General features: G+C 35.4%; 6 protein-coding genes across 9 annotated transcripts; 4 read left to right on the plus strand and 2 right to left on the minus strand.

Moving 5' to 3' along the window:
- Positions 1–254: 254 nt before the first annotated feature.
- LOC132707625 (odorant receptor 82a-like) lies at positions 255–6,512 on the plus strand. Of its 2 annotated transcripts, XM_060679532.1 has the most exons (7): positions 255–487; positions 539–778; positions 1,953–2,259; positions 2,705–2,804; positions 3,788–3,880; positions 4,089–4,244; positions 4,299–6,512. In XM_060679532.1, the coding sequence occupies exons 1-7, from the start codon at positions 286–288 to the stop codon at positions 4,347–4,349; spliced, it is 1,149 nt and encodes a 382-aa protein (XP_060535515.1). In that variant the 5' UTR covers positions 255–285; the 3' UTR covers positions 4,350–6,512. The 2 variants fall into 2 exon arrangements, with proteins under 2 accessions (XP_060535515.1, XP_060535517.1); XM_060679534.1 differs by lacking the exon at positions 3,788–3,880 and having other exon boundaries at positions 4,299–6,509.
- Positions 6,513–7,178: 666 nt separating this feature from the next.
- On the plus strand, positions 7,179–14,692 carry LOC132707624 (odorant receptor 30a-like). The gene is made up of 7 exons (XM_060679531.1): positions 7,179–7,455; positions 7,508–7,747; positions 9,758–10,073; positions 11,876–11,975; positions 14,040–14,132; positions 14,341–14,496; positions 14,551–14,692. Exons 1-7 carry the CDS (start codon positions 7,254–7,256, stop codon positions 14,599–14,601), a joined length of 1,158 nt encoding a protein of 385 aa, XP_060535514.1. The 5' UTR covers positions 7,179–7,253; the 3' UTR covers positions 14,602–14,692.
- Positions 14,693–17,332: 2,640 nt separating this feature from the next.
- On the plus strand, positions 17,333–21,310 carry LOC132707622 (odorant receptor 22b-like). 3 transcript variants are annotated; one of them, XM_060679528.1, is made up of 7 exons: positions 17,333–17,534; positions 17,586–17,825; positions 19,597–19,942; positions 20,377–20,476; positions 20,794–20,886; positions 20,961–21,116; positions 21,170–21,310. In XM_060679528.1, exons 1-7 carry the CDS (start codon positions 17,333–17,335, stop codon positions 21,218–21,220), a joined length of 1,188 nt encoding a protein of 395 aa, XP_060535511.1. In that variant the 3' UTR covers positions 21,221–21,310. The 3 variants fall into 3 exon arrangements, with proteins under 3 accessions (XP_060535511.1, XP_060535512.1, XP_060535513.1); XM_060679529.1 differs by lacking the exon at positions 20,794–20,886; XM_060679530.1 differs by lacking the exon at positions 21,170–21,310 and having other exon boundaries at positions 20,794–20,910; positions 20,961–21,090.
- A 2,822-nt stretch (positions 21,311–24,132) lies between these two features.
- Positions 24,133–42,839, minus strand: LOC132707671 (uncharacterized). Its single transcript, XM_060679594.1, has 8 exons — positions 42,670–42,839; positions 40,111–41,236; positions 38,083–38,334; positions 34,253–34,413; positions 30,757–31,463; positions 27,101–27,522; positions 25,252–25,503; positions 24,133–24,322 (listed from the first exon to the last, which is right to left on the minus strand). Exons 2-8 carry the CDS (start codon positions 41,216–41,218, stop codon positions 24,159–24,161), a joined length of 3,066 nt encoding a protein of 1,021 aa, XP_060535577.1. The 5' UTR covers positions 41,219–41,236; positions 42,670–42,839; the 3' UTR covers positions 24,133–24,158.
- Positions 42,840–52,948: 10,109 nt separating this feature from the next.
- On the plus strand, positions 52,949–58,066 carry LOC132707532 (facilitated trehalose transporter Tret1-like). The gene is made up of 2 exons (XM_060679427.1): positions 52,949–53,045; positions 56,347–58,066. The coding sequence occupies exons 1-2, from the start codon at positions 52,982–52,984 to the stop codon at positions 57,654–57,656; spliced, it is 1,374 nt and encodes a 457-aa protein (XP_060535410.1). The 5' UTR covers positions 52,949–52,981; the 3' UTR covers positions 57,657–58,066.
- Positions 58,067–61,114: 3,048 nt separating this feature from the next.
- On the minus strand, positions 61,115–78,264 carry LOC132707690 (juvenile hormone epoxide hydrolase 2-like). The gene is made up of 5 exons (XM_060679613.1): positions 78,048–78,264; positions 77,656–77,989; positions 67,615–68,022; positions 64,064–64,298; positions 61,115–61,370 (listed from the first exon to the last, which is right to left on the minus strand). The coding sequence occupies exons 1-5, from the start codon at positions 78,222–78,224 to the stop codon at positions 61,169–61,171; spliced, it is 1,356 nt and encodes a 451-aa protein (XP_060535596.1). The 5' UTR covers positions 78,225–78,264; the 3' UTR covers positions 61,115–61,168.
- Between the last annotated feature and the right edge of the window lie 33,959 nt (positions 78,265–112,223).

Genomic DNA, 112,223 nt, shown 5'->3' on the forward strand with positions numbered 1-112,223 from the left:
GTTCGTTTATAAGCTTTGATTTCCCTATTAAGATATATAAAATTAGTAAGCTTCTATGATTAAAATGACCCTAAAACTAAGAGACATGTATAATTTGTTTGCTTAAATTTATTTTCTTTGATTGCCCCAGTAAATGTTTGCAAAATGCTCCACGCCAATGCGAACAAAACGACAAAGGATAATTGCAACTTGATTTGAATTTATTTTTCCACGTTTCGGTGGTATATATGGAAAGGTGACACTGTAAACTTCGGGTCATACTGAAAGTTTGACAATCAAGAGACTATGGAAGGTAGAAGCCTATTTGAAATTACCAGAAAACTAATGATCATCAGCGGAATGTCGAGACCTAAATTACAGGAAACTTCGCATTTCTCGAATGCATTGTACCTTGCTTATTCCCTTTTCGTGCAAGTCCTTTTTGGAACTCATTTGTTATCCTACGTAATCAACTTTTACCTTTTATATTCCCAAAACTTCGATGACAGTGAGTAAGGTTGATTAAAAAGCGCCGTCGAGAATGATGGGTAATTTTCAGCTATTGAAAATTTATCGAGGATGATATACGTGTTGCTGATAATGGTGAAAGTGATCTTGTGTCAAAGTTCTGGATTACTGGAACTTATAGAGATTGCCAGTAGCGAGGAAGTCAATCTTCATCTCGCAGGGGATATCTCGATGCTAGTAATATACGAATACCACCGGAAACAGTTCTACAAGATTCTGAGCACCATCGTTTCGTATACTGCAACTTTGTTCTTTAAATTGAGCATAGAAGGCAAGTATAATCTCGCCAAGTAGCCCTTAATTTAAGTAGCATTGGTAGTTATGTTATGGTTATGTGAAATACCCACAAAGTCAAATACACACAATATGATTTATTTTGCTGCCAAATTCCAAGCTGAAAAATTGTTTCTTGTTCTTATGTTAGTTCCACATTATAGGTTAATAATACTTCAAAGTATGGTTTTTATTTATAATCCAGTAATTTGGTAACAACGTGGTAGATAGAAATGGTGTTTGGGATTTAGGAAAAATAGTTTGATTATTGAAAATATACAGTGTACGTCTAAAAAGTGTGGAACCGATGGTAACCCAAATTACCACATAACTTGTCGGTGGTAAAATTAGAACACTTTGGACTCCAATGACAGTTGTTGAAACTAATTACAAATTCGCTAAATGAACACTAGCGGGTGAAAGGAAACAATGTTGTCTCCATTCAGCAACTGGTCAGCAGTGGAGTCGTTGAGGGTTCTGTGTTAGAACCACGAACTATTTACAACGTACATATTACTTATAGTTAATTTGGCCAAAACAAATTTAAAAAACCCTGCTGATGACAAAAAGTTCTATCAGCACGCTGCGATGACATAACAGACGACCAATCCTGAAGCTGTTTGAGAGACGATATCGCTTTCTCCGAGATAATTCGCATTTTCCTCACTATATTCTCTTTTTTTATCCGAGATAATAATAGACGTTAGTATACTATGCCAATCTACAATTTTTACTTTAATTTCACTATGGTCTAGATTCGTTACAAGATTGTCAATGCACGTGGCAGTTGTCTTAGAAATGCGAGTGGGTTCACAAAAATTAAAGGAGAATATTAAGACCATATAGGTGTTAAAGTTATCATTTATGACATATTTGGATTTAGTATTGGCAATCCTATGAAATAAAACAGTAAGTTTTTCCAAAAATAAATTAACATTTTGAATTATTGTAGATTTGTGAATGGTAATCACAATAATATCAAAAACATTTAATTTTACAGACCAAATAGATTTTTTTCCATATATTATGACGCCACCACCCTTACTTTTAGCTTGTCTTGTCACTGACCACATATGTAATCAATTCTTCTAAAATGGAAAATAGGAGAATCTGTAGAAAATAGAAAATGCTGAATTATCAATTAAGTAATTCCTAGCTCATTTCAATTTCAGGAATCCAGCAAAGCTTCAAACTACACAAAAGCGTGAACGGAACGGTTGAAAAGTCATTGCCCTTGTCCATGTGGTTCCCGTTCGATGAGAACAGATACCACGCTTTGGCGCTCACCTACCAAATAGTAGAGCTGTTCTGGACTGCCTTGTTCACCACTACCGTGTATGCCGTATCGAATTCGTTGGCCATATTTCTAAGAGCCAAACTGAAAATTTTTCAGCACCAACTCAGGAACTTTCGCGCGAACGCCCCAAGCGATGGGAACGAATTGAAAATGTTGTGCATCGAACATAAAGCGATCATCAGGTGAATTTTTTCATTTTAATATCGACCATCAAGCAGAACTTTCTTCGTAATACGTATACACTGAAAAAATACGATTTGTTTTAATTTTGAAATTGTGGATAATGGTCTCCTAAGCCACTCCTCGGCGCTTCATGTTAGGTAATTTTTGTTCTATCCAAAACTCACTAAAACTCTGGTTGGTGTAAGTTAAGGCACTGAGTTAAGGAATTTAGAAGTTATAATAAAAGAGTTAATAGTTTCCTCTCCTAAGAGATCGTAGAACAAAATTATTTTATTCAATTTTTTAGCACTAATTTTTAGTCAATCCAAAGCTCAGCTACAGCTTGGTTTGCAAGAAAAATCATTCATTCATCTATCGCTATATAAGGCACTAAGTTAAGGAACTTAGAAGTTATTATAAAATAAACATAACAAGACTATGGAATGTCACTAATTGCCATTTTAGTTGGAGCAGACGTTTCAATTCTTCATTCAGTTGGCTGATTTTGTTGGAGTACAGTCTAACTTCACTATTGCTTGCCACCGTACTGGTTCAAATTGACGAGGTTAGTATTATCAAAATCAAAAGGTCAAAAATTTATTTAGAATAGTAATTTGAGGTTATTGCGACAAGCAAAATTCGTTATTGATTAAATCTAGTAAGTTATGTAGCAAAGACTGAGGCAATAAGCAAAACAAAACGGCTACAATTTGGGATTTAACTGAGGTTGCGACGTACTTTCTCACCTACTTGAATTGCCCAACCAATATCTTGCTATTAAATCTTGTGATATGCCAAAAAGAGAGTGCTTTTGAGTGTGCATGACAAGGTTCGACTGCCATGATTAAAAGTATATTCGTGTTGTAACAAGAACGGTAAAAAAAGAAAGATAGTTTGGGTGAAACGCTGACGTCACCTATCCTCCTCGAGACGAGTTTCGTTATTTGTAAAAATGGATCAAATTATAGATTACTTTTGTTCTCTGGCGACCCAAAATCGATCTGAACTTGTTGATGGTTGATTAGATTTGAAAAGAAGTTGAGCGACCTAAACGTAAATAAATAATTAAATTTTTGATGACGCTCGTGATCATGATTATCCCCAAAATATACGCATTAAGTAGAAAACAAAAAAAAAGTTTTTAGTTTTTTTGTTATTTCTTCATAGAGCTATAGTCTGGGTAGAGTTATTTATGGGAAAATTTAGGGAAAATGGAATCCATGTTGTTGACATTTTACATGACATTTTTACGTAATTGCGGCTCAATTTCGTCGTCGATGCAGAGTTTAATTTTCTTTTGCAATGGGTGTGGAATTCAAATAATCCCATCCGAAGAAATGTAATGTTTTAGATCCAGCTTAAACAGCTGTCATAAACCTGTAAATGGTTGTGAAAATCTAAACGTTTACAAATTTCATGGTGTTAATCGATTTTCATCGAATAAAATCAGTTCAATCATTGTATTAGAATTAGTTTTTATATCGAAAATTTATGTTAACTTAAAATAATAACTATATAGACAGGAAATCTGATAGTATTTCTTTTCAGGGCAATGATACGCTGTTCCACATTGTATACTTCTTTTTAATATTTTGCCAACTCCTGAATATTTGCTGGAATGCCAACGAAATAAAATGCGAGGTGATTACACCAAAATTGCAAAACCGTTTTTCAAAAAAGATTTGTTTTATATTTCTCGAAGCCTTTGCGCGAAATTGTTTCAAATTGTTTTGTCACGCAAGGAAATTATTTTTCTCTTGCAGTTTACGTACTTTATTAAAAAGGTGTAAAAATAGGTATCAATAAAGAAATTTTCGAAAATATCGTACCGAAATGAATTGCATTTTAGAGCTTGAAACTGGCAGAAGCTTTATACGAGAGCCGGTGGTATGATCTAAATAAAAGGATCAAAAGCATCTTGTATTTTATGATGCTCAAGTGTCAAAGTCCTTTAGGGATAACCGTCGGCCCTTTTGGAATGTTGACGACGGACGATGCAAAATCTGTAAGTGTCTGAGGAAATAATCTCAAGAGGTTTAGTTCAATTTTTTTGTTCCAGAGACTTAAATTGGCTTATTCGTTTCTTTCGATCATGTCAGGACGTAGTTGAAGGTGAAGGTGGAACATCAGCAAGAAAACTTGGGTTTTTTCAAAGCCTGATGATTGGATTTTGCTTGCTGTTCTGGGTTATTATTAAGCTTAGTTTTGGTTTATGAATTTTATGTTATAAATAACGCCTTTCCAATAATTGAGCATTTGTTACGAAGACAATTCATTTGGCTAAAAATATTGGATGTCTCTGAAATTTTCCTCTTTTGACTTTAAACTACTGCATAAAAAATTTCTCAACGGAATCCATATAATTACCACAACGTTAAACTTCGTAAAAAATAAATAGTACTCTTCCTGAAACTCAAGTCCAAACTTAAATACATTCAAAAAAATGTACATCGTGTGCCAAACAAAACGATCTAGTTTACGATCTGGAAACCCATACTAGTTACAAAAAAAATTTGGTACAAATGTTTGCTGGACTCTATGTCAGGTATTTATATACCTTAACGGATTTGATAAAACTTGAGAATTCATATTTAGAGAAACAGTCATTACTTAATTATTTAGCTGGATTGAAGGTACCTAATAACAAAATACATAATTAAAATATACAGGTTAACCAAAGAACTATAACTTATTTAAAAATATAAGAAAAATAAGAATTTTTTAAGTAGAAATATTAAACAAAAACAAACAGAAATGTCAAAGTTTATTCCGTGATTTTGATACTTATATGTTGTTTTGGGGCCAGATGAAACGAGCATTTTAAGGGTAACATTTTTAACTAAACTTGTTGTACCGAATCCTTTTTAGTTAACTTTTTTTATACATTTATTTTTTCAAATTTGTTACCTTAGTTGGTTAGCCCATAAAATTTAATTATTTATTTTTGTTATTAGGTATTTTCAATCAACCTAGATAATTATTAAATGTTGTTATTATTATTATGTTATTGTTATTGTTAACAATAGGTTTTATTCGTATAGCTGGAGTATTGTGTCTTTAGAAGAAGTAGTATCGTGTCTTTGCTATTTAATTGCTTTGCTATGTTGCCACAAGTGACCTAATGTGGACAGCTTTGAATTCAACAAAATTTATTGCGGGTGTTATCTTAAACCTCGAATATCTCAACTCACCTCAACTCAACTCAACTTACCTTATTTTTTGTAATAGAATTGTTATCTGAACAAAAGTATAGTGCCTCCATTTGAAAATGTTGAGATTTTGTTAATTGAATTCGCGAAAACTGCATCACTTATTTGGGACACCCTGTATAAGTTGAGGCGCATCTATCAATCTGATTGAGTAGTGCATCATCTCCTTAGTATGTGGTTAAATTTTCGTTGCAATACCGGGATCGATCAGTAGCGCCACAACACAATTTCATACGGGTCAAGCAAAATATGAAAAGAAAAACTATGCAAAATTCGAATAGGAATTTCTTAAGAAAGTAACTTTTATTTTAACCGAGGATTCAAAAATATTGAAATATACACGGTGTTCCATTTAAAATAACAAAGATAATGTCGGGGGAACACTTTTGGAACACCCTGTATCAACAAAATTGTAATATTTAAAATCTTCGGGAAAGTCTAAGAAACTTTTATACGAAACTGTTTTTCGTATCTCCTATGAGTTTCCAGATCGTATACTGGATCGTTTTATTTGGCACACCCAAATGTGTTCCTGCCTGAGTTAGATATTGTTAAGGTGTTATATATCTTTTTCCTTCTTCTTCCTTTCTCTTTCGATTTTACCGGTATTCACCATAGTGTCAATAGTAAATTAATATAAATTTGTATTAATATATGAATAAAGGCTGACTGAGTTTCCCGTAAGCCTGGTTGTTTGACCTCGCTTGCTTTTCTCTGCTGTTGAAAGCGCATTAGCCTATTTCATCCTTTTGATTATTTGCAGCAATAAATATATTGGAGGTCTATGAAATGTTATTATTATATTCAAATTCAATGAAATTAAATAAAAATAAATGAAAAATAATAAAATAAAAAATGAGAGGGTTCCTTTTAAATGATCTTTAAAATTTCAAATGATTGTAGCTCATAAAAAAATTGAAAGTTAGTCCTCAAGGACAATTGGCAAAATTGAAATATTTACATTATTATGAACAAACTTCATTGTATCTTATTTGATTTTTGCAAAACAGTTCAGAAAAACAATTAGAGCAAAACCATTTTTTGTTGTCCCGTGCAAACCAAACTTTGAGACCCCATAATATTAAATAAAATTATGTTATTATTTATTCCAACATTTTATATTTTTTTATTACTTAACGTTTCCGATACGTCCTATTCATCCTCCTTTAAGTGGCCGTTCTGATCAATTTTTCTTTCTCAGTTTGAAGTGGATGTCGGTAGTCCACTGCCTATTAAAATATTAATGGTAGGGTTGTTTCATGTTCCTTTTCCCAAAACTAACTTTTTATTCGAACGTCGACACTCACGTCTTCGTATTTAATCGTAAAAATGTATCCGCATTCTCTGCGATTCAAGAGGCGTTCCCTTTAGATCCCCCGGCGCAGTGAAATCACGCAAACTCTATTTTATGCATCTATAATGTTCGCAAGTCGACGGAAATTATTCCCTTTTACGTGGTGAAATTTCCCGCCAAACGAACACCGATACGATGGGCGGGCCCATAGCGTAAAATGTTTTGACAGTGGTGGCGTCTACACATAAAGATAAAGATGGTTTTATTTCCATAAGACTTGAGTTACGAGTCTAGTATAAAACAAATTGGGCTTTTCTAGGAACCGGTCCTGCAATAAAAAAAAAAATATTATCGATTGACAATGGCTTTCTAAACTACGAAATTATTTTGGTTGCCACGTATTTTCCAATACGCTCTACGCCAATGCACACAAAACGACTCGATTCGAATTTATTCTTGCACATTCGCATATATAAAGACGACACGACATGCTTCGGGAGAGATTGATACCATGAAGGGCAGGAGGCTTTTTGAAATGACAAAAAAATTAATGATCATCAGCGGAATGTGGAGATCTAAATTGATGGAAGGTTCGCATTTAACGAAGACATTGTACCTAGCTTATTCCATACTTGTGCAATTCCTCTATGCCACTCATTTGCTTTCCTACATAATCAACTTTTACCTTTTGTATTCCGAAAATTTCGATGACAGTGAGTGACGTTGGAGTGACTCCCTCCCGCGAGAATAACGGATCGTTTTCAGCAATCGAAAACATATCGAAGATGTTGTACGTGATGCTGATATTGGTAAAAGTGATCTTGTGTCAGAGTCGTGGGCTAATGGAGCTGGTAGAGATTGCCGGTAGCGAGGAAGTCAGTTTGGAAAACTCAGGAGATGTCTCGATGCGAATGATATACGGATACCATCGGAAACAGTTCTACAAGATTATGTACACCATCGTTTCGTACACTGTGACTTTGTTTTTTAAATTGAGCATACTAGGCAAGTATAAAATAGCTTAATTTTTTGGTGGTGCACATTATGGTAAAACTAAACACGAAAATGGCAATAAAGTTTTATAAATAGGCCCCGATGGCCTAGGAACATTTTATATTCAGGGTGTTCAGGCAAAAAATTCTAAATCTTTATGGAGGTGATTTTAGAGATGCAACTATCGTATCAACATTTCTTGAAATTCGGTCTAGCACTTGACACTAACAAGCTAAAGTATGGTGAAAATAAGTCGACTGGGGAGTTTGGATGTGGACATTCAGCGAGAAAGTATAACAGTTACAAGCAGTAGGAGAGAAGAGGATGCGGGAAAATGAAAGAAAGAAAAAATTTAGAGATAGCTTGAATGGAGAGGAAAGAAATATTTCACTTTTTTTATTTGTAAATTGTTTGTTTACATAAATTTATAAATGAGTTTTACAATACAAATAACTACGAATCAATACAAAAAACTGATTAATGAATCCTAGTAAGAGAGCGATGAGAAAGAAAGCTTGAATGATAGAAAAGAGGATGAAAGTGGAGGCAGAAATGTTTCACTTTTTTATGTTAATATTCGACTTATTTTGTTTGTTTATATTAAACAAATCGGTTTATAAATCAGTTTTATAATGCACATAACTGTGGATCAATACAAAAAAACTAATAAACTCTCCGCAGGTACTTAATAAGGAAAGTGTAACGAACATAAAGTGGATCGTGAGGTTTGCGTGTCGAAATGAAGAGAGAAAGAATAAGAATTGTTAGGAGAATAAAGGAGAGAATATTGAATGAACCACTGGGGGGTTTTCGGTAACGGAAAAAATGAAATAACTAAGGATTTATATGCCGTGGGAGGGATGATATAAGTGTGCAAGAAAAGAAATAGAAAACTTGACTGATTAGAAAAAGGATTAAATGGAAGGCAGAAATATTTCGCTTTTCATACGTTTGTAAATATTCGACTTATTTTGAATTAATGAAACTAATGTAATATCCGGCATCATTTAGTAAGGACAGTATAACCAAAAGAAAGTGGATAGTGAGGTTTAGGTGTAAAAATTAAGAAAGAAAGAATAAGAAAGAATTGGTTAGGAAAATGGTGGAGAAAATTTAAAACGAACCAGTGAGAAGATGTACGAGACCGGAAAAAAAACAAATGTAGTGGGAACGATGATATAATTGTGCAAACGAAGAGCAAGAGAGCCGCAATGAGAGGAAAGAGAGAAGGAGCAAAAATATTTAAGGAAACTGAACCACTGAGGGGTTGAAAGTGGAAAACTAGGGATTTGTATGTAGTGGGAGCGATAATATAAGTGTGCAAAAGAAGGGAAAGAGAACTTGAATGAAAGCAATGACGACAAAAGAGAAGAAAAATTATTTCACTTTTCTTAAGTTGGTATTTTGTTTACATATAATAGTTCGGTTTGTAAATCGGGAGATAACTACAAATCAATGAAAAAAAGAGTAATTAAGTACTTTTGCAGAGAACGGAGTGTTCATAGTGGGGTTTAGGGGTGGACACGAAAAAAGGAAGAATAAGTATTGGTTAGGAGAATACAGGAACGAATGTGGGAAACTAGGAGAATGAGAAAACTTAGGAGCAATATGTGGCGGGAATGATCGAAGAAACAAAGAAGAGCTTCAGTGAGGAAAAAAGGGATTAAATACTAGAAACTAATATCTGAGTTTTGTGAATAATTTTGTTGTTCCACTAGGAACTGAAAAAATAAAAATTTCAATTTTCTGAGCAATTGAAACAAAACAATCAAAAGTTATAGTTTTTGAGGGTTTTTTCAAAATTCGTGATCCCAGTTTTCATTTTCAAGACGTTCTGAGATTACGCACCTAACATGATAAAGAACTTAGCAGAACTCCAGATCTTTACCAAATTGTCCAAAAAAAAATGGAAAATTTTCATTATCTTGATGCACCACTGGCTAAAACCCAATATCGTCAAAAAGAAATGTTGAAGCTTAGCTTTAGCATTTTCTTTTTATTGCTCGCTCATTTTAATTTCAGGAATCCAAAACAGCTACCGATCGAACAAACTTTACAAGCACGTGAACGAAACAGTCGGAAAACCTCTTCCCCTATCGATGTGGTTCCCTTTCGATGAGAACAGATACCACTATTTGGCGCTCACCTATCAAGTGGTGCAGCTCTTCTGGACCGCTTTATTTACCGTAACCGTGTATGCTGTGTCCAATTCGTTGGCCATATTTCTAAGAGCCAAACTGAAAATTTTTCAGCACCAACTCAGGAATTTAAACTCGAATCCACCCGACGATGAGAACGAATTGAAAATGCTGTGTCTCGAACATAAAGCGATCATCAGGTGATTTTTCACATTTCCAATTGTAAAGGGGGATTCAATAAGGGTTCCCCCATTAAAATAATTAAAAAAAACTCGGAAGAATATAAAAATATACATGTTTATTTGCCATTTTAGATTAGTAACTCGTTTATTGAAATTCAGCTCTGGAATAGTGTTTGTTTTATTTCTATACACTCTGCTTTTTAGATACCCAAAAAAAAATCTAGGGGAGTAAGATCACATAATGGCGGAGGCCAATTGATATCGCCGTTACGTGAGATAATCCGACCAGGAAACTTGCCCCGCAGCAATTGCGTCGTTTCTCTGGATGTGTGACAAGGGGCTCCATCCTGTTGGAACCACAAATCTTCAATGTCCACACCTTCCAACTAATCTCAGAAAAAATCAGCTATCATGTTTCGATAGCGAACACCATTAACAGTAACAGCGTTCTCCGCATTATCCTCGAAAAAAAAGGGCCAATTATTCCTCCGTACCAAAATGCGCAACAAACAGTGACTTTTTGAGGATGCATTGCTTTTTGAACAATATCTCTTGGATTTTCTAATCCCCAAATACGAGCATTGTGTTTGTTTACAAAGCCACCAACGTGAAAATGTGCCTCATCGCTAAAGATGATTTTCGCCCCTTGTTCTCGTATCCATTCTGCAAACACGCGGCGCTGTTGATGACCTCGAGGTTTCAACTTCTGAGTTATTTGGACTTGATATGGTGTAGATGCAATTCTTTTGTTAAAATTCGCTGTGTGGTTGAATACGTAAGGCCCACTCGCTGCGATCGATGACGAATCGATGTGTTCGGCTACACTTTCGCGCACAATGGCAATATTTTGCGACTTGCACGAGCACGTTGAGGGACTTTGAGGTTAGTTACAGATCCAGTTTGCTCAAATTTTTGAACCACATTCCAAATTGTCCTCTGAAAAGGTCGATATCCTGAATAAAAAATCTCCGAGACTGATATGGACTGCATTGCAGTTTACTATTTAGACTAGCATGTGTGCTTATCAACGTTCTGAAATGGTACTTGAAACCAAGAATCTAGGAATGATAAGATAAGTAATAAAAATGCGAGATTCATATTATGTCTGCATGAGAGCGAAGAGCATGGCATTAAAAAGAAAAGGAAATGTGGGAGTTTCTTAGATAACGAAGTATATGATGATTTTTTAAAATTCAACTGTACAATTTTCATAATGTTTAATTAAAAGATAAAGGTACCTGATACTATGTACAGGGTGGTCGTAACTGTAGTGTTTCAACAGAAAAAACCTATTTTTGAACTAGATAGAACAAAATAGAATTTTGAGACACATTTAATGGTTAAAAATTTTCAATTTTCAGCCCATTTGAAAATTTCCCATAATTTTTTTTAATAAGAAAGTTGTATTCGTTTATGAGAAAACGGGAACTGTAAAAAAATCTTAGTACACTACTACATTTGCCTAAAAAATGCACTAATAACGTTTTTATCCGATTGAAAAAATTCAAAAAAAAATTTTTGATTGGTTTTAACCATTAAATGTTTCTCAAAAATCCAGCCCTTGGTATATGAGTCGATTACTGGGCTAGATAAACCAACCCAATAAAATTATTTCCTTTTTGAGTGAGGACTTTGTTGTTGTACCCAATGAAATCTTATTACCAGTATTATAGTAGAGATGTGCTTTTATGTGAAACTAATTAAAGGGCAATAGACTTGAAGATGTAATTTTTATATTCACGGGCAATGCCCAATATTCATGTGATTTCGGCATAAATGTCTATGAAATATAGTAATTGGTTTGTTGTTAAATATTTTAGTTGGAGTGGGCGCCTGAATTCTTCATTTAGTTGGTTGATTTTGCTGGAATATAGCCTTACTTCGCTAATGCTGGCCACGGTACTTGTCCAAATTCACGAGGTTAGTATAACTCCATCATCATGAAATTTTTATCTATTAGAAATCGTTAAATGAATAGTTCTGACGATTTTATTATTGGCTATTGTAACCATTAAGATTGTTTACTGCTGAAAAAATCTTAAACCAAAAAGACTTTTGTACAAATGTTGCTGATGCAAAAGCAACAGTGAAGACAACCTCACAGGACTTTCATTACTGTATACTTAACCTCTTATGTATTAGAATTCATTTTTTTTTTACTTGCTACCTCTAACTACGAGCGAAATTATTGGGTTGTTCGGAAAGTCATTTCGTTTTTTTTGGGGAACATGAAAGACAGTTTTCGTGTAATGAATAAATATTTTATTAAATTATATATTGGCCATTCTGGTCCAACACCTTTTGCCATCTTTCTGGCAGTAACATAATTCCCCTCTCATAAAAGTTTTGGTCCTTGCTGGCAAAAAACTGGTTCAGGTGGTTTTTGACATCTTCATTTGAGGTAAAGGTTTTGCCATCCAAAAAATTTTGCAGGGACCGGAACAAATAGTAGTCGGAAGGCGCCAGATCTGGAGAATATGGTGGATGTTGCAGTACGTCCCATTCAAGCTGTAAAAGTTTTTGGCGAGTGACCAAACTTGTGTGAGGTCTGGCATTATCCTGGTGGAACACTACACCCTTCCTGTTGATTAATTCGGGCCTCTTCTCTTTAAGTGAATCATTCAATTTGTCCAGTTGATGACAATAGACTTCTGAATTAATCGTTGTATTGTCCGGCAAAAGCTAAAAAAAAAACGATTCCTTTGATATCCCACCAAACGGAGAGCATCACCTTTTTTTGGTGAATGTTGGCTTTTGACACGCTTTGAGCCGGTTCATCTTTTCTGCTCCATGACCTCTTGCGTTTAACATTGTTGTATACAACCCATTTTTCGTCCCCAGTAATAACCCGCTTCAAAAATGGATCATTTTCTTGACGTTTGAGGAGCGAATCACACACGTCAACGCGACGACACAAATTTCGCTCCGTAAGGACATGGGGCACCCACACATCGAGCTTCGAGGTTAAGCCCATGCCTTTCAAATGGCCATAAACAGTCGAATTCGACAAATTTAATCTCTCACCGATCTTTCGTGTGGTTATTCGCCGATTTGCATTAACTAATGCCTTTATCGCATCTTTGTCAGCTTCGACCGGCCTTCCAGACCGTGGTGCATCTTCGACATCAAAATTGCCGGATCGAAATTTTGAAAACCAGTTCTGGCACTGGCGTACTGTTAACACGCCTTCTCCATACACATCCGTCAATTTTTTTCTCGCTTGGACAGCATTTTTACCTTTTCTGAAGTAAAAAAGTAAAATATGACGAAAATGCTGCTTATTGCTCTCCATATTTAAAAGGGCACCAACCAAAAACTACTGCGTAGAATTAATAGAACTTTTTCACACACAAGCCTTGCAATATCAGCTCTCAAGACATATAATGGTTATGCGGCTTAAGTGTGAAGTTGGTTTCGAAAAAACGTAATTAAGTCCTCTGACGGGAAAAAACGAAATGACTTTCCGAACAACCTTTCTGTCTAACGTTGCTATAGTCAGAATCATAAAAGATGACGTAACATCATAAATTGTTTGCACCAATAAATCGACGTACTTCTGTGATTTAACGGGGTATTTTTATTTACGGGTTTATTAGTCCTTGCTACATTTGTAAATATAATACAAAATTTCTAAAAGATGCCTTCGTAAAGAAACGGTCTTAATAATTATTTATAATTATTTTATTTCTCTTCAAGAAGCGCTTTAAATGCTGGATAGTGTAATAATACAAGATCTGTCATTACATACTCCGTTTTGTTAAAGAAGTCTTTAACTTTAATGTAAAATATATATTATTATTAAATAATGATAGATAATACTTTACAATCGCAAGATGTTATTTAGAGCATTTTTTGACTAAAAAGTGGTCAAGGAATAATGTGTATTTTATAATAAATTATTATACATGCAGAGAAAATGCGATGAAGGTGCACAGTCACGTGACCAAAAGTTTGTTTAGCAAGTACTCAATGTTGTTTTTTCAGGGAAATGATGAGATATTCCATATGGTATACTTTTTTCTAATATTTTGCCAGCTCTTGAACATTTGCTGGAATGCCAACGAAATTAAATGCGAGGTAATGACACCAACGTACGCGGACCATAAAACTGATCTTGCAAGGTAGAACGAGTTGTAGAAAAATGATTTATTTCAATTTGTTTGGGCGCAATCGGTTCATGGGGTAACCTAAGAAAATGTTTCCTTGTAAACTTTCTTTACCGACAGTATCGAAGTAGAAAAACACGTTTGTTAATAAATAGCATAGAAATTGGATTTAATTTTAGAGTTTAGAATTAGCAGGGGCTTTATACGAAAGCCGGTGGTATGATCTCAACCAAAGGGTTAAAAACCTTTTGAAATTTATGATGTTAAAGTGCCAATCACCTTTGGGAGTCAACGTCGGCCCTTTTGGAATTTTGACGACTGACGACGCAAATTCTGTGAGTATCTGGACAAATAATCTCACGAGGTTTAATTCACGTTGTCTTTTCCAGAGGCTTAAATTGGCGTATTCATTTCTTTCGATCATGACAGGACGTAGTTGAAGATGGACTTTGCTTGCTCGTATATTATTACAACAATATGTAAATGTTTCATTCAAATGTTTTATGACTCGTTTCAAAAAAATTCTACGGGGTGTATGCAATAATTTAATATTTCTTGTGGTGAACATTGGTTTGGATCAAAAATATAACATATAACGAAAAAATATTTCCAAAATATCTAAAAGGCTCCACCCATATCCACCAAAATTTGTGACAGATAAATACTTGAGTCGCTATAGCCTGTTTTATAGTGACCCCAATGTATTATTTTTATATGTGCATAGAATGCTGTAAACTGCTATTGAGAGATTTTTGAATTTTGGTAAATCTGGTGCTCACGTTATATTTCTTATGAACTTTTGATATATGGTCAGTGATGTTTTGAATGTAAGGAAGGCAATAGAGGCAAGTTTTGGGAGTAGTTGCCTTTTAGAAACATATGGGTGAAGTGTATTTTGTGATGGAAAGCTTAATATCTTTAATGTGGAAATTATGAGAGAGAATAGCAGAGGTAATGTGTTTTAATTCTGGGTGCGTAGGTTTTTTGTAAATGAATAGAATGACCAAATGTTAGACCTGATTTTCTATTGATAAAAATATCTAAAAATATAGAAACAATGGTGCTGACAATAGGTAGAAGAGGTAATCCTGTTTTAAATCTGGGGGAGTCCTTAGAGACGAGGAGTTTTAGAGCCATAAGGGTTACTTAATGTGTGAAGTTGGATAAAACACTTTCACGTTATTGGACCATATGGTTTACTTCAACGTCTTCAAATAGTATAAAATATTGAAAACCAACAAATGTGGTTTCAGCGATGTTTGGGAATTTTGAAATAATTATTATCTACAGAAATAGATCGGTAGAGATGGATTCATTGCTTGACCCTCTCGATCATGTGACGTAACACCATAAGAAAAAGGATTCGGGGCTCGGAACTTCCAAGAACATATACAAAAACACTAAACATGCCTAAACAAGTAAATTGCTAGTAACTGTCCCCTGGTTTATCTACGGCTCCCACAAAGTTCTTTCCTCATTTCGTTTTTTAATCTATTATTAGACAGAAAGAAAGGTAAATATTGGAAAGCTTAACATAAATCGCAAAGTATTACGATTAAAAACTCTAATTCTAGTCCATAGATATCACCCAGAATCATAAAAAATCATAATATTTAATAAATTTTCTGTTTTAAAACCACTGATTTTTTGTTCTTTAATCGTGGCTGGACAAAACTACCAAGTAAACACAGGACGAGAAAACTCGTCCTTAAAAACGCCATCTACGAGTTATCTCGTAGTTGGAAATCAATATGTTACTAAAATGTTTAGGGTTTTGTAAGATCTTTCTGAAAAATAATAATATGCAGGGTTTGCTGCAACCTAAAAATATCAAATGAACATATTCCTTTGAAATTTTAAAGATCATTTTAAAATAAACCCGTTTATTTTTTATTTTAATATTTTTTGGTTATTTATATTTTATTTTATTGAATTAGTTGTACAAAATGTTCACCTAATTGCCGTATACATGGTCCAGTTCTTCTAATAATAGAAGCGGTAGCTCTGCTAACAGTCTCAGAATCAGCGCGAAATTTGAAGGACCTCAAAACTAGTTCAAAATTTAAAAATAAGATGTTCCATTAGAAAAAAAGAATTTTCTCTTCGACACGTTTTTTTGAGCCACCCTATTTATTTTATACTTTAAAATTATTTTAAATTGTGCATCATACCCATATTTTCAACTTTTTTATTTACCAGTGAGATAATGACCCCAATTTAAACATATTAATTGCCATAAATATTTGTTCAATCCGTATTTTTGTCTCAAATCTTACGGCACTGAGTAACAAAAATGTTTAAACCAATTTAAAAAAAGTTCCTTCAAAAGCACTACTCCACTACTACTGTCTACAGCGTGTGGGTGGATATGTGTGTCTTGTTTTTTGTTGTTTTCCTTTTACTCTTGTGTATGTCACTGTGCCTCTTTTGCGTTTTTCATTTTTTTACTTTTACCTGTACAACATGACTTGCCATATTTGTATTACGTTTTCGAGTATAAAATATTAGTTTTTACAAATAATAACTATATTTAGCATTTTTTAATAACACTAACCTTAACCGAGAAATGTCAAAATCAATTTCCATTAGACCAAAGCATATAACAAAGCCACTTTTTCGATGTCTGACTTTTTACAAAAGAACCAATAAATCAAGATTGCTTTCGATCTGTTAGTTCACTTGGAGGGAGTTGATATACAGAGGAACAATAACCAAACGTTGTCGTTAATATTTCGATATGTCTTACTTACGAAGGCGTATCTAGGAAACCACAGCGTACGGCAAATTATACCTTTGGTGGGCGTTTCTAAGGTCCACAATTTTTAAAATTACCGTATTCCCTTTCATGTGGTCAAGTCAATGAGCGAGATATGCGATATATCAACAGTAGCGGCGCGTTGCTTAATTTAGATCTCAACTTAACAAAAAGGGAATCAAAACTGCATGAAGCCATGAGGGATTTCAAGTGAAAACCTTAGTCGCCATCATGCCATGCTTAAAACGCGTAGTAGCGGGTAATTAAAAATTGTTATTTTTTATTCTCATCTAATAGTGGTCAAAAATTAACTACGCCACTGCCTTGAGAATTGTCTTGGAGTTTACATACGTAATAAAAGAAACTAATGAAATAGAATTTGCGCATCATTCCGGACTGTAGTACGAGTTCAAGCGATGAAGGGCACAGGGCTGTTCGATATTACCAGAACGTTGATGATCATTAGCGGCGCCTGGAGGTCAGGACTGCCGAAAGTCTCAAAGTTATTGAACGTCTTTTACGTGGGATACTCCGCAGTAATTCAGTTCTCGTATTTCCTATATTTTCTTTGCTACGCTGTCAACTTTTACTTCTTGTACTTTGAAGATTTTGATAAAGGTAAGGAAGGAGATTGCGAAACTAGGAGTACTGATGACACGGAATTTTCAGCGATCGAAAATTTATCAGGCAACACGTTCGTTTTACTTTTGGTGGCCAAGGTACTCCTCTGTCAAAAGAATCGTTTGATAAGTACGTTGAAGCAAGCGCACAGAGAAGAATTGGATGTGTATCGGGAAGAAGATCGTTCCGTTCGCGAGATATACGAGCATCACCTTAAGTACTTTTACAAACTCATTTTCACTATCGCTTCTTATAATGGTATTGTGTTGCTAAAACTATACATCGTCGGTGAGTATTAAATAAGAATTTTAGACAGGGCTAGAAATTTACAATTAAATTATTAAATAATCATCGAAAAAATTTAAAATTTGCTTCGCCAATAATCCACATTTCATTGATTGATGGATTGATTGATAGAAGGGAATGAAAAAACATAGTTAACAAAACTTTATCCCACTACATAAAAACCTCATCACATCAGAAATCATCATACCCATAAAGAAATAGACCAAATCGCTAATACTCTTCCGTCTCTACGCCTTTCCCCTATTTCAAATATGATTCGTGACGAAACTGAAAATCTTTCAGGTTGTAGAAAGCATTGGTTGACAGAAGCTTTCTGGTGCACTTTTTAAATTGTCTTGCAGATAATGCTTTTATGCTTGGAGGAAGCAAATTATAGTAATAAGGTCCTGCGTAATTTAGCGACTTTTTGTAGAACATGTGGTTCAGTCTTGGCTTTAGAAGGTGTTCTCTGTTTCGGGTGTTATAACCGTGGACATCCGTGTGTCTCTTGAGAGAGCCTTTATTTTTATGAACGATGATGAATAATTTAAATAAATATATGCAAGGCACTGCTAGTATTTTATACTTTATAAATATATCTTTGCAGGATAGCCTCGGGGGCAGTCTGAAAATCAACCTAAGTATCCTTTTTTAGATAGAAAGCCAACAAGGATCTTTCAAAGAAAGAATCTCTGATTGTTAACATTGCAAAAAACGTTTTGTTCAGTTTATTACAAACACTATCTATGTCGTAGTCCCACTTTAGGAAGGCATCGATGTAAGATCCGAGAATCTTTGTTGTGTGGTTTAATTCCACGCGTGAACCCGCAGCTATCAAGAACTTCAAATTAGAAGTCGAGAATAACAAGGAATCTAGCGTTCATTACCAAAACTGGTTGACCTGAGTTCATCGGGTGACTTTATTCTTAGTTGTCCTGTAACGGTTTTATTATTGCCAAGGAATGTCTTGAGATTATTGAACTCAGGTTTTTTACTTGATGAAAATGCATCTATCACAATTGCATTGGTACAAAAAATAATCTAATTTTCATAGTTATTTATTGGTTCATGGCAATTGTTTCGGCAACAATATACATTTATCAAATTCAAAATCTGACATTTTGTTAATCTCCATAGCTTCCAACAAAATTATTGACAAATTTGTGCATATCTGAATTTAAATGAACGGCGTAGTTAAAATCGTAACTTTTATTTTTATACTTTCTTTCATGTTCGTTAATGCTCTTTTTAAATGTTCTTCCTGTTTTTTTGATAATAATTTTGGGACATGATCCACATTTCACTTCAGTTTCAGAGTTCAGAGTTATATGAATCTGTTTTTAAGTTATAATCTTATCTATCAAAGTGTTTTTCGGCATAATATCGGTGATATCGAATTGCAGCTTATGGGCTATACTTATAGCATCTTCGTCATCAACAGTCAAATCGGGTTGCTTTCAGTGACGTTACTAATCATGTTTTTATTCGTGGCTTCACGATCATGGTAGAAGAATCCATCGAAGATCAGGAAACAAGCGTTATGGTATGGAGTGCCATAATACTTGGAGTCTCTTTAGACAAAAATATCAACTGCAAACAACTCCCTGATCCAATAATGTAACCCTTTCTCTGTACGCCACATGGTCAACAAATTTGTCACCTATTGAACATGTGATGAATATAAGAGTCCTTAACTCACGCTCAGAATTCCTTTTTTTGAAAATGTCATTGAATGTTCTTGATATTTGTATTGATGAAAATCGTTGAATTCCAGGTATTGGTGGAAGCTACCAATTTCGCAAAATCCACAGGCATGATAACGTCACTTTGGAGAAGCCGCTGCCCTTGCCGTTGTGGTACCCGTTCGACCACAACAGGTTCCACGTAGTGGCATTAACTTTTCAGTTGGTGGCGTTGGTGTGGAGCGCTTTATTTAATACCATGGTATACGCCGTGTCGAATTCTTTGGCGATATTTTTGAGAGGAAAGATAAAAATTTTTCAATATCGGCTCAGAAACTTCGACAGATGTAATCTCTATGTAAATCGAGACGACAGTGGGAGCTTGTTGGAAGTATGTTTGTTTAAAAAGCTGTGTAGGGAACATCAAATGCTTATCAGGTAAGTTAATTTTTTTTTCAAAACTACTTATAATGACTTCAAACCTATTAGGTATGCCACTAGTTCATATATATATATATATATATATATATATATATATATATATATATATATATATATATATATATATATATATATATATATATATATATATATATATATATATATATATATATATATATATATATATATATATATATATATATATATATATATATATATATATATATATATATATATATATATATATATATATATATATATATATATATATATATATATATATATATATATATATATATATATATATATATATATATATATATATATATATATATATATATATATATATATATATATATATATAAATATATAAATTTTTGAAAAAGCCTTTTAGATAAAATACGTAATGATAAAAGTCACAACACTTTCAGGATGACAAGATGTTTAAACGCATCATTTCGAAGTCTGTTTTTGCTGGAATATAGCTTGACCTCATTGCTGATGGGAGCTGTTCTTGTACAAATTCACAAGGTCGGTACAAAAATCAATAAGCGGAATGAAAAGATTAGGCATGATGAGTGGCAGCACAATACAAATCTGTCCCAATGTTTTTTCTTTCTCCTCTGGGAGCGATTAGAATTTTTTACACACATTCAAGACAAGAAGAGACCATAACATTTAAAAGGTCATTTGAGTTGTTTTAACCATTATTATTAAAGTTTAGTCTGGTTTGATTCATTATTATTCTTTTGTTACGCCCAAACAATTTCCAGAAAAAAATATCTCCACAAAATAGTGAAACCATTTTTATACTAACAGTTGCTTTCAAATCTTTAATTTTTTTGTAGGGAGTCGACTTGTTTTTTTACGTTACGTACTTCTTCTTAATTTTCTGTCAGCTGTTAAATATTTGCTGGAACGCCAACGAAATCAAGTACGAGGTATGAAAACATAACCTCAATCATGTAATAGTTTGGATTCGAAAGAGACACAACATAAATCTTTCTTATTGTAGAGTTTGGAATTAGTACCAGCTTTATACGAGAGTAATTGGTGCGAAAGATCTAATCAGGTCAAGACGATGATAAAATTCATGATGCTGAAATGTCAGCGGCCGTTGGTCTTAAGCGTCGGCCCTTTTGGCCCTTTGACGATGGACGATGCTGTGTCTGTGAGTAGAAGTACTTAATGATGTTCATAACTGGGAATGTATTTATATTCTAGAGACTCAAACTGGCATATTCCTTCTTATCCATAATGAGTGGACGTTCTTGAGGTCGACGGAGATCAAGAATTTCTTCTCTTAAAAAGTTAAATGTGTAGACCTCTCCCAGCAGTTTTTCTACTTTTAGATCTAAAAAGAACTGGACTGATGCTTGAAAAAATACTTTCCTTTCAAATATGCCTTGTTCAAACTCATTGAAAGGTTTCTGAATTTTGAAGTTTAATAACAAAATTATAAAAAAACCAATATAATTTAATATTTAAATGGCTACATTATTATTAGGTGATATAGACTATTTTCCAATTGAGGTACTGACATCATTATAAAATTAAATAAATAATAGCGATTTGATATGCATATACATTAACTAACTAAATATTCCATTTTTTTCTCTCCCCTCCATATATGTGTAAATATTTCATTTCTAGTTACAACAGTAAAAGAAAACTGAAGCTTGGCGACAAAAACAAAATACTAGCTTTTAGTAAAAGGACAACACAACACAGCTCCTTGGAACTTGAAAGTTGTCTCGTAAGATTAGGATCAGTAGGACTAACATTTTATGTCCTGTATACTCAAAACTCTTCAAAGTTCTAATTTCTAAAAATAATGTAAATGGAGAATAAATTAGTGAGTTAGTCAACAGCCACGGTTTTATATGTACCATCTAGGTAAATTTCCAAAATGCTTATCCATTGTAGTAGGTACGCTCTACACACTCAAAATATTTGTATGGTTTGGGCATGTAAGGAGTGAAGGCAACAGAAGCTAAAAGTAAGCCAAATGACAACCTCACCTGCACGTGGTGCACCCTACTAGACAACCAAGAATCAGAATTAAGGGACACAGTTTCGAATGGATGAGTTGTAGAGAGATAGAGCAACTTTGTGTCCTTCCATTGAAAAGATGGCTAAACCAAATGTGGTTAATCCCCAGGATATCCGTCCAAAAGTCTTATTATTTTGGAAGAACAAGAACATATGGCCTCTAGTCCCAGGCAGATCTTAAGTGATCAAAAGATATCCCCCGGTTCAAACTAAATAAGATTCCAAAAATAACCACCTGGAATGTCAAAACCTTTTAAATACTCGGGGGTGTGTGGTCAGCAAAGAAGGTATTTTAATCCTCAGGCAGCACTAATGATGAACCAAATCACCCACATCTAATCGGAATACTTCTGGAAAAACCAATTAAAAACTAGTAAGAATCTTTATTCCTATTTCTGAAAGAATTTTAGTGCTTCAGCTGCTGGGCAAACCCATTAACATTAACATTATTCAAACGTGTGCTCCAACAGTTGTCCAACTAGATAACAGGTCAAATAGATCACAGCGTCAGAGAATCTAATTCTAATAAAATCAACATACAATATACAAGTAGATATGGGTAGAATAGGAACTGTAGTTGGAGACCTATGGCTTAGGAAATAGAAATCAAAGAGGAGAACGACTAATTTAGTGCTCTGAGGAAAATAGTTTAATAAACTAATCATATGTTCAAGAATCTGATAACCAAGGTAACTACAATGCCAGGTGCATATATCGACTTAGATCACACCACAGTTGGAGCTAGGATGCCGCTACATCTGGCTAAAGCTAAAAGGAAATATACAACCAAAAGATTCTACATAGTGAAGAATGTTAGTATAACCAAAAAAGAGCTTTGGAAAAGTCAAACTAAAAGTTTCTCCAAAATGACAAACACACCACAAATATCGAATCTATGAAATGCAAAACTCGGAACCTTGGTGACAAACATAGAGAGCTACAAAAAAGAATCAGAAATTAAATTAGAAGTGCAAATGAAAAGTGATACTTCCAACCTACACAAAAAAGTTAAGGGAATTGCTAGGGTCTATCAAAAAAATCCAGGCTATTAGAAATAAAAATAATAATTAATGGTAGTGGCAGAAGCAGACAGAATATCGGAAATTTGGAACGCAACGCTTCAATTAGAAGAGCTGACCTGATGAAGTATAGTGGATATAGCAGGTCCAGATAATCTGTTTTCTGACACGTTCCAATTTATTAATGAATAGATTATAAAAATATTGTAAACTCTTTTATTACCCAGGACATCATCCAGAAGATTAGCTTCGTTCGGGTTTCATTACTTGACCAAAATCAAGTAGTACAAAACCATTTCTTGAACTTAATTTTGCTGATTTTGCATAATAGGCCTGACCAAGTGAGAGGAATATTGAACAAGTGACGCAATTTATCTGACATCCATATTAAATCAAAATTGGGACCCAAAACTAGAGATGACGTGTAGAATAGAGAATTCACGGGCAACTTTCCTTGAACTAAAACAAATTCTTAGAAATAAAAATCAAAACTTTAAACTAAGACACCGAACCCTTAAATAATATGTTTGGTCAGTTCTCTTGTATGGTGTAGATGCCTGGAAATTAAAAGCAAATGCTGCTGCGAAGAATGCTGACAATATCGTGGCAGATAGCATAAGAAAAGAAGAAGATCTGCGAAGAGCACAATTTGAAGATCGCGAGCTTTAAGACATAATAAATTGTAGAAAAATATCCTACTTGGGACATATTATGGGAGAGAAACGACATGAATTCCAGTGCTTACACAAACATATATCGGACGCCGACGCAATAATGCATGGTACTCTAAGAAGAAGAAAAATAAGATGGTTTTGGTCAGTTGCATTTGTGCTTTTATCTTTTACGCAATTTTGACTCACAATCACATGTTCGTATTTTGTGCGAATAGACTATTGTAACTATTATTAAATATCAAGGGTAACTGAATAGCCCTACTGGAGCTAACGTCTCTATTACCTACGACCTGTTCTTGAAAAATTTAAATTTAAATACTGCAGGAAAAACAAAACTAAACAAATGGTTTCAAAAGATTTGCTGATATTGAATTGCAACATTTTGTAAGGCGACTTGTGCAAGAAGGTCAAAGATCGAAGACGTCTTCGTTTAGGCGTTTCGGTGTTGAGTCCTAAAAACGGAAGAAACTAAACATGTTGAACATCCAGCCAGATACCTCCTTCTGCTGTCGTAGTGAAAACTCCTCCGTCGAACTTGAGTGGTTGCGCCGTCCGTGGATTCAAGGTCAATCGAAAATTTCTGACTATGGTGGCCACGCCCACTTTACTTTGGAGCAGTCCAAATCTTAGACCTGAAATATTAACATTACTGTAGAGGAGATGGTACAAATACGGGCTACCAATTGGTTTATTCGACATATCTGACTATTTTTGGTGTATATCACGTTTTTTATTTCTTTAATCACCAAGCCGGACAAAATTTTATTCGACAAAAGTGAAATTCTTGCATGTTATCAATTCTTCTACCAATGAAAAAAGTGAGAGCTTATAGAAATCTATAAGCATTCAACAATCTTAACCGCGACTCAGGTCTCTACCTGCCAATCTACCAATATAGGCATCAGTCATCCTAGACGATTTTTATTTCCCTCAACAGGTACAGAGTAAAATGGCAGGCAAGTTCTGAAGGAGCCAACAGGATGATTGGCCAACCGTCAGCAAGTTCGACTCGATGATATTGTCGTTTTCGTAGGTAGACAGGCTTCTTCTTTAACCAGTACTCTACTGAATACACATTAAACTTTTTCGAAACCCACAGTAAAAATGCTCCTCCTTCTGGTCAACTCTCAAGGAATACATCAGAAAGAAAGAAAAATACCTCAAGTAATTCAGTAACAACAGGTGACAATAGGTAATGACAGTCTTAAAGTTTCATTAGGGAGACTGAGACAGACGATCTATACCTTACCCATCTTTGGTGAAAGTTATTATAAAAAATTCCCTTAGAGTCGAGAATTATGCATTGGAACGCCTTGTTGGTGTAGGTCATTATATTGGGCGGATGGAAATATTCCACAAACAGTTCCATACCATTCCAACATTCTATAACAGTTCTGGAATAACTTCGATTCTCTTTTGAAGCTAATTTCGGGAGAGGCTGATTGCAATTTAATAAATATACCACATAAAACCAATATTTCAAAAAATCTTAGGGCCAATAAAAATATAAGTCGCAATAATAATATTAAAAACACAGTAAGCAACACCTTGTAGAACTTACCAATGCAATTCCTGGGACCGCCCCCAAACGCTAGATACGCAAACCGTGGTCTGGTCGCTTTGTTTTCGTCGGTGAAGCGATCCGGGTCGAACTTCTCCGGTTCCGGGAAATACTCCGGGTCCCAGTGGAGCCCGGACGTCGGGATATATACCACGTCGTCTTTTTCGATAACAATATCCGAGTTCGGAATTTTGTACGTTTGGGTACACGTTCTGGGGATGACTGCGATGGGCGGATATTTGCGCAACGCTTCTGAAAATGACAAAGGTCGCTCAGCTTCAAGTGACTCCGCTAAATAAGTCGAGTATGGTCTGTTCCTAGATATACGAAAGTGACCAATTGCTTTTGATTGGGATTATCCAAGGGTGGTCATTAACATACAATGCAGATTATTACCTACATTTTGGGAATTTAAATTCAGGTAAAATTGTGGTCCGTAATAGAAAATAATTTTATACCTACCCGTGTTTAATATTCTTTGGTTTGGTATACTACTTAGTTTAAGTTTATTAGTATTGATTCTTATTTCTTATGTTTATTTATACTCTCATTGAACGTGGTGCGAGCAAGCAAGCCTCATTAGAAGAAACAGAAACATTGACTAAAATTCCAACATCAACTGTATCGAAAATTGCGAATAATCCCATTTCAGCGAGGAAAAAAAGAAGCGATGCTGACATTTTCTCGAGTGTAGATAAAAGTTATCAAGATATAATAGGGCTTAAAATTTACCAGTTATATAAGGAACAAAGGGTGCCTACATGAGATATCTTCATTAGGAGGCTTGAAAAAGAAGAAACCTGTGTTAAATGTGGCAGAACTACCTTATGGAAGTGTATTCAACGCATGGGTTTTAGATTTAAAAAAATTTACAAAAGGCAAGTTTTAATGGAATCTTTTAAAATTTTAAAATGGCTATTGGAATATCTAGAAAACATTAGGATTTACAGAGAACAACAAAGGTAAGTAATTGGCCTTGGATGAAACCTGGTTCGACACTTATGATACCCCGGAAAAAGGTTGGGTTGACTCAACTGATAAGTGTAAAACAAACGCGCCATCAAAAAGAAGTAAAATAATAACTCTAAAGATGGTTGGGTTCGAAATGGACATTCTCTGTCCGCGAAAAATATTAAAGATTGTTCTCTGGATTACCATGAAGACACCACCGCTGATTTATTTAAAAGTTGGTTTAAAAACAAACTAGTTGCAAACATTCCTCCTAATAGCGTAATTGTAATGGACAATGCAAGTTATCACAGTAGACAGTTGACTAAAATCCCTTCCTCATGTGACACAAAGCAACAATCCAAAACTACATGTATAATAACGACATTTATTTCCACCAAAAAGCAATTAATTGAGGTTCTACAAAGCTTGAAGCTACAAAAGGAATACGTCTGTGATAATTATGCAAAAAATTTAGGGCATACAGTTTTAAGGCTTCCACGTTACCACTGTATATTTAATCCCATTGAACATGTTTGGCACCAACTGAAATCTGCCATTCGTCGTAACAATGTTTTTCGCCGTGTTAACTCCAATGTTCTCAAACTTATAGAAACCGAATTGCAAATAATACAGAACAAATAATAATATATTATGTGAATAATTTTAAGTAATTTAAATAGGTAATAAAAATAATTTGTAATTTTATTTTAGATTTAAACATAAATACATACATAAATAAATAAATATTGTTTAGTATCTTCCCTAACAAAACCCCAAATAATTAATTTCTAAGCAAAGAACGGACCTGCTCGGCCATATTTCATTCTTACAGCTTGCCCGGGTCTTTACTTAAATCGCATCAGTTAGTCACTTTCCTATACCTATAAACAGAGTTTACCATAGATGACGTTTTCCAGGTACGTCATTTCTTGTATCGCCTCGTAAGTCATCTCTCCGTTGTATGTGCGTAGTACCCTATTTATTTCCCGCCTCAGTTTGTCTTGGACGTCCTGGTTGCAGGCGAGTTCGTACAAAGCAAACGTCATCGCCGTGGACGAGGTCTCGAAACCTGCCAGAAAGAACACGAAGCAGAGAGCGGCGATTTGAGTGAGGGTCAGAGAACATTCGTCTCCGGTTTTCTCGAAGGCTTCGTCGTCGCGTTTCCGGATCCGCAGCAACATACCCAGAAAGTCTCTCCGTGATATTTTATGCGTTTCCCGATACTTGATGACCGGCACGATCGCGTTTATGAAAAACTTCGCCACCTCTTCGTTGGTGACGTGAATTCCCAGAGCGTTGACTACCGATTTCGGGATTATACTGGAAATATAGCGAAGTGGTTTCTTAAGACTGAGACATAAGGCCTTCTCTAAAAGATTAAAAACTTTTATTTGAATCATATTTTCGATTATGTACAGGGTTTTTCAATTATAGACAAAAATCTAAAAGACTCCGAAAATCGTTCGTTTCAGTCTTAAATTATTAGCCATAAATCAAAATTTGTAAAAAATATGGCCAATTGGTTTTGACAGTGTTATAGGCCACATCGAGAACTACAATTTTTGTATTTACGGTTTTCTCACACACACACACGCAGCTCGAGATATTTGAAAAAATCCATGTGAAAATCGCGCTCAATTTGGACGCGACGACGTCACTTACTATTACGACGTACGTATTGTTTCAAATAATTTTTCTCGAAAACCATTTGATCTATTGAACAACTTCTTCTACTAGCAAACGTGGGAGATCCAGTGTTTTAACCCCTGTTTCTGTAATTTTTTCGATTGTGTACAGGGTGTATCGGTTACGGGCAAAAAATCTAAAAGATCCTGATAATTGCCGTTTAAAACGTATTATGAACGGTATCGAGAGCTACAGTTTTCGTCTACTAAACAGGATGCGTGAAATATCTTGAAAACATAATAAATAACATCATAAATCATCATAAAATGGCGACGTATTCAAAAAGTAGGTTCGGATTCGGATTCCTTATCCTCAGAATCCACTTTAGGCAAAATTTTACAAGCTTTTGGGATATTACCTCGAAATACCAGCTCAAACATTGATGGTCAGTAATCTATGATTTGCGCAACCTTTCTACTATGGGTCTTAGAAATGAAAAAACCTTATCTAAGTTATAAATTTCGCTCAGATCCCAAAAATTTCTGGCAAACACTGGAAGACTACATTTAATCAGTTTTTTAAAGATTTGGGAGTTGTATTTGGATAGTGTTTATGACGTAATTGCTGGTGGACTGAACTTTGCAGCCGTAATAGGGGAGGATGTGAAGAGAATAAGATATAAAATTAAATCAAACGCAAAAGGTCTGCACGGCATCGATCTGAAAATACTATCTTTAATTACTGCTCGTCGATACTATTGGTGACGTTTATCATTAACTAATGTATTATTACGAGCCAATATCCCTCATTGTTAAAGGACGCTAATATAATACCAATTCCTAAGATAAATTCATCAACTGAAATTTCACATTTACGCCTTATTGGCTTACTCTGTGTAATGTCTAAAATATCGTAGAGGATGATCAAGATCAAGTTTCTGGTTCGAATATTTTGCCCGCCTAACAATCTGGGTTTAGGCCCTATCACAGTACGCCCACAGCACTGCTCAATGTTAATGGTGACCTTTTCTGGTCCGAGGATTAAACGACACTGTAAATATTTTTATGAAAAATTACTTGGGAGGGCGGAATACGAATAAATAAATGCTATTCTCATCAGTATGCTGATCATGTGCAAATATGTATTCCCGGTCAAAGATGTAGCTTTATGTTTCAATTGCATTTTTTTTTTGAAATCTCCAAAATCGATTGTCTAATATTAAATATTTGCAAGACCAAGGTTGTTCTTTTTGGCAAGAAAAAAGAGTAAATTATCCAGTATAATAACACTGGTTGCCAAAAGTATGCTGCAATAGCTGCTCAAGAACGTTGAGAGGTTGGCTTGAAGAAAGTCACAAATCTATGCCGTTTTCAATACCAATGATTTGGAGTGAGAATGATTGTTTTTCTGCATGACATCCACACGAGGATTCTTGAAAAAAAATAGAGATGAGATTGTTTATCCGAACGTCCTATCTGCAAAGCGACCAATTCCTCGTGATAAAGACACTCCATCTCCAGTTCCACCAGTTGATGAGGAGGCTGAAAATAAAAATATTTCAGGTCTACAATCTCAAACGAGTTTTCTTTCTGGTAGTACATCTTCATCTTCATACACTTTATCTGGATCTTCATGTCCATCTACAGAACCTCATTTACTTGAACAAGGCGACTTAAATGATCTTGTTAGAGACTTGGGACTTTCAAAATCTATGGCACAGTTACTCGGATCAAGGTTAAAACAGTGGAATCTATTTACTGTAAAACTCAAGCCGCCACATTTTTTTTATTTCCGTATAATGATTTATATTTTAATAATATTGTTTTTTGATGAAATAAATATTAAATTAAAAACCTACGTGTGGTACTTATTTGTATATCAGATTCTGTGTTTGGAGCATAAAATAAGATGAATTCATGCATGAAAACAAGAAGGAGAGAAAAAACAAATTTTTTAGTAATATAATCTGAAACTTTCCTCTAATGGTACTGTTCGGGAACTTGTCCACAAATGTAAAAACTACATAGTAAATTGCGAAAGTACTTTATATGCGTAAAGACTATTTTTCTACTAAGATTAGGGATTTGCGGACCTTGTATACTGGTCGGGTTAACCTTTACCCTGATCGAATATTCAAAGAAGCAATGGAAGGGATATCACACCGCGGCAGAACAAGGTCTTGAAATCGATACTATAAACTGATATTATGATTGGTTGTGTCAATGGGAAAGCTTATAGAGAGTGACCAAACCAAAGGCACCGAGCCACCATGGAAGTGTGGAGTTTAATTAGAGAAACGAATGATAATTTTGGAGAGAGTCACAGTAAATGGTGGGGGTTGTAGTGACACACAGGCTTAAAGCTAACTCTCCCGATTGGCTCCGGTTGACTGAACGCTAGTGAAACCCCTCTATTTTAGACCTCAACGTTGTTAATATTTGGCTCTGTTATACCGGGGCATCCTCCGTATTTGCAGACGTTTCTCCTTATACTCAATACTTACGCGCAAGTGTTGCTGGTGATTGATCCCCCCTTTCCCATTTTAAACATCTCTCTGGTTTCGTACCGCTCTGCCGAGCTTTTTCTTTCTGTTCATACTTCCCTCTCGCTCTTTACTAGATTATAATACGAGACAAAGAAAGAGAAAGGTGGAGAAAAGTCTAAAAGAGACGTCTTTAAAGATAGAAGTTCAAACTCAAAGAGCTGCTGAAAATGAGAGAGAGAGGACTGTGATCGATGATACTGTGGTAAATATTTGCAGCACCCAACAGCAATTAATAGGCTGTTTCCAACCGCAGTCTGATCAAAAAATTCGGTAAAAGATTTTGAAAGGCCTTTAAGAAAATTTTGCGTTCCGACAGCTTGACGTTTGTGATGATATCCTGGTATAAAAGCAAGTTTAAATTGCAACAAGGAAGATTAACTAACCTGGCTATCACCAGTTTAGCATTCTCCCACAAAGTTCTTTCGAACGCTTTCCTCCCGTAGGCGTTGAACTCTGAGTTTGGATCATTCATCGCGTTGCATTCGTATCCAAACGCGCAATTGCCGACGATATCGGTGGTGAATCGGGCCAGAACGCGTTTAATGTCGACGCTTTCTTTTTTCCTGACATGCTTTCCGATCATATCTCGAAGGCCCAACGAGCAAAATACGAAAATGTGGTACATCATCCTCATTTTGCCAGAGGTAAAAGTCGGTGTCACTCTGTTCCGCATCGATTTCCACTTGGCTCCTTTGAGGTTGACCAAGTGTGCGGTAAGTGGTTCCCTTTTCTCGTCCAGATACCCGGCCCGATCCCCGAAGTGATCAAAGCTCTTCACCATGATGTCATTGATCAGTTCGGGATCCATGATCACTAGGTTGTGAGCAGCAAACGTGTAAATGCCGCCGTATTTGACGCCTTTTTTTTTGAAAACTGGATACACTCGCAGGAAGAACTCGTATACTGACTCGTTGCAGAGGAACACCTCTCTGGCGTTGCCAAATATCGGGTGGATCGGATAAATCTCTTCCACGCCATGGCGTCTCCAGTAACTATGCGAACGTCTGACGTGGCATGCGATGAAAATTACTAGCAAGCTCAGAACGACGAAGATAAACATGGCAGGTTGTGCCTGGAGGCAGTTGTCGGATTATGCCTTCCTTATTATCTTCCTCTTATCCTCTTATCTCTTAATAAATTAAGCATGTCGCTAATCATTGCGTTGAAAAAAAATGATAGGGATAACAAAATGCGAAGTTATAAACAACAACCTGCAAACAAAAAAGCTATACACCTCATTCGTTTGTGTGTGCTTATCGTGTCTAGTTTCATTAGCTTATTCGCTTACAACTTGCGTGAAGAGGATCGAGGAATTTTTGTTTAGTTAGCGATAACAAAATGTGAGCAAATTGGAATAATAATGAACGTTAAACGCATGCTTCTTATCTTTGCCGCAACATTTAAAATTAAAATAATTAGGGGTGGTTTTATATATTCTCTACTGTTTCCAGGTGTTTGAGTAATATAAGGTTGTTCGGAAAGTCATTTCGTTTTTTCCCGTCAGAGGACTTAATTACGTTTTTTCGAAACCAACTTCACACTTAAGCCGCATAACCATTATACGTCTTGAGAGCTGATATTGCAAGGCTTGTGTGTGAAAAAGTTCTATTAATTCTACGCAGTAGTTTTTGGTTGGTGCCCTTTTAAATATGGAGAGCAATAAGCAGCATTTTCGTCATATTTTACTTTTTTACTTCAGAAAAGGTAAAAATGCTGTCCAAGCGAGAAAAAAATTGACGGATGTGTATGGAGAAGGCGTGTTAACAGTACGCCAGTGCCAGAACTGGTTTGCAAAATTTCGATCCGGCAATTTTGATGTCGAAGATGCACCACGGTCTGGAAGGTCGGTGGAAGCTGACAAAGATGCGATAAAGGCATTAGTTGATGCAAACCGGCGAATAACCACACGAGAGATCAGTGAGAGATTAAATTTGTCGAATTCGACTGTTTATGGCCATTTGAAAGGCATGGGCTTAACCTGGAAGCTCGATGTGTGGGTGCCCCATGTCCTTACGGAGCGAAATTTGTGTCGTCGCGTTGACGTGTGTGATTCGCTCCTCAAACGTCAAGAAAATGATCCATTTTTGAAGCGGATTATTACTGGGGACGAAAAATGGGTTGTATACAACAATGTTAAACGCAAGAGGTCATGGAGCGGAAAAGATGAACCCTCTCAAAGCGTGTCAAAAGCCAACATTCACCAAAAAAAGGTGATGCTCTCCGTTTGGTGGAATGTCAAAGGAATCGTTTTTTTTTTGAGCTTTTGCGGGACAATACAACGATTAATTCAGAAGTCTATTGTCATCAACTGGACAAATTGAATGATTCACTTAAAGAGAAGAGGCCCGAATTAATCAACAGGAAGGGTGTAGTGTTCCACCAGGATAATGCGAGACCTCACACAAGTTTGGTCACTCGCCAAAAACTTTTACAGCTTGAATGGGACGTACCGCAACATCCACCATATTCTCCAGATCTGGCGCCATCCGACTACTATTTCTTCCGGTAACTGCAAAATTTTTTGGACGGCAAAACCTTTACCTCAAATGAAGATGTCAAAAACCACCTGAACCAGTTTTTTGCCAGCAAGGACCAAAACTTTTATGAGAGGGGAATTATGTTACTGCCAGAAAGATGGCAAAAGGTGTTGGACCAGAATGGCCAATATATAATTTAATAAAATATTTATTCATTATACGAAAACTGTCTTTCATGTTCCCCAAAAAAAGCGAAATGACTTTCCGAACAACCCAATACATCACTTTGAAGCTTTTGTGGGCTCTTGTGTGTTTTCGAAGATATTTCCCACACCTTGAATTTTAACGTCTATCAATTCTAACTGTAGTGTCACCCAACACTAACGGTCGTAGAAAAAGTATAGTATGCAACACGTTCGGTAAACTTTTTAAGTCACTTATTGTCATTACATCGACTTCTACAGAAGCAGAATGTTGTATCACGTAAGAACTTTGGAACATTTTTCTTTACTTTTATTTTAAAACATCCTTAGAGTTGTCCATATTACCTAGATTTTTGCTTGTTTTGCTGCAAATATAGTGGCAGTTTAATTATCAACTTCTTATAATTAACATTCGGTAATTAAAGTTGTTGAAGTTTTGTTGAAGTTTCTCCAAAATTTCATCTGGCATCTTTCAGTTCTCCTTTTTTTTTTTAATTTTCATTAGTGTTTCGTTGGTCTGTGTCCTTTTTAAATTTTCGAACTGACTGCTATTCCATTCATTTCTTACAAAATAGTCTCTAACAAATCCAAAGGTAAACCTAATCGTAACACTTGGAGCGTCACGACCTAATTATTCAAAAATTGTCTTTTTTGATAATCTCTTGATGTACCCCAGTGTACCGTACACGAGTTTTAAAAAAATGTCGGTTTCAAAACGACATGATTACTCCGTAGGGTAGTACTGAATAGTAGGGGGCCTTCTATTTTATTCCCTCTATGTGCTTAGTTTGAAAAAGACTGCGTTTGATCTCAAAATATTGCAACTTTCTAAACGACACAGTGCTTCTTAAATAGCCAAGACTGGCTATTCAGTTACTATAATAATAATAATAAAAATAATAATAGCTATGTTGTCAGATTAACCACTTTTACCTTAGACGTCATAATTTTGCTATTTGCCGATTTTAATTAATTAAGGTTGACTATAATCCCAAACATTTTTATCATAATTTTAACTTTGCCATAAAGTCCAATATTTATGGCATGCTCTCAAACACGGAGTAAAGCGGTTGCACCTTTGCATCGTTGCTGTAGAAGAGAACACACACACACACACACACACACACACACACACACACACACACACAGAATATTTAATAACAGATTCAATTTAGTTTACAATTTAATAACAGTGCTTATAATCTAACCATATCCAACCACAAAGGATGGTTAAGCGATGTAATAATGGAAACAGTTCCGAATTCCAAAGGATCGGGGGTCTTTTTGTTCAGCGTGAGCCGGAAATCCTTTAGGATCGTAGCCAGTCCGACTTTGCTCTCCACCAGTCCAAAACGCATCCCTGAAAAAATATATTAGTATAAGGACAGTGCAGTTAAACCATTATCATATTTGATAAGCAGTTGTATAGACGATTGAATTTGTTCAAGAAGAGCAGAGTAATCTCATTCTTCAAGAAAAGGGGATACTGTTAATACAAACAATTATCACCCAATAACAACAACAAAGCACAAACTTTATAACTATTTTGGGAAGAATAATATAGTGACTTCATGTCATTACGGGTTATGTAGATCAAAATCAACTTCTTTTGCTATTATATCCTTGTTGCAATACATTATCTAGAGCTTCGAGTATGGTCAATATAACAACACATGACAACATTCTGTCACCTCTCTAAGGCCTTCGATGTGTAAGCTATCAGGCCATCATATTCTTAGGCTTAAGAAACAATGTATTTCATTAACAAGCATCAAGCTTGTTTGCAGCTGTTTGGCCAGCCGAACTCTGGGAGGGAATATAGAACATGGAGAACCACAGGGTTCTATTTCCAATCTACATAAACGATATGTTGTGACGGCGTACGAGGCTACAACAGGACTACTAAAAAATAACAACTTAAATATTATGAGAGAGGCAGTCTTGTGCATTGAGAGATGGTTGGTTCAGTTGAAATAAACTAATATAAAACTAAATGAGCGTACATCTATATAGAATGTTGCTCCCTAAAGGATATATAGATAATTTGTCAAGCTATAGACAGCTGTTTCATACTTCTGCATTATTTTCTATTGCCTGAATTCTCATGCTATGTTACGACTCCTGCCCTGAATCTCTGTGTATGATGCCTTCATTGGTGTCAAATTCCTCGGTTTCTCCCCCCTTTGTTTTAAAACTAATTGCTGTTCTTTTTATAGTCATGGTTATTTTGTAGTTATATCCATCTCCTTTAGTGCTCCTAATTGAATCAAAGAGCATCTCAATTTAGATTTATATTCATATATTTTTTTCTATGATTTGCTTTAAATTGTGGATCGCATGCACTGTATAAAAGCACACTTATTATTATTATTATTATTATTATTATTATATGTTATTGTTACTAAATATTTATGTAGCTTTTCTGTTTTGGATATTGTCAATTATATCCCTCATTTCTTCTATTGCTGGCTCAGATAATGTGTTGTTTTCTGTTGCATCTTCATGTACAGTGTTCGTATTACTTTCCGTTTTGGTTAGTTGAAAGTAATCTTTAATCAGCTGTGTCTCTAAATTATTTACAAATTTCCATCTGCTCTCATTCAACTTGAATTTGTTAAATTTCAGCCGCATGTTTGCAATTCTCTTCAATGTCTTCAGGTATTGTTCCACAGGGTGTCCCACGATATGGCTGTCATCGCTTGACAGTGTGTTGCTGGGGTTCATAATGTAAAATGAACATACACCCGCAACGCTGAGCTATAATATATTTGACATTTGAAAGACTATTTAAAAGAAACCCATTTATTTAATTGAATTTGTCGTTGAACATATCAGTCTAGTTGCTGTATACACAGTCCAGCTCCTCTTAGTATGGAAGTGGTAGCTTTGCTAACAGTCTAAGGGTGAGCACGAATAGTTTCTGCGACATCCATAACTCTAGCTACCAGTTGTTTTCAACACTTTCTGCATAATCTAAAGTTTTCGGTCTTCCCCATGAGGGTAATCAAAGGAATTAAGGCCAGGTGACCTTGCTGGCCAAGGAACTGCTTAATCCATTCCAATCCACCGGTTTGTGTAATTTTGATTAAGAAATTCTCTTATTTGTCGTTAAAGTGAGCGCTGAATGCACATTCGTTGTCTTAAATGAAAAGGAACATGATCCAGTAATATTGTAAGATTATTTGCAATGAAACGTAAATAACAAATGCCCTTGAGACGTTCTTCAATTATAAACGGACCAATGATTAATAATTATAATACCACACCAAATATTATAGGATTCCAACGACTAAAATCTCACACTCTCATTTGGCCTATCTGTCCTTCGGACATTAGCAGAAGATTGACCATCAACCGTATTAAACATTGCCTCTTCTTGAGCAAGTTGTTGTTGACTGGGAAGTAGCTGTAGGAGACTTTCCTGTTTCAGCACCCTTTATAAATCAGATGGTCTATTTGTGTGGAAAGTTTTTGTTTTGTCTAGAGTCATCCATATTTAGGATGTTCGTGTTCATGTTTCATACTGCGGATGACAATGTTCGTTGTTGTCACCAGGTTAGTCACTGGCTTTACTTCAAGAAATATAAATGTGATGATTTGTGATTTAAGAACTTTACTGGTATCGGCGTAGCGGGTGGACACCTTCTCATGATCCGGATGAGTGATAGATCCGCTTCAGGAATGCGCCCTAGTGTGCTTCCCAAGGAAATCCTATGAATTTCTAATTGTTAAAGGTATCCGGAGTGAAATTGTTTCCCGAATCGAATTTCCGTGGTATTCAGGGTATCGTTACCTATCATGGTGGCTGGACATCACCAAAAGAGAAGTTACCAATATTGATACAGTTGACACTGGACCGATCATGAACATTTTCATATGATGGGCTGCAATCCTGTCAATTCTAAAATAATGACTATAAAAAGTAGTGCTATACACTGCAAATGAAATGTCGTTCAAATCGGTGCTAACATCAACTAGTCTCGAAGAAGAAATAACACTTATTCAACGTCATTTTAAAGCAAAAATCGGACAAACTCATGAAGGCGCACATATGAAACACCTCATCGGAAAATACGATCTGGGAAAAAGGAACGAAGCTGATCAAAAACTTGTAGAGTTCTGCATAAAATATAACACTAACAGTCTATTAGCTGGACACGAATCATTAACTTCTATTAGTGAAACAAAAAAAAGGAAAAATAGGACCCCCCTCCCCCCAAACCCCGCTAAATTCTGAAAAGCTGCCAAAGATGACAATATACAAAAAAAACCTTATAGATGTTCTAGGAATTCCGCTTATGGTCTTTTTTAATAAGTGCTCTCAATATGGAATTTTTCCAGATACTTTTCCAATCTTTAAGAGCGGTGACATTAACAATCCCGGAGACTATCGCCCCATATCCATAGTGACCTGGATTTTTTATAGTGATTCATTTCACAATTAAATTTCTGAAGCAGAATTCCCACAATGGATTTAAAAAAAATGGAAAAATGGTGGTATCGAAATCTACATTTGACCAAGCCTGTATATTTTCTATTTGTTGCAAAAGTGCGCCAGAACTGATTTTCAATTAATTAATTTGTTGCATATTTTAGCCGTTTCCTGAAATATGGATTTGCCGTAATCTTCAATAAAGTTTTTATTAATTAGCAGCAACATCACCCCTTAAGGAAGATGATGTGATCTGTCAGTTCGACAAAAGTCTTCCTGTTTTATCACTACCATGAAAATTAAAAAGAAGGTTTTGCAACAACGTGAATAAATTGTTAAATCAGTTGACAACAAGGATAAGCTCCATACGCTTTTAACGGCATTTGACTTAAAAAGTTTACCCCATGCAAGCCAGGTCATTCCTTACCATTTATTGTTGTAGAAACTGTTTCGATGTTCATTATTTGGTGAAGAAAAAGGACCATTATTTTTTTTTTAAACGTCCCAACAACTGCTGGTCTTGCAGGAATATTGTTCACGAGACTATTAATTATCCGATAAAAGATTCAAATAAAAAACTTTTGTAGTAAGTATTACCTATGCACTGCCTGGGTCCTTCACCAAAGGGCATATAGGCCATGGAGGGAATGGATGTTTTCCTCGCTTCGCTGAACCGATCCGGATCGAACTTTTCCGGTTCGGGGTAGTACTCCGGGTCCCAGTGGAGTCCCGATACGGGAATCTGTAGGAGAGTCCCCTTTTCGATCGTTAAGTCCGCCCCCGGTACCTTGTATTTTTTGACACAGATGCGTTGAATATGCGCAGCTGGAGGGTACATCCTTAGTGCTTCTGAAATGATACTTTGCAAAATAGATTGCCGATAATAAACAAATGCACACCATAGAATAAAGAATAGTGGTCCCTATGTTTGCTTGACGGTGACAGATAGTGATTCAGTAGACATACTAAAATATTATAAGAGATTATAATTTATATACAAAAAAAAGGCAAAAGGAAAAAAACTTCAAAAAATTCAATCAATTTTTCTTTATTTAAGATCAAATATAAAGAACGTTGAAGTTCTGGAAGTTCTCTAAAACTTACGTTCGGGCTCTAAGAGTCTCTCTGACTCGATTGACGGAAATGCTTAGACAGCTAATAAATTTGCAGATTATTTAAAATGTGTATATACGAATACAAAATCTTCATATGTTATGGAATTCAGCAATATTATAATCACATCTTGAAAATTGATACCACTAAAAAGATGCCACTAAAAAGATGAAGCCCAAAAAGTCAGTGGGGTCAGACAAGATCCCTCCATACATTTATCAGCTTCTAATATTGGTAATTTTTTTTAATCATCTTCTTAAAACCAAAGATCTACTACTAAATCTTTTTTTTAATCATATCGTTAAAACCAAAGATCTACCTCAGATCTTTCAGCTGTTGCTTTCCCTTAATTGCAACGCCAAAGTCGTCATGGATGGGCATGCCATCACAAAATCAAGGAAACACTTGCTCAAGGCAATTACAGACTAGTTTTTAGTGACCCTACTAGGATGATTGAAGGATGAATCAGTCGAACACTGCATAAATACAGACTATATTCAGCAACAACATCTTTATGGATTTCCAAAAATCTCACGGGTAAAGAACTTGGACCAGTTTGACGTGGAAAGACGAGCCCAGATTGAGGAATCATACAACACTTCCAGGCAGAACTTTGCTATTGCTATTACCTTCAAATCAAAGAAAAGTTTTACGCACAAAATGATGGCCCACAGTTTGGTTCCCGTCTCTCACCGATAGTAGCGAATATATTGTCATCGGTCAAGGGTCTGCCTTCAATATGTTGACGATAACTTCATCACCCGGAATGGGACGGATAGACAGCTAGGTTCCTTTGTCAATCAACTTAATTTTTTGCGACGGTCCTTTAAATCTTACGTTGAAAAAAGAAAGGACCGCTGCCTATTGTTTCTACCGGACAGTATTTAAACTTCGGGTATAACCATTCTGAAGCAACCAAACTAGGAATCATCCAACCACTCTGTAAAAGAGCAATCACAATATGCAGTGACGAAGCATCACTCGATGTGTATTAAATCAGTATTAAAAAGAATTTGCTTCAGAAATGTATTGACGAAATAATATGAAACTATAAACGGAAAGCAACAACAGAATTATGTGAGGTAGAAAGTCCTTCTCTTTTACTCTCCTTGAATACATTCCGGGATTCTTAAAAATAACACGAAGATGATCACAACAAGTGTACTAACTAAGATTTTTTGATTAAGAAATAGGAATCTGCATATAAGGTGCATTCTATTGCATAACATATTGCATTTGAAACATGATTTTCCTCTTTCCGATTCTTAGGCACTTGTTGGATTGCATTACCTCGACTCGAGAGAAAAAGTGCATCTACCAAAACCCAGTGACCATGGTGAGAAACGAAAAGACCTTTTAAAGTTGACTGAACGCTGTAGTCTAGTATAGCCTTAAAATTAAAATTAGTCTGCACTTGTCTTGCTGTGCATAATGTCTACCATTACATAACGACACTTTCAGGTGTGATTCTATTGGGCTACATATGTTTTCTTTAATACCTTTAAAACTTACCCTGCACCACCTGTTCCAAGTAATGCATCTCAAGTACAGCTTCATAGGTGATCTCATTGTTATGTCGATTGAGAACCGAAAGGATTTCTTCTCTCGCCTTGTCCTGCAACTCCTGATTTCTTGACAGCTCGTACAGAGCAAACATTATTGTCGTGGATGAAGTGTCGAACCCTGCGAGGAAGAAGACGAAGCACTGCGCCGCGATCTCGTTCAAGCTCATCCCCGTGCCAGTTTTTTCGAAAACCTGCTCGTCGTCCAAGACTTTGCCGTGATTCTTAAGCTGCAGCAGCATATGCAGGAAGTCCTTCCTCGCCACCTTGTTCCGCTCCCTGTATTCTACGGTATCTTTGACGATGTTCAAAAAGAATTTTTCCACTTGGTCGTTGGTGATTTTCAGTCTGATTAACCTCGCAATCTTATACGGTAACACTTGAGACAACATTACCTTGAAATTGTCCCAGAAGCTGTTGTTGAATGCCCTTTTGGCGTACTTCACGAACTCCGGAGTCTCCTTCTTTAAGGAATTGCAGTCGATACCAAACGCGCAGTAACCTATGACGTCCATAGTAAATCGTTCGAGAACGTTCTTAATGTCCACGGAATTTTTATCCTCTGCGTGTTTGGATAGCACCTCGTTTAAGGTCGATGCACACTCCAGTATTGTACCGAACATCGTTTTCATCTTGCCGGAGGTAAAAGTGGGCGTCAGCTTTATCCTCAGCGATTTCCACTTGAGACCGTCCAAACTAACCAAGTGGCCGGAAAGCGGGTCCGCCTCAGTATTCGCATAAAACCCTCTATCTCCAAAGTGATCGAAGTCCTTAATGGTGATGGCTTTGATAACTTGTAAATCCAACGGAACGAGTACTGGTCTCAGCACAAAGTACAAGCCTCCGAACTTAACTCCGCGAGACTTTAGTTTGCCGTAAACTTCTTTAAAAAACAAATAAAACGATTGCTTCTGACGGAAAAAATTGCCATAGTTGCCGAACGGAAAGGCAGGCTCCAGTTGCTCTACACCTTTGCGTTTCCAGTACGAGTAGGACCTATTTACGTAAGCGTAGCCCAAAAGAAGGAACACTAAAAATCCCAGAATAATTTCTACCATGCTTGGAGGGACATTAACCTGCGAAATAGACAGAGGGTTAGCTAATGATAGTGTTCAAACAAAGTTTGTGGAAAGACGGTGTAGCAGGGCTCTTTCATGTTCTTTGAGCCTAGTTCATATTTTTTCGTCCGGTCTCTACAATAATTGCTTGTTTTCACACTTGAACAATTTTTTTGCAAAAAGACTAAGATTTCACTCAAAAAAGCCTGAGTAAAAGTTGTTTTTCACATTTTTCAACTGGTATTCCACTTTTTTACTGAATAACAAAAAAGAAATTATTTTAGAAATATCGAAATACCTGTAATATTTGCAAAAAAAAATTGGGTGATACAAGTAAATGCACAGTCTTTTTTTTTTAAATTAGCCCACCAAAATTATATAAAATCAGTTTCCAAAATAAAAACATCTTTCAAAAAGTTTAACTTTGTCGGTCTGTATTCAAAACAATCTTTAAGCCTACAAAGAAGATCCAGCAGACCATCAGGTCAGCGAAGGACAAGAGGGACTCACTTTCAGCTGCAGGAGTCTACCGCATTCCGTGTTCATGCGGAAAGGTGTACATCGGAACTCCCAAGAGATCAATGGGAACGAGACTTAAGGAGCATAAAGCAAGCTGCGGGCTAGGACAGACAGAGAAGTCTGCAGTAGCTGAACACTGGGCAGCGGGGAACACAGGATACATTTTGAGAGCTGTAAGTTACTAGCATCGGTCAACAGCTATCACAACAGACTAGTCAGGGAAGCCATTGAGATACAAAAACACCCACACAATTTCAACAGAAAGGAGGAGACTCAACCAAATCTGGAACCCGATCCTTAGGAACGCCCGATCAGTACCGATCGATATCCCGAGACCAACCGAAGCGGAACAAGCCCCGCCCACCACCAATCGGCATAAATACAAACAGGAGAAATCGTCAGTCTAGGTCCAACATTGGAGATGGAAGGACCTCTGAAGAAGCTCGCCACTCGTGCTAGCGAAACGTTAGGAAGTAATTCCAACCGACGACGGCCTTTAAACCCGAATCAAGATAATAACTTATCAACGGGCCGCGAAAGCCTTAATCAATTTATCAAAGGAGATGCGGTTCTAACTGGGTTGTTGGGCCCGTTTGACGATCTAATGGACTAAAAAATTTTATATCGTTGCATTTAATTTTTCTCTGAAACAATATTTTTTTGCAACTGTGCCAGTCATTTCACTCATAGCCCGCTCGCTAGCCTAGCCTGGTAAATATAATGTCCGCACTTTTGCTTGGACGATTCACTTTTTTTTTTAATTTTTAGGAACATCCGTTTTCCCAATGCCGTAGCTCACTGGAACACCCGGTGTACAACGCATCATTTAGAATTGAGATTTAGCATAAACAAATTAGTATTTGAATGGTTGACGGCCACCGCGTTTCATTGTAACACAGTTACACACCTATTAATTCCATAAAAATACTCACCAGAAAAACAACAACTCTAATGGCCGCGTCTGATTTTAAATTGAGTTATTTATATATAACACTGGCTGATCGGCAACAATAACATAGATAAACGGATCAGATATGGGCTGCCGGTCTAATCTTACACGCGTAAATTCATGTCATATGGAGTAATTCAATTGTCAACAACAATTTCAATGTTAGGATAACCTTACGATTGTATTTGCTGCTGAGTAATGCGGTCCAGCTCCCGTATATATACAGGGTGCTTCAAAAAAATGTATACACACTTTAAACAATTGTACTTTTCCCGCTCTACAAGGCTAATGTTATATTTCTTCGCCAGGTGCCAGCATAATCGTCCCTCTATGTTATATTATCAGTTGGAATATGTAATATTAACATGGGGAACGTACGTTTGAGTTTTGAAGAACGTAAGCAGGTTATTAAGTGGTACTGGAAGTTTGAGAATGTAAATGAAGTTCAAAGACAGTGGAGAAGGGAGTATGATACAGAACCACCTTCAAGATTAACAATTACACGCATACGAGACAAATTCGAAGTTCATGGAACAGTGTGTGATGTGCATAAAGGTCATTCAGGTCGGCCTCGAACAGCTACAAGTGATGAGTCATCAACGGCAGTCTTGGAACTGTTTCAACGCTCTCCTAACAAATCTTCAAGGCAAGGGGCACGTGAAAGTGATGTAAGTGCTAGCAGCGTGCTACGCATTCTGAAGAGAGGCAAGTATCGTGTTTACATTCCAAGGCTGGTGCAACAGCTAAAAGACGACGATCCAAGGTTGCAATTTTGTGAATGGATTCAGGAGATGGTGATACGTGAACCGGGATTTATGGGTAGCATCATTTGGTCGGATGAAGCCCAATTCAAACTTAATGGAACTGTCAATAGGCACAATTGTGTTTACTGGGGTGAAGAAAATCCTCACATTACAATTGAAAAAGCTGTAAATTTGCCTGGTGTAAATGTGTGCTGTGGTTTGTCTTCAAGGCGACTCATTGGACCTTTTCGATTTTTAGTCACTGTAACTGGTATTAATTACCTAACAATGCTTGCTGATTGCATATTTCCTGCCATTCGTGCATTATACGGTAATGATGATTTTTATTTTCAACAAGATGGTGCTCCGCCGCACTATCACAGGGACGTACGAGCTTACCTGGATCAAAATTTGTCGGGCCGGTGGATAGGACGCAGGGGGCCAATCGAGTTTCCAGCACGCTCTCCAGACCTTACACCACTGGATTTCTTCTTGTGGGGCACAGTAAAAGATGAGGTGTACAAACGTAAACCACGTAACCTAGACATTCTTTGGAATGAGATTCAAGCAGTGTGTAGAGAAATCTCATTGGACGTTTTGATACGATGTACAGAATCAGTGGTGACTCGTACTCAGAATTGTATTGATGCTGCAGGTCACCAATTTGAACAGTATTAACATTTGTTATTTATGTTTCATTTACATTGGACTTTCAGCTTTCTATTTTCCTGAAATTTCACTTTGTAGAACGGTAAAGAAATTTTCTATGGAAGTTCAAAGTGTGTATACATTTTTTTGAAGCACCCGGCACACCGCAGAAACAACGGATTTTGGGATTTGGATTTTGTTAGAAATTTGTTTGTTAAAACTTAGTTGGTTATTATTCTGTAATTGTTCAGTTTAAATAAAGTAATGTTTTAAATTTGCGTTATGTTCTAAGGGAGTAGCTTTTAAAAACAAAATACCCCGGCCACGAATATAACATGCGTATCAGTGTAACGAAGCTCAAACCCAAACCGGTTTCCCAGACTTTTCGTCCAGTCTTGGAACGTAGAACAAATGCTTATTGTTTGTTTGTTTGATTTGTTTTCTAAATTTGTTTCCTTAACCCATATTATCCCAAGCATAAAATAAACAAAAAAAATACTTTTTTGCTCTGAAATTATTTATTTTGTTGTGTCAAAAAAAAAAAATAAAAACTCGAAACAAAAAAAAAAGTATTTTGGGGCACATAAGATGTAACATATAATTTATACATAAATATACAAAAGACAGTTCAAATTCGACAGAAAACAACTAAAATACTAAATAGAACCTGATTTGATACAAAAATAACACATATTTTATGGCGCATGAGCGCACCACTGGTAACACCCGGTTTCATTTTTGGTGATATTTTACAAAGCAATGTAAATGCACATTACACTTATTACAAACTTCAATTGTGTAGCTACATCTACTTCGTGCTTTATTAGCATGAACAATCATGAGGTGACCTTAATTATCATAACGCACTTCATCTATGGCATGTAAGATTTCTTTGAGTAATTGTTTTATTCAGTAAAAGTCGCCGATACCCGATAATTGTTGATATTTGCAACGCAAATTTGTCGTATCATTCAAGGACTAGTTCTCCGCATTGTCTCGTTTATTCCAGTCCCACTTCTCAGATTAGAAAATAACCTTCAATTCTGTGTACGTAGCCTAGTGCTCCGCATTGTTACGCTAGTAGAAACAATATACAGGGTTTTTCACTTAAAACTCCGCACGCCAATAAGTCCAAAACGAAAAGAAATATTTAATTTATGTAAAAAGTAGTCAAAGTGTGGGGTCAAGTAGACATTTTCTAAAGTTTAAAAAATTCGACGCCTGCAAAGAGGTGGGCGTCGCGACGCGTCGAAAAATTATTCGATTGCAGAGACTTTGGAAATACGCGCATACAAAAGTACATATTATTTAAAAACTTTTTTGTTATTTACGCAAACTTATTTACTTTACCCGTTTCTAAGTTATACCGATTTAAAGTAAACATTTCTTGATTAATAAAAAATGTGATTAACGCTTATTTTTACAAGTATTCCATGAATGTTAGTTACTATGGCAACCATTGTTATCGCAGTTGTTTTAAGTGCAATTACAAACGTAAGTTGTTATTGCTGTATCAAAAAATTGTCACAAGAAATATCCAAATTTGTTCGGTTTAAAAAAAACTAAGAATTATTATGTGAAAATGGTGCAATTTAGCAATGAGGAAAAAGTAGACATGTTACTGGTGTTTGGAGAATGTAGATGCAATTGTAGAGAAGCAAAAAGAGTTTACGCACGGCGTTATCCGCATAGAAGAGTCCCCGATGCAAAAACCTTTTCAAGTTTATGTAAAAACTTAAGAGAATATGGCAGCTTCATAAAACCTAAAAGAGATAGGAACAGGACGGCTACAAATGATGAAAATACTGCTGCTGTAATTCAGCAGGTTGATAATAACCTCAAGATATCCCTATCAGAGATAAAAGAAAATACCGGTGTTACCATAAGTTCTTCGTGGAGAATTCTATATAGAAACTCTTTTCACCCGAACAAAAGTAAACTAGTTCATAAACTAGAACCAGGCGATTATGCTAGAAGAATGTATTTCTTAGCGACATTGTCCGATTTGTATAGCCAAGATGCAAATTTTCTCTCGAAAATTTTATGGAGCGACGAAAGTCGATTTCAAAGTAATGGAATCGTTAATAGACACAACTGTCGTTTTTGGTCCGAAAACCATCCTCGTTGGATTACAGAAAGAGGTAACCAACGAATTTTTAGTATCAATGTTTGGTGCGGCATATTAAATGGATTCCTTATTGGACCTTACTTTTACGAAGGAACTTTAAATGCAGATCGCTATTTAAGATTTCTTCAAACTACACTTCCGGAACTATTAGAAGAAGTGCCTCTTGACACTAGAATGAATATGTGGCTACAGCAGGATGGAGCGCCTGCACATAATTCCCAAATAGTAACGAGGTATTTGAACCGAGAATATCCCAATAGATGGTTTGGTACTATTGGACCGGTAAGGTGGCCGGCGAGGTCCCCGGACATTACACCACCAGATTATTTTCTTTGGGGCTACCTAAAAAACGTTATCTATGAAGAACCTATCGAAGATATGGCTGATCTCATTAACAAAATTAGTGCAGCGTGTGCCGCTATCACAAGAAGGACTCTCCTACAAGTGACCCAAGCTCATCTGTTAAAAGTTTTTGATAGTTGTGTTCGAGCAGATGGACATAATTTTGAACAAAATTTTTGAAATGTCTTATTATGTAGTTAATTGCAATAATAATTTTGGTTATTAACTTGTAGGTATTTTACTGTTTTTTCATTTATTTATCATGTTATCAGAACTAAATCGATAAAAAATAATAAATAAAATCATACTAAAATAGTTGAAATCTATTGTTTGTAATTGCACTTAAAACAACTGCGACAACAATGGTTGCCATAATAACTAACATTCATGGCATACTTGTAAAAATAAGCGTTAATCACATTTTTTATTAATCAAGAAATGTTTACTTTAAATCGGTATAACTTAGAAACGGGTAAAGTAAATAAGTTTGAGTAAATAACAAAAAAGTTTTTAAATAATATGTACTTTTGTATGCGCGTATTTCCAAAGTCTCTGCAAATCGAATAATTTTTCGACGCGTCGCGACGCCCACCTCTTTGCAGGCGTCGAATTTTTTAAACTTTAGGAAATATCTACTTGACCCCACACTTTGACTACTTTTTACAAAAATTAAATATTTCTTTTCGTTTTGGAGTTATTGGCGTGCGGAGTTTTAAGTGAAAAACCCTGTATATATATATAAATATATATATATATATATATATATATATATATATATATATATATATATATATATATATATACAGTGTTCGAAGTGTTTTCGGAGCGCGAGCATTGAAGATGCCAAGTGAGATTTTGGCGAAACGTCTGCAGGATTCCAGTCGGAGTTCAACAAGCGAACGTGAATCAATACGTGAGAATATATATATATATATATATATATATATATATATATATATATATATATATATATATATATATATATATATATATATATATATATATATATATATATATATATATATATATATATATATATATATATATATATTGTTTTTTTTTATAACTTTTATTGTATATTTAAAGTTTCTTCATATTCCAATATTGTTTCAGCAATTTTTTTTAAAAATCGGAATGCGAGTCCGACGTTACCTCTTGTGTAAGGTTGAATTAGGTTACATTTCGTTACCTGTGAAAGGTTAAACGAAAATTAAACAGTTGTTAATCCAGTTAGAACCTTATTGTCTTAATGACTACCTCAATATGTAATATGTAATAGACTAGTTAATTTATTTGTAGCAGACTTATTTTTGACGTCATTTCACTTTGTTATAATATGTAACAAATTTGAAATAAATATTATTATTGTTATTATTATTATTATTAAGTTCGGATCAACAACAACCGAAACAGAAAAACTGTAAATAGTATATTTTATTTTCCCGGTAATGTTTTTTTTTTAATTTAAGAAAAGTGTATGGCAGGGTATTGTATAGAAAATCATTAAGTGTGATACATGAATTTTTTCGGAATGACAAGCTCATCGAAAATATTAAACAAACATTGCAGGTCTGTATTACCGTTATACTTAAAATTTATAGAAGTGAAACAGTGGCAGTCATTTTTTTTTAAAACGTTTTTAATCAAGGCCAGGAAAAAGTTTGAAATTGATCATCATTAGTCGACTTCGTATTTCTGAGAGATCTCAGTAGTCCCCCTCTAATTTGGAACACCCTGTACAGACGCGTGACACGTCGATATTAATCGCGTTTCCCGTGATGGATATCGGTCGACGAAAAAACTAACCAAGGGTAAGAATTGCCGACGTGGTATACGAAATCTATCTGCTAATTATACGTGCATTTGTCATCGCTAATGGCGAGGGAAAGCTTAATGTACCCAAATTAGACGCCCCCGGCGGTAACTTCCTATTGGAATATTTCCCTACTGACGGACACATCTTCCTCCCTCGAGGCGCTTACGACAATGTCGCGTTCTGTAGTTATGTTTCTGATAACTCTACTCCTTTACGAAGCAAGCCCGGTCAAGTTTCCAGCAGTCTATCCGATCGACTCGGCACCTATCGCGCAGCAGGTGATGCAGTTCATCGCCAAAACCAGAGCCACAGATTCAACCGCTAAATTTCACACGTGCAACTTCATGTATCACCGAGGCAGTTTCCGATGCTACGACGTCATCAAACCGATGCTCGAGTTTACGTACTGCGCGAAGCACGTGTCCCGCGACGGAGTGTACACGTTGAACGACACGAGCCTCACGTTGACGATGATAGCGCTTGAACACATAGAAACTTTCAACCGTAAATTCGGAGACATAGTACGGTCGAGTTTTTTTCAAAACAGGGGTCACTTTTTGCTCGTGCTGTGCACGCCTTTGGAGGACCGCGTCGCCTTGCAAAACATACTCAAGGAAGCATGGAGAAACATGGTGATCAACTTCGCGGTCGTTTACTTCAACAGGAGTCTCGAGGTCGCTTATTATGTACCCTTCGTCGACAAAATCGTTTCGCAAAGCGTCCCGGACATAAAGAACGATTACGTCGTGTTCCCCGATAAACTCAAAAATTTGTACGGGCACAGATTGCAGATCGTAATCCTCCAGAACACGATCAACCAGGTATGCAGCTCCAATCAATCGCGGCCGGATTTCAACTACCTCTTCTCGAATTGGTTCTCGCGAGCCGTGAACGCTTCCATCAACATCACCCTCGTCAGTCCATCGATCAGTCTCCTCGAGACCATCCGAACGTTTTCGTCCGGAAAAAGGGATTTTTACATCACCACGGTCGCCATGAACGTGCTGAGGAATTACGATTTGGCTTCCGACTACGTCTCCTTCTCGTACCCGCACATGGTCAACAACATCGTGGCTTTGGTGCCGAAATCGCAGATCATTCCCGCCTGGAAATACATATTCTTCGTCGTACCTTTCAAGGTGTTGATTATCATCCCGTTTTTCGTAGTGGGCCTGCGGTACTTGGACAAGCTGATTGCGTACGAAAGGAATCACATGGTGGACACGTTCGGCTACTTCGTCGCTGGCATCGGTGCAGCTTTCGCTCCACTTAGAAGACATAAAACGTTCATTACTGGCAGTTGGTTGCTGATCACCGTGACCTTGGGGGTGGTCTACCAGTCTCTTCTGCTGGGCGCCATTTTATCCGACAAATACGAGCCCGGCAGCATTCACTCAATCGACGATATAAGGAGGAGCAATTTTACGGTATACACTTACATGTCGAATTTGGCGAACGCCATCGATTTATCGGTTACCCGAGTTAGCAAGCAAGCGGTAAGGAAAATGGTGTTGGAGAACCGGGCCCGAGCCATCTACATAATGCCGTACGTCGAAGCGGACGCCATAGTTCAGCATTTCGCTTGGTGTAACACGCATTTCGATTTTCGCATCTTGTCGAAATCGATTGCGCCGAGTTTCGGTGCGTTTTTCGTGAGCAAACACTCGCCGTACCTCAGCAAGTTGGACCAGTGGTACTTTGTGTTTAAGGAGGTCGGCTTCAGGGGTACCTTGTCAGAAACGAAGAGAGAAGTGGACGTCAAGGAGAAGCAATTGAAGTTCATGCATTTTCAGGGTACTTTCATATTGCTGGGCATCGGGTGCGGTCTGGGCGCCCTTGTTTTCGTGGTGGAATTGTTTTGGCACAATTTCCAACATTATGTCGTTAGATTATCGGGTACGCCCATATGAAGAATACCGAACTCAGTGTAGTTAGAACAATTAGAAGTTGGACATTGTCATTTGCTTAACCGCGTTTATCTTTTAATAGAATTTAGAAACAAATATATCTGAGACAGATACTAAGCGCAGAGTGTGTAATTATTTTTCGTTGATATTGAATCCGACGATGATGTAGAAGGTGGGCACTTTATTAGGGAACTACTGATTTTAGAAGAAAAAAAAACGGTTATAGAAAAATTTTATGGTTTAAATTAAATTTTAAAATCATTTATCTTTTATTTATACAGGGTGTCCGATAAGTGCTGGACCGATGTCAGTTTTAAGATTTTAAACTAATTATTTTAACATTTTATTTTATTTTTATTTTATTTTATTTTAACATTTTTAGAATTATTGTCAAAAGTGAAGATAACTTTGATAGAAACTACTTATTCGAATTTTGTGTAGTTTATTATTAAATATTATTCGAGGTTAGCGCCAAAATTTCCCGGCCTGACATATATGCAGCTCCAATATCACGATAAAACTTTGTCTTCTTTTAAATATATATCTTAGTAGGTTGCGAAAAAAAAATTCTATTATGACACTCTATCGAATAAAGAATCAATGGAGTGGCGTCGTAAGGCTGAAGCACCTCCAAAAAAATTCAGAGTCTGCCAGTCAACAAAAAAGGTGATGGCCACGATCTTTTGGGATTGTGAAGGAATTCTTTTGAAAGATTTTAAAGATACTAACTAATACCACTGTCAATGGTAAATATTACGCAACATTATTACATAAATTTCGAGACTGTATACGTGTAAAACTGACCAGAGGCGTGCGTCTTTTGCATGATAATGCACCTGTCCATACTTCCGGTGTTGCACAAGCTGCCATTTTAGAGTGTGGGTTCCAACAAATAGATCATCCCCCCTATAGTCCAGATATGGCCCCCAGCCCCCAGGATATTTGAAAAAGAACTTAAAAGAGGCTATTTTAGCTCATTTTGCAGAACATATTTTAAAAGGGATTGAGTTGTTAATAAAGAGATGTAATAAGTGCATTGAAGTTAAGGGGGATTATATTGAAAAATAATAAAAAAATGTTACTCTACTTTGTTTCTTTCATATTCAGGCAGGGAAATTTTGGCGCTGCTCTCGTAGGACAAATGATTTAAATCCAATTTGGTTTATGTGTGGTATATTTCGTGACATTGTTTCCTTCTTTTTTGGTTCACACGCAGAGCTTGTAACTGCCGAGAGTAGAGTAGAGCAGTATTTTGTACTGGACTTCTCATTATTTCTCTTTTTATATATTTTCTGTAATTGCTTTTAATGTGTGGAAAATAAATTTGCTTATTAAAATAATAACATTTCCGGAAATAAGTGTAGGTAACCCATGGATTGCAACAGGCTTCATTAAAAAGGGCTTTTTCTAGATTAAACGCGTTATGAGCGAGGTGATAGGAATTATTTTTTGTGTCGTTATATCAGAAAAAGTCCTGAAAGTTTATTACACTTGGAGCGTCGTCTGCCATTTTCATTTTGGAGATATCGTAAAAAGCATCTAATAAAGAAGATATGAATTTGTCTCACTTTTAAAATAGAGTTCATTAATATTAGAATAACTTTGCCAAAAAATTGATTTACTTCTTTTTTTAGGCACAAGTTAATACATTAAAATCCTACTACTTTTATGGTAAACTTTTTCTTCTAAAATGCCAAAGGGAACGCTGCAAGAGAGCGCAATATTTAGTTACCATAGATGACGTTTTCCAAGTGCGCCATCTCTTGAACGGCTTCCTAAGTTATTTCTCCGTCGTGTTTTCGCAGAACCCTATTTATTTCCTGTCTGAGTTTGTCTATGACGTCTTGATTCCGGGAAAGCTCGTACAAAGCAGACGTCATCGCCGTAGAAGAGGTCTCGAAACCGGCCAGAAAGAACGTATATGTCATATATCTAAATCTAGTGATTTTCGAAATACTGATACCTAATTATTTTAAAGAATTTTAATTATTTTTTAATTAATAAAATAAATATGGTACATAGCATTAGAAACAAAATCGATGTTATTTCGTTGTACTACAGCTTGTCTAATACACCTTTGTAGTTCATTACAGTAGTGCATCTTTCATTATATACCATATTTTTGATTGTCTCCCACAAAAAATATCTAGTGGGGTAAGCTCTGGACCTCGAGGTGGCCACCGGATGTTTCTATTTTGTCCTATCATATCCGTAGGATAACACCAGCGGGCAGGGCAGGTGTGGGCCAAAGACTGAGCCCTGAGGAACTCCATTGCTGTTTATTAGTTTCTCACCATCACTCACCAATCACCAATCCACGAATAGTGCAACTATATACTTGGCACCAATACTGATTTATACCAAAACTAACGGTATTTTGGACAAATTCCGCAATTTGTCTAATTTTATAATCTTGTTAAGAGAATGTTAAGAATGCTGGAGAAGCACTTGGTAAATTGAATAACTGACAGTTATAAATAGGTTTCGTCCATTATACTTCTCGAGCCACTGAGTATATTAGAGGAAATCGAATCGTAGGCCCTTTACGTAAGTATAGAAAATGTCCCACTACAACAAAACGGAAAAATTTTTCAGAATTGCTTCATCACACCGATAACGAAAGCATTGTTTCGGCAAACTTTGATGCAATCGATTATTAATGGGCTTCCTATCAAGCAGTCGTAATGTGTTACTGATCGGTACCCTGGAAAATGAAATTTGCCGTTCCGAGCACTTGTGGGAGTTTATTCTACCAATACTTTGCTGCCGTTTCTGGTAAGCGAATTTTTCATATACCAGTACGCTAGCCTATTAGTCTACTTTTTAATGCATACTGTGAATCTTAGTGGTCTTATCCGTATTCCACAGGTCTAGTAGAACTGTCAAGAGTCTCGATGACCTACTTCTGCCTATATATTTAAATTAGAATTATGGTGGCAGTGGCAGTTGTTGGCAGAGAAATTGACTTTTTAAAAATAGGAAAATTATTATTCGCAATGTGTTTAAAACTCTTTGCTGTTTTCAAAAATATTTTTGGTTAGTTTGAACCGTAATGAGCAGAGCTGAACAGTCGACAATAGAAACAAAGGAGAATTTGTAGAGAACGTTACGAAGAAACTCAAATCACTTTTAATAGAGAAAGTCGAAAGTATCTGCTTAATAGCAATTAGAAAATGTCGAGGGACAAACAGGCATATACAGGGTGTAAATTGTTCACAAGATACAGTTATCACGATTCAATACAAAATTTGACTTTGATTTTAAAGCATATAATTTCGCTATTTTAGGTCGTAATTAGATGAAAGATAAAAGATATAATAGTATACTATGCAGGAAGTGCTTGACTCACGAGTTTATTTTGACACGATCGGAGCGAGTGACATTAAAGTTTTTTGATTCCCGTCTGTAAAATACCTAATTGTGCACCGATCTAGCGTGCGGGAAGCGTCATTTTACCCCCCAGTTTCGTTTCCAATTAATTTAAGCCACTTCGGACATTTCCGGGAATTTACCGCACCAACGGATGGATTTGCGAGCAGATTTTTGGGTACGTTTTCGTCAAAATTTAAATCGTGGGAAATATCTCCGATTGCTCCCAAACCCCTGCGGTAAAATCCCAGAAAAGTGAGTAGAAAAAAAAGTTTACTTTTGAATTTACGAGGCCGATTGAAAGGTATTTTTCAACATCTGTTGTTCTAATTGTTAAATAAAGGCAAGGTTTTATAGAAAAAAGTAAGCAATTTATAATTATTCACATTGGTAACAAAAATTGACTTGTCTGCAGTTGAGTACAAGAATTTCAATCAAAACGGACTTAACTCTGTCGTAAGACCATGGACATGATTGCTGATGTTTTTGAAGCCTAATTGCCAGCAAATGTTAGATCTTGTTACTTTCGAAAAATCGATGAAATCGAATTTTTCGAAAGCATACGCGCTTGGCAACGAAACGTGTATCTCGGCAACGGTAGGCCCTAGGGGACCGCCATCGGTACAGAAATGATCAGCGTCGAAAAAAAATTTTTTCTGTTCTCCGTTCTCCGTTTCTCTGTAGATCTGGTATTAATTGACTATATCTTTTGAACGGTTAGCAACGTGGTCTTCAAATTTGGCTTCTTTTAAGCCGTGTACGAGCTACACAAACCAGTAAAAAATGAGTCTGATCAAACCCAGGCATCCATCTTTTTTTTTGGATTTTCGACTGTTTTGGACATTGCTATGAAACACGATAAGTGTCCGAAATTTGACAGATATATAGGGCTTAGCTCCGTAACGAACCCTCATTCAAAACCCTTTATTCTTGATGATTTTTTAAAAATGTACAGGGTGCGTAGGTAATTTGCAAAAAACTGAAAATTGAGCTCCCTTTATTTTGATAATTGTCACTTTCTTTCTCACTTCTATATAGCCCTATGGACAGTTATGACAACTGTTGTATTTAAGGTTTTCATATATTGTACAGGGTGTTCGGAATATTCTGTGCTATATTCTAAAACGTCCTAGACGTCTCAAACACATCTGAAAAGTAGAAATTGAGCGTAATGAAATGTCACCAAATATTTGTTTCAAAAATTTGAAAAATTCCAGAAAAACATGATTTTCTCAAAAACCATTCAACCGATCGGCAAAATTTTATAGCCGGAAAATGTGAGACATCCGGGGCTATGACTTTTATTTTAGGCATTTTTTTGATTATATACAGGGTTTTTCAATTGTGGACAAAAATCTAAAAGACTGTGAAAGTTGTAGTTTTTTGGAATGAAACTTCAAAAATCGGTTCAAACAGTGTTATAGGCCGTATCAAGAGTAACAAGTTTGTTCTAGAGAGAAGAAAATTGCTGATTCTCGTCCCCAATCTAGAGGCGATAACGTCATTTACAATTACCAAGTATGCAGTACGTTTCAGAAAACAAGTATTTTCTTGAAACCCACTCGAATGAACAAAACAAACAAAATCATATACAGGGTGTGTCGTTTATAGGCAAAAACATCAAAAACATTCCAAACATTTTCGTTTTTATTATTTGTACAAATTTGAAAACTCAACAAAGACACTCTATGCATGGTGTATGCACAATAAAATTACATCGATTTTGAGAAAGTTCCATATCGATCCGCAGAAGCACGATACCACAAGAAACCGCGAAGCTCTTTCTTTTTAAAATACGCCACGCAGCGCCCATTTTCCGAAAGCAACCTTGTCCCTTCTGTGTCTATTATTGTCACGGATAATGGCGGCTTCGAAAGTTGGTTCATTTTAAATATGAAGCAATTTCAGAAAGATGTGCTTATGTCCACCACATCGCTTCATATCACTGCGAATTAAACCCTATAGAAAGTCATATCACTTTTAAAGTGAGGAACGTTGAAACCCTCTTCCAAGAGGACATATAAACAATGGATTGGGAATAATGGAAAATGTGCTCAAAATAGATGAATGAATATGACGACGTGCTAGAAAACATTCTATAATCCATAATTATTTCTCTGGATCACTATGGTTTATTTATTCTGAGAAAAAGGTAAATTTGATTTTGACGTTATATTTCTTAATCACTTTTGATATGTGGTCAGTGACGTTTTGAATGTAAAGAAGAACAACAATAGCAAGTGTGGGGTTATTTTCGGACTCATTGAATTTCGAAGGTTATGACGAAGTGTATTTTGTAATGTAATGTGGAAATTATAGAGTTGAGATTTAATTTTGAATTCAGTGACCTAACATTGGGTCATTCTGTTCACAGAAATCTTAGGCAGACGGATGGATACCTAAATGAATTATCACATCACCATCAAGCCCATAAATCAGTGGCTATCAACTCTCATGCTTACCGAGCTGTAAGAACTATTTCAGCCTGACCCACTGAACACAGAATACCAAAAGAAATATAAAGTGAAAAGCAAATCTATCACTTCTCCAAAAATCTCAACTTCAACAAACATAATATATTGTTTGTTTTTTTCTAATATTCTATGTGGACCAGACTATTTGATGTTACTGAATTAAGAAAATGGAAATTGGGAACCATGAACCAACTATTTAGAAATGCTACTAAATCATGTTGCTCTCTCCGCAGGTTCAATGGGCATAATCTCATCGGAGATGCATTTCGGCTGGCCATCTCCGTCGCTGCCTGTGCTGACGAATGGAAGTTATCACATACATGCCACAGGCGAGGAAGCGTCTTGGATAGCGGTGGCCATATTTCCGGGCATTGCTGTGGGGGCTATCCTCGCGTACCTCCTGGCCAACACTTTCGGAAGGAAAACGCTGATCCTGCTATCCAGTCTGCCATTGTTTACGGGCTGGATAGCCATCGCCCTTGCCAGAAGCAAAGCGGTTTTATTCACGGCCCGGCTGTGTGCCGGAATCGGAAGTGGGATAAGTTTTACCATGGTGCCGATGTACTTGGGGGAGATTTCGGAAACCCAAGTCAGAGGATCGATATCATCCATTTGCCCACTGTCCGTCGTGGTGGGGATTCTTTTAATAAACGTTCTCGGCATCTACTTTCCGATCGATACAGCTGCGTATCTATCGTGCGTCCTTCCGCTAGTAATGTCCCTGCTTTTCGTGTGGATGCCAGAGAGTCCGGAGTTTCTAATGCTTCAACGTCGCTACGATGAGGCGAGGAGATCTTTCGCGTTTTTCAGACACCAACCGGTGGAGTTTCAAACGTGCTGCGAGTCGTTTGACGGTCGCGAACGTAATGCGAACACCATCGGCGCTCTCCGACGCGCAACGACCAAAAAGGCGTTAGTTATAGCGGTAGCGTTGAGAGGTATCCAGCAGCTGTCAGGTTCGACCGCAATTATATTTTACTGCAAGTCGATTTTCTTGGAAATGGACGAAATCCTATCGGCCGATGCGGCCACGATACTCTACTTCTGTCTTCAGTTTGTTTTCTCGCTAATTTCTTCGTTGATAGTGGACGTCGTAGGAAGAAGGTCGTTGTTTTTAGTTTCCTTATGCGGAACAGCTGTCACGCTGCTTGCCTTCGGTACAATTCTCTACGTAAGATCCAGCGGTTACGTAGGGAACTATGCCCTGGTGACGCTGCTTTTGGCGAACGTAATTTTCTTCAATATCGGCGTGAGGAACATACCCCTGCTGGTAATTTCCGAGATTTTCACCCCCGACGTAAAACCCCTTGCGTTGTGCTTTCTAACGCTGTATTACGGATCTCTGGCCGTTATCGTGGCGAAGTCATTTCATTTGATCACGACTTACGTGGCCGGTTACATCCCGTTTCTTATTTTCGGGATGTTTAGTACCGCCGGGTTCGTATTAGCTTATTGTTTCCTTCCAGAAACTAGCGGCAAGTCTTTCGACGACATTCAGAAAATTCTTTCCAATGAGAAGAGTGCCGAACAAGGGAAATGTTGATCCGGTTGGTTAGCTCGAGATTGCGCAACCCAAACGAAATTTTTCCCACATTTTTTAAGTAAAATTAATGATTTCAAATCGTTTGCCTGGAAACCAGAGATTCCAATGGTGATTTCAAGGTATATCACGGTATTTCAAGTGAAGTATAAAACAAAACACTGTCAATTTTCTGATATCATCATATTTTTTTAAAATGAAACACCCTGTAATGATGTAAGTCACTTTACATTATAGTCCACTTCGTTTTTGACAAATCAGCAAAAATAGGAAATTTGTATATAATTTCAAAGAGTGCCGTGGCTGAATGCAACAACAATAATTATTTACAAATTAAAGTAGAATAACCACCATTTTCCTGAAAACATTTCTCGTGCTGTCTTGCAGTTAGTAACATTTTCGGATTGTCTTTTAACTGATTGATGCCTCTGAAATCCTCGAAATGTTTGCTACACAACTCCTGGGATATTCCATGTTAACTTGGACAACATTGTGAGGAGGAGCCATATAATCAGGGGTGCATCTTGTGCTATTTGGTGCACTAAGTCTCCAGCTAACTTTTGATCTCTAAATATCGGACCCAAAATATGCCCATCTACTACACCACGTATTAATTAATTGGTACCCCTGGGTTTTTATTTTACTTCTTAAGTCCATTATATCTATTTGTTGACATTGTTCTGTACTTAGCTTTTGAGTTTAACGAAATTTAAATGCATTATATTTATATTCTTTCAAAACTGAGAAGATTGATCCCCTAGAAATACCGTCTCTCTATTAATATAGGAAACTGAATGTGCTTTTTAAAACCTTATGATTCCGGCATACCTTATTAGCATTTAATGCATTATCTGAAGCATATGACTCTTTCACGAATAATTTAACCATAAACGTTGTTTATTAATATGTCAAACATAAACATATTTTTATTTGTCAGTCAGGGCACTCTTTGAAATTATATACATATTTCATATTTTTGCCGATTTGTCAAAAACGAGTGGGCTGAAATGCGAAGTGGGTTACATCATTGTAATCGGAACGAGATATTCTATTAAACAGATATACAAATTGACAGTGTTTTGTTTTATACGTCAATTGAAAAAAAAAAGGCTACTAACCCTACATTTCGTTTTTTTGTGTAACTTGGTATCTCTGAAAACAAAAAGAGTTACAGACAATTATAATGTTATCATGAAAAATTGAACGCAAGGTACAAGACATTTTTATTTGGATTGACGTGGAATTTTGAGAGGGAATTTTGAAACATTGGAAGCTCATGGCTTTCCCTAGGAGAGTGCGTAAATTATTATAATGAGCGCCCATTGCTCAAAAATTTAGAAATTATAGTGCTACGAGGAAGTTTCGGGTGCATTGAGCTGGAGGGACATTTGAAATTTTGGAAGATCATCACTTTGAAGTGCGCAACATTTTCGGGTTGAAAAATTTCATATCGACTGCCCAAAATTGCTCAAAATTCAGAAATTCCAATGGTATAGGAAAAGGTTGCGAGGGAGATTGTAACTGTCCCCAGAATTGTGCGCAAACCTTCAAATTGGTGGTGGAAATATGTGGGAGGGCGGACTAATTTCTTTTGTTACCAACAAAAGAAATGTGCACGTATTTTGAATAATATTTATTTTTATAGTGAATATATATAGGAAGGGGAGCCCACGTCGAATGGAGATGGGAAAACGGTACCTTATGTCCCATTTCATGTTTAAAGTTCGTCTTGATTACACTGTGAGACGTCATAAGCTTAAGAACATAAAAAAAAATTCCAAATGCTTTCGAATCCTTGAATTGTATAGATATTGTATTGATTGTATCTGTAATTACCAATTAAATTGGATTGATGTCTATAACGCTCATTTTGGCCGATTTAGGACCAGCGTCGTCGATTCCCTACTACTGACTTAAAATACAAAATATTGTAATAAATATAAATCTTGTTGCTGTTAAATGCACAGGAACTACGCATATATAACAGAAAAGAAATGGAGATACTATTTACGAAACTCCTGGATTCCTCAGCGTCGGTTGTTGGAGAATCGAACTGGTTCGCATTCTGCTCTGTACCTCTGTATGATTCGACGGGGGGCGGAGCTAATGGAAGGCTATAAACATCGTCTCGAATAACTGATTTCCATATTGGTGACAGGTAAAGACCTGAGTCGCGGTTAAGATTGTTTGGTTCCTTACAGATTTGACGTTACATTTTTTAAGAACTTTTTAAATGTGGTCAGTGGTGTTTTGAATGTAACTAGGGACAACAGTGGCAAGTGTGGGGTTGCTTTCGAAGGTTGTAAGGTTGTGGTGAATTATGTTTCTTGATGGAACGCTTAATATCTCTCCTAACGAAATTATTAAGGATGTAACTAGTTCTAATTGAGTTGATAACCATGATTTTTGAACCGGTTGACGATGTCACAATGCATTAAGGCATCGGTCTGTGTGTGTAGGTATACCGAATGACCCTATGTTAGATCCGATTTTCTATTGATAATAATATGCAAGATTATTATTAGCTTTGGTTTATTAGTAAAACGTATTTTAGGTTCTATAGAATTTAAATAGCAAAGAAAATCTTGGAGGGATTCTTGACCGTGAGTATCATCAACGTATCATCATCATCATCAGCTTCCATAAATATACTCGCACAGATTCTCGGATACAAGGAATAGGAACTTCAGTAAACAGGGATTCTACATCGAAACTAATCAGAATATCCTTTGGTTCTGATGTTATTTATAGCAGCTATAGAAGTCGAAGGGGTAATCCGTTCTTATGAATCTTATGGTGTTTGTAGAGACGAGGAATTTTAGAGTCATGAGGGGTGACAGACTTTTTCACGGATTCTGATAGAGAAGAAGGCTTAATAACAAATTTAAGGTTGCGATCCATAGATGGCGTAGGATGTTTTTTGTGTTGACGATATGATCCGTGTTGACGATATGATTTGTTCATGAACGCCGTAGCATTTCCTTTATATAATTTTTGCGGTTTTAAATCGAATTTCGTTGGTTGTTTGAGATGGCAGTTTGTCTAGGACAGACTCGACATTTAAAATGATTTCCTTTCTGGGATAATATGCGCGGCACTGATTTTCCCATCTCAGAAAGTTGTCGCGATGATACATTTACCAGAGTGTTTGGTAGTTGAGAAGAGTTTGATGGTTTCACTAGTGTTGACGTTAGTTTTTTGATTTTTTTGTATGCGATTCTGGATAAAGGAAACAGGAAGTTTGCAGCTTTGTGATGAATGAATTTTCAAAAGGATATCAAACTCTGATGGGCAAAAGATTGGTCTATTTCATTCACGAAGTAAAGCGAAACCAGCTTTACAAGAAATTTTTTAAGCAGATGAGGTTAGGAATATCATTATCGTCTCTACAAGGTAACAAGAAAATCAGTTTCAATCATTGAAAATTTATCAAGAAAGTCATTTTCGACTCTTGATATCGAGGAGCAACACAAAAAAACTTTAACATTGCACATTTATATTATCCAAATCTGCTATTAAAATGCCTCCACGGCTTCCGCAAATTCGTACAAGTCGGTGGCGAATACTTCCGGTACTTCGAGTGCTGCGAAATGACCTCCGTCTTCATGGTCTTTGAGGTAAACCAAGTTGCGGAATTTATCTTTTAGAATCGTCTTTGGCGGATAGGTCAGTTCGTAGGGGAAACGGCTCACTCCGGCTGGCACATCGGTCGGAATTCTGCAAATGAAGTTAGGTTAAAATAAACCGAATCGTCTATACTCGCAGGGGCCTCGTTTCACAAATCTGTAAGATCTGTAAGATGCAATCAAAATTGTTCTTTACAAAATATCACTTGTCTCTCCCACAAGGACATTATCAGACCAATAAAGCAAATTTTTAAAAGTATAATATATTTTTTTGAGTAAACTTAAGAACATGTACGGTCATAAAAGGATGTCAACTCAAATTCACGCGAATGCGAACGAATCCGTTTGATTTTAACGAGGTCACAAAAGCAAAATATAAAATGTTGTATGCTTGTCAGTATAATAGTCATTGAGAAGTAAGATTTCGTCACGAGTACTACTTGAATAAAGTACATTGTGACAAGGACTTATTCAAACTCCTCCAGATTTAGTATGTTTGTTGACTCGAACGAAGTATACTAAAAAATGGTAGGCAATGTTCAAATTTTAAACATTAGTCTCAGTAACATCTTCCATATTAGTGCTCATCAGATCCAAAAGTGTCAGTGGGCTTTTTATTTATAATTTCTTCAGAAGATCAAGTTTTTTACGAAAGCAAATTTGGTATCTGTCACATCACTGTCCCTGTACTTTTTTACCGAACTAAGATGTTCGTGAACCCTTGCTGACAGACTATCCGAAATAAACTGCATTACAAATCTCACACTTCAAAGAACATTCCCCTGATTTAGAAAAATAATCTTAACTTTAATTATACATTGTTTGAATAGCGATGGAAACTACGTTGATTTTATTTGTGGGATAACTTGGTAGAACGCAGCGTGAGGAACTAGTTTTGACGTCAGTTTCCATAACGATTTAAGTAACTTTTGATTGCCAAGGAGAGGATGATAATATCATTCCGTGTACAAAGGTTTCAGATAAAAATATTCTGAGGTCTGAAATAATCATTCTGCTTAACTCCAATTGACGTAACAACTTCAGCTTTAGTCATTCCAAAGTCACTTGCAATATTTCTTTACTAAAACCAAAAGGCCCAAAAGGTGAATGATGTTAGATTATTAGCTCATGAATCACAAAATATCTTCATTACATGAGCTTGCTAAGAAACACAAGGAGGGGATTCCGATCATCCCCATCAAACCCTTCTGAACTTCCAAACACTGCAAAAAGTTCCAACTTCGCCCTTGCTCCACGTATTATCCCAAAAGAGAAAATAATTTCGAATGGCAAGTATATCCTAAACAAAATCCCGTCTCAAACAGCTAATGAAATTTGGTTTGAAACGGCAAAAAATTATTTAAAAATCCACACCACCTGAATCAAATATTCCAAAAATCTAAAATCTAGTCGCGACAATGAAATTCTAGAAGAAAGGAAAATGTTATGGTGGTCATGAACACAAGTGAATATCAGGAAAAAAATCAGGCGGATCCTATCGCCAATTTAAAAAAGATCTTACGTTATCTATAGCACGCAACCCTATATCTGTTATTATGGCTTCTTCTCTATTATAATCCTTGAAAAAGTCTGTCACCCCTCAAAATTCCTCATTTCGATGGACTGCTTAAGATTCATAGATTCATAAACCAGGATTACCCCTTCGAACTAATGGTTCTTCGACATATTCTCTAGCAATATCTCCATGTTTTCAGGGAAAACTGATAGTTTTGTGTTTTATTTCCTAGAAGATTTTCTTAGGCATTTAAATTCCATACACCCTAATATACTTTTTATCACTGATCTCGTATTCAAAAAATCATCGTTTCCCAACTTTCTGGTTTACAGAGCTGGAAAGCTACCTCAGTCGGATTCACTGAACCCACACATGATATTGTTGTCCTTCCTTACATTCAACGCCTCACTGACGACGAAAGTTCTAAAGAAATATAACGTCAAAACGAAAATATCTCAAAAACTTCGATACGTCAATGACTAAACAGAGCATAACAACCCAGTGAAAAACGGATCTCTACATCTGAATATCTTGAAAGGTTGGCAACAACATTTCCGTATTTTCAGGGATAACATTCCTTTTAGAGAAAAAAATATTTGAATTTGTCTCAGCCTTAAAACAGTGCTCATTTCTATTCATTGATATAATAAAATTTTGCAGAAAACGTGTTTCAAATTTCATGATGGCCATTTCAGAATGTCAGAAATGATTTTCAACGTTTTTTCTTAGCCTATTTACTTAATAATTGGTTTAGCATAATGGTAGGTCTGCTGACGGGTCACTGCAGGCTTAAGAGGCATCTAAGTCTGATGGAAGTGGAAGAAAACACAGAATGTAGATTCTGTCTGAAGGCCTAACCAGAGGCAGAGAGCTATACCAGGGAGCCATTATCGAAGTTGTGGAGTCTGGTTAGAGAGACGAGCCTGGATAAAGCCCTATAGTTATGGAGAGAATCACAATAGATCCTCTGGGTCGCAGTGACGGACAGGCTGACTGCTAGCTCTCCAAACTGTTAATCTAATCTAATAATTGGTTTGGTAAAAATTAAAAAGACGCTGATTTAACAGAGACCAAATCTGATTTCCTTGCACATCTCTTCTCATTGTATTTCCTTTTTTTGGATCTCAGGAAAATCAAGCAGAATCGTTCTCATTGCATCTGCTGCAAATATTTTCTAAATAATTATTTTTGAGTCCTTAACATGGGAGTTCGATTGAACCTTTATACAGTTTACAATATAGATAAAGCTTGCTGAGATTTCTACCCACCCTGCCAGATTCAGAGCAAGATCGTCGGAGCTGAGGAGTTCTTTATATATCCTGAACGCCGTCGTTTCGGATCTAGTGACCCAATGAAGGGTGATATCGTCGAGCAGCTGATCGTAGGTGAACTTTTCCGTCAAACCTGCGTCATCTAGATCCCTGTAGTTTTTGTTGGTGGCGGTGGAAAATTTCTCCAGAAAATAGGCGGCCAGGCCCACCGGAGTGTCTCTCAAAGCAGCACCTGAAATAACAGCTGTCTAAATTTTATTGCTATAATAATCGGTTCTAGTGTTGTGGAAGATTTGCCCGCCCGGTGATCGGTAGGAGATCTTGAACACCTTGTACGATAGTTGAACACCTTGAATTCAAAAATTTTGACCGTTTATGAGGGCTATTTCATTAAGGAAAGGAAAATGAATATTTTTGTTTGAAATTTTTTTTTCTCAATATTTTTTCTTCATTCATGGTATGAATTATATTCCGCTCTTTCTCTCCAAAATATCATGCTACCAAATATCGAACTTAGCTATAGCGACACACAAAAAGCTGCAATTTTGTTTGCAGTTTGCCAAAGTCCCATAAAAATCAATTAAAATAAAGACATATAATTATTCAAAAGAATTTTTCATGAATCCATATGTATGTATAAGTTTGCAACTGCAACAACTCATGATTTGGGCATAATACTCTGGCATCTGTCAAACATTGCAAATATTAACTGAGCAATTATTAATACAAACGTGCCAAGACCAACCAACCAACAAATTGGGTTGATATGTTTTGGTGTAAATAGGGACTCGGCTTAGTCAAGGTTTTATTTAACTAACTGTGCTGCATGCTGATAGAATTGGAGCTTTTTGGACAAGACCTATAATTGTTTTCGAGGCCAACAGTTCAGCTTGCTTTAGAAATTTGTGGAACTGATTCTCAATTATATATTGATATAATTTTGACCGAACTTAGCCCATACAGGCCTTTTATTTCCAGAGCCAATTCCTGATACTTATCTAACTTCCCGTTTCTGGCTCCTTTGATGTGCCATACCCTGATCCTGAATTGTTTGAATAAATAATTCTGCTTCGGTAGGGTGGACAACCCCTTGTCAACCTCACTGCCTTGCAAAGCAGCTGCCTATCTTCATTTATCCATTCTTCTTCTGACATTTTTTATTTCAGTAGGAGTTTCAGAAGTCAGATTCAGTGGAGAGTACTTTCTGGGGTCCTTATTTTTCGATCTAAATGCTGCAAATCTGTCTGGGTCCATTTTAAAATATCCTCCTCGCTTTGTCGTCGGTTAGCGCCTGCTTTATACCAAGGCCTTTCCAGCAGTGCTGGAAATTCCATTTTGCCCATTAATCTGAAGTTATTAGATTCTTGAATCGCATGCATAATGGCAGATTTTTCTATTCCAAATTCCATTCGGATGTCCTTTGTAAATTTTTGCACTAGTTCTGGTACACTTTGCAGTTGTTCTTTGATACTTGAATTTACTTTTAAATCCTCCATGTATAGCAAATGATTAAAGGTAACTTTTGGTTTTCTCGAGATAATGTAGATGTGGAATAGCAGTGGGCTTCAGTAAACCCTTGAAATATTAATATAGATATTTTTATGTTCCGCGTAAACTATTTAATTTCATTGGCCTGCATTTCAATGCTGGTTTCCCGCCAGCCTTGATATTAAGCCACACTCTCAAAATCCACTAATGAGGAAGCGGTTGGTATATTTCTTTTCCTTGTCACTGCTTGTTCGTTGGTAGCAGAGTCAATCAGGAGCCACTCGTTAACTTCCTCTGCTCCCAGTTCAAGCTGCTCTGAAAGAATCTTGTTTTCACTAAGATGTCTGCCGGGCTTGCATTCTATTATAGATGTAAGTAGCTTGCACACCACCGGTAGATATGTGATAGGCCTATAGTTTTTTGGTTCCCGGGTTTGTGTTTGTTATGACTTGGATTTGTAGAAGGGTCTCTAATCGCGTTCTCGAATTGGCAGGCTAACCGATCGTGTGTGCAAGAGAAATTCTGCCACCAATATGCCTGAACTTGAATCACTCCTGGGTCCTTCCAGTTCCAGATCTTGATAATAGGGGCCTTAAGTGGTACCTCCGAAACTCTATTTTCTTCTGCCGGTATCCAGTGAGCTTGCTGTTGTATTTGACTCCATACATTACTCCAGAATCTTGCTACTTCTACTTCTTTTCTTCTTTCTTGTATTTTGTTTATATCGTTAACACCGAGGCGATAAGTTTTTGCTGAATTTATTGAAGTTATCGTTATTATTATTATTGCTTTTATTATTATTACTATTACCATTTAGAGGCGATACAAGCCATCTAAATCGACCTGAAACGGTATTCGGGCAGAAAGTCAACAAAATTTCAGAATTGTAAAATCTAGTCAAATCAGTATTAGTACATAGAAGGGGACCCAAAATACTACAATGGAGTAGTCCCTCGTTAATCCAATGGCCTAAAAGTAAGTAGTACTTTTCATATTCTCTTTTTAAAAAGGATGAAATGAATGTACAAGACACGTCACCGTACATTACGTGATGAAGAATTGAAACGAGAATTTTTTAAATGACAGAATCTGATAGAATCAAGTAAATCCAAGGCATAATCCTTAAAGATATCGTCCATTACATCTGCTTTCACAACGATAAATGGATGTGCTACACGATTATTTCGGAACAAAAATCTGTAAATATCGATAAATGCTCTTATTCGCTTTCCATTACCCCCGAAAGTGTTTTTTTCTTGCAAGTTGTATGACTTGGGCTTATTTCTAGAGTACAAGAAAAAAAATTTAAATTTAAAAAATGTCTGTCCATGATATGATGAACTCTATTATTAACACTTAAACGAAGCTTCAACTTGGTCAGTGATAACGGTGATTTCAGAAAAGTTCGGAAGTTCTAAGTTGTTCAACATACGAGGATAACATGAAAAGTTTCCCACCTCACCCTGAAGATGGCGGCACTAGTTACTAAAAGCTAGTAATCCTAGTTACGCACCAAAGTTTCAGCCATTTTGGACCAGTGGTGTTTAGTTAGTAGTCGTGTGAATCACTCGATGTGAGTGTTTTCGTGAGTGGACAGCTAATAAATATTTGTTTTACGCCTGAATCGAAAGTACAGTGAAAGCAGTGAGCAAGAGACTATGAGAAAACTGTGTTTTCGACTGCTAAAGCAGATAGCCATGAAGTCATCTTAATCGATTACCATTACATTATCATTACTCGGCAAGCTGAGGACAGAACTGCTTCTTCTTGTTCCGTCATCTGAAAACTGCGCTCAGAGGGCCAAGATTGTCGTCAAGTGAGGAGGCAATCACCTTCGTGAAAGCTGGGTACTATTTGGACCGGTTAGACAGATCAGAGTATTGCTGTGTGACGTGTATAGAGTTCCAAGGAGATTATCATTGTTAGGTCGGAAACAAATGACCCTACCAGAGGAAGTGGAAAAAAATAGGGTTTGTTGGAGGTTGTTTGTTTGCTTTTTATAATATTCAATTTTTTGAGTTAACTCCACACCTCTTTAGAATTAGATCTCAGTAACTTACCGATGGTATCCGGTTTGGTGAATTGAATGTGCATGAAACCAGTCTCTCCCAGCAGACTAAGAAGCGTTTTGGACAGAGGGTAGTTGTACTGAATTTCTAGGTCGCTCAGCAGCAGATGCGGGAAAATAGCTCCGACTCCGAGCTTGATTATCGCGAGTGGCGTAGTGGGCAGGAACAAGTTCGAATGAACTCCTATGACGCTGTCCGGGAACAACGTGGCCAAGTTTTGTACTACTTGGGAACCCACGTCTCCTCCTTGCAAGTAGAATTTTTCGAAACCGATCCTTTCCATCAGTTTTTTGAAAATCTGGGCCACCTGAGGTATCCCGAGTCCTGGGCGAACGGCTCCGTCGGAGAATACGAATCCGGGCAGTGACGGTACGATTACTTCGAAAACGAAATCTCTTCCTAGAACAACGAAAATTTCGGTATTTATTCGAATATTTTCGGAATTTTTTAAATTAAAAACGGCATTTTATTGAAGAACACCTTACGGTTTCCGAAATCCTAATGATGAGAGTCTGATTTGAGCCACCCTGTACAGGGTAAGTCAAAGATAAAGTAAACTTCATTTTCTCATTGGTTTCACAACTTATGAGAAAATGGTAAGAGCAAAAATTGCAAAGCTGAGAGGATGCACAATTCAAAATTATTTTAAAGTGTACAGCGTGGCTCAAAAAAGAGCGCAGATTTTTTATTAAGTTTGGATTTTCTTCTTTTCCATTTAAAATTCTTTTACTTTTTTATTAATAAACCTTTTTTTAATATTGTTTTCGCTCTTGCCAGGAAATTACGACAGCGCCATTGATCACTCATATTTCATTTCATTCATTCACTAACACATAAATTTTGTTATTCGACAAAATAGTGGTATATTTGCTTAATTGTTACTTCCGAGAGCAAATACTCGAATACAGGCCGCCAAGGCCATCAATATATTAAAGTTGTTGATGATACCGATTAATAAATCATCTTTACAGGCTTCGTATTATGTTTAAACATAGTTATAAATCAATGTAAAATTATTTTAGGCTTGAGTTGAATTGAGTTTATAATTGTTTTAAAGTGATTTTACTGGTGGTGCACTATTCCATAGTAAAAATAAAATTTTATTTTTTGTCATTTTTATAATAAAAATTTATTGTTGATCTGAAGATTAACCTTTAATAGAATTTACACATTGCGACATTTTTGCGTCCAAGACCACTCAATTTAATGACGCTTGTAATAAAATAATTAAAACGGCTAATAAAATAAAAAACGCTCCGCTCGTGTTGAATAAACTCGTGAGTCAAATGCCGTTTACCGCGCTTATTGCATAATATACTGTTATGATCGAATAGGGTATTGTTTAACTGTTAATGTTTATTTTAAATAGTTTTTCTTTTGTAGTCGTTTTTTTATTCTAATTATTAATTATTTCTAACAAAAGACTTGTGGATCAAGTTTATAGTCGTTCCTTGAAACTTCCTTGTTGCTTAAGCCGTCCTTTAAATGAAATTCAATCCAAGAACTCTTTAAGGGATAAAAAGGCATTAAGAACCGAGTTTGAGTTTGTATAGCGCGCTATATCTACTTGCCACGCTCAGTCAAAAGTTGTTTGCCGTGAAGGTTGTATGTTCGTTTTTGCCTTAGTGTTTTCGACTGCTTTAAAATGTTGCAACCTTTTTGCACTTTTGTTTAAAATAACCATTTAAATAGGCAAAGTCGGTGCTTCTGAAAAGTACATATTTTCGTACGGATATTACTTGCAGGTGCGAGCTCAGCTGTTATTTTTATTGTTCGGAGGGAACTTTACAATATTTTAAAAAGTTCTGAAAAGAGAAACGTAGAAGAAAAGTTTTGAGGGAGCATGTTAGAGAAAGTATAAAATCTCCTGAGGAGAATCTTAAAGAACTTGATCAAAGATTGTCCCATTTTAAGTGACAATTTAAGAGCAGATGGATGAAAGCAGGCAGGGTGGAGGATAAATTTGTAAAAAATAATCAACATTGGTTGGATACTTCTATTTCTTTTCTAAATTATGCAATAAAAACACCAAAACAAATGGGTCGCCCAAAAATCAACTTTGAAGAGAGCTCTGATCGTACCAAGCGTAAAAAGACCGAAGTTTTGCGAGGAATTGAAGTATGCAACCCAGATGACTTTAAGGGGAGCGGGACAAACACAGGCCTCAAAATTAATGCAGGACATGTCAATTTCTCCAAAACGGGCAAGTAAATATAGAAAGGCGTTCGTGAAGATGGAAGAAAGTAAATGTCGTCTAATATCAGGTGAAAATGGTCTAGCTTTATTGGTGGACGCCATGTTGTCAAGACACCAGTATTGCTTAGTTAGAAGGTGCGACCCCGAAAAATTTCCTTCTTATAAAGTTGTGCAAGCAGAAAAGAAAAAATGCTATCCAAATCAGGAGCACATAAAAGTAACTGAGATATCAGCAGAAGTTCAGTTACAAGCTTTGCTCAACCACACTGCAGAACGCCTATTGATGACTATACAAGGTAATATCAATTTACTCAATGACGAACAACTAAAAAAGCTTTGTTTAATTACGAAGTGGTTTTTCGATGGAAGCTCAGGTCATAGTTCTTATATTATATGGATCTGAATCGAGTGATTCAGCTGTTTTTATATGCGATCTAGATAGTAAGAACCCATTAGTGATCTGGCAGAATCCTTGTCCATCATCCACACGATACTGTAGACCTGTGAAAGTTGAATTCATTAAGGAATCAACGCAAGTGTCTTTAGCTGAAAAAAGTAGAGGGGATAAAGAAATAGATACACTAAGCAGCACTGATTTATCTCTCGGGGGCAAATCAATTTCAGTCGCTCATAGGCTTACTTTAGCAATGATCGATGTCAAAGTATGTAAGGCCTTAACAGAGACCTCATCTACACAACAATTCTATATTTGCGGAGCAAGATCGCAAGAATTCAATTCAATTGACAAAATGGTAAACAGAGAAATAAAAACAGAAAACCTGCAATTCGGGATATCAGTGTTACACGGTTGGATCCGTTTTTTTGAATGTCTATTACATTTATCATATAAACTTCCAATTGAAAAGTGGCAAGCCCGCGGAAATGATAAAGAGATAGTTGCAGAAACGAAAACAAGGAGTCAAAAGCTGTTTAGAGAAAAAACCGGTTTAATCATTGATAGACCTAAACCCGGTTTTGGCAACTCGAATGACGGGAATACCACTAGACGCTTTTTCAAAAACCCTGAGCTCTCTGCCGAAATTACAAATATTGATATCAACCTGATCAGGTTCATGCATACAATATTAACAGTAGTTTCTATTGGTCAACAAATAAATGTCGACAAGTTCCGAGAATTCGCACATGATACTGCAAGACTTTTTGCGCAGAAGTACCCCTGGTACCACATGCCCCCCACAGTCCACAAATTCCTCATTCATGGGCCCGAAATAATAGCCCATGCTTTACTACCCATTGGCCAATTAACCGAAGAGGCTCAAGAAGCGCGAAACAAAGATTTTAAAAGATATAGAGAAGAATAGCCTTAAAAAATCCAATGAGGATATTTTCAATTTACTTTTATTGAGCTCAGATCCTGTAATAACGAGCAAGAAGAAGATATTGACCAAAAAATATCAACGTTTGCCAAGGGAAGCTCTGAATTTACTAGTATCTACACCCCCACCTGATAATGAAGACCTTGACATCGAAGAACCATTGGACTCAGACAATGATGCTAGTAGTGATGACATCTAACCGTCTTCCAGCAATGATAATGATGATAGTGATGATTATGATGACTAATAATTATTATATTCATGATTTTAATGATAATAGTGATGATTATGATGACTAATAATAATTATTATATTCATGATTTCAATATTAACAGTATATGTTATATATATATTTATATATATATATATATATATATATATATATATATATATATATATATATATATATATATATATATATATATATATATATATATATATCCCACTATCTTCCAAGCGTCCATACATTAACAATTTGCTATTTTCCGAGCGTCCGTCTACAACCGGGCGTCCATATATGGACGCCCGGATGCAGCGCTATAGAAACGGTATAAACAAGATCTAAGTAGTCTAAATTAAAATTTTCACAAAGACGCTACGATCATAGTAAACTGATTTTTCTTGTATATTGTTAGTTCAGCTGTATACCCGGTAGAGGCGCGAGACCCAGTCTCTGTATATTTTACAAGATATATTCTACTTTCAGCTCGTCGATTTCCAGGCGTCCTCTGCGCCTTTGTTACGTGGCAACACTGTCACTATTAACTTTTGCAGACTGGCGCGAAATTGTGGGGTAACGGCTCTGCTTCGCCTAGTTGTTTTGTTTTTCATATTGAATGAACTCGATTGGCGCTCCGTAATTCGAGCATGTAGAGACGGTGGAAATAAAGAATTTTATTTTTTTACCACGAATTCGGAAGTAGGCTAAGTTGGAATTAACGTAAACGTAACACCAATACACAAGACTTTTTTTTTCTATTAAAAAATTAAATAATTAATAAAAGTTTATTTTCGGAATGTGTGGTAAAGAATTCAAAATTTACAAAAATCATATTTATATCCTGTTGCCAATGCCGTACGCTTTATATGATATTAGAATTTAAAACAACATTCTGTGACACGTCGCCAAACTCTTTTGTTTCGCTTGCTCTCTTCGTGAGAAAATCCGCTCATTGCATAAAGTTATTCTTTTTTCAACTACTTGTCCGCCGGTTGCATTTTTTTTACCTTAATTCAATGAACTCGCGTCTGTCTTTACTTAGAAGCCTGACTAGATTGAAGTCAGTCGTTAAAGTCGGACAACAAACGCAATAACAACACCCAAGACTCCAGGTGGGAATCGAACCAACAACTTCTACTGCAAGTCGAGTTGGCAGGTCTAACGACTTACCAACCGAGCCATCCTCGATCACTTAAAAAAAATTATATTTTTTATTTAGTTGCAAAAATTGCTATTTTTCGATTATTTTATTATTATTGCATTATATAATCTTCAGATCCATGAAGCAACATTATTAAAATGTTTTAATTAAACAAAATGGCACCAACAAGTTTTGGTTTTTTATATGAGAATACTATGCAATAACTTCTGAATCTTTTTAATTTTTGGGCACATTTTTAGATTTATTACTTTCTTCCGATAATTTCTGCTAAATGCTAATTAGAACGGTGTTCGAAATATTAAAAATATCGAATATAAATATTTATATTATAGAAATATTGAACATAAATGGTTGTTTAATGCAATAGGAAAAGAAGTTGTTGGAATTTGCAAATTAAAATATCATTTGCTAAATACTTATCTAAATAATTAGGTAATAAAATATTTTGATTTTATCGTCTAATAATATTTCATTAATATTAATAGGTCGCCTATTAAAGTACGCAACATATAAGAACTATTTTATTGAACGATTTAAGTTGTTGACTTTTGCTTTTAATCAAACCAAAATAAATGTGAAAAGTAACATTTCTATATTTTAGTAAAAATTATTATTTTGAAATGAACTTTGATAAAAGTTATTCGATAAAAGTGTTCTTTTTAATAGTTATTTTTCTTCGTTGTGCCCTAAGATATAAATAAAAATGAAGTTAAACAAGGAATGTGAGGGATGAAAAGTAAAGTACAATAATGTATCACCACTGCCACTGAACAATATTACTTTTTTTAATGTACCTAAACTTAAATCCTAACAATGAACCTCTGAAATAAAGTATCTTTTTAGGTGATTTTCGACATATTCTCTATAAAGTTTTGCCTCGGGATAAAAAGTGTCTCTTTAGTTCCTTGGATATCATCTAAATTTTTTTCCCAAATTGATTTAAAAAAATCCCCCTTTTACATTCCTGCTCTAAAATACGCATTATACAGTGTGGCTTAAAGACGTTACGTAGGGTTGCGAGCCACTGCGGATATTTCCGGTGAAATATTAGCCAGTGCTTTGGTTTGTCGATTCTGATGGTCAAGGTACACGCATATAGTATGCAACACCTTGTAAACTTCTTCTTTCACTCATTTATTAAGCACTCGCTCCATTCGTGCCAAATAAACTAATATGGCGTTTATCAAACTTGTTTAGCAAAGATTTCTGAAGATTTTTTTTTAAAGGAAACTTTCACAGAATAATGTAAGACTATTTACAAATATTCTGCATTCTACCTGCGTCGGTGGTTGATAAATCGAACTTTCTGACGTTTCGCCAACCATTCTGGAGATCTCACAGCTGGTCCTGTTCATAAATTTGACCGTTACAAGAAAAATATGTTCCAGACAAGCATTTTTCAATTTGCTTGAATATGTTTGATTCCAGATTCCCGAATTGCAATATATCTGAAAGAGCTATGTCAAAACTAACCAGAGAAACAGAACAAAAAATATACGACTATGACAAATAGAGTCATAAGCAGTTGCCGAAAACAATAATGACACCGAAATCTCATTCGATCAAATTAAAAATTAATCAATGTAATCGATTCTTCTACCAGGGAAATATCCGAAAATTCATAGAAATCTCTAAACAACCAAACAATCTTAACCGCGACTCTGATTTTCAACAATATGGAAATCCGAGACAATGTTCATGTCACTCTTGTAGCTCCGCCTCTCTCAAACAGTATATCAGTGAGTTCAGAATAGAATGTGAGCAAGCTTCACTTAAGCTCTGAGGAAGCCATCAGGATGATTGGTGAAACGTCAGCTAGCTTTATTTATAAACAAAAGATGCAGAAAGGATCTAGAAGATTTGTAAATAGCCTTCTGAAGAAAATGTTAATTTTAACGAGTAATGAATGCCGTTTTCATCGCAGTTGTCTGTGTTCTTTATAATTTTTTTTAATTAAACTAAAATAGTAACTTCTAATTATTCCAAATAACTAACATCGGCCCATTTTAGACCAACATTAAGCACAAACAACACAGTAATATTGCCTCAGTTGGCCAGTTGAAATTATATTACATAATTTCTAAATTAACAGTTTTTCTTAGTTTGGTACCATAATTTATTGATCTGCAAATAAGTCAACTGTCAAGAACTTAGTAAACAATTTAAAAAAATAATATTTAAACATTAGTATTTACTTTTTACAAAACTTCTGGGTTGCATATGCGGCAAAGAATACATTGGAGAAACCGGACGAAAAATATCAACTTGGCTCAAAGAACACGAAAGAGCCTTACGACTAAGACAAATAAATTCATCAGCTGTTGGCGAATTCTTGTATGTAATCAAACAAATCTCTAAACAACCATAGAATCTTAACCGCGACTCTGGTCTTTACCTGTCACCAACATGGGAATCAGTGATCCGAGACGGTGTTCATGCCCCTCATTTAGCTCCGCCCCCCTCAAACAATATATATACACGTACAGAGTAAAATGCGAGCCAGTTTCACTCAATCCCTGAAGAAGCCAACAGGAAGATTGGCGAAACGTCAGCAAGTTCGACTCAGCAAAAACCGGCGCAGGAGGAAACCAGAAGTTTTGTAGAAAGTATTACAGTAGCCTGTGGAAGTTTCTTTGAAAAATTAATAATAGTATTTGCTTTCAATTATTATTATTATTGGTTAGGTTTATGTCCAAGCAGCGCCTGGCTAACGTAAATACATGTGCAATATTTCTGGCAAACATATTCAAGAATCAAAAAATTCAAGAATTACTTTCCAAAACCGGGCGACGTGTTAAAGAAAACATCTACACAAAGAAATTAAGTTTAGCAAAGAGCTTTAAAAACTACCAAATCCACAAAAAAAAAATAAAAAAAAAATAAAACAGTTAGCAACAAAACATTTTTCAAAATATAGCGAAAACATGAATCGCCTTATACCCGTTCGACTGTGCACCGTCATGTTAAAAAGGAGAAGCGTGTTCTAAAGACCATATCTATTTATATGTACTTTAATACACAATCAATCGGGCAACGTTGCTCGGACGCTCAGAAATCTGCCCATTAAATGAAAAATATACATACGGACGCTAGGATGCTGAAATGTAAAAGTTTTCCCGTGTATATTGGACGCTATATATATATATATATATATATATATATATATATATATATATATATATATATATATATATATATATATATATATATATATATATATATATATATATATATATATATATATATATATATATATATATATATATATATATATATATATATATATATATATATATATATATATATATATATATATAGATTTTGGAATAACATTTCTTTTATAGGCAACTTTTTTATATGAAATTAGTCATTTTTTAAATATTTACTACGTTTGAGAATTTATGTCAAGTTTTGAGCTCTCCTGCCCCATGTACGCTCCCTTCAAAAAGTTTTATCACAACTTTGCCATAAAATGTACGGGGCAGCCAATATTTCGAACCCTAAAAATTTACGTTGGATTTCCTATGTTCCGGTATAAGCAGGTACAGAGTAAAATGCGAGCCAGTTCCTGTTAAGCTCTGAAGAAGCAATAGGGTGTTTCGTTAAAAAACATCATAATATTAGGTTGTATATTATGAATGAATTATTAGCCCCTAAGTAAAAAAAGATCCATAGAACTCCACGGTACAAGTTGTTGGTTGTTAAGTAAACAAGATTGCTTTCTGGGCAGGGCAAGTTCGTAGCGCGTCGCACGAACCATATTTTTTACGATTTTTGATTTGCGGCTAATAATTTACTCTGTAAAAAAACAATTTTCTAGGTCTCTTTGATTTTTGCCTATAATTTGAAAACACTGTATATAATCGAAAAAATGCCCGAAATAAATGCTATTGCACTGGATCTTCTGCGTCTGCCGGTTAAAAAATTTTGCCAATCGGGCGAACGATTATGGAGGAAAACATATTTTTCTGGAAGCTAAAATTACCAAAAAAAATTGTTTCAAACATTTTTAAAAAATACCTGGTAAAATTGGATTGCGCCCAATTTCTACCATTTAAATGTGGACACGGATTTTTACTTCACTGCTAAATTTGAAGTTGTTATCTGCAAATTTAGGACACCTAACACATTTTTCATTTAGCACTTAAAAACGGGAACACCCTGTACAATAGGTGAAAACCTTAAATACAAAAGTTTTTTCTGTCTATGCGGGCTATATCGCAATATAAATGAAAGTGAGATCTGAATCATAGTCTTTCAGTTATAACCAATTTTCAATAATAGGAGGAAGTATTCTTCAGTTTTTTTGAATTTGTGGCGCACCCTGTATATTTTGAAAAATTGTCAAAAACAAAGTTTATAGAGCCGTACCTTCTGCGTCTTCTGGTACAACAATTTTTTTGATCTCGTAAACAGTTTTTGAAAAATAACGTTTTTTGTAGACTCTTGCACCCGCGATTTCTAATTTTTTTAGAATACTTCGCCAGCCCCCCCCCCCCCCCCCATTTTCAATAGGTTCAAAGCTGCATACATGCAAATAGGAAGTCCATTGCTTCAAGTTTCGGACACTTACCGTGTTTAATGGCAAGGTCTAAAAAACAGTCGAAAATCGTAAAAAAAATGGACACTGGCGTCGGATCAGGGCCATTTCTTATAAGTTTATGTGCCTCGTGGACGGTTAAAAGGGAGGCACATTTCAATTTTGTATCTCCAACGGTTCAAAAGTTATTCAGGAAAAACCAAAAAACTAGAACGGAGAATGGAGAACGGAGAGACAAAGAAAACAAATTTTTTTTGACGGTGATTATTTCTGCACCAACGGCGATCACATAAGACTTACCGTTACACATATAGAGCGCAGAAACTTTCCAAAAATTCGGTTTCATAGATTTTCGAAAGTAACAAGTTAACGGTCATGAAAATCGTCATGTTGAGTCGCCAGCCGCCCAAAGCTAAGCAATTGGTTAGGCAAATACTCATGGCGCTTTCAAGTGGCAACTTTGTATCAACATGGTGTAATACTCGGTGTGTTACATCATCGCTGATAATTACATCATGTATGTATTAGCAAACCGGAAAAAAGCTCTCGACTACCCGCATTCGTAATAGGTACAGACCTTCTTGCGGCGTAGTCAATATCGGGATGATCTCGTAAAATTCGACGAAAGATCCGGGCCACCCATGGGCTAACAAGATGGGCAATACTTTCAAGCCGTCTGGATTCACGGGCTTAACATGTACAAAATGGATGTTGAGGCCCTGGATTTCGGTCTTGTAGTGTGGGTACTGGTTGAAGAACTCTTGACGGCTCGAAAAATTATACTGCGTACTCCAGTAGTCCACCACATCCTGCAGAACGTTGGTGTTGAGTCCGTACCACTGCTTGGCTCCTTCGAGAGGCGGTTGGAGAGGGACGGCGTTGAGTAAGCGATTTTGTAAATCTGCCAGTATCTAAAAATGCGATTTTGTTGACCAGGAACATCAACTGAGTTATTGCAATTTTACTTACATCGGAGGAAATGTCCACCTCGAACGGGACGATGCTTTCATTGTCCGCCCTAGCTTCTCCAGGTCCGAACCAGGTGTCCGGTATGGTCGGAAGATCCGACGCTCCCAGGTTCTGAAAATTGTCCGCTCCTTGGAGGAGGTAGTAGCTCGCTAGGAGTTGCAACGCGGTTTGCAACATGTTTGCCGGGTACTTCTAGAAACAGTGACTGTCGGCGGGTACGGGAAGAGAATTTATAGTTGCCGTGAGTGGCACTCGATATCAATTATCAGCAGCTGCCAATTTTATCTTGAGTGTATTAGAAAAATTGGAAAATTTCGAAAGATATATGAATAAAGTGATCGAAAGACTTGAGAAAGACATAAGTTTATTTCACAAATGAGATGGATTCAATAAAGAGCAAATGTAAACATCATCAACTAAAACACACACACTGATTTATATCTAGAAATATTAAGGTCTTTTAAATAGTAGTTTAGAAGTAATACTGACAATTTTTCGAAAATATTTGAAATTTTATTAGATTAATTTATCTTTGATCAAATTCAACAACATGGTTTTTAAACGAAAAGATCACGTATCAACAAAGTTATGTTCCCTGCATCTCAAAACTTAGTCCTATCTGGAGAACCGTAGACAGATGGTTGATATTTCTGATGTGCCTCAAGGTTCTAACCTTGGACCACTTCTGTTCAATATATCTTTGATCGTCGAAACTGTGTCACTTCATTAACGTTAATATTGTCAATCAATGGTGTACTAAAAATAAAATCCATCCTAACATCTACGAGTGTAATGTGGTTTACAGTGCAATTCAAATTGCAAGCGTAATATTAAATTGTTATTTGACTGTTACGTCAGGTCCACTCTTGACTATGGCTCGGTGGTATGGTCAGCAATATAAAACTGCAGAGAAGGTTACTGTATGTAATATTCAGGGAGGAGAATTCCTGTCCTGGAAGGAAAGTTGATTACGATCTTCTACTGAGAAGGTTCGCTGTGCTGCCTCTGAGCTTAGGCAGACTTGCAATCGGTATCGTTCCTCTACAAGTTTATATATTTCGAAATCAATTGACCGTTTCTTTCTCATTTTAAAAACCCTATTTACAATATGTGTATAACGTTCAACAAATTATCATCGCACCGTGATTTATATTATGATGCCCTCCGAGCGATACTTAGGCAACTCCGATTGGCGTCGGTTCATCCTAACCTTTTCTTTCTTCTTCGTTCTTTTTTTTTGGTAATAATGTTATTAGATATAAAATTAGTTTTTAAATCCTCTATAAATATATCATTTGATTTATATTTAATATTTCCTGTAATGTTATCTGATGGAAAATAAAGTACTATCACTATTATTATCATCATCATTATTATTATTATTGTTATTATGATTATTATTATTATTATTATTATACGAATACTCAGCTCTCACTGGCCTGTTTTCACCTGAGGCTTTGCTTGCTGCAGGCTCTCTGAACTGGCGAGAAAACAGTTCAATTCCTCCCACTCAATTCAGAAATTTACGAACAATGTGGCATGGCTGTAGTATGACAGCCTTCTGTCCGTATTCCACGATGTTCGGTGGAAGTCCGATGTCTTTTAAATTTTTGGAGAAGTTTTTTGAGACAATTCCCTAAGCCCAAAAATGTACCCAAAAACTAACGGTCTTAGCAGAAGTATAGTATGCAACACGTTCGTTAAACTTTTTAACTCACTCGTTTATTAAAAACTCGCTCCGCTCGTGTCAAATGGACTCGTGAATCAAATGTTGTTTACCGTATTTGTAGCATAATATACTAAGGGGTGTTTTTTTTTAATGTATAGAACTTTAAGTTGCAATAAAACAACGATGGAGTATTGGATTGACATGAATTTTATTTATCCGAAAGATAATCTTGTGGCATTACATTTTAAATATAATTTCTGGCATATGACCGCTAGGGTTGGCGCGGATTTAGTCCAATCTGGATGTCCAATTTTCGATGACTTTTTCCAACATTTGTGGCCGTATATCGGCAATAATACGGCGAATGTTGTCTTCCAAATGATCAAGCGTTTGTGGCTTATCCGCATAGACCACTGACTTTACATAGCCCCACAGAAAGGAGTCTAACGGTGTTGAATCACAAGATCTTGGAGGCCAATTCACAGGTCCAAAACGTGATATTAGGGGGTCACTAAACGTGTCTTTCAATAAATCGATTGTGGCACGAGCTGTGTGACATGTTGCGCCTTCTTGTTGAAACCACATCTCCTGAACATCATAGTTATTCAATTCAGGGATGAAAGAGATAGTAATCATAGCTCTATACCGATCACCATTGACTGTAACGTTCTGGTCATCATCGTTTTTGAAGAAGTACGGACCAATGATTCCACCAGCCCATAAAGCACACCAAACAGTCAGTTTTTCTGGATGTAACAGTGTTTCGACATACACTTGAGGATTAGCTTCGCTCCAAATGCGGCAGTTTTGTACCCAAAAACTAACAGTCGTAGAAAAAGTATAGTATGCAACACGTTTACCGTATAATATACTATTTAATGCTACGTCCTTCGGGACAGATTTATTTTCAGTGTCCTGGATTCCACAACTAATTATCACAGCTCAATATACATTTTGTGCTGCACCAATTATTTTTTTTCATTAGTAATAAAATTGACATTTTATATAGAATGAGTAATATTAGTCTGATTTTATACGTTGCCAGCACTAACGAGTACAATTCTCGACTCCGTACGAAAAGAGACCAATGTGGGTTTAAGTCGTATTCATTTACTCGTTCCACCTACTTTCTTTTGGTTTGACTAAGACAGACATTCCACAGGGATATATGTTTTCTGTAAATAATAAAATGTTTCTAACGTGGGTACCATATTAGTAGGCTACTCCACCGTTTTGGCGGTCTTCCTTGAGATCTTTTCTCTACTAGGTTGTTCATTTTTGCGTTCTTGACGAGTCTGCCATCTTCCTTTCTATTGTTTGTTCCAAAATCTTCGTCTTTGCGTCACCCACCTTCCAGTGTCTTGTATTCCGCACTACTGTCTGACTCCGTAAAATTTTTAATATTTTTATTTCAACTGTTCTCATTCATTTGTAGAGTTCCATTTGTATCTACTGTTGTTTCTGCTGCATCTTGATTTTGCTCGTTTCATTGTTTGCTCGCTTACTTCGTTGATAAGACTACCTGTTCTATTATCTTTGAATCGATTTTCAAATTTCATCTTATAAGTTCTTTGGATATTACTAATCATTTAGTCTTCCCGGTGTTGATGAGCATTTTTTTGCTTTAGTGTAAAAAGCGTGTAGTAGTCTTTGGAGATTATTTAAATTCCGTAGATATTATACCGAAGGAATGGTTGAATTGTTTTTTAGTGAAAGCGCATTGATCATTGAGTCGATTGTTCCAATTCTCGATACACGATTCGATCGCTGAAAAATTAGGTTTTCCCACCATAGAATTAGATTAATCTTCAACAACAATCTGAATCGTACGATTCATGTAATCTCGATTGTCAACATTTTATAACAATGTACTCGAATCAAGCATTGAAATAATTAATATCGGGAATGCGATAAGCATAGTCAGACCAAGGTTGCACTAAAGAGTCTAGTCGTTTTTGCCTATTGACGAATCCATGTAAGCAATTATAGACCACAAACAATCGTATATATTTTTTTAAAAACACTAGAAGTTGTTCTGAAGCTTTGAATCGAAACTAAAATATAGTTTCTGTGGTTCCCAATTATGTAGAGGCAGTTTCGTGAGGTCATTGAGCTGGACCTAGTTAAATTTCTTTTTACAATGCCAAGACATGGTAAAAATATTACAGACACATTTTGATATGTATGGGGTTCTTTTGTAGTCATTTTAATTTAAACGTAAAATTACACTTCTGCTTTAAAAACAACCAGGTGATCCCAGCCCTTGGAATACCTATCATATGGAGAGAACCAACAACTCGCCATGGTGATTGCTACTTCTACATGTGCATATTCTTGCATATAATACTAAAAAATTGAAATACATTGTTTATCCGAACTTCAAAACTGCAATTAGGCCAGTGCCTCATGCTGAAAATAAAGCCGATTTAGAAGAAGATACCACTAGGTTTCCTGAACCGGAAATAGATCAAGATACCCGTAGTGATGTTGGTGATGTATGGAATATTTGTTGGAATGTGAAGTGGTTCGCTTGTTAATGGCACCGATGTTCCTAATCTAATAAAGACCCTTGGTGCAGGCAAATCAAATACAAGGACTATAGTTCTATGATTTGGGACTTCTACTAAGTCAGCAGTCAGGATACGAGGTGTATTCTGACTTCGATATTTTTTTTCGATATCTTGGTACACCTGTCCTTAACATATGTTACTTGTGAGACAGAAGCGTTGTAGTGCTGCAAATTACTTGAAACGTTGATATCGACGTATGGTAAATCTTTTTTGAGCAAAAAAAGTATAAGGAAAAAATCCATAGAAGAACTCAAGGCTATTCCAGAAAGTGTTTACCAGAACTGTTTCGGAAAAAACATTTTCACATTGGATGGAACCACATCAGTTTTGATAAATAAATAAATATTTTTTGGTAAAACTGAACGCTCCTTGTATATAAAGTACCACTGTTTTTTGTGTGAACGTTAATTTACAAATCTTCTGGATTCCTTTGGTGTCGGCTATTGTTGAATACTTGCTTACGTTTCGTTAATCAATCTGTTGACTTCTTCAGAGTTTAATTGAAAGTAGAAACTGAACTGAGAATGACAAATTCAGAATTGAAGAAATAGATGTTTTACTGTCGGCTTAACCTTATCGAGACGGTATGGAATCAAGTAGATATGCGGCAATGAACAACTCCTTGAAGTAATGATTTCATAGATAAACCAAAAAGGGAAATGTGGTCCACTGCTATTCTACAAGACAACTTGTTATTAATGTAAATTCTAGCTACCGTGTGGCGATATCTTCCGTATCAACCGAGATTTTTTTAATTTTTTTTAACTTCTTTGTTTATGGTAATTCCAGCCATATCGTACCAGAAAAGTCCACCAATTACATGATTACAATTTTGCAACTGGTTGGTCGGAAAATGAAATGGGAGCATTAGTTTTCCATTGTCTATTATTTTGAGTGATGAAAAGAGATCTAATTCTTATCGCGAATTAACCAAAACAATAATTTTGTTTTCTCAAAATCAAAAATTAAAATATTAAATATTAGTAATATTAAATTGGTCAAGTTTCAGTGTCAATTAAATTATTTTAAGTTTCTATGGGACGTCTTTTTTAGAACATAGCCCACTATGATTACCGCATAAAATAGGAAATTTATATTCATTTATGAGAAAACGGAAAAAACAGAAAAAATGTGATTACGCCAATGCATTTGCCTTTAAAAGATGCCCTAACATTTTTATCCGAATGAAAAATTTTCATAAATAAAGCTATTGGCAATTTTTAAAAAAACTAAAAATTGAAAAACTATCTATATCTCACGGTAGTTTTTGCAGAAGCTTTAATTACTATCTATCGTGGAAATTCAGTATCTGTTATAAGAAATGGCATAATATTTTTGGAATAGAAACAAGCGATTTAAGTCGTCTTGTTACCATGGAAACGTCAACAATAATTTTATACCGTTTGTTGTCAGTGTCATTTTGAGAATGTTTTATTTATACAATTTTCCGAGTGAAAAGTGGATTGGATTTTTTTAAAGAAATTAGTTTTAGGCAAAATTTAAAATGCAGGAAGGCAGTAAAGGTAAGTTTTGAGACTAATTTAAAAATTGTACATTGTTTTGAGTCATATTAAAAAAATAGTCCATAATATATGTTTGTAAGTTATCAAACAATATGCTACAATTTTAGCATAATTTAGGGATGCTGTTGATACTATGAATTAAAGTAACATGTTGTGGTGTTACGTGTAAGACACAATCTTGCTCATACCTGCTCCATTTTATAAAAATAATTTTTAAAGAACTTACCGAGTGAGCAAAAAAAAACGGAGAAAAATGTTTTTCGTTATAAGTTTTGACCTCTTTATATATAAATTTGTTTTCTTTTTTTTATAGAGCTATAGTAATTAGTGATTTTGATACTAAAACTAACCTTAAATGAAAGCTCTTATTGCAAAGCAATGGTTTAACTTTTTTAGAGCTATGACTAAAGCAAGAAATGTAACAAAAACATAGCAAAGTGCTTAACTGAATGATACTTTAAATGTATAAAAACCCTGTTATCGTTTTATTTCGTTTTTTTCAAGCAAACAAACTTAATTTTTTTTTGTTAAATTGTTACTTTTAATGCACCCTGTATTATTATTTTTTAATTACTTAAATATTTCATTTCGTTCATGGTCTAATTAAAAACTTTTGTAAATATAGAGATTTTTTGTGCGCACTCTGTATAATAATTATATTGTGTTAAAATTTAATGTTCGTAATAATTTTTGTCTTTCCATTGATGTGTTGTTAATACTATTAAGTAAAATTTATTGACATTACAAAATGATCGACACCTAGGGTTTCCATAGCCCACTGTTGGGCGCATTTCAGATTTAAAGATAACAAAAATCTAGAATTTTCGGTTGGCGGAGTAGTGAACATTCTTAATATTTAACATTGCATCATTTAATCGTACGTCACGAAAAAGTCGATTTTGTACAAGTAAAAATCTGAGATAAGATATCCAAACAGACAAACAGCACCGGGAATAGTGTGTGTGTTATCTTGCTGTCAATGTCGGTTTTCTGTGAAACACGACACAATGCGTAGCACCAATCAAGTCAAATGATTGAACGTAATCAAGTACATTAATTTCGGAACATTTACACGAGTCGACGGCGGTTAAACGAGCATCGCCAATCCCGCCAATTAATTTCGATCAATCATTCAATCAACACGCGCATCTTTACTTGATTTCGTTCAGTGGTTAATGATACACTAGCCGCAAACAGCTGCCATATTAATTAATGTCCTGTCGATTCTATCGTTTATTGGCAAGTAGATATTACACGGAGAAGCAAAAACTTAAATTTTCTTGTTGAACAACAGTTATGAACAGTGGGAGTATGGAAAAATCTTGAATACAAAAGTCATCTGGTTCGAAACGAAGTTTTATTTTATTATATAATACATATACTCAGTGTAGCCTGAGTAAACACAACATTAACTTTTTAACACAAATTATTCCAAGCATAAAACAAAAATAAAAAAATATTTTTTTGCTCTGAAATTGTTTATTTTGTTGCACTTAAGAATATATTACTTGTGCCAAAAAAAAACTCGAAACATGCAAAAAATACTGATGTGTAAACGAACTACTGGGAAAAACCAATAAATAATGTTTTGGTTATATATATTCGGGGTTATAGCGTCCTGCGCCTTCCGGTTCCCAGTCTCCATTCTCGTTGGTCATTCCAGTCACCTGGAATGGCCTGGAAAGTTCAAATTCGACTAAAACAACTAAAGGTAGATTGCTATTTTTTACAAAGCATGAAGTATGTAAATGCATGCATATTACACTTATTACAAACGTAAATTGCGTGGCTGTGGCAGATTCTACATCTCCTTCGGGCTTTATTAACATGAACAATCATGAGGTGGCCTTGATTATCATCATGAACTTCATCTATGGCAGGTGTAAGATTTCTTTGAGTAATTGTATTATCAGGTTTTAAAAGTCGCATAGCAATGTAAGATTCAAAATCTACCTGGAAAATCTTTTGTTCGTTGACAATATTATACAATTTCCATGCATTCACTACTAAACTATCCAGTGAGTTACAAAATAAAGGACACCACCATTTTTTTCCAAATACCTGGCACCTGTAATTAGCAATTCCGTTGTCTTGTAAATCTACCCCACTTATATATCTATTGTATTGAGCAATTACATAAGGTTGCATAATACATCTACAGCGTTTTACATTTTGGACAGGATCTACACTAGAATCATTGCGTGCCACAGTTACAACTGAATTGTCGTGCCAACGGACAAAAGAAAATTTTGATTCAATACTTCCCGATCCGACAGCCGCCCCAATTTGAATAGGTTCTGTTAGGGGGCAAAGATTTTTTTAAAATTTCGGACACAAACATGCATACCTGTTCTCAGAAAATAAAAGAGCTTTTAAAAATCACCATTAAAAATCTGCATGCACTAAGGCGCAAAAAGTTAGGGAGTATCAAATGTACGGAAAGTACCATGCGCAGTGCCCTCTACAATTTGACCCAAAATTGTTGACGAAAATGGATGTCAAGTTAAAAAAATGCTATTCATCAATATCATCCTGTATCTCCTTTAATATTTTGGACTGGGACTAAGGTAAATTTTTGTTAAATCGCAATGTTGTCATCATTAACTACTTATGGGACCCCCTGGTACCTAATATTTGCAGGCAGCAACTAATTCCATCCATCCATTGAAATATGTTGGTATTTGGTTCAATTTCCAAAATAGAGATAATAGCTTCCTATAGCCACAACCAATTTTTAAATGCCTACCTTTATCAATTATCCATATATATCTGACAGGCTATTCAGTTTGAGGACCTCCATATACTTGCTTTGTAGCTCGATGCTTCCTAGTAGACCATTTTCAGTTTTGGAAAAACTGGATTTCAGCCAGACGCCCCAAAATAAATATACACAATAATATAAATTTATTGCCAATGTCGAATATACAATTCAGATCCTAATCTCAATGTCAGATAAAAAAAAAAATAAATAACTACTAACAAAACAAACCAACTCTATTTTACGTATCAATACACAGAGTGTTTCAACCTAAAAAGACGTTCCGCAGCTGCTGGCAAAAATAAAATCATCATATCAACAACTAAAAAATATTCTTCACGTACATTAATTGATTTATGACATATGGGACGCGGATGTTTTCACAATGGCTGGTATATAACAGCAAGTGAAAGTAAAGGGATGTGCATTTTAAATACAATAATCAGTATCGATTCTTTCAGATCCTGACGTTAAATATAGTTAATAAGAGAGAGAACAGAAGTCATTCAGTTTTGTCTGTACTAAAAGTCCTGTAAATGTCAGCTTATAGATGTCAAACGGTGTAAGTTGTTTTGTGTTTTTTTGTGTTATACCGGCTCTAAAAATAAAAGTTTTAGCGAATTTTACGTCGCAATGAGTGAAAATATAGATCAAATATCGATAGAAAATAATTCTGACGATGTTCACGAGTGTTCACGTGACTGCTTTTTAAGACATTTTTTAAGAATTTTTATTGAAAGTTTCTTGCACATAATATCATCATCGAGGTTAATTTAACTGATGTTATCTGGCGGCAATGAAATCGAGAATAGTGATGGGACCAAAATGGAGGCCGACACAAAGGAAGAAGACGCAGGAGAATCCCTAGTATATGGGAACGGGTGGTTAATGCTAAAAAGGCGTGTTTTGGCAAACCTTACGTGAATCGGAGAGACAAAGACGCCTGCCAGTTGACAATTTGCATAACGTTATGAATTTTGAAAAGACTACTTTCTGCGTATTTATATTCGATCATGAAAAAGCTCTTCCTTTTACAAGATGTATGTCTATAAGTTCGGAATTCACAGTTTTAAGGATAAAAAAAGAGATACATGTATATGTGGGACGGAACAGAGGGGGTCTCGGGTTCCCAAGAGCCAAAAATGATTATATTTGACAAACAATGGCGATTTCGAAATGAAGAAACAAGGAATTGATTTTCGATGGATTGGCTAGACTTAATAAAAACTGCCAAACAAACTGCACGGATGTAACACGTATCTGATATTAATATTCCGTGATCATTAACTGCAAAATCATTGCGATAATATCTTTTTCGTGCCATTAATGCATTCAAGTGATTATGATATGATATGATATATGATAAAATTCAGCCATTTTTATAGGAATATCTTGTGGACAAGTAAGTTAACAATTTTTTTTTCCGTAAAAAGCTAATATAGGTGTACCAGTCGCCAGAGACATATCGTTTGTTTTTATACGAGAATTAAATTATCTTTCAGTTCTAAAAGAAGACGCTGAAGAAAAAATACTATTGTTAAAATTTGATAGTTTAACTTGGGGAGAGCTTGATTATTATTTGCAAAGCCTGCTGCCAACACAGATTAGAACAAATTAAATCATTAGACCCTTCCGGGGCAATTTTACAAAAGTGGCCTTTTTGTAATCAACGAGACGCAAGTTAAATTTTTCTAGTAATTTTTACGTAAAATTATTTTTTTTTATTTTCTAGATTGACATGGACTTCTAAATTGTGGAAAGCTATTAGAGTTTCTGTTAAATGGAAATGTGAAAAAAACTGAGTTTAGATAAAGTTAAAATCAAGCGAGCTGTCCGTGAAAGGGATCGTAAAAATTTCCCTCTGTGTTAGTAGGTTATGGTACAAACTATAAACGAGGTAAAATTAAGGCTCCCTTTCCATACGACAAGCGTCGGTTTTGGGCTTAGTTTTAGGGCGTGACGTAAATTTTAGTGCAAAAAAATGTAATTTTATTTGCAGTAAAAGAACAACAAATACATACCAGGAAAACGAGAAACAAGAAAGTATACATACAAGACTCCCAGCAATCGTTTCTATAAGTAGCAAAGACCGCTCAGGAAATTGTCGATCGGACAAATAAATTTCAGGAAAAATTTGTCATATTCTGGTCGTTTATTGAAGCCTATTTTTTATAAAATGAAGCCTTTCACTACTTTGAAGCGTCTATGGTTTTTCTTTTTTGTTAAAAAGGGTTTAAGTAATCAATGGATTCTAAATTACCTAGGGTTTTTTTTCAGACTTTATCTTGAGTTCGGTTTCCTCAAAAAATACAAACTTAGCTTTTAAACATTTTGGAAAATTGTTTTCAGTTTCCAGGATTACACCCAATCTTTCCTTTATTACTTTTCATTTTGTGTTTTATTATTTTGAAAGAATTGGAAGATCTGAAGGTCAAAAATGCGCAATTTCGTTAAATTGAAACTGACTTTGAATTTAAGTTTTGCAACATGTAAAGGTTGATAAATAATCAGTTTTTGCATCGTTTTTACTTAACAAATTGAAAGGTAATCACAGAATTGTGTGATAAAATAATGATTTTAAAGTATGTTATTTGGGTAAATTTAAAATAAAAATTTCAGTTTGACACCCTACATCTTGATTATTTTCCACTTTTGTACTAAGGTAGTTTGTCTATATGTAATTATTTTGAACCAAGACAATCTTTGTACTCCGTACGATTAATTATGAGACACCCTATATATCGATCCACGCTATATCTATTCTGGTACCGATATTTTTCCCGTCCTTTATTTCAAGCCCACCATTAATTGTTTTTTTCATTATAACAATGCTCACAGATTATCAATTAATATATATTTGGTGGTTGGTATTATGTTTTTTAATTAATAATTAATACAAAATACATTAATTGGTTGATGTTTACTAGGCAATAGTCATTACTATCAGTATTTTTATTTCAGACAAGTTTTTGATTATGTGTAACTCACTCCAATGATCAGAGAAGAATTTATCCCGACAAAACCATTAGAAGGTACATCTGTAATAGAAAAAGGCAATACCGAGAGGGATAAAGTCAATCGATTACAAATAAAATGTCTTAGATATTGAAAAAATGAATGAAATGAAATGCTACAGAAGGAAGGACCCCAAATCTTAGGCTTTCTCATTTTTCGGACTAAAAAAGTTTGCCAGTAGTAAATGGGAGAACCCAAGCCTCGAAAGTTAATATGGAGGCAGAAAATAATGTTCATAGTGATAAGTCAGACTATATAGACTAAATAAAAAAAGTTTCAGAGGGCGTTTAAGTCAAATTTGTTTGGAATTTTTTTTTTTAATTTTCTTACATTTGTTTGAGTTTTTTTGTATTGAAGTATGTAAGTTTTCAATAAAAAAACAGTACTTTGTATTTTTGCAGATATTGTATTTTTTATGTCACTGATTGACTTCTGAGCCCTCCTCCATTCGTTGAACAGAATGTATTTTAAAGAAGGGTTGGCAAAAAATCCAGGTAAAAATTTTCTCCCTATGGGAAAAAAATATCCGTGGCACATATGTCATCCTGCATGAACATTTTATACTTTGAAAATTTATACTCCCTTAAATATTTTAAGTTCCATTTAAATCTCACCCAAATTTTGTCGCTCCACAATCAAACGTCTGTCAATTTTTCCAATAACAGCTGTATGCTTTTAAATGAGTTACAGGGCAATATAACAAATAATGTCAAGTTAACAAAACATATGTTATCAATGTCAATGATACATCATGTTATGAGAAGAACAATTGGTAGACGCAAACAAACGAAATTAGCCAAAAGGCCAAAGTTTACAGTAGCGGAAAAAAGTATGTAAATTTCAATGATCTTTATATTATTAAAGTATGAAGTATGCTCCGTTAATAAACATGAAGGAAGGAATATAATGATCCAGGATATTTTTCTTGCTCTGGAGCTGGGCCAATCATTCAAGTACAATGGACAATATAATTGAAGAATACAATGCTTGCAGAAGAAGAGATGCAATTGCAACGGCCATTTGAACAAAACTTCTACTTCTTCCTCTCGTGGTTCCTGCAGCGTTTTCAAAATTTTACGGTACAACCGCAACTCGAATGCTTCTAATCTCTTCGTCATAGCTTCAGTAAGCGTACATGCTTCAACCTCGTAAAACAGAGCACACGTAAGAGATCAAGACTCTTATGTCGATGGTACGTGAAGAAATGCTATATTCTGCTGGCCTTTTCAATCTTGTGAGTGGTCGCCAGAGTTCAGAGATCATAAGCTGACAGTTATTAATATGGCCTTTGCTTATGATCATTCGTATTGTTTTTTTGACATTAAAATAAAGATTTTTCCATTCCAATGTTAAAATCGAACAGGACCTCTTTAATACCATTGAACCAGGGTGGTCATGAATTCTTGCAGAGATTCTACAAGAATTTCCAGCTTTCATTTGAAATTTCTATAAAAAAAACTATTCTTCCTAATATGACCAAATACTATTTCCAAAAACCTAATTTTCAAAAACGGATGCCCTCGTGATACTAAAAAGTTTCGATACTTGTTTCCACCACTGTATATAGCCTTAAGTTTTTTTGTAACTGCGTAACTAACGATTATACTCTGCGTATTTGGCGCAACAACAAATTTCTCATGCGGCACACATTTTAAACTTTACATGTAAATTAGTACTAGCGCGTTACAGGTAACCGATACTTATCCTATTTCATTTAGTTTGGCTGGAATACATCTAATTTTATAATTTTCTGCGTAAATACATTTCTACGTAGTAAGTATTATTATGGTGTTCAACCTTAAATTTAACAAAATTAATAGGAATCTTGTACACATTACAACAAAGCAAAAGCTCGAAATTGCCCAACAGAACCATAGGAGAGTCGACAGTTTGCCATAGCTGTGCACCTAATAATCAAATCCCATTTTAAACACGCTTGCATAGAGTTGATTTTATTCAGGCATTACTCAAGTCAGAACTGGATTCTAATGTACACTTTGATTTGATTTGATAGTCCGAATCACCTTTTTCAAAATATCTTCAAAATTGAAACTTGACAGAAAATGATCTATCCTATCTATCATATGACCACTGTTCAATACTCTTTGCACTTCCTACCTTTGTATCCATCTTTTATATTCGCCAGAGAAAATTTTAGTTACCAATGGGCGGACTTTATGTGGATGCTTCTGAGAAACATCGCTTGGAATCAAACCCAAAAAAATGCTAGTTGCTATAGTTTGGAACCACAGCATTGAGAACACATAGTTGTTCTTCGAATGTGATAATCAAGGACGAAACAATTCTATACAAAAACTTTAGACCATAAAAACTGTTATGTGAAAGTTTTGGGGTGTTGTATATGGTCGTATGAAAAAGTTGCATTGTCGATTTTAACTTCTTCCTTTTCTCCTTGCCAAAGTATTAGACATGGTTCAAATTAATAAGAATCAACTATCTCTTCACCGATATTACATGAATCTTCATCTGTGGGATACATAGGAAAATTCAAGCAAGACGGACTTTGACAACTGGTACACGCTGGTGGACATGGCATTCCTATTCTTCTGCACTACTTTTTTCAATACTTGGATTGGTTTCGATCAAACGTACCTCTGAGACTGTTAGGAATAAATACTTGTTACTGCATACAAAAGCTTTATATTAGTCGTTGTATTGAGAAATCTGTTGAAAGTAATTAAAAGTTGCATACAATAATTACAATTCTCAGGAACTAAGTTCATTTGTCAGTATGTTGCTGTAAAGACCCTCAAAGTACTTTTTTCCAAAGGCCACCAAGTCGTTGTCATCCACACTTTGTTTTCACGTTTCTAATACTGTGACTGTCAAATAAAAAAATTGTCGGCGTTGTCATAAATACGTTAGAAAATGAGAGGAAGCCTAAAATGACTCCACATACGAGAAATAAGTTAAAAACATTATTTGTGAATAAGTTAGAAGGCGGTTGGTCCTTACCAGTGGCAGCTCAACATTTTAATGCAAACATTGCTCTTATTAGTAAACGGTGGCGACAAGAAGAGAAGTTTTAAAGTTTTAAAGGAAAAAGGGATCTGGTAGACAAACACTTCATATTTTTCTATGAAAAGATATTCCAGTCTTCCAAAAAGTGTCCGATCAGATAACCAGCGTTTGAACAGATACAGAGCTGTAGACCCTTTCAGTGTAAAGGTATGTAGATGGATTTCATCCAGGGGAATGGAAGTGGTATCGCGGACTGAGAAAAGATTTTGTTGGTCAAACTTATGCCGAAATATTGCAGAACGTTATGGTGTCCAGTCTGAACAGCTTTATTCGGAAAATAATTATATTTTTTAACAAGACAACTGTCCTGTCGGCATCGTTACGCAATAGCTATAAAATGCCTACATGCAGCTGTGATTAATGTGGATGGCGATTGTACAAAATATTAAATTCCTTCTTGTCCTATTTAGACTAAAATGTTGGGTCTTCCTGATAAGGATCAACCATTTTCACTTACCTAAACCTAAAATTATCTTTTTATTCTCAAAAGAAATAAAAGTTGAGTATGTTTAGTGAAGTTTAATATAAGCATAACATACATTTTTTTCACGATATCTTCACAAAGATGATGTCTCTTATTATCGATTATTATTAATTGTTTATCTAGATTATTTTTAAATTAAGGAAAACTCTATACAGCCCATATGAGAAGTTTCCAACAACCTGTCTCATTGCCTTTTTAATGACTCTACTCTGACTCTACAACGCATACCATACCATACCATACTTCCATCTTTTTCTGGGTCGGCCTAATGTCCTCCTGCCATCTGGTCTCTCAAAAAGCACATTTCTTTCAAATGCAAGGCACTTATTAATTTTGAATAAGCAACTACCGGACTTGTACAAACTCATTTTTGGCAGTTTAGATTTTAATAATGACGCTTGATAGTATATTTTGCGAAATCGCCTTAACTACTTCGAAGTTGTACTTATTAAGGGATGTCTTGTCCGTCTCTTGTTGAATGTGCCACTGTATCTGAATCATATCAAGTAAATACCTACTAAAATTTTGGAGAACGTTATCAAAAACATAGACAAAAACTTGCATGTCACCGATCAATTACAAAGCTAACTTGTCTTAATTAATAAGTTTGCGGTGGTGGTTTTAGTGGTTGGAGTATACTAAGTGATTTTTGTTTGCGTGTGAGTGTAGTCATTACTGTAGCGGCACTTGAAGAGGTCCAAAATCAACAGCTGTGTGTCCAGCAACAGGCTTCAAAAAGTATTTAGATTCGATCGATAAACAAAAGTCAAATGATGACATTTTTAATTATTTGCACGCTAAGTAAGGAAGATTAAGCATTAATACATACGAAGATGAAAGAAATGAGTTTGAAAATAAGTATTTCAAGTCGGTTGACGATAAATATAAATAAATGGAACAAAGGTAATTGGGTTGACAACATTAGTAACTACGTGGTAGGTCTAAGACACAGTAAAAGTAATTTGTAGTTGGTGCAAATTGCGATGGCATGGTCGGTCATAAAACCAATGGAGAAGGTGCCCCAGTATTTTACGTGCTTCCACTCGTATAATAAGCTTGGCAGAACCGGCCCCTTTGCGCACCAGTGTTGTACACTCGACAGAGATAGCACCAGTTTCCGGATAATAGTAGTTTCCACTACAAAACATATTTTTGAAAAACTGCTGCCGAATCTCGAAAGGTCGTCTCTAATTATTATAGATAATGCACGATATCATTCTAGAGTTAGTAGTTATTCTAAGGCGGGACTGTGACGATTCAAGGTCACCGATGGCATGTTCCATCAGCAGTGTACCAAAGCTAGTTCTTCGTAAGGGGTCATGTAAAAGAAGTAAAGGTCACGCCGAAGAAGTGGAAACTGTCACCATTAAGGTGTACACCTGTGTGACAGGGACCCCTGGGGTACCTAATTAAGGTGTCGCTAATTACACCTGTGTCGAGGTGTGACGTCATAGCGCCTTTTTGGCACCTCCCCTAGGGGAAAAAGTGGTGTCACTGATTAAAAAAGAAAAAAACGATGTCATAGTGCCCGTCGCTAGTGCCTTTTTGGCAATTCCACCCCCCGCAAGGGGTTAGTGAAAATGTATCAGATGCATCGACAAGAAAGCGGATTAATTAGCCAGAAAATTGTCTAAAATGTAAGTTGTCAAAAAATTGTCAGAAATTAACCAAGCCTGCTGTATGCTACAGACGAAAAAATTGCTGAAATGGGCCATCAAGTTTTAAGATTGTCTCCTTACCATTGTATATTTAATGTCATAGAATTGGCGTGGGCTCACTGAAAATATTTTTTAATAAAAATATTGTGAGGCAAGGCACGATGATACAGCAGCAGCAGCAAAATTGGTTCAGTGTTATAACACACACAGGAAATATAAATAAAGAATACTGGGAAAAAGAGAATACACCTGATATATAGTAGGTCAAAAAAGACTCCGTACAAATTGTATTTTTGCAGTTTTCTTGTAGTTTCTTTTTTTACTTACATTTAATAAGAAATATATTTCAAGTAAACATCGGCAATTTCATTAAGAGTAATAAAAATAAAATAAAAATCATATGAATCACTTTATTTAAACAATTGATAATGGTGTTAAGTCTTTTTACAAGTCTTAAAACAAGCTTTCCTGTAACTTCTGGCGATATGCTTTCATACTCTTCTCTTATCCTACTTTTGAGGTCTTTTTTACTCGTAACTTGACGTTCACTAGTAGCAGTGTGTTTAGCATCGTTATCCAGTTGGAATAATTAGCGCCCCTCAAGGTTAAGTTTTCCAACACTTTTGTTTAATTTATTATTTAGTCAATAAAAGCTAAATTGCTTCAAAAGATTAAATTTGGTTTCGTCACTAAAGATCACGTTTTCCCAAAACTCCTTGGTTTTGATTTTGTGTTCTCAGGCAAATTCCAAATGTTTTCTTCGATTTTTTCCCAAATTAAAGGTTTCCTTCCGGCAACGCGGCAGTTTCTAATGGTTGGAGGGCTACCATTCTTTGAAAACTCTTCCCTAATTTCCTTTGTAAGTTTTGGAGTGTTTGTTTTAGAATCAATTCTAATTTTTTGGCAACAGAAGAGTCTTTTCGTGCATCCAACTTCCTGGGACGACCAGAGCGTGGCCGCACTTATTTATTATATTGAATGTGATTTTTTAATTATTTTACCAATATCTCCAAAGGATTTTTTCTCTTTCCATAAATCTACTGTGATTTTTCGAAGCGCAATTGGTATTTCGCAATTTTTAGCGCTCTTTTGCTTTTACTTCAAAACCACTGACTTAAAAGTGGAGTCAAAAATAAACAAATGAGTTATTTGTTTAAGCGAAATTTGAACAAAGCTGACTTGATAAAATATTAATAATTAACGGTTCTACCTGCAATTCCGAATGGTGATTTATTAAAGCGTATGGAGACTTATTTGACATAGTTTCGTGCTTCTAAAACTGCCTTATTTTTTATCGTTTAAACAAAGTGTCTCAAATGATTTTTATTTTATTTTTATTACCCTTAATAAAATTTTCGATATTTACTTGAAATGTATTTCTCATTAAATGTAATTGAAAGAAGAAACTAAAAGAGAACTGAAAAAATAACAAGTGTACGTAGACCTCCTCGACCGACTGTAATCGTATCACCCTTCTAGCAGTTCCAATTTTGGCTCTGATGATGAAAATGTTTCGTCGTAAATTCAAAATAAATATGGTTTACTTATATATTTACCCCTTGCGAATTATATTTCAGAAGGTATGATACATATTTTTTTAATTTTCCAATTTTTCCAAAGTTTTAAATATTCGCATACCATTAAGGAACAGCCTAATCTATTATTACATAAAAAATATTCTCTCTCTCCCAAGTAATATAATCATGATCGTTAGTGACGGTGCGTTGATCAGATAGACATTTTGGGCGGAACAACATCTGTTGAAGTATAAGTGAAAGCAAGATTAAAAACCTATTTGTCTGCCTGGCATTTTATTGCCGACTATGCCATCACAAATCGTACCGACTATATTTCAGTGCAGTCATTATTTGAGTTGCCGCCCATAAAGCTTCCTTCCTTCGATGGTGAATATGGTAATTGGTTTCAGGATTCATTTGTAGCCTCAGTGGATGATAATGTCTCATTAAATAACATACAGAAAATTATTTTTTTAAGGTCGTACATTAAATAAGGAAGTTCTTGGAACCATTAAGTCTGATGCGAATTACGAAAATGCATAGAAATTTTCTTCGAAAAAATGAATCGTAATTTGTATGATTGTATCGCAGTGCGTTTCAAATGGACATAGCGTTGCATAGAATCGTATAATAGTTTAGATACCAAAATATACTTTGTGCGTCATATAATTTAAAATAAACATAAATAAACATATTAAATGGATTGCTGATATAAAGATTAGAATAACATGTTTTGAATTTGTTTGTAAAATAGGTAATAAAACCAGAATAGTATAAAGTAGTAGTATAGTATATAGTATAACTTGCTGTTTAGTAAATGATTATAAGTTTAGTTTAAGTGCAGCCAAGAGTGGCCCTTAAATTCTGACGATTTTAACATATTATCAAGGCTCAAGAGTTTACTCAGACAAATTGTTAATAACGATTTTTTTTTCTTCAAAAACCAAGATTTCCTTTACCAGTTTTTCTTTGCCTTAGGTAGAATAATGAAAAGTGACACGGCAGAAGCCGGTGAATCAGACTAACGGTAGCGCACTTTATGTTCCCTCTGCGAAATTTTTGGGAAAACAAAACGTTAATATAGACTTTTCCAAAATTTTATAAAAACGCTATTAATGTCTTATTGGGCATTTTAAACATATTATCAAGGCTCAAGAGTTTACTCAGATAAATTGTTAATAACGATTTTTTTTCAAAAACCAAGATTTCCTTTACCAGTTTTTCTTTGACTTATGTAGATTGATGAAAAGTGGCATGGCAGAAGCCGGTGAATCAGACTAATGGCGGCGCACTTTATGTTCCCTCTGACAATTTTTGGGAAAACAAAACGTTAATACAGACTTTTCCAAAATTTTATAAAAACACTATTGATTGGGCAGTTTCGATAACATACAATAACGAACACAGAAACTAATTTGGTAGAACGTTTTCACGAAGCTTAAGGTAAAACAGTTAACGCCAAACGGACGAGAATTCGCGTCTTATTTTTGTGAAGTATTACATTTACTACAGCACGTTAATGATTGTCCTCAGTTTCGAATCGGCTATTATTAAAAACGAAATACTCTACACATTTGGATGCGTTGTGGGTTTTTTCGATTTTTACACATACTCAATATTGCTCTAGCTTTGATTCCCGCAACAACCGGGACGGCTACGTTTCAATTGAATGTAGCAAAATTGGTCCTGTAATTGAAGAAATTGTCTGTCCGCTTTCCCAGTGCTGTCCATATAAGCTCCTAGAGTTATATTTTTGAAGAACTTATCAAAAAAAGATTGGAGAAGATCCATTCAGCATCGGACATGGCCGCTGACGGAGCGTCAGTAAGTTTAGGGCAGTATTTTCTCAGTTTTCATGTAGTTTCATGTTTAATATTAGCGTTATTCGAAGATGGGATTTTATTTTTGCCGAAAGATCTTACAAAAACCTACAACCTTTGTTTAGCATGTCATGTACGTATTTTTACTATTTAGCTATTTAATTTTTACAATTTTTGCCCATGACAAGAAGGTATTGTCAAATCTTGACCTGACATCTGATTCATAAAACTGAATAACTGAATTAATAGATATTGTTTATATACTGAGTGAGGCAGAAAAAAATACTTTAATTCAAGTTGAAGATTATCCCCAGATCAGTAGCCGTCAAGTAGCTAGCATATGGGTTACATCATAATTTATAGTTAATCACATCACTAGAAAACCCCCATATGGAACTACACCATGAACTGCCAGACCGTGATTTTGAATAAAGAGTAAACTTGTGGACCTTATAAATGAAGTGCAGAACCAAAACCAATGATCATTTAATATGGTTTGGAATAAAAAGGCTTTACGCTACTTTGACATTGAGATTCAACAAATGTTTTAAATAATCATTACCTACCGAAATGGATCGGTAGAGGTGGATTCATTGCATGTCTCCTAGATTATGTGACTTAACACCGCTATAATTCTTTTTGTGGGGATACGATGAAGATCGTGTTTATGTCAATCTTCCTACAATACATGTAAAATAGGACTCAGGAAGCGTGCATTTATGATAAGGGACGTCCAAGAAAACATACGACAAATACTAAACATGCATAGGCAAGAAGAAGGACATATTTTTTATCATAATAACAATAAAAACTTACATAATAATAAGTTAATTTGTAGAAATAGGTATCGCCAGTTATTTTTACCAAATTCCTAATAACTATCTGGTGCTTTATCTGCTGCTGTATAATGTATATTTTATTCATCGCTCTTTTGAAACCAATGAGATATTGAACTTTATCGTCGGCTCACCCTGTACAATGACAACTCCAAGTTTTCAGTTACTGCTAGAGTCAATTTGGATACGAATTAGAATACAGGAAAAAACTTTCTGGATAGGTGGTTTGTACAAGCCACCTGATATTAACTTTTCGCTTTGCCTGAAGAATACTTTAGTTATTTATTTATTATTTATTTATTTATTTATATTTATATTTATATTTATTATTATTATATTTATTATTATTATTTCCGACTATGACTAATTCATGTTTGGGGGTAATCTTATTACTGATTTTCTAGTGCATTGTCATAGTCACAGGAAAGTAAACTATGAAGACTATAATCTACCTAATTAGTGAGTCAACAAGAGGAACCTCTGCAAGATCAAAACTAATGGACTTATTAGTCACCAGTTACTCCCAAGGATGGAATAGCTGAAGGTTGATATATATGGCAATTTTAAGGATGACACTTTTCTTCAGGACCTGTATAGCATATATATATATATCTCTCTTAAAATACGATGAGCACCAGTCAGTGGTATAGCTCCAAGAAAATTATTGATTTCATATCCGAACTGCCTTTTCATGAAGCCACTAAAACTAATCCCATCAAAAATAATCAACTCACTGAGCTTCAAAACTTTCGACCTAATTAGTATCCTCAAAGATCTTTCAAAAGATCCGATATCAGCAACTTAGCGCACGCTTTTCAGTGTTCCTTTACCTGCAACAATTCATGACTCTCTACAAGAGCAGATTTAAAAAAAACATTCTAATCTAACACGGCTCTCAGTAAATACTTGTCAGGTTAGAGTTAGAGTACAAATAGTTTCATTGTTTGTTACATAGCTATGAGCACTGCATTGCACTGCTTTAAAAAGTCATCTTTTGTTTGTTTGTGTTTCGCTCGAATGTTTCATCTAACATCTACGGATGGCTAGATAAAGTAGCATTGTGCAGGATCTCACCACGTACTTATCTATTGATAATAATAATATTTGTAGTAGTAATTCAAGAAATCAGATCAGATCAACTTTTCCAGGAGCGGAAATGCATTGTTTCTAATATACGGGGTGTAAAAGTTTTTGAATTATTTAATTGTTAATTACTCAATCATAAACGGCCCTGGTATTTTTGATAGAATTCGCTACGGTCATTTTTAACAATTCTCCAAATATTATTACAATGCTGAAAAATGTTTTATGATAAATGGACGTGCAATAAAATAGTTTTTATTTTTTATCTCGCTGGTTAATTTTTATTTAGTGGGGAGACATACTATTACAAAAAATGAACACCAATCTTAATGATAATAACAAATGGTCAGGAAGATATCTAAATTATAATTCCCGGAAATCAAAAAAATGCTGTCACTAGTGGTTCAAAAAATCGCAATATAGATTCTCGTCACTGTTTCGTCACAACTTGACCGATAAAGTCACAGTACGTTGAATCTTGAACATATTTTATGTACCATAAATATTCTGATCTCTTTGACTTGGTAGATCCCCAAGATAATTCCTACAGGGCTACCTGAAGCGAAAAATTTACGATGAAGGGATGTTTGAAGATTTTGAGAGAATAATTTTAGAAAAATGGCATGAAATGATCTAGAATTTGTTACGCGAAGTTGCCAAGAGACCTTTCTATTTAATTCCAGAATTGATGTTACCCTAGTTGTATTTTCTTATTTTCAAAATAAATAAGTATTTAAATTAAAAAAAAAATGTAATTTTTAGATCTGATTAACTTTTTTAACAATATTTTTCGATATTCTGAAATTTAAGTGGTGTCTTAATTAACCAAAAAGCAATATACCACACAATTAGATCACGACAAAATAAAAAAAAAGATAATAGGCGAACTATCACCCATAAATAAATACCTTTTTGTAAGATTGTAAATGAAGTACGGACAAGTCATTTAAAAAATATATTGATCAATTTAGGAACGTCATATGAAAGAGTTCTTTGAAATAATACCGTGTTAACTTCTTATACAAAGAAAACAAAAAAGCAAACGCTCACGGACATTAATCTAAACACTTGTCAGTCCTTATAGAAGCCAGATTGTAATAAAAAAACGTCTACAGTACCAAAGATAAATATTTTTAACCTTTTTTTGTGAGTAGCTTTAAAAAATCTACTGCTAATTTGTTGAGGTTGAGTTTTTCAGGCAAGTAAGATGGTTAGTTGGTTTTTAATGATTTGTAAGATTGACGAAGTGAAGGCATTTCAAAGATTTAAGCTTTAGGACTTTTCTGTCTGTTTCCTAATATTGTAAGAGAATCTGAAGTCGGTCACTATCCCTCACCATGAAACTCACATAGAGATAATTTAAGGGTGGAATCCTTTATTTCACAATTTTGATAGAGTTTCTTCGACAATCCGTAGGAGTATTGACATGTGATTTTTGGTTCAATGTTAGACTCTATATCAACCTCATTTGTAAACCTGAGATGATTTCTGAGATATCCAACCTGTTTTTGTGGTCCAAATATAATGGACACTGACTTATTAGCATTAAGCTTAAGGTTATTAGCTGAAGATATACCGAATAGAGAATTTAAGTCCTCGTTAATTTTTATAGCTGCATCAAATATTTTATTTGCTTACAAATCGTCAGCGTAAGAAAGAAAAACTTTTCATTACGAATTTCAGTATCAACAGTGTCTAAAGCTCTGTTGTAATCAAGCAGAATAACACAGGGAACTGATCTGAGATAGTTTTGATATATAACTTGCATGATGATAATAATGTTAATCGCACACAGCAGATTCGTGCAAATTATTCGTTGAAATATACTTTTGTGGCCATATAAATAATCACCCTGACTTAACTGTGACGACTGTAGCAACACTTGCGTCTTTATGTTGTTTTCGTCTTGACAGTCTACACATTTTCGTACACATCTATACTGTAAAAATCCCAAAAGACAATTTTAGGATATGTCCGGTGTCATCATAAATGAACCGGCAACTCTGCCTCAAAAATTTATTGACTCCGCTGGTACACTGCCAAGGTTTGTTTTTATACGCGGCATTTATGTAATTAAATTGTGTCGGCTATTTTTCAATATTGTGAAGCATCGGAATAATGCTCTCCGCATCCTAATGCAAGTAAGTTGTTCTCGCGTCTCCATTTAACCGCCTCTTTGACAAGTCCCCTTAAAAGAATAATAATATTTTTTTTTATTTGCAAAAGTATAATCTGTCTCAATCGTCATCGTGTTGGCTTTCGACCGACCCTCCCCAATAAAACTTTGACGATGTTATTACTTGATTGAGCAGGCGTTCGTTGCCCAGGTACATTTCTTTCTTTCTGATTTAATCTTCAGTGTTGACCATTTGTGGCACTGTGTATGAATCTTTAATCAGTAAAGGACTTATGCTTTTGAAAAATCGTCGCTGGGCGGGTCAAGTTCGTAGCGCGTTTCCAATGATATTTTTTCAAGTATCTCGCGCACCTTGTATGATAGACGAAACCTAACACTCTCTCTCGACACAATTCACGATACTGCTTAAACCAAATTATCTTATGTTTCATAGTTTTTCATTTACGGCAAATAATTTCTTTGTTTTTTTTTTAATAATCGACACACCCTGTAGATAATCCAAAAAATGCCGCAGGTAAAAGTTATAGCCCTAGATGCCGCATGTTTCTCGGTATATGAATTTTTTCAATAGGATAAATAGTTTTCGAGAAAATAACTCTTTTCTGAAACCATGCCGTACACCGCAATAGTAATTGACGTCATCGGATCTAGATTGACTGTAAGATATTGCGATTCTCAAATGGATTTTTTCAAATATCTCGAGCAGTACACGTCACAGACGAAAATCGTAAATACAAAAATTGTAGCCCTTGATATGGCCTATAACACTGTTCTAACGGATTAGCTATTTTTGTACGAATTTTGATTTACTCCCGAAAAGAACATTTTTCAGGGTATTTTAGATTTTTGTCCATAACTATAAAACACCTTGTATATAATCGAAAACATGCGTGGAGGAAAAGATGTTTTCCTGGAAGCCAAAATAACCAAAAAGAAAATTATAAAATTAAAAAAAAAAATACTTCGCGTTATTTTATTGCCCCCAATTTAAAGAGTGTAAATGTGGGTCCGGACTTCTACTTCCTTCCCAAGTCTGAAATCGGTAGCTGCAAATTTGGGGCGCTTATTACGTGTTTTAATATAGCACGGAATATCGCGAACACCCTGTACAATACTTAAAAACCGTAAATACAAATGTTGTTGCTGTCTATACGGGCTATGTAAAAGAAACCGACATCTAAAACACAGATTTTATATTATTGTCAATTTTCAATAATAAGGGAACCCGTTTTCAGTTCAGGCGCACCCTGTATATTTTTGAAAAAATGCCAAGAATAAAAGTTTATGGAGCCGTATCGTCTGCGTCTTCTGGTCCAAGAATTATTTCACGAAAAAAAGATGGATGCCGGAATGGGATCGAGGCCATTTCTTACAAGTTTAAGTATCTCGTGAAGGGTTAAAAAGGAAGCAAATTTTAATTTTGTACCACCAACGGTTCGAAAGTTATTCAGGAGAAACCAAACGGAGAACGGAGACCCTGATCATTTCTGTACCAACGGCGATCCCACAGGACCTACCGTTACCGAGGTATAAAATTTTTATGCGAACGTGGATACTTTCAAAAAATTCGATTTTTCGAAAGTAACAAGAAACCTTAAAAGAAACTTGAAGAAGATGAAATCAATATAAATATAAGCCGTGCCACCCTCCATTGAATTGTTCATAAAATTGGATTTAAGTACCGCAAAATAGACAAAAGGCAAGCAGTAATGGAATCACACAGAGTACACACTTGAAGATTTAATTACTTTCAAGAAACATCATTCGATACAGACGCCACTGCATCCAAAGGATGGGTTGATTTTATTCAAAACTGTCAGGCGAAAGCCCCTTCACATAAAGGAAAACGCATCACCATAATACACGCTGGATCAGAAGGAGGATTTATGCCACACTGCTTCCTGTTGTCTGCAAAGAGTATTCCAGCTTGTATTGTCACGAGGACACAAGTGAAAATTGGTTTCAAAACAACCTTTTAGAAAATATTCCTCATAACAGTGTTATTGTCATAGCTAAATGATATTTATTTTGAATTCGGTACAACAAACAGTATGTATGCGATAATTTGGGTGTGTTCTTCCATATCATTGCATGTTTAACCCCATAGAGTATTTGTGTAACCAAGTAAAATTTAATTTAATTTAATTTCCATACAAAACAATATAAATCCTATTATAATTAAACTCAACGACGACAAACGACTAAACAGAATTAGATATAGACATTTAGAATGAAAATTTGATTGTCTATAGATATTCCTACCTATGAATTTATTGTATACATTTAATGTCATTGTTTTTTCTTAGTGTAATTTAATAAGATTATACCCACATATATAAATAGAGAGAAAATCCAATGAAGGTTGAGACGGACTATACCACAAAAATTTTCCCAGTCTTGTGGTTGCAAATTACAAAAAATTTGTCTGTATGTCTGATCCTTAACAAGCTCTAATTGAAAAAGTTTTCTACAGTTGGAAATAAAAATAATAATAAATAATAAAATAATAAATAATAAAATACATAACCAAAATAATAAATAAAAATACATAACCAAAAAAATTGTTCTCGAGAACGCACTTTCTATAGACCCGTTTAAATAAGTCTCAGCTTAGGTACGTTCTTAAGAGCCCAAATATAAGTACATAATATTATGCAAAGCTTAACAAGCATAATACAAAACAAAAATGAGGAAAAGAAAAAAAATAAATTAGATAAAACACCAATCTTATCACAGAGAAGACGAAAGAAACGAAAGAAAAAAGAAAAGGTTATTTATTTTTTATGTGGTATACTTCAGTGAAAGCAAAAAAAGATTACGAATCAGCTTAGAACAGTACCTTTTGAACCCATTTTATGAACCCGAATGACTATCCGATAGTTTCCATGTTAAAATGATTGATTAAATAATAAAAGCAAAGGGTCCAAGAAGCGGTTCGAGCATTCCCTTACGAGAAGTGGTGAAATTTCTTCTGAACCACTGCCCGTTAGAATCAGGAGAGTTGAATACCTCGGGTACTTCACTTGTATATGCTGTACAATATATTCCATCCTTCTTTTCCACAGGTAACATCATCCAAGATCCATAGATTTATTATTTATATTTTTTATACCAGTACATTGGGTGAGACCACTAAAGGAAACCATATCAAACGGCTTGATATCACCACACACTAAGATAACGTCAATTTGGAGTTGAAACTACCACAAGCAGCAGTAAATATACGAGAAAAGTCTTCGAAAGGACACTTATTCTGTGTCTATTTGGATATAACATGTTTAGATTGCCACATACAGTGCGTATCATCTTATTAGCATGAAACAACAATCAAGGAGTATCAGCATATAGAGCATATGTAGCATAAAAATTTACCTGCATTTGCCAGAAAATGTTCGTAGAAAAAAAAAATCAAATCGAGCATTCCCAACTTTGCCTATTAAGAATAAACTGGACATAATTCACTTCCAAGCGCTGTGAAACTTCACATTTAATAAGCTCCTCGAGGTGTCACGCTTGTGGGGATCAAGGAAGTCGAATCCCGACAAGTAAACCCGAGCAATATGACACTGTCCTTAAGAAATGGTCGAACTATTGTGGTAGAAACTTACTAAGAGGATTGGATCTTCTAAATCAAAAATTTCCAATTAAAAGCAATGTTGGTGTGTAAATTATATATAATTGAGAATTCATGAATAATGCATTCTGACGAAAACATATAAAATAAGGGAGAAATATGAAAATGAAATATGAAAACACACATGATCTCAAGCTTGAAGAAGATATAAAAACATAAAGCACTTAAAGAACTTTGCAGGTCAACGTCTGTATAATTTACTGTGGGCGAGGGACTAAGACTTAGACTAAGATATATGTCGCAGTAACACTTAAAATCTGGAAAGGAAAAAAAAGAAATAGTTGGAAGTTGATTGAGCTATGTAGACAACCCACCAACTTGTCTTGCTGACAATCGAGACATATCAAGAAGTACTTGAATGGAACAGTATGGAGCAAAGAAGGAAAAATTGATATCTACGAAACAATGATATTATGAGGAGCAGAAACCCGAGAAACGGCAAAAAATACACGAAGTACGGAGAAGAAAAGAAAAAATAATAATCCAACAAATACAACAAATACTGTTATGCTGTCGATTGAGACATAAAAAATATTATCAATAAACGTATAATTATACCATATGCAGTTAAGAAAACAAAATATGTCTAAAATTATCTGGAGAACGCAAAAAAAAACAATAAAATATATAGGACGTTCCATTTAAGAGCAAACAGTTGACAGTTGCCGCCACCAACCTCAGTTCAACTCCAAATTCTCCAATTTTTGCTACGTTAGGGTTCTACATAACAGATCGACAAAGTCCCTCTATATGAAGTTCTTTATTTAGCAATATCAAAAACATATACTTCACTACATACTCATAATCACAGATTCCCAGATTCAGTTCAGTTCTGTTTGAGCTTGTGACGTGATAACTTCGACAAGTCGCGAATTGCTAGCGTTCTTAATTTGATTTTTTGATTTGATATGTCTATTTGTTTGCCGTGTAATGAATCCATTTGAAATAAGAAAAGACAAAATCCGGAAGCTCACCGCGAATTTGGAAAAACAGGCAACAAATGTTTCACAAACCAAGGAAGCTAGTTTTACAGTTAGTTCAAAATTGCCAAAGTCATTAAAACCGTCTGCCTAAGGAGAATTTATGAAGGACAGTGTGTAAGAAGTTTGCAGTATTTTGTGCAGCAGTTTGTCTAAGAAGAACTGTTATGCCACGTAAAAAACATAGAAAGTTTCAAAAATTCCGTCTCTATGCTAACTTTATAAAGGACTATTTCAGTGAAATAAGCGTCCACGTAATTTATACCATAAAAATTTTTTTACTCAGATGATGTTCATGTATGATTTTTTCTAAATTGTCCATGACAATTTCTGCAAGTAGTGGATTAAGTGGGTTTGGTGTAAATAACCTAGTAAACTATCTAATAAGTCTTGTTTTATGATTAGGGTCAATGGTCTTTGAGTAAAAATATGCTCTACTAATTTTTCAAAAAAACTTCCACACTCTTTTTGTAAGGTATTTACAAATCTTCTGGATTTCTCGTGAAACTTAGTTAGTTAAGCTCTGAAGGAGTCGCATGGATTTTTTTAAAAAATATGTCTTGGCTCTGTTGCTCTTGAACTGCTCATTTTTGTAATTGTATTCCTTTTAGCATTAAAAATTAAAGTGATTTTGTCCACTCTGGATATTATTTTCCAAAGGACTGACCTATTGTAATAATAAGGCAATTAAGTTTCGTTCTTAGTCAGTCGCGGTCATGAAGCTCTCGACAAAATGTAGTAATAGAACCCTTACTTTAAGTTTTCGAATATTTTTTAGTTAATCCTGCCAAAAAATAATTTACATGGTCGAACTGCCAGAAATAAGTCTTTCATTATCCGAAGAAATAGACGCGTGAGATTGGCATTCGTTAGAAAGCATGTCGATAAAGATTTAAACTTCTGGAATTAGTAATATTTGCCGATGAGACCAAAATAAACTTATTTGGATCTGATGGACAAATATCAGTATGGAGAAAGCCTAAGGAAGAATTAAAATTGAAAAAATTAAAAGCTATGGTAAAGCACGGTGAAGGTGGAGTGATGGTATGGGGCTGTATGTCATCTCCAGGAGTGGGTAATATGCATCTCATTGAAGGAAATATGAACCAATATGTGCATTTGGATATATAAAGACAGCATCTGGTTGCTAGTGCCCAAAAATTAAATATGGATAACAATTATCGGTTCTATCATGACAATGATCGAAAGCACGCGTCATAATTGTCTAAATGTTATTAAGACACCAGCAAAGTCATCAGATTAAAATTTGTGGTTGACATTAAAAAACAAAGTAGAAGACTATGAGACGTTATCGGTAATGAGGGAGGGCCGACTTAGCTTAGTATTAGCAGGAGAATTTCATGTTATGCAGTTTTTCTCTATTGCTTTGGTTATACTTGGTTTTGCATCATTTATGCTATGACGTTAACATTGTATATAATTTAATTAATTCTTTATTGTTAACTAAGTAAAGCATATTTAACACAAGTAATTCACACTTTTTTAAAAGGCTCTTCACGGACTTAATTTCAATAAGTTGTTTTTTTCCCAAATAAATAAAGAGATAATCAGACCAGTTAGTTTTTGTTATAGCGACTGCATTTAAGCTGTGACTCACTGTAGATCCAATCTTTCATTTTCCGAATACGCTCTGGGTGTTGATAAAAAAATCATATTAATCCAATCAATGACAGAGAACTCGTTTCGAACTGACATATAAGTAGATGGTATCTTGGAAAGTAACGTTCCTGAGTTGCCCGATTAATCTATTATTAGAATACGAAAATGCTAAATCATTAATTATTTGAACACTATTTCAAAATGCAAGAGAGTACATTAAATATATCTAGAATTTCCCGTGAAATCGAAAAAGGGCAATAAGAAAGCCGATATTTTTCTTCTGGATGCACGGAACGTCCTGTTGATATAAAAAAAATAAAAATTGGTCTATATATGCGAAAAATGACGAAATTATCGAACAAAGCATTGTTCCAAGGACGGAACTTTGTGGTACTCCGTCCTCTAGCTGCAAAATTTACCTACGCGGACAAACTGACCGCGATCAATCGCAATACACGAACTCTTTCCTAAAAAACCACAATGACTTATGCTTTTTTGCGAATTTAGTTTTTCTTAAAGTCCGTATGGCGAGCAGAAGTTTCCTCAGGTCGCCGCGTACATCCAGCTCATTTTTAGACTCCGCAAAACACCCCATTAAAATAATTTAGCCGAAAATTTATTTTCGAGAGCGTTTTTATTCGATTTAAAGTTGGCCGACGCGTTTATGTGAAGAGGTGCCAAAGGACGGAATTAAATATTCCGTTCCAAAATAACAATTAGGTTTGATTAATCACTGCAACTTTCATATTTTTAAACATTGTATTTCCAAATGACCCGAAACTGTTTATTATAAATTTATTGCACCGCAGGAAGTATTAAATTTCAGCAGGAATATATTTAAATGTTTATATAGACATGGGTCGGATCTCGATCAGTCGCGGAGGTATTTAAAAAATTTAAATATTTTTAAAATCTACAAGGCGATACGTTTTCGGAGCCAGAGACTTCTTTATCCCCCCGAAATTTTTTCTTAGTAGATCTCTGATATTTTCTGAGATCTTCTGGTAACGACGAAACTCCTATACGACTTATAAAGGCATGTTGTGATATTCTAGTTCCGTACTTAACAACAACCATTAAGTAGTCAATTTCGTTTGGGCAATTTCCCCGAGCATTAAAAAACTCGATGCCGGAATTCAAAAAAACGGGACTCCACATTAAGCGATAATTATATACCTATAACAATAGCAAGTTGCTTATCTAAAATATTAGAGTGTGCAACCGAATTCAGCATTTCTTAAGACAAGAAAAAATAATTTCATACATGGTTTCCGAAGGGTGCTCCACGGAAACGGGCACAATCGAGCTTGTCCAGCATATTTATGACAAACTCGATGTCGATCATAATTTTAAAGAAAACAGTTGTGGTTGGATTTACTGGCCAGTACATTAGACCTTTACATGACTTATCCTTTAATTTCTCTGGAACATCTTTAGGAAAAAGTCAGAGCACAAGATTTCTTGACTCCTACATTGATGGTGGGATCAAGAAAAAAACAGTATTTGTAGTAAACTAAATACAACATTCTTTGCCATGTTAACAATTAGAGACTCATTTCTTGCGAGATCACTGTTAGTCTTTTATTATGCTCCGGCATACTAATCAATTTCTTGCAACATTGTGAACTGCGGGCAAGCTAGTGATGCTGAAAGGGTGTTTGTACAGCAGAACAGAATACTTAGGCTAATTTTTAAACTTTCTCCAAGACAGTCTTGCAAAGAAATATTTCAGCAACACAAACTAATAACGGTTCTTGGTATATACATATTTAAAATAATGCTAGTTACACACAACAATAAATATTTACATAAGAAACACATTGATAACCATTGTCACTACACTCGTAACAGGGAAAATCTCTTAAAGCCTAAACCGAATCACATATTTTGTAGAAGATCTTTAAGTTATGCAATGACACACCATTATAATATGCTCCCGTCGAGCTTAAAGAACCATGCCACCAAGCAATTTGAGAGACATGTGACAACTAATGCTTTTTATAGCCTAATTGAATTCGAAGCGCATGTTCTCAATTAATGTTGGTAATGTTAGATTGACGTATTTGTATTGTTTGTTATACTCATCTTATATGTATCACTTTATTGTAAGACATACACATTTACTACTTCATCTATTTTAAAACATTTTAATGTTATTTTTTGTGAAGAAACATACATTGTAATGGATTTTGTGAATCAATGATCTATCTATCTCATCATCATCATCATCATCAGACTCATTTTGGTAGTATTAACCAGACCAACTCTCAAACTGAAATCTTTAAGTGAGCGAAACATTTTAATTAATAGCAGAAACTACCGCGCAGCTACGCTACTGATCGAGATCGGACTTTCTTCTTCTTTGCTTCAGTTTGTGGCTTTAGACTCAATCACCCTGTGTGTATGAGAGTCAATTATTGCCCAAGTCAAAAACTTCCTATGTTATAGAGTAGATCTGATCTGTCAGTAGCGGATTTGTAGCGGGGTCAAGGATTATTTATTTTTTAAACTAACTCACTTTTAGAATTATCAACTTAAACATTTAGATTTTCAAAATCGACAGGATGGTACGCTTTTGAAACTTCTTTATCCTCCCAAAACTATTTCGTACTACATCTTTTTGGGAGTATAACCACAACAACTTTCATATTGATATCGAATCACCCTATTTTTGTGTCATAGCCTTGAATCCTATCTCGATCAGTAGTGGTCATTTTTTTTATTTTTGTTATGAATAAAATACATCGCTCACTTTTAAAGATGTGATTTTGAAATTCAGTGTAGCTAATAATTTTTAGAAGATCGTCTTATGCGTGTTAAAGAATTCTAAATTCTACAGGATGGTACTTTTTTGGGGGCAGAGACTCCTTGATTCTCCCAAAAATATTTCGCAGTACGTCTTTGACATCTTCCAGTCATCAAATTGGATTATTTTTTTTGCAGTATTAACCACACTAACTTTCAAACTGATATCTTTAATACCAAGCGAAATATTTTAATTAATAGCAGAAACTACCCCACCAGCTCCGCCACTCATCGAGATTGAACTGTTTTACTTATTACGATGTCTATCTTCAATTCCTTCCTTCAAACCCAATTCAGCCTAGTCAAAAACTTCAATTATTTTTGTTCCATAGCCTAAGTCCAATCTACAGGGGGACAAAGAGTATTTATATTTTCTATTCATTAAAATATATCGCTGACATTTAGAGCTTTGAATTTGGAATTTGGAGTAGCTAATAATTCGTAGAAAATCGTCCTAAGCATGTTAGATATTATTAAAACCTACATAGTCGTAAATATTTGGGGGCAGAGCCTTCTTTTTCACCCAAACACTATTTCGTAGTACGTTTCTGACATCTTCGAGTTATCAGATTCGATGACTCTTTTTGGAGGTGTTACCACCCTTATCTTCTTCTAGTTATCAAAGGCTCTTTTTGCAAGAATTAACCACAATAACTTTAAATTGATATCTTTAAAGCGAGCGAAATATATGAATTAATAGCAGAAACTGCCTCTAGTAGGTTGGTTATTGCTCAAAGACTGATTTTTTTACTTACAATGACGATTTCTATCACCCGTACAGTTTATTAGACGTATTTTTTCACAATAATTTTTGTTTACTACCGTCATGGTTTTAAGTGCGACAGACGTAGTTGTAAATATATTGGAAGTAGTGAAACAAGGAGTATATGTAGGAAGTTTTTGCAGTGTTTTGTGTCCTGAAAAAAAAATGAATTTCCTAACGAAAACATACTACTACTAATAATAATATGTATGGCTGGTTTTAAATCATCAGCAGAAAACAGCTCCGTTCACTTTATTTATTG

This window comes from Cylas formicarius, unplaced genomic scaffold, assembly GCF_029955315.1.
Source record: "Cylas formicarius isolate icCylForm1 unplaced genomic scaffold, icCylForm1.1 PGA_scaffold_9__14_contigs__length_23061073, whole genome shotgun sequence".
NCBI classification, from domain to species: Eukaryota; Metazoa; Arthropoda; class Insecta; order Coleoptera; family Brentidae; genus Cylas; species Cylas formicarius.

Excerpts from the sequence above, each read along its gene's own strand:
- LOC132707532 (XM_060679427.1), top strand. The coding sequence starts at position 52,982 with ATGAAATTTGCCGTTCCGAGCACTTGTGGGAGTTTATTCTACCAATAC. Across the intron at positions 53,046-56,346 it reads ATACTTTGCTGCCGTTTCTG|GTTCAATGGGCATAATCTCA; the intron begins GTAAGCGAATTT and ends CTCTCTCCGCAG.
- LOC132707622 (XM_060679528.1), top strand. The coding sequence starts at position 17,333 with ATGAAGGGCACAGGGCTGTTCGATATTACCAGAACGTTGATGATCATT. Across the intron at positions 17,826-19,596 it reads GCTAAAACTATACATCGTCG|GTATTGGTGGAAGCTACCAA; the intron begins GTGAGTATTAAA and ends GTTGAATTCCAG. Across the intron at positions 21,117-21,169 it reads CGATGGACGATGCTGTGTCT|AGACTCAAACTGGCATATTC; the intron begins GTGAGTAGAAGT and ends TTTATATTCTAG.
- LOC132707625 (XM_060679532.1), top strand. The coding sequence starts at position 286 with ATGGAAGGTAGAAGCCTATTTGAAATTACCAGAAAACTAATGATCATC. Across the intron at positions 2,805-3,787 it reads TACTGGTTCAAATTGACGAG|GGCAATGATACGCTGTTCCA; the intron begins GTTAGTATTATC and ends ATTTCTTTTCAG. Across the intron at positions 3,881-4,088 it reads CCAACGAAATAAAATGCGAG|AGCTTGAAACTGGCAGAAGC; the intron begins GTGATTACACCA and ends ATTGCATTTTAG.
- LOC132707671 (XM_060679594.1), bottom strand. The coding sequence starts at position 41,218 with ATGGTAGAAATTATTCTGGGATTTTTAGTGTTCCTTCTTTTGGGCTAC. Across the intron at positions 34,414-38,082 it reads AGGACCCAGGCAGTGCATAG|GGATGCGTTTTGGACTGGTG; the intron begins GTAATACTTACT and ends ATATTTTTTCAG. Across the intron at positions 27,523-30,756 it reads GCTAAACTGGTGATAGCCAG|TATAATCCCGAAATCGGTAG; the intron begins GTTAGTTAATCT and ends CTATATTTCCAG.
- LOC132707624 (XM_060679531.1), top strand. The coding sequence starts at position 7,254 with ATGAAGGGCAGGAGGCTTTTTGAAATGACAAAAAAATTAATGATCATC. Across the intron at positions 11,976-14,039 it reads TACTTGTCCAAATTCACGAG|GGAAATGATGAGATATTCCA; the intron begins GTTAGTATAACT and ends TTGTTTTTTCAG. Across the intron at positions 14,133-14,340 it reads CCAACGAAATTAAATGCGAG|AGTTTAGAATTAGCAGGGGC; the intron begins GTAATGACACCA and ends ATTTAATTTTAG.
- LOC132707690 (XM_060679613.1), bottom strand. The coding sequence starts at position 78,224 with ATGTTGCAAACCGCGTTGCAACTCCTAGCGAGCTACTACCTCCTCCAA. Across the intron at positions 77,990-78,047 it reads AGGTGGACATTTCCTCCGAT|ATACTGGCAGATTTACAAAA; the intron begins GTAAGTAAAATT and ends TCGCATTTTTAG. Across the intron at positions 61,371-64,063 it reads CTTGCTCTGAATCTGGCAGG|AATTCCGACCGATGTGCCAG; the intron begins GTGGGTAGAAAT and ends CTTCATTTGCAG.